The sequence below is a fragment of the Manduca sexta genome, chromosome 19, assembly GCF_014839805.1.
Source record: "Manduca sexta isolate Smith_Timp_Sample1 chromosome 19, JHU_Msex_v1.0, whole genome shotgun sequence".
NCBI lineage: Eukaryota > Metazoa > Arthropoda > Insecta > Lepidoptera > Sphingidae > Manduca > Manduca sexta.
In genome coordinates this window covers 10,091,957-10,216,533 of record NC_051133.1, presented here as the reverse complement: position 1 = coordinate 10,216,533, position 124,577 = coordinate 10,091,957, and the positions used below count along the sequence as shown (strand labels likewise).

Sequence of the window (124,577 nt, the reverse complement as noted above, 5' to 3'; positions counted from 1 at the left end):
TCATAAAATTTTATAACATAAAAATATTTGAACTGGACATTTTGTTTGCTTCGGTTTTCATACACTTATAAAAATTCCGCATCTGTAATAAAACATCCCTTTTTCGTTCGGTCATCTTTCAGTTAATCGCCTCAGACAGACAAATGCGGTGAGGGATTTTGTTTTATAATATACTAGCTTTTGCTCGCGGCTTCGCTCGCGTGAAGGAGTTTTCTGGGATAAAAGTTCACTGTATGATAAAAGTCTTGCTACATATTTTCCCGGTACTGAGGGTTGAATTTATCAAAATCCTATTTAAGCGAACATAGTAGCTCCAATCTTTAATTTCAGTTCAATCAGTCGAAAATCTAAGAATATCTATATAAATTTTCATCCCCTATTTTACCCCCTTAGGAGTGGAATTTATCAAAATCCTTTCTTAGGGGATGCCTACGTCATAGTAGCTTTATGCATGCCAAATTTCAGCCCGATCCGTTCCGTGTTTTGGGCTGTGCGTTGATAGATCACTATGTCAGTCAGTCACCTTTGAGTTATATATATTTAGATTCGCATTTATTCATTGATTTAAGAGCAAAACACTCTAACAGTTAATTACTTTATCTACTTCCCTGCTCATCAGAACACATGTCATACAACTGTTGAGAATAATTAGAATCAATACTAACACAATAATTGTTCAAGGGCTCTACCATACATTATTAGCTACTTAACGTCTACTCATCTGTGTAGTAATTACATCAGTGTTTTCCTCCTTGCAAGGAAATATTAAACATGTATATTTAATGACATATTAATATTAACACAATACATATCGACGGTTGAAAGGCTGACTTAACGACATTTTTTGCGACAGTTATATACATACCTATTTAAAATCAGCATTTTTTTATATATTTTTTTTAACCTAGTTATTTTTTTTCATAATGATGAATGAATGATTTCTTATGTTTACGCGAATGTTAGACATTGAAATTAAACTAAGTTAAGTCTTCGAAACGTCGGGAGAAAATAAAATACTAACACCGCGATAGAATCCGAAAATTAGTTTAATTTCTTGTAAATTTTTTTCGAAACAAAATGTCGCTTAACCCAATTAGACTTTTAACCGTTGCTATATCCACACCTACATAATAAATAAAGTCAAGTTTGAATGCAGAGAGAACTAAATGCTTATCCGATTTGGAAAATTCTTGCACTATTAGGAATCTACATTATCTTTGAGTACTATTTACATTTTTTAATTCCAGTATATATTTTTTTTTCATGCGCTCATCGCCTCATATTTATACCTAATCATAACTTTATTACTAAGATGACATCTATCGAGACGTAACGGAACTTTTACAAATATGTTGATAATAACTTATTAAAATGATTTGTCCATTTGCTGTAAGATGGTTTCCCGTGCCAGGCGAAGTGAAAGAGTGCGTGAGATGCATATACTCCATTGAAATGTTAAATTTTTTAGGCCTTACCTTGCGTTTTTTAGAGGACGCAATTTTATTTTTTAGAAGTGTAGGGGGGGTCAGTGTTAAGCTAAAACCAAGTTTGTGGGGTCGCCACCCTTGTCCCACGGCCGCCATCTTGGGTTGAAATGGTTTTACGATGTATCTCTTAAACTATTTATCTGACAAAAAAAAATTATATACATTTTTTGTTGCAAATTAAATTCTCTACAACTTTGGTCTAGTAACTTTTGTCGTAGAACTTTAAATAAAAAAGTTATAAGCGAAAATGTTAAGAAATTCAATGTTAAGCAATGTCTATTGCAACGTCATCAGAACGTGTGTTTATAACGTTCATAATACGTACAACACAAACCCGCGGTTGTCGGCTTGTACGCGAATTACTTGGATCCTGAATCGCTTTGGGACAGATGAAGCAATTGCTTAACGTTTTTGCTTATAACTTTTTATTTATAGTTCTACGACAAAAAGTTACTGGACCAAAGTTGTAGAGAATTTAATTTGCAACAATAAATGTTTATAATTGTTTTTTGTCAGATAAATAGTTTAAGAGATACATCGTAAAACCATTTCAACCCAAGATGGCGGCCGTGGGACAAGGGTGGCGACCCCACAAACTTGGTTTTAGCTTTACACTGACACCCCCTACACTTCTAAAAAATAAAATTGCGTCCTCTAAAAAACGCAACCCCAAATGTAACTTTTCAATGGACTAATAGGGATGAAACTGATTTATCTGATTATGTAGTTTGTTCGATCAGACCAAAAAAAAGTTACATACACACACTGTCAGAAATCCTCATTTCGTAAAGAAAATTCAACGTGTACAACATATGAAATTTTGAAAGAAATTTTTGTTCACTAATGCGAGGCTACTTTCTCTCGAGGGCTATAGTAGGCTACTTTGTATCCCGAGTGAATATATTTTATTTTGTAAAACTTTTTCAGTCTTTAATAAAAATATATGTCATAAACGATGGTTTTAGCTTACAGAATAATTCAACTATAGATAAACCGATGCCGAAACAAAAGTTGAGCATGAAATTGCTTCTCTGGTCAACATTAAAAAAATATTTCACTTACTTTCTATCAAATATAATCTCTTTCCTAAAATTGTAAATTTTCGAAATCAAATTACTCTCTGTCCGATAAAATTATCTTAGTTTGGATTTGTATAGAATATAGATGTCTCGCATTTGGACAAAATGAATAATAAACTATTTCATAGTATGCTTCGTAGTCAGCTCATGTGAGTAAATTATACGGGGACGGTATTTGTGTATCAGATCATGATTATAGTGCTGGCGATTAAACTATCTATAGCAAATATAAACATGCTATAAAACAAAATCGCCCTGCTGCATCTATCTATCTGTCTGATCGCAATAAAGTCAAAAAATACCCAACGGATTTCGATGAAATTTGGCATGAAGATAGTTTGAGACCCTAAGAATGACATAGACTTTCTATCCCGGGAAAATATATAGCGGGACTTTTATCCCGGAAAATTCTTTCACGCGAGCAATGCTCATATAAAATGTTTGTTAATCGTACCAAATATACGATTCCAAATTTAAATACAAATCTGTATTGATGTAGTAGCCGCGTAGTCACTAGTCTTATCAAAGGTCAACACAAATTCGTTCGTGATAACTCCCATAATAAGTAGGCTCATATTTCTTAACAAACAATGAATGGTTGTAGTGTGACGAGAATAAATCACCGCTTTAAATAAACATCTCTGTTATTAACTTGATTAAGAAAGTATTGACTAAACTGCGTATAAAATAAAATTAACATCAAGACTAACTAAATCTATACTATTGTATAAAGCTATGAGTTTGTTTGAATGTGCTAATTTCAGCAACTATTAAACCGATTTTATATTTTCTTCGACTTATAGGAAGCTTAATTACTCCTGCGTGCTATACATTACGTTTTATTCCGGGAAAATATTCATCCTGGAAAATATTTGACCCGGGCAGAGCCGCACGCAAAAGGTAGTAAATAAAATAAGTACCTACAAAGCCATCAATTTGAATCGTTCGTACTCTGGCATTGCTTTTTAAAAGGAGAGGGGGGTCTATGCAGGCTGACAACGGACAACGTAAGGCGGGCGTTACGTGAATTTTGTCAATGAATTTCTATCCTTTGGTTACAGTACTTTTTTCTGGATGAAACATATATCTAGAAGAACATATGGTAGCTTTCATTTTAATACTAGGGTACTTCTGTACCCCTCATAGCGTATAATATGCAAAGTTTTATGCCCATCAGTATGAGTCGTGAAGGCGTGAAAGCATAACAAATAAATAAACTCATTTTTATAGTAATATTTAGGATACTATGTAAGCCCCTGGCTTCGTCTTCCTTGCATTAAAGAGAAGGGCATTCCTACTTAAGGCCTAGCAAATACTTAGGAAACCCCTATGCTGAAGAAATATCTACAAAAAAGGATTTTATATTTAAATGTGTTAATACAGGTTTAAAAAGCGGCGATAGCCTAGTTGGGTGTGGAACGGACTGCCGAGACGAATATCCGCAGGTTCAAATCCCAAGGGCACACACCTCTGACTTTTCTAAAAAAATCATGTGTGTATTATTTATGAATTTATCGTTCGCTTTAACGGTTAAGGAAAACATAGTGAGGAAACCTGCACATCTGAGAAGTTCTCTATAGGAATTTCGAAGGTGTGTGAAGTCTACCAATCCTCACTAGGCCAGCGTGGTGGACTAAGGCCTAATCCCTCTTAGTAGTAGAGGAGGCCCGTGCTCAGCAGTGGGCAAGTATACAGGGCTGATATTATAATACAGGTTTATTCGTACAAATCTTTTTTCCATTTGTGTAATTATAAATAAAGTTGTTGTTTCATTTGACAGTAACATCGGTATTAGCGACATCAAAAATTAAAAATCATGCAATAATAAACAAGTGTAATAGAAATAAGACTATAAACTAGAGCCTAACGCTAGCCACCTTAAAGTCAGTAGAAGAACATAATAAGCTAGTAAATCTAGAAGCGTGTCCATACACACATAATTATATTTATTTACTAATATATTCATGACATAATTTATTCATGACTAGAGTTGTAGTTATCAGTATTTTTCCGTAATAACGCCGTAGTTAAAATTTTCCTATAACTTATATTTATTATAATTAATTCACCTACGCACAAATAATTATAATTATTGTTATTATAAAAAAGTAAAAATCACAGCAGAATAAGTTTACAACACTTTATACAATTGAAAACATTGTGGTCGAAATGCTGGCTGTTTACAAATAAAGAAAAAAAACAATACCCATTACCTTTATCTGTAAAGCGAAAGAATGCTCGCTCTCATTTGAAAGTCGCTGCTGTTATCTATGGTTCGTCCTCCGGCCGAGGCAAAGGTTATCGCTTCCACCACTACCGATCGCATCCCCCCTTCCGTCCATCCTGGAACACGCTGCGGCCGCTTCAGATGCACCAGTGAATAGATGAGCTCTCGGTCGTAAACATCTATGTTTTAAATAATTCAAACCTGGAACGCGCGTGTTCCTTTTTTGAATTTGGAACTATAGGGCTGCATTGACACGCGTGACATTACACTGTTATACATCTTGTGAGTAGTGTTGTAACAGTATTTGGACAGCAACAATTGGAAATGTTATACGGGAAGGTTTTATTGTGCGTAGTTATAGTTGCTGGTAAGTTTTAGTCATAAAGAAGCTGGCGGAAACTAAAATTATGTACACTTAGCTTAATAGCTTTGATATTTTGAACAATCAACACTCTAACATGGTACATAACATCACTAATTAGAAACTGACAGAATTAAAAGTAACATGGTAAGTCAATAAATACATGTATGATGAAGACTAAAATTAACCAAAAGAATTATAAATGACTAGCTCTTGCTCAAGCTTTGACCCGACTGTGATCCATTGCACTGTTTCAGGATACAAATAACCTAAAATATTTTTGTTCTATGTGTATAAAGTATAACCGAAATCCAATGAGCAGTTTGTACGTTTACTTCCAACAAGCACACAATCACCCACGCAAACTTTGTAATTAGCAATAAGATAATTAAAGACCAAACAGATCCATACATCCCTCAGCCTACAATATCACGCAGATTTTACAGTCAATTTGACACTGACAACTAAAGTAAAACAGACTTCAAGAGCCAAATGCATTTCAAGAGCCATTTATCAGCGTCTGATACGTCTAACTGTACTAAATCTTGTTGTTTACGTCACTAGCATCTGCGTCAATTGGAGCTTTGTATCGGGCAGTGATATGAGAGAAGAAAGCTGTATGTCGAGCTCACATTAGACCGATTGGCGTCGTGATCCTTGGGTTATCGTTCGCACGCCCACTGAGCGTAGGGTTGACAAGTTTTCTTAAAGTTTAACTTTCACACGTACATATATTATGGTTTTAGGACTGAAAAAATTTGCGTTGTAATGATTTTTTATGTTTATTACGCGAATGTTAGACAATAAAACTAGTTCTGGATTTTATGAAGGTTTTTCGTATTATAATTCCCGACGTTTCGAAGACTTGGCAGCCTTTATGGTTGACGGGGCGGAGTCCGAGAATAAAAACCGCGATAAGATCCGAAACCTAGTTTGATTTCGATTTTAAATTATGTTATAACTCATTGTTTTATTTAAGAAAGTTGACACTATAAAAATATTTATAATACATGAATGTAGTGGTATCTATTACCGGAATTGCGTTATATGTGAACCATTGTTATTTTATGTAACAATGTTTATTGTTCGCCTTCCTCATTGATTACACTAACTTATCCAATATAAATTTCTAGCGTTAGATAGCTCTAATAAAAGTTAAGACTTGAAATTCATATAAGGCCTGAAAATTAAGATGTAGTGGCAGAACTAAATATGAGATAATAAGTAATATAATGATTGAACAATTTACTTTATAGCACATTGTACTGTCATAGTAACTTTAGATCCAAATATAACTCATTTTTGTTCTTCTGTTTTTTGGCTATTTTTCTATACTTACAAAAACTCTGTTATATCTGTATTTAACATAGGTGACAGCCCTAACTCTGCGGTTCATATATTGCCGCGGCCGCAGGGCACCGTTCGCGTATTATTAGCCGACCAATCGATCATAGGGCTGAATACAGACCGGTAATTGCATCGTTGAATCATTATTGCAAATAGAATTTCTCGGAAACGGCAACGAACAGTTTCGAATTTACCATTTGGAAATTTACATTGCCACTTTGATATTACAGTATATTTTGCAATGATAGGTGGTTACGGTGTTCACATAAAATAATATGTCAAGTAATTCACATATATGTACATTTTTATGTATTTATCCTTATATGTACGTAATAAAGAGATTCCCAAAATTCCCCTGACTGGATGAAATACTCGAGATATTAATTTTGTATAATGTACTAAGTTTTATATAAATCATGACTTCATTGAAGTATAGGGTAAAACATAGTAAAATTGATTTGCAATTTTTTACATTGAAATATTCTCTGTAACGTTTTTTGATATTTATTAACACTTGTGTTCGCCTATTCGAACGTAATCATTATTTAAATTTTAAACTCTACGTTGTAGTTGTGATTTTTATATTGATATCAAAACAAAAATTCTTTGATAAACAAAGAAGAAACATTCCGTTGTCTATGTACATACAAATATAGATATTTTTAAAACATACCCAGTAAGACGGGAAGGTACTTTTATTCGCAGTTTAACTCCACACGGGCGGAGTCACAAGGAAAATTAATTAATTATTAACCTTTGTACATATCGGCATGTGCTATGTCAGTATTAAAATTAACCCAATAACCTTCCGTTTATCACCGCTCTAACCTATATTATTTAATTACATAATATAACCGCGATCTACCTTTCTGCTTTATCAGGTGGTTATCATTCGTGACGTCAGAGAGGCGGCGCCAAGCCCACAACTCGAATCACTCACAGCTTCCAATACACCCTTTTATTGGATGGAATAAATATTTTTCATAATGGCGGTTGTTGATATTTTACATGGGGTTAGAGTGGTAGTTCCTTGCTGGCCAGTTTCATCCTGAAGAAAAACTGCGGTAAAACACTTCAATAGTGTTATACTATCCGCGTGGGTACACTCTGATCACTGGGTGTTATTTGGTCAACAAATCAAACGTGTTGTTATCTTAGGGTTACTGCTTTTTAAATTTATCATCTCGGAGACTGAAAAGAAGCTTTAGATTCTCACAAGTACTTTGTACAACGCCATAAAAGTCTTTAAATCGGAGGCAATGGATGTATCATTTTAATTTCGCGCATAGAACTAAATAGGATATAATACGCATTATAATTAGAGCTATAAAAGTAAAGTGAATGTAAAGACATTCACTTCGTCGGTTGACTCATAAGTATCGGGATATGCATTTGTCTGATTCACGCGATTTGCTCGCTCGATATTATATGGCATGCTCTTTGTAACACAATAACAACGGTATCGTAATTTACTTAAACTATAATATGGTGTAAAAGTCAATAAAGGAACAAAGATTGATGACATATATGATCCGATCATTTACGCTAAGGATTACAAAATAATTCCACCACGCTGGCCTAGTGCGGATTGGTAGACTTCACACGTACTCAAAATTCCTATAGAGAAGTTCTCGGGTATGCCTGTTTCCTCTCGACGTTTCCCTTCACCGTTAAAACAAGCGATAATTCACAAGGTATACACATAATTTTAGAAAAGTCAGAGGTGTGTGCCCGTGGGATTTCAACCTGCGGACATTCATATCGGCAGTGCGTTCCATCCGAAACTAAGCTATCGCCGCTTTACTCCCGATTACAGTCATTCATAAATATTTCGAAAGCCGTGTATACTTTTTAACACAAACACTGCCATTTTGTAGTCTCTACTTAATATGTCCTTGCAAATTCCCCTTAGGAGTATTTTACAATTGACAGAGAAACATGTCGGACATTTAAGTATGGATCAGCGATATTAAAATAAGGGCATAATATCAATTTATTTTATGGTAGAATCCGTCAGCTTATGGACTTTGTCATTCCTACATATAATACTAGCTTTGGGTCGTGGCTCCGCCCGCGTGAGCGCAATGTCAAAATGACCCTGTATAATAGTATAGATAGATTATGACTAAGTGCTCCAAATTATCTTTTTGTATGTTGACGAATACATCAAAAGTGCACAGTCATTACAAATTACTCTGTGTTCCCTATTATACGCGGCAATATACGCGCCGCCTAATTTTATTTGGTCAATTCTCTGTAACAGATTAATTTACTAGGTGAATAAGGCCTTGAACATTGATTCATAGAAATTATTTAGCATTTCAAAAAACGTGACTATCAGAATTAATTACTAAAATACCTTTTGAAGCAAATTATTTAAATGTAAACTGCCGCGGTTTTAGCTTCGGGTTGCTTTTAACAATACTTAATATTACTTAAAAGTATGATAAATTGACACTATAATTTCCCAAATTACTTCTATATTTTTTAGTTTTAGTAGATATAAAACTAAACAACTTATTTTAAGTAATAAAATGAAATGAAATGATTTATTTGAATCTGTAAAATGTTATACATTATTTAGATTCCGTCAATATTAACTCTACCACCAGTTGGGAAAGCAATTCTCACTAGAGAAGAACGGGTAAGAAACTCTGGTGTTGCTCTAGATAGATAGTAGAAAGTAGAGATAGTTTATGAGCAAGGGACAGTTATAGTGATTAGTCTTAGTCCAGAAAAATTCACAGTTTATGTGGAACTTCCAAAAACTACTTTCACTCGAGCCCCGAGCAAGAATTAATTATACAAGATATGTTGTTTAATTTACATTCATAATAACATCGATAACTAGAAAAGCCTCAATTGCTCAAGTCTTCACTTCATCATGGGATGCATCAATCCAAAGTGATAAATCATTATTTACATAATCTTACTGCGCTTACATTATTTGTCACGTGTGTGATACGACACACACACACACACACGCACATACATATACATCACGCCTTTATCGGTGTAGTGACAGCAGAGGCGCAACCAGATCACTCCCTTTTTTCGCCTCGTGTGTGCCATTCTATGATATGTTAGATGCGAGACTACAGCCTTTTTCGGCACATATTCCAGTCTCCGGATTGATACTAAGCAAAAAAAACAATTTTAATGAAAGTAACCGATATCCAACTCCATTAAGTAATCCCAGGTCAATCTGATTCGAACCTCAGAGCGGTTTCGTAAAACGTAGGTACGCAATACAGTTAATACCAAGACAATCAAGAAAAAGCGAGTACTAGGTTTAATTTTTTTTTAATTTCCTTATTTATATTTTATAAATAGAGTAATCATTAATATACGCATTAAAACCACTGAGGTATATAGAAATACTTAAACTTAATTATTCGCATTATTTATAGTTTGATTGTTGATGACCTTAACACAAATTAAATATGCACTAATAAACACTGAATCCTCATAATTATTATCATTATTCCAAGTAACAGGAGAATATAATAATACCTCCATAAGGAAAATGTCGTTTAACATAAAATTTTATACGTAGAAAACAAAAATTGTTGGATATGCCTTTTTATATGTATTTTAAATAAAAAGTGTTTCAACTTTTTAAACTATAATGGCAGATTAAATTATCTTATTTACATAATTAATAAAATGTGTATATACTATGAAATCTTTATCATTCATAATAAATTTGAATCAGTTGTTGAAATAGAAGAAACCTTTTAATAAGTGACAAACACTTATCCACATAGATTAAAAGACAAGGTGATACTTTTAGAAATTATTCATAAATGCGTCTTTGATCTTGACCAAAACACTCACATTACAGTACAATAGATACTTATCGTCAGGAAACCTGTAAAGTATATACCTGAGAAATTCTGTATAAGAATATTGAGAGTCTGTGAAGTTTACCAATCCACACTAGGCCAACGTGGTGGACTAAGACCTAACCCCTCTCAATAGTAGAGGAGGCCCGAGCCTAGCAGTGGGACAGTATTTAAAACAGGGTTGATATTATATGTAAATATTATAAATAGAACCTCAATAAGATCCACATTGGCCATTTTAGTATATTTATAAAACTACCCACTTCAGCAAACATTTCACAAACATATACTTAAGTAACGATTATGTATATAATTAAGTATGATGTTAGTTGTTTATGTTTCAATGAGAGGCGTGTGCATCTCATTGTTTACGACTGCTGATAGGCTAGGCGCATACAAATGCGTAATATGGATGAGATCACAGGAAAACTTTAGGAAAATAAATAACTGATTAGATTGAAAGGTCGTGCCACACAGTAATCTCGGACCGAAAACAATAATGGAATAAAACGAGATACAATTAACTGTAATGTCCTCATTAAGGCTATTGAAAGCTTAAGTGCAGCGAGACAATTTATTTACGTTCAACTGTATCAAAGGATGTGATATGTCACCGATAATAATATCAAAACAATGTAGTTCGGATAGTAATTGTACTAGATTTCTACGTTATTATGTGTCATTATATTCAACCTTAGTTTTCTCTTAAAGTTCTCGGAAGTCATACCACGAGACCGTGCTGTCCTACTCACTTACTACAGCTGCCACAGCTATTTGAATTTAAACACCATGATGTCATATACAAACCACAATACCTTATTTTATGCTACTATCGGCAACAAGCCTGGCATTCTCGGTATTTAAGTCATGTCGTCTCCTTTACCAATCGGTTCAGTGACCAAAGTTAACCCTTTAAAGTCAAGAAGACTAGTCGTCAAAAGTAGTTCAAATCTTATCCACATATTATAAGTAATGGAAAAATGATAAGGGTTGGTGACGGAAGACTTAATATTCTTATCTATGGTTGCAGCGTGGTGCGAAGCGGATTCAGCGAGCCTGCCCTTCATACCTTCGCGGTTGGGCACCTTGCAGGAGTCGAAGTTGGGTGACTTGCAGGAGTTCAGCGGGGGCATGCGCCCACCGGGCGAGCTGACCCGAGCGAGGGTGCGCGAGGGGGTCCCGCCTCCATTGTGCGCGGGCCGCTGCGTGTCGCCCCCGGCGGGGCCTGTTTGCGCTTTCGACGCTGCAGGCACTGCCAGAACCTTTGCGACGCTATGTGAATTAGAAGCGGCTTCGTGTCGCGAAAGCACGTGTAAGTAATGACTACAAGAATTATTTAATGACTACAATTGTAACCTGCTCCTAAATGTATCATAATTCATATTGCATACAAATTTTAGCCTGTAACATATTGATGTATTTAAATCAGTAACATATTCCTCAGACTAGCACACGTTCGATTTTGCATTACTATATATTTTACATAATTGGAGATTGAGCCGAACCATAATATTCATAATAACCATGATATTCATAATTTTGATCAATATATTAATATATCCCTATATCATGTCCACTAACTAATAGCAGCTAGGATTTTAATCTAACCATTACAAAACGATATCATATATTTTGCAGATTACGCGATCACGAGTATTGGAGAGTGCTGATTGAGTTGAACCACGATGGACTTCGAAGATAATGCTGTGTTGATAAAACGTCGCTTAAACAACGGCAAATGAAACTGTTCCAAAGATAACCCGATACTGTACGAAAACAATCGGAATTAATTAGTGTATGGGATGTAAATGTAATTCGTGCAGTTGATTCGGCATCAAATTTGTACGTATTAGTTCATAACCTATGTACGTTCAAAAATACCAGTATATATAGCATAATATTTTGCTTTGTTTAGATGTAAGACTTTGGTTTCGAAGTTCTTGGTATTCCAAATTATTCTTTAGTTATTTTAAGGCTAGCTGTTTAATATCTAGATTTAAATAACACCAAAGTCATGTTCAAATAACATTTAAATAATTAAGTTATATTAAGTTTATACTTCTATTTATTGTACAAAGTACGAAATAATAAATTGTATGAAAGGACTAAAATAGTTCTTGCAACTTTGTCATTATAATAGACAGAATTTAGATCATTAAAGTCTTTGAATGTGTGTTATTTTTTTAATTACGCCATGCTCATTCTAAAATAGAATACCATAATCCACTTAAAACAAACATATAAACATAAGGAATTTATAAACAACAATGGTTCAGAAGCCCTCTGGCATCCAACAACTGTGATTTGACCGTCCTGAATGCTGATAATGCATAGAGTGACAAAAGCTTCTATCAACAGTTATTAGAAGATAACAGACAACAAAACATGGATTATAATATAATAACCCCAACTAGGAGTGCAAAGGTACTCAACTTGTTGTTGAACATACAGAAGAAGGCATCTTAGATTAGACAAGCCATAGATACTCGCTTAAGAACGTCAGCATCTGTGTAGGAGAATTTACGAAGCTATTGATATTAACAAAAACATCCTAATTTCAATATAGAAGATGGTTCTCTAAGCTTACAAGCTTGAGAGCTAATTATAATACTTTGAATTAAATCGGAACCCAAAAGACCGATATCAAGACCTCAAACTAAGTTTTGTTTAATTTTAAAATAAAGGTTGTTTATGTAACACTAAGTATTCGGACGAAAAATAAATTAAGTCCGCCCTGTGACCATCGTACCGTAAAGTCTATGTCGTCGCGTCGCGGGTATAAGTAATTAAAATAAAATCGTGATAAAATTGGTAAAATGGTTTAATCTCATTGTTAGCAGCACATTATTGCATCCTCTTAGTGAACTAGAAGTGTTAACTAGAAATGGTTAACGGCAATATTTACATATTATAATAAAATTGTAACAGGCTGCTGTCTGTACATTACACATATTGGTCAAAAACGAATATCGGTGGTCTTTAAAAGAACAACAGAAGCAGGACAAGATTTTTAAATTTTGTCTATATTGTTGTTTATTTGTTGTTCTTACACGCAAAACCTACTGCATGAAATTAAATGCAGTTTTCACCGATGTGTTGCTAGAGGTCTAACTTAAAATATGTGCCTTATTTTATCCCGGGAAAATAAAAATTGGACCTGTTATTCCGAAAAAACTTAGGTATTCTCGTGGGCGGAGCCCCGAGCAAAAGCTAGTATTAAGTAAATCTATTAAAAAACTACAACTGAATTCTTTCAGTTTGGCATGTGGGTTGTAAGATTATACCGTGATGAAAGGGAGGAATATATTATGCAATTTACCAGTTACCACATGTAGACATCCTGTCATAGTATAAAACAAAGTCCTCAGCCGCGTCTGTCCGCCTGTCTGAATGCGAATTTAAAAACTACCAAACAGATTTCGGTGAATTTTGGTGTGGAGATAGTTTAAGACCCTGGGCAGCATATAGGCTACTTTTTATCCCGTGAAAATATACAGCAAGAGGTTTTTCCCGCAAAAACTTTCAAGCCGGCGAAGCTCCGAACAAAATATATTTGTTAATAAATATGACATCATAATGTTTTGAATTGATAGACCTAGTTCTAAATCCGCTTGACCTTAGACATATCGAATGGAATTTTACCTTTGTTATTTAGTTTTAACATACTTGGTATTCAAAATGTATAATATATACGCCGATATGTACTATCTGTTAGTATAAATAATATCTCTATGTTGTTATTGTTTTATAGGAATAATTTTGAATATAAAACTTGCAACTAAAAGTTCCGTTTAGATGTGATTACACAAGTCTGATTCCAAAAATCGTATATTTTGAAATAATATTTCATATTCATAAAAGTTAATAAATATGTTATAACTACACAACTAAATATTTTTTCTACACTGATCAATATCAAAAGATGTTAGAAAATATTTGTATTTCCTGATACAAAATAATATTGTATACATGGTACATTTGGGTACATTTTTTTTTATATTATGAACACAAATGGCTTATAATTATGTAACAACCAGGGGGATCTGAAGAAGTCAAGGATAAAGCTAAACATATTGAAGTTGTATCAAATTCGTATTTAACGGTTTACTACAAAGTCGCCTTGTAGGTTGAAAAAGCCTCGATTACTGTGCGTTTTGCTCGCATAAGTTGCTAATAAATGAGGGCAAGTAATAAACACAATAACATTTGCAGGCGACAGGCAGTCTAGTTGACATTATTGCATTTTCTAGATTGCACGCGGCTTATCGCTTGATCTAGGTGACACTATTACTGCTACGTACTTAAGTCAATAGTGATAATCTCATTGTCACATGTTGAACTTAGCTCCCTAGGTATATAGGTTCAGTAGTAGATATAGAGTAACTTGATAATGTTTAAGATTGCATATATACAAACTTTGGTAAATGAGATTAATCGTAGATGGGTTTGTGACGCCATCTTGGACGTCCTTTATAACAAATGACTATTTTTTATTTTGCTAACATACTGTTTTCTTTAATATTGGCTTATATTACTAAATCCATTTCATACTAAGTTTGAGGACAGATCTTTCTTTTATGCATTACTGAGATTATATTTATTGCGTATTATATTTTTCGTTATGTATGAATGTTTAAACAATTTATTCTATATCATAATATTTTTAAGATTATGGCGGAAACGGATACATTTCGACCAAAATAATTCATAGCAGTAACAATTTACAATACTACAAGTATTGTATAAAATCTACCTACATGTATAAAATAAAATAAACAAAATAATTAATGTTAAACATAATATGTAAATGAATCATGAGTTGGGGGTATTTTGCATTTAATTAATTTAATGTAAGCGCGCAGTCGATGCTTCAAAAAATATCTAAACGTCCATCGCACGCCATCTAGCGGCAGAACAATAAACACTCATCAAAATTGGCAAAGCAAATCCCATGACAATGAATTAACAACTGCTACAGCCCAAGTTCTTACAAAGATGGGAATGGGCTGTGTAAAATATATTTATTCGATATTTTATAAAATTTTTTCGGGAATAAGAACGAGAAGTCGGCCCAGAGGCCGAAACATAGGTATTAGAAAATTCAATCCTTATTAACACGTTTATATGCTAAAACTGAATCCTGTTCGAGTGCGCATATATTATTTACTAGCTCTTGCCCGAACCTTCTGCCCGCGTGAAACGTTTTATCGGCATAGAATTCAGGAGTAAGGTAGCTTCCTATTAGTGAAAGAATTTTCAAAATAGGTTGAAGTTCAAGAGAGTAGCCCCAACAAACCTAAAAACCTCTCCTTTTTATTATTATTTATTTATATATTCCGAAAACATTTTGCTTTTAGATTATAAGTTTCGAACATTCATTTAATGCTATTTCAACCTACATTTTAAAAAATATATATTCAGTGGCCAGTACTTTTTTAAAAAGGATACATAAATAAGTTGATATACTTGGCTCCTTCCCCACTTGGTTGTTTTTACTTTGTTCAGTAGTGTTTTAGTATAGATTGATTTTTTTAGCAGTTCCTGTTGTGTCTGGTTTCTCGTTCTGCTACAATAACAATACTAACGGTTCCTTCTAAGAATTTCATGGGTGTCTGACTACCTTGGCCAGGAAATATCCATATTATCATAAACACTAAACACGCTACACCTCAATAATGTTAGTAAAATTCCGGGTAAAAGTGATTAACTTAAATTGATATTAAACTTTAGTGCCGAGCGGGTAGCTGCCATCCTTGCTTGATTTACATACAAAAATTACATTAGTTTCTAAAAAATAAAAAACTTACTTATAAGGCCTCAATATTTTTTCTTTTTTTGCCTAAGACAGTGGCGGATTTTCTAAAAAAATATTCTGTTGAGCATAAAAACATTTTTTCCCAATTTTAATAGATAACGCTTTCTTGAAGTCTGTCCTTTGTTTCATGGGTAATCCATGTATTCTCTGTTTATATTATTTGCGTTTCTATTTAAAAAATATTTGTTTCAAACTTTAATATCATAATTTAACCAATTTGTGTAACTTAGATATTGGATTTTTCTACTCAGGTTCAGTCCGGAGGCTGGAATTTGAGCCCGGTGTGACAATAGCTGCCCCCTTGTCACACCATGTGATGAAATACATATGGCGAAAAGTGGTTGCATTATTTGTGCCTCTGCCTACCCCTTCGGAAAAAAAGGCGTGAGTGAACGTGTACATATACTTATTACCATTTTCCAAATACATGTGACATTTTTAAAGTTATGAATGGCAAAAAATACAAAGTTAATTCAAAAGATACTCTATACAAATTCTACGTATTTAAAAATTTAATTTATTGACCGGGACTGCAATGAAAGAATATCGATGGGCACCAAGTTTATACTAAAAACTCCAAACACTCACAGGATAGACAATAACAACACATACAATATATTATTTATTTAGTAATTAAAAGAACTAACAAAGCTTTTAATAAGCACGAATTAATAAGAAACTATAGAAAATCAACTATCGGTACACTGCTTCACTAAACTGCTATCAACAATATCATACTACATCACAGCTTCTTTGATGTTAGAATATATATTCAGAGCCTGATTTGACAGAGCGTGTAGATAATTCATTTAATCTAGAGTGCATTTTAAGCCCTTAATTCTTGGTAGCCGCAGGTGCTCTAAAAGAACGAAAATTAATCGCTTTATATATTGTGCTGATTTAAGCGCTGTATTTAACAATTAAATATCCATATGCTACCATCTAAATAGTAATTAAACACTGACTCCGTCTAAACAAGCTCTATTTAAGCATAAATCTAAATTACAAGCTAAGTAATGTTAATAGAATGTTCTGGTTAATCTTAACATAGGCGACATTTGATCGTATTTTATGTTATAGTGGTGAATAGCTTAAGACAGGCGGATTCCGTCGGAGCCGGGGCACTGGCCTTTGCTTATCTTGTGTAGATCTGAAAAAATAAAGAGGAATTTAAAAAATCTGTACTTGCAATTCGTTCGTTAATTTTAGTAAAATACAAGTTACAGCTTGATTGATTCACGTCATTGACTTAGTTTATGATATTCTTTATATAATTTAGTGATTATATACATAAGTATGTAGGTATTATATATGTTTTTAAATGCGTGAATTTTCTTTGACTCGCCGTATTGGAGGGAGTCTATAATATTATCGAAAAAAATTAAAAATTGCAAAATTGTCTATAATGTTATTAGCAACTTCACCACAATAAAACCAAATAATTTAGAAATTCCAAAAACAATGATAATACTCATCAATGTCGCTGGATAATTATTTACGAATCGCAATTCATTGTTAACTCCCGCTATAAGGGGAAATGACAATTGTTCAAAATCCCAATTCATTGATGTCACAATGGCCAGTACAGTAAAATCCCATTAGTGCAACTTACATCACTCGTCACGCTATGCGATCATACAAAATGCTTTATCCAAATCACGCTGTATTGTACATGGCGTGACAAACAACTGCACGCATATTCCATGAAAGCATAAGAAAAATCTAAACTAATTTGGGCCTGATAATAAGTTGAAATAAATATGTAAAGTACTTTCATCATGATTGCTAAAATATCGCTGGTGTGTAAAAAGTAGCATTCATAAATTTAAGAAAAAAATCCGCAATATATTTAGCAAGTTTCGGTCTCCCGTACCTTTTGCTTCTAAACGACTTTTAACTATTAGCAAAATTATGCAGACGCCAATAAATACCGAGTGAAAACAAACTGCAGAATTCTCTTCAGAATTTTAATTTAACTTAATTAGAAGCCTTATACACTATTATTACACATTCAACAAAGTCAGGCAAACAAAGACAAGGAAACACAATTATTTTCCTGCATCACGAATTTCTTAACGTTTTATATTCAATGCCATTTAATTTGAGTGGGCAGTGAGGACCTCACAGCTAAATGATTTTGACCGGTAATTCATACGTCTATCACAATAACGCTAATTATATCATGACTCATGAGTCAGATATCATAAAACTGAGTCGTAAAATAGTGAGAATAAACGCTAAACAATGCAAATTGCCTGAGGAAACAGGGCGGTAAACACGCCGAGTCTTCGTACTTGTAGTTTGAATTTTATAGTTCGTAATAAAAGTTTCTTCGGTTTTTCGAATTTAGTTTTGAAGTTTATATCTAAGTTTCTCTCTTAAATGTATTTTATTATACTTAACTAAGAAATATTTATTCATTTTTTTAAGTGATTCGAAACTGATATCATGAACTAATTTTATTTTAGGATTCTTGTACCTCTCTTTTTCCAATAACTTTATTATGGAAGATAGTTATTTTACTCATTGTCATTACAAAAAAAATACATCTAATAATATTCTCTAAGTGAACCCTTTCCATATTCAATGTTTTCAGTAATTAATAATAACTATAGATCTACGCTTTTATCATCAAACAGGAAGAAAGTACATAAACAAGTTTCCCCCAATGCTGTATCAATGCGGTATTATTTTGCCATCGCCAAATTCGTTTCCCGAGTACTATTGAATTCGATTCTACGAAGTCTAATTGCTGTTCCGACAGATTGCATAATATCGTTTTTATAACCAATTTTGAATAATGAATTATGCTGATCGGTGGGTATCTAAATAGTACTTGGATATCACTAAATTTAATCTGTCTACTAACACAAAATAAAATATGTGGGCATTAGTAGCATTCATCAATTGATTCGTTCTATTTTTTTTTACTTATTTAGCTTGTAAATACTCTATTATTCAACAATATAGTCATTTCATGATAGATAGAATTTAATTAAGAAATTTCTCTCTAGTCGGTCCCTGATATTAAGAAATACTCAGGGTTTAGTTTGGACCGAGAACTAGCGTACCTCGCTCTTAATCATAACATATTTACCTGAACTTAGCCCCAACAACAGCCCATCTACAATTTTGTTCATATTTGTATATTAAAGTAAGTACTTTTCAATTGAATTACGTTTACTGGTGGTTTCAGTTGCGTTAGCACGTCGTCTGCATATACCTTTTTTTATTTCGCGGAGAAAGTGCCTTATTACAACCGCCCAGACTTCGTGGGGGGCGACGGTGCAGTTATCTTGGATTCACTGTGCTTTACGATCCACCGTGGATCCGCACGGAATAGATGGTATCATCGGGCGACCGCCGTGCTAAGTCCTTAACCGTTATTTACACCCTAAACATGGCATGCCAACTAAAACTCCGCGATGGGTCTCTTCGGCGCATTAAGGATGACTACGGGCTTCCTCCGATGGATGTGTCTTGTCGTTCGTAGCCGCTCGCAGTCGGTAGTCTCCTGTCGTCTGCATATAAGAAATTGATAAGAATGAAATACTCACTGTCTTTATTTTCGCAATTGTAGTTGTTCATAACACATTCATTGCCAAAGGATTTTGGTTTCTCTCCCTGCTTGCCAGCGCAGATCGGGTCGAAGTCGACACCAGAGCAGTCGTGGAGGCAAGCGTTCTTCCGAGCCTTGTCCGCCTTCAACTGCTTAAGGTCGGTCTTGTCGGGACGGCAGGACACCGCCACTATGAGGGCCGCTGGAATTAATGAACACGCCATAAATAAATGTTACTGCGAGATATATAAATATATTATTACCTTTAGAATTTTTAAATCTTATAAAGAAAATGTAGTCTCAAAATACGTTTTTGGTTAAATTTTCGTGACAAAATAATGCTCGATAGTTGTTAAAATCAAAGTAGTTGGTACCAAATGAAAGATTTGGAATGTTTAGAAAAAACTTTTTACCTCATTTATATTAATTTAGAATGAAAACGCTCTTTTAAAATATCCTAAAAAACAGTTCTAAGATTTCTGTGTTTGCACATATCTAAGTACGTATACTATAACACTCTATTTAATAATATAGTGTACTTTTGTATCTTCATTGTAAGACATATAATAAGCAAAAACAACTTTAAAATTTTTATCCGTGGACATCTAATCATTCTTGCAATGTAATTGCAACAGAAGTGTTCCTGGAACATTTGAAAAGAACATTTTTAATAATTACCGCACGCAACGGACTGTGGCGCATAAAAAATCTTTTGATATCACACCGGTTCCTTTCTCACAATGTATTGTATGCTAAACATAATGCAAGAGAAGCCAAATGTTGGAATACTTTAATTAAATTGAATGTTATGTGTGTTTCAAAACAAATTATACTGTTTGTTTCAAACATTCAACACTTCAAAATTCATTCAACTGCAAAAGTTCTGAAAAGTACTTATTGGGCAGAAACTGACATTTCATTAAGGGATGCAAATGGCAGTTAAAAGACTTCATTGCCATTTCGAAAGCAAATACTTGAAAAAGAACAGGAATCCATTTCATAATTACGCAATTTACAACGTAAATAAAAAGTAGTAACAAAAACACCGGAAAAATTAAAGATGCTCCACAAGCAATGAAGGAACCTACGCGCGCACTGACCTTAACTACCATTAAGGTCGCGCTGGTAATCACAGGAAGAGGGGCACTTGGCCTGATGAGCAGTATTCGCGTTAATAATGTAACGGAGGATCATACATAGGCTTATCACAAAACAGATAAATATGTGAGTGGTATCACTGTTTTCTTTCGGGTGTAGGTACTCTTGTTGAACAAATATTAATATTTAGCCCAAAAAACTTGATAATTCCTCCTCAAATACTTATGATTTTTTGTAGATTTAAGCTACTCGTACTCTTAATAGAGGAATATGATTACCAAACACATCCAACGCAAGGATAATGTTTTGCATTTCAGAAGGCTAAGACATGACGTGTTTGCCCATTTATGTACCAATATGGTAGTGTGGAGCTCAGTCTCGTCTCTAATAGGTGGTTTAACACTAATAGCCTATTTTCGCAATTATTTTTAAAATTATATGCCTTACCTTTATACGCGTTGCACAAGATATTTTGAATGGTGCAAATTTAAAAATTTTCTAGGTTTTTAAATAATATATTATATCGACGTTGGAATTTTCAAATACCGTAAGGATTGTCCTGAGTACTCTTAATAACATTAAACTGAAATTTTATTCTCCATCGATCTTTACCTATTATAAAATTTTAATGTCTCAACTGCGGCGTGTAATCGACATTGTCGTGGCTGCAGAACAATCATTTTGTTTATAAAAGTGAAGCTTTGCTTTAAAACCTTTATTGTAATTTCCATACGTGCTTTAGCTCTCCTATAAATTCAATGTGTCTCCCTTACGTCATTTTAAATTTCCACCATCGAATTATGATAATTATTCTACTTGAAACGAAAGAAATAGGTCTGCATATATCAATTCCAGCATTGTCCTGGCGTAGAACTATTTACATAATCAGTTTCCTACACAAATTAATACGGAATTGACATTGTTTCTATATATGAAGGGTATTTACAGCTTAGAATTTGATAGTAAACATTTTTTTAAAATAACAAATATGTTATAATTATTTTTGACAATAATGAACACAATACACGTAGAACAAAATGTTCTCCAAAGAAAAGATCAACGATATCTTTTTAGATAGGAGTGGCGTCTACATAGGAGATTTATAAAAAAATAATATAAATATAGTTAAAGTATCTCATATTTTTTTTAATATAATTTTTTATAAAGACACACATATAATTATTCTGCCAGTATGACTTTATCGCGTCTACGTTTAATTACGTACCATTTATATTTAAGGATAACGAATCTTTGTACTTTTCCATAACAAAAAGCGAAAAATATCGTATAGTTCTACCTAACCGGCATGACTCTACATTGCAATAGGAACCTAAATATAAGCTATCAGATTAACTAATGGGATTGAAAAAGTACATGAGGACTTTATAAAATGTGTCTTATTTGATAAAAAATCAATTGAAGATAAATCATGACTATTGTTGAAAATAAATAAGAGCTATCTTTTGATAGGTAAACGTTCTGGCTATTTGAAAAAAATATTGGCAGATCAAAAATGTTCTGAATTTCCTGAGAGACAATGTTATTAAATTACAAAACAAAAATGCTCACCAAACAAAAACAATGCTACAGTTTTCATTTTGCTCACAAACTATTCACGGCGGTCACACAAGGTGAACTGGCAACATGGAGACCCGATCCCCTTTATAACTTGTTATAGTGGGGAGGTACCACTCTCGAATACACGCAAAGATCATTGCTATATATCAGAATTACAAATCCACTACTTCATATGTCAGGATAAAGTTTAATGTAGTTGATGAAGAACCGGCAATGTAAACGCAAATAGATAATCGTGACCGATGAGGTCATTTCATCGCGCTAACTCTGATTTGCAAGCGAACAAATGGGTTCATTGCTTGATGTATAAATCTAGATTCGTTTTTGTGTGTATTTTTTAGTCACGGGTGAAAAGAATTGTCTCTACAAGGCGCTTCTCGATATATAAAAACAAATTGATTAAATACATCCGTTCGGAGCAGTTTGATATTTTTGTTAGCAAGAGTATCCTGTTTTCTTTGCATTTAGTTCAAATTTGAATTTTTAGCTCCGTTGATTCCAATTAACCTAATTTAAGGTGTCATATACATCTTAACAAAATTAATATTCTTATAAAAACATAAAAAACGTCAACTTGGCCTTATCTTTTTTTAAGGGAAATGTAACAATGATCATAAGTCGATTTCGTGGGACTAACAATACAACATACTAGCATTAAAACTTGTAAGAGATTAGAATAGATTGTTCAGCTTGGAGCATGCTTCACATAAAACCACATTTTTTTTTTATAGAGACAAAACTAAAATATACTTCTTTTATTCTAATAAATATTTAACAAAAAATTACAAAACAAGTAGATCATCACAATATTTTAAGCAGTCTAATGTTTAATGTATTATAGGTAGATAGGCGTTAAAACAGTTTTATTTCCTCTAGAGATCAGAAGACATTATTTTTTTCTATAAAAACATTCAGTTCAGTTGTAACACAAAACGACTGGGTTTTCATAAAACAATCGTGTGAACAATAAAAAATATGAACAAGTATTCGACACACTTTCATAATTCAAAAAAATAAAGATGACAACAGTTTCTCTTGCGAAAACAATATGATTTCCCTCGTTACCAAACAAAATTCTGCAGTAAAGTTCGAAGTTTAATAAGCCAAGTTGGGAAAAATGCTCAAAGTGGATTCGTATTCAATGTTATATTATTTTTACAATGCATATGGTGCAAAGAGTTCTAACTATACTGTTGAATGTTTTTGATGCTAGATAAATCTGTGTGATTTTTATTTTTATTTGCAGATACATAATATTTCGAATGAGGTTATATTTATTAGGTATTTAATGATACACAAGAAAGAGCTTTTACTTAACGTGATTTCTAATTTTCGTTCAATAATATCTAAAAATAAATCTTATGCTGCAAAATGCGATTAAGATTTATGTTACTAAATGAAAATTCGCAATATAATGCTTCTATCTTCTAATGTTAAAGCATTTTTCTTTAAATATGTAATGTCCAATAGACTAGATTTCTCTACAAAACTGATAATAAATATTAGCAAATTAATTACTTCATTATGGGAAACATATCTTTATAATGATATGCGCCAGTAGCAAGATATGTTAGATAAGTGCATAACAGTTGTGGTATAACAGCGCAAAATTAGACCAACCAGTTGTTTCTGAGAATACCAGCTGTGATCTACAGACAGGCACCAAAGTCTTGCTCAAGGGTTTCCAAGATTTAAAAAACCTTATGCATACAGTAATAAGACACGCTGAGAGTTTGCATAATTTTATTTACTCATGTGTCCATTGTTTATCACTTAAGAAACTTTCCGTAGTAACAACGGGCAACTGGTGACTTCTTATCCGACTAATAAATTATTTGTACACAACGCACTTAATATGAATTATGCTAAATTACAGTAACGATTTATGACTGGAGTGTTGATAACAATTATATAATTTTAATTACTTTACAACTGTAATGTAATATAAGCACAGAATACAAAAGTTGAGTTAGTTTATTGGAGACGTAGAAGTAATAGAAATAATCGGATGTTATATAATTGTGATGTGAGAAATAATTTTAAGGAAAAGCGTACCTATTTGTTTAAAAATCGTTCAATTACCCCCATGATAATATCAATTATTTCTCTGCGTTGTTTTCACCTAGAAATATATACATAATGTACAAACAAAATATCAACAAGTATTTTATATAGTAAGTATTATCGTACTCTTTAAGAAAAGTATAACACATATGAAAATTTTATACATAGATAACACTCAGACAAATTTTCATGTGTTAAATTTTCAAAATAGTAAGTCATTATATATATATTTTTAGAATAGTGTGTTCATGTGTATTATAACAAGTTTTGACACTTATTTCCTTACCACAAAAATAATATTTGGTATTTAAAAACACAAACTCCTGGATTTAGCACAATTTTAAACAATGTGGTAAGATCCTTTCTTTGTGCATTTTTATGTAGAGATTGGCACTGAAATCTTAAGCGCCACGTACAAAGATCGGTCATTTAATTTATATCTTAAAAAAATAAATTGATAACTCCCGATTCTTAATACGGTATATTTAATTTCATACATTTCTCGAAACCTTTTGGCAGACTGTAATAAAACCCAAAGAATACACCAACAAAATTGCTGTATTGTTTTTATTTATTGCAGACGATTAAAACCTATCTAAAAATATTTTCAATAGTTTGAACTTTATTATGATCTTTATAAATCTGATCCGCGCGTGGGTAGACCAACATTGTTTGTCACCAACTTCGCAGAAAACTGTTACAAATTATTCATGTTGTGTATTATAATGCGATCGCGCGATCTTGATCATTAGATAAGATTTATATTTGAATAAAATTGAGAACTATTTGTGTATGGCTGAAAATATAGAACTGTTCTAAATTCACCGTTATTAAAAGTAGCAAATATTATTTATAATGTCGTTCAAATAATGCTTTTTAAAAAATTTAATGGTATGCAAACAAGATACAAATTAAGTGTCAGTGGGTGGTTACATCATGCTATAAAAACATGTTAAACATTTCTAAGAAAAAGCTATTGTTTACATTAAGACGGTCTGTCGAAGTTTAGTATTTTTATGTCAAACTACATTTGATTGGATATGTTTTTATTACTAAGGCGAGGGCTCTATTCCGTCTACGAGGGCAAATCCGTCTTTTTGCAATTACGGATGTTCTAATCAAAGGATAGCTTCCATATGTCAATTGGGTTGTATAAGGAATTTTTATCTATAAGGCTATCAAAGCTGTCCTTCGATTAGATCGCCCGTAATTGCAAAAAGTCGGATTTGCTCCCGTAGACGGAATAGTGTCCCCTGACTTTATTTTCTTTTTCTTATTTCATGTCCTTGTAGTATAAGGGGAATCATTTATTATATAAATAAACTTAATATAATTTGATTTGAGATGGCAACCCCAGCATGTTTTCTAAATAATTAATGACATTATATAAGAATCTATTCATTAGGAAACTTGATAAGGCCTGGTTTGTTTTAATGATATTTTATACTGGACATCGTGAATAGCATGGCATCTCGCGAAATATTTATTTAGTATATTGGCTAGATAATTCAAATAATGTAAAAAGGTATAATGCGCGCCATCTATGTATACATGTAAGAACAGTATAAATAAGTTGCGCACTAACTGTATTAATATTACAGCTACTCCATGATAGATGGAGGTAATAAATAAAATTACTCAAATTCACAAAGATTAATTTATTTTCTAATAGATGGCGATCTTAGCGCCATACAAGTATGATAAAAATAAAATATTGTAACAAATTGCAAATATTACAATAGACTATTTTTATACCCTAGTTAAAAAAATCGACATCTCACTCTATGGTCTAATACCACGGTTTAGCCCAATAGCCAAGAGAATTATAATCCAGTAGCAAAATTTTTTTTTTTTTGGGTTAAATCCTTTACTAGGCGCCGAAGTAAAGCGGCCTCATTTCAACAAACCGTCTACATACATGCGCCAAATATGACAGAAAATATATTTTTAATTTACATTCAGTGTTATATCTTGCTTTGGAGTTAATGCTATTTTTTTTTTTTTTTTTGTATTAATAACGCGGTGGCAGATAACGAATCCTTTCCATAAAATAAAACATTAATATTTTTATTAAACATTTCTCCAGTCTAGATATCGAATAGCTATTTTTGTTATAGATTCCAGGCTATGTAATGAGTCTACAGTACTTGGTAAACTTCATATAATTAAAGTTCTAAAAAGACAGAAGGAAAATAAAACCAATTGTAATATAAACATCTTTTTTTTATTCCAACTTATAACCATACATAATATACACAGTACAAAAAAAACTTGCTAATACAGCAATAAGGACAAAATGAAATTGTCACATTTTAACTATCATTTTGTAACATACTAACCAAATTGAGAAATCTAATAATAGGATAAACTTATCTACACGCCGTGTTTTAATGTACAATGCTTGGAGCGAATACGTTTATTTCAATACAATAACTTAAAAGTATACACTTCTTATTATGTACTCGATGGAATTCGAATTAAAAATTTACACAATACATACATATCACTATAGCTACAATTAAGCTGTAAATAACCTGAAGAGTTTATTTGTATTTCGATTAAGGAACATAAAACACATCCACATCTCAACGATATCACCATATTCAGACTAATTTACATTGCACATACTCCGGTCGGAAGCGGCGCGACGGACTTAATCACATTTCGAGTACACTTACACACATAACTGGTACACAATCGACTCGGACGCTTAACAATGGCATCTTATACAAGAAACGGCGCACAGCGCGTATCATACTCGCTCCCAATCTTACATTTAAATGCGGAACTTAGCAATTAATGTTACGTTCGAGGTTGAGATCAAATGCCGGAGGCGTGCTCGGCTTCACTTGGCTTTGGCGAGCGCCTCCTCGAGACAGCACAGGGAATCCTTCACCGCGTGGTACACGATGTTCTTTATCTGCAGCTTGTCCTCCTTGTTGGAGTGCTGCCGCGACAGCTGGCGGAACTGCTGCGCCAGCTCGAAGCACCGCGACACGTTCTCCGGCGACACGAAGTCCTCCGCCACCTTGATGCAGTCCAGCAGGTTGCGCACCTGGTGCGGCGCGCCGGCCGGCACGAACACGGCGTCGCCCGGACACTGCAGGATGGCGTAGCCCTCCACGCCGTACTCGCGGTACAGGCGCTCGCGCAGCGCCGCGTCCAGGTACCACGTCTGGTCGTGCACCGGGTCGTGCTGCGGCCGCGGCCGCGCGCCGCGCTCCAGCTCGGCGCGCACGAGGAAGTCGCGGATCTTGTCGGCGTCCCTGGCGGCGTAGATGTGCCAGAGCGCGGCGGGCGGCTTGAGGCGCGCGCGGCGGCGCGACAGCACGTCCACGCCCGCCTCCTCCGCCGCGCGCGCCGCCTCGCGCGCTCGCTCGGGCGCGTCGGCGGGCGCGCTGGCGTGCACCATCACGTTCACGGCGTCGCTCACGTCCAGGTGCAGGTTGGTGGTGCCGCCGGCGCCGCCGTACGCGGTGTACATCTTGGGCCCGAGGTCCGGCCGCACGAAACATTCGGGCAGTCTCGCGGCCAGGTTGAGTTTCCCGTTGCGCGACGTGTACTCGCCGAGCGGTAGGACCCGCATGAGATCGTCGAACCGAGCCGGTAGAAGTTCCGCGAAGTCTTCGCCGGGGGGCCAGTCTTTCAATTTGAGCACCATGGGGGCGCCGCGCTCGTCGCGCAGCCTCTTGGCGGCCAGTTCGAAGCCGTCCCAGAACTTCCTGGCGGGCTGGTTGGGCACGACCAGGCCGGACGCGCAGTTGACTAGGTCGACCCTCGTGTCACCGAAGTCACGAGAGAAGCTTTCAGGACTCCACAGGTCCTTATCAAGAAGTGTCGATACGTCTGAGACTAGAACTGGTTGACCGCGTTTCCATTGGTCCTAAAACAAAAGAAAACAAATGTTATTAATGTGTCAAAGGTCTTTTTTTAATATGTAACCAATTTTTCAAAATTATTTATATTATAAATTTATTGTATGCAAGTACATATTTTTTCGAAATGGTAACTGGATATAGTTACCTGGAATGGCTTGTAGTTGCCGGCGTGTGTGGGGTCGGTGAGATGCAGCAGCTTGCCGTCGCAGAGCCACGCGTGCGGCACTTCGGGGTACAGCAGCTTGGACTCGGTGAGCGTCATTATCCGGATGGGCAACTCCTCCCGCTCGCGGCCGCTTCTCTCGTACCGCTTCACCACATTGGATAATGCGAATGGCTTTGTTTCATCGTCCTCGTCTTTTTTCTCTTCAACAACGCTGGATATGACGTCATCGAGTGTGTCTCCCTTGCTCTTCTTTCGCTTCTTCTTAGGCTGCGTATCGCCTCCCTCAGGCGCGGGTCTGATGAGCAGTTCACGCAGGGTGGAGAAGTTGCCACCTTCTTCAGAATCTGACGAGCTTGAGTCTGACTTCTCATCCTTGACGTCACCATCGACAGGCAGGTCCGCAAGCCAGCTCACTACGGAGCCGCTTGTTTTGCCATTCTCCGATTTGACAGGTGAAGATCCGTTAGCGGCTGCGGTTTCTTCTTTCACTTCCTCTTTCTTGACGTTCTGTGGAATAAATTATTAAATGAAGTAATGTGTCATCAAAAAGCTAAAACCCACATTTATTTAGATTCTAGGAGTATGTAATTTGAATACATCCATTCTTCGTCCGTTCGGTCGTTCTTCATTCATTGCGAAATTTGGTGAAAAACGTGTATTGTTTATGATGTTGAAGGGTTTACCTTATGCAAGGCGGTGTGCAGCAGGGCGCGCGCGGCGAGGCGGTCGCGCGGGTCGGGGTCGGGCGCGGCGCCGCACGCGCAGGCCGGCAGCGCGTAGGTGGAGCGCAGGCGGTGCGCGCCGCCGCCGCGCCGAGCGCGCCGCCCGCCGCGATCTGCGTCAGCAGCAGCCGCCGCGCCGGGTGCGCGCCGCCCGCCGTGCACGTCAGCCAGCTGACAACCGAACGCATTCTTAGAAACCATTGCACTGTAATCTTATTGACTAAACCTGCCCGTTGCTTTGTCATGACGACTGATTTGTGTTTACAACATGCAGATGTTGACTTTCGCAATTGATTTTTAAGGTATAAACTAAATCAAGTCAAGTTGGAACAAACTTACTAATCTAAACTTAGCTTTAAAGCTATCGGCACTTACGGGAAAATAATAAATAATGATATTCAAAAACTCTGAGCAATTACACTTCAATATACTTGCGACAATTTCTCAAGCGCGGCCAATAATAACTATTCATAATTTTGTTTAATAAAGATCGTATCCGATTCAATATGGACAAGCAAAAATTTTAGTTTTAGATAAACTTACCCGAATGAATCTCTTTCGCCGTTGGTCGTGGCGTTAGATGTGTTATTTGTTTCGCTATTTGAATTGGCCGATTCACCTGACGTCCGTGACTGTAACAAAGAATAGATTAATTAAGTTTATTGACTATAAATAGCTTCACAAAACAATAAAGTTTTTGTAATAGAGATAATAAAATACGATTTCTTTTGTAAAGAAAAAAAGAAAAACATATATTTTTGTAGAAATAGTAACCTTATAGCAATCTAGGCAGACGACGAATCCGCATTTGCCGCAAGTCCAGTGGAAGTTGAACAGCGTGGTCTCGCACACGTCGCACATCTCCCGCACGCCTTGCACCACGCGTTTCCATGCTATCGTTTTGTCTGCAAACAATGCGTATAATGTAACAATCTGTACGATATTTATCTGTATAAGCTATCATAATCAAATTCAGGACAAGAATAAGGTATAGTAACAAGTTAACTTACCATCGTTCAGGTGGTGTGATTCCGCTTCTTTCTCTTGTTGTAACAGTTCACAGAACTGGTCTCCAATCTCCCTGAGCAGGAAGCAACTCATCTCTATGTCTAGCTCGGCGGCGCCGGCTGATGACGACAGCCATAACTTTTTATCCTCCTTCGGACAAAGAAATATATTGTTAGCCTTTACAACAAAACGTCATAAATATAGCAATCACATTGTATACGGGCAATAAAAGTGACGAGTTTATAGATAGCTTACCTCCTCGGCATCTTTATAGGGGTCCGAGAAGCCGGCTATCGCTAATTGTCTATTCTTAGCGTACTTCAGTCTTCGGAAAGCGTAGAAACGGCAAAAGATGTTCGGCATGTCCTTGTCGCGCTGCGCCGGCGACCAGCGGCACTCGCGGCACTTGGCGAGCCGCGGCGCCACCTCGAAGCACGGCCCGCTCTGCAGGAAGGAGTCGTGCGCCGGGCGCGCGGGCGCGGCGGCGGCGGCGCGGCGCGGGGGCTCGTCCCGACGCCGCCCCCCGCGCCCGCCGCCGCCCCGCGAGCGCCGCCCGCGCGCGCGCCCCGCGCCGCCGCGCCGGCTCGACGTGCTGCCGCTGCCGCTGCCGCTACCGCCGGAGTCGGAATCTTTATCGTCGCTTTCCTTGTCGCTCTCGCTGCCGCTCTCGGCCGCCTTCTTCCGCTTTGGTTCGTCGCCGGCTTTCCGCGCGACTACACCTTTTTTCCGTTTCGCTTTGGGTGGTTTTCTTTTGGGCGGAGCGGCCGATTCGCGATCGGAACTTGAACTGTCCTCTTCGGCATCGTCGACACGGCCATTGGTCTCTTTGGGCTTCCGCGGTTTGGACGGTTTCCGTGCGGTCCGCTGAATGGATTTGGCCGCAATCGGTACGGTCACATTGGAACCGGAATCGTCCGGTTCTGAGCCTCGAGCGATAGTCATCGGCAACGTGATGCAGGTCCCGCCGCCGCCGGAGCAATCGCCCTCGCCGATGGGAGCGGTTTCGTGTCGTTGAAGCCAGGCCTTCTTGCCGAGATGCCGTACAGGCGCGGAGCCATCACGGGGTGACGACGCGGCTTTAGCCGGAGTATCCTGATCACCTCCAGTGACCACCGGGGGAGTCGCAGGCGGGGCGGGAGGCGTTGGCGCTGGTGGTGGAGCAGCAGCCTGTGGTGGCGATGCTGCAACGGGAGGGACAGGTGTCGCAGGCGCAGGACTCGCCGCTGGCGTGAGCCGCGGCGCAGGTGATGCTCCCGCTGCTCGCTCGGGTGTCTCAATGCTGCCATCAGCCGAAGGAACTCGTACGTCACAAGGCGGGCCCGGAGCCTGTGGCGCAGGCTCGGAGCCGGGCGGGGCGCGTGCTACACTCGCCGCCGCCGCGATGAGAGGTTGCGGTGCAGTCGGTTCTTCTAATCGCCGCCGTTTCGCTTCTGCATCAGGTCCAGCAGGAGAGTCAGCCGCAGCTCGCCGTCGCGGCGACAATCGATCGGGATCGTCGCGTGCAATACCCAAATCCAATGGTTGAGTTTGGCAGGGTGAAGTAGCAGCGGAATCGACGAGTGGTCGTGGCGGTGGACGTGGTTCTGGCGTCCGTGAATGGGCCGGTGGCGGGGGCCGCGCGCGAGTCGCAGGTGAATACGCCGACGGCGGAGGGTAGGGTACTGGTGGCGGATCGGACTTCGCGAGCTGCGGAGGGGGTTCCACTGCAACAGCGTAATGAGCGGGGCTCGGCGAGCCGCTCGGTTTGCCGTAGATATGCGGCGGAGCCGGACTAGACACCTTTTGCTTTACGGGTGGAGCCGCTGGGTAGTATGCGGGCGACCTCTGTGGTGGCGGTTGAACTTGAGGTTGGTAGAGCCGCCGCGCCCCCTTATCCTGTGCGGGGAGTGTCGCCGCGTGCGGTGTAGGCTGCAGCGCCGGGTGTGGCGGTGCATGTGGCGACGGACCCGTTCTGTACGGCCGCGATGGCAGGTAATGAGTTGGAAGCTCACTACGGGGCTTGCTAGGATACTGATGTTTCTGTTCGAGATGGATTTGCTTTGCGTCATGCTTTACAATGACGGAATTCTTCTCCGGCACGAGTGGTGGCGGTGCCGGTAAATGCGGATCTTTCAATTTGTCGTAGGATCGGTAAGGGTAATTGTAAGGCGCGAAGTTTGGCTCTCCTTTAGGTAAAGAAGGATGGGACACCGTCTTGTCCGATTTAGATGAAATTAATCGCGCATGTGGCGAGCCGTAGTCTGCCGAGGATACGGGCGGCCTCGGTGAGGGGTGTGAAGGATGCGCGGGGTGTCCGGAAGGGTGTGCGGACGGTGAGTAGTAGGCGCGTTCCGGCGGAGGCGCACGGAGTCGCTCGTGCTCGGGAGCTGGCGCGCCCCGGTTCGGCGTCAGACTCGGCACTATCGTCCACGAAGACATTCGCTCCCGCTACAAAAAAAAAAATTAAAGTCACAAATTATGCCGAAATATATTGCTATTGTTATGAAGGAAAATTTATATTATATCATGGCTATAAATAAAGTTTCCTGAAATTCACAGTAAATGCGATAAAATATATTTTATGAAATATATTTAAATAAGTAATACCTATAATGGGAACTGTTATGTTTATTATTTCTGCTAAACTTTTCCTTATAACAATTTAAATACCAATTATTAACATATTATCTAAAGGCGGAAAACTAAAACACAACTTACAAACATGTTATTCACCTTTTGATTCGCAAGTCTCAGAGATTCCTCGAAATGCCGCGTCACCAGCTTAGAGGCGGCATTCTCTTGTTCCCTCCTCTCTTTATCTTCCCTTTCTTGTTTTTCCCTCTCTCGTTCCCTTTCCCTTTCTCTTTCCCTCTCTTGTTCTAGCCGTTCTCTCTCCTTTCTCTCTTTCTGCTGTTTCTCCAGTAAATCACGTTGCTCCTGATCCCTTCGTTCTCTGTAACAAAACGAAAAGATATTAGAATATTTCTGAAGCACATCTGGAAAATATTTCAATAATACCATAGTTTAAATATCTGTGTATTCAGTGCAAGGAGATGTCAATCTTTATTTCCTTATGTAGAGTTTACTTAGTTATCTTACAAAATAATACATATTTCTTAATGTATATAACATTAATAAAAGATAGCATAATGCATTGAAATCAATTTATAAATAGGCATCGTGGGAGAAAAGTTTATTATAATATTTCAATGAATTCAGACGAATTAGATTTTTTTTAATATGTTTAAAATATGTTTTATTCACTTGCGTATAATTCATGTTAAAAAGATAAATATAATTCATTGTTTCATTCATAAAACTTACATATTTTATTGAATGACATAAATGATAGGTATTTTAATGACATTTAAACTATTGTAATCTCAGTAATGTAGACTCAGAACAATGACAAGCATAGAAGTAACACTATGACATTTGAGTGTACTCTGTCTTAGACAGCAAGAAATTTAATTGTGTTGCGAACCCTTCTGATATCTTATCGATATCGATAGATGCTTTGTCTATCGGCTATGGTAAATTCACAGACCTGCTAAAATAAACACTTTTCGGTCAGTCAACTACAAACCGTTGCAAATTGCTATTTTAGATAAAGGCTAAAAAATGATATCAAAATCCTGATTTGGTATTCAAGTACCAAAAGAAGTCTGGGTATATAAAAGCACTCGTTAAGAAGCTGTTAAATTACAATAAATTATAGAACTACCGGCTTTCTACGAGCTAAATTTTGTCCAATTTTCATTCGTTATTTACAGCAGTTTCTATGCCTTCCGAAACGTCATTCAAACAAAAATGGTCAAGCATTTAGATTATTAAATTAAGAAAATGTTAGAAATTTCGAAGGAATGGAAACCGCTGTAAGTAACAAACAAGAAATCGGCCGGAATTTCGTTTAGGAGAAAGCCAGTACGCCTTCTGTTCTTTTCTGACTTTCTTAGGGATTAAAAGATACCCAAGAGGTGTGATTTGACAGAAGCTACTAAAATGAGACAGTAAAATTAAAACACAGCGGTATCATTCATGTCACATATGTTTGATAACTTATTTCAATGTTAATAAAACTTTGTCGAAATGCTTAGAGCAAACACGGTGCTGTTTTTTCCAATGCCAATTGGGATGAGCTATGGCAACGATCCATTTTTGCCTCATAGCATCATCTGTGGGGAATCTGCAATGAAACACGTTGTATGAAACACACTATGAAAATCAGATAGTTTCCTCGACCCCAGCCTTCGCGCACGGTTTCCAAGTGGCTTTTACCACTACATAACCACCATATATTGAAAGTAAAACGCAATTTATGCAAAATGGTAAACTACAATATACTAACATCTATGTTATCGACAGAATATGCAGAACAACACTATTGAACACGACTACGTAAATTGGTAAAAATGAAAAATACTTAATAATTACTGTATCGAATGGCCAACAGCGGATTATAATATGACTACAGCATAATAAAGATTAATTAATAATACTTTTGCACTTATGTACAGGGCTTAAGCAAATATATTAGGTTTTTTGTTCACTCACCGATGGAAGCTGATGATTTCAGTCTCATTTTCTTTACGAGAAGAATGAGATTTACACCCCACAATAACGCAGGCCATTACTTGTTCCTAGGGCTATATTATACTTAAACAGCACTGTGTATTTATTAAAATTAACAACTAAAATATTACAAAACATGTAGCCACTCTTGAAAAGCACGCGCTGAAGTATAACGTAACTAAATTGTGTGAGCGCGTTTGTGACATTGTTTTAAGGTTGGCAAGTTGGAACATTTGACATTTTATTTGCTTTTTAATTCGGCATCATAAAGAGGACCAAAGGTAACCATTTGACAATTTTTAAAGTGTACGCAAGCCGACCTTAGCAACATAATATTTGTCTCGTTCTTTTCAACGGTTTTGGCCTATTTGAAAAAAAAGGATAAGTATATGAGGGTAATTTAGATTCCTTCTATGCTTGTTCTTGTTCTGAGAATGTAGATTTATTCTGTGGATAATCGCATAGAGAAGTTCCATAGATGATATAAATAAATTTAAAAAAAATGAAAAATATTCTGATGAAAAAATAATATTGTACTAATTTGAATCCCACATTAAAAGATATTTAAAAAAGAGTCAGCCGTAACGTTTAAAATTAGGTTATAGTAAAATATATGTGACAGTTCAAATACAACAAATCTGTTCGTTTATCAACTTGCAGGTTTTCATATCACAATAGTAAATTCTAGGAATCTGTTAATATTTAGACCAGTATTATGAATATTCAGTAATCCTGCTACAATTGGGAATTGCTAATAAATGAGGGTAATAAAATCTATCGTCTCAAGACAAATTTATAAATACCTAGTAGGTAGTACGTACATACATATTATATTATCAATTCTATTTTTCATCCAAATTATCTATAAACGATTAAATATTATTAATGAACAACTAACCACACTACTACAATAACAATATCGTAAAAATAAATCGATAATCACAATCGATTTACAACTTAAAGTGTCAGCTGACAGGCATTACGGTTCGTTGCCCTTGGCCCACAGCGGCTTTCGGAAGGTGACGCAATAAACAACCTTGAACGAATTCCATAAGCAGAGCAACGTGAACAATCATGGACGTGACCAATTACGGATTCACATAAGCCGTTAATTTAACACATTCCTTACGAACAATTGGTATTTATGACTCATATAAGAACTATGCAACAGGATCTGTAATCTGTTGCAATTTTAAAATAAGAACAAATAGTCACGTGTCATATAATAGAGCAAATTATTTATTCAAATGCCACTAGATGGTATTAAAATAAAATAGATTGTAAATTAAAATAAGAAACTGTTTTTAGTTTTAGTGCACAATAGTTCTTTTTGCAATGACTTATCTAAATGATAAAAAAGAAATTGTTCCAGGGACTTTTATTTTGTAATTAAAATTTTATCACATTTATTAAATAATTAATTATTTCTATGGTATGCGATATATTTGAACAATGTGAAAAAAACACATTTTTATCCACTTTAACGGGTTATTACATGGTGTAACAAATACAGTAGTAGATAGGGAAGAATGAATATAATCAAATCGTGTCCTACTTTGAATATTTTTTATGTTAAAATAAGATAGTATTAATTTACATTTCGTATTTTCTTTCCTGAAGTGATTTACTATTTCATCTGAATAATGTGCGAACTCGAATAACGTTTTGTTTAATACCTAATACACGCTATTCATTTTTTTCTTCAAAAATTAAGGAAGTTCCTCTATGATCACATTTTTGTTCGAGACCCTAATTTTCTACTATAAATCGCTATTCGGAATCATAACACAAATTATAATTTCTTACCTGACACATACAAGAAAATGTAGATTGGGACCAGACAAGTACAGAACATTTCTTACATTGCGTTGATAGAGCGTGAAATACAAAATAAAAGTCATAATTACCAAACTAATATTAAGCGGTATTCGCGTTTTAATTTATTCAAACGGAATATTTTTTTTATAGATAATATAGGGAATAACAAATAACGTTGCCTAATGGTATTTTATTAATAAAGTATGATGTCGATTAGAATTCCATGTTTGATAAGACAGTCCCAATTAAAATGTTATTATTTCCTCTTATTAGTCAGATACCCACCAAATATTAACCGCGGCATATGTCTTATTTTAATAGACACTTACAGGAAAATAAATCATATTTATATTTGTATTTTAGGTAGGTATATAATTTTAGTTTGAAACAAAACTAAATTCTAAAGTCAGAGAAGTCAATAAAATTCTCTAAATTTAATTTTCTAAACACAATTAAACCAAGGACATACAAATAAAAAAAAAAAGAGTTTTACTAAGGGCTAATCATTAATTAATAATATTTTCAGTTTAATGTTACTATACATTCGACAAATTAGTTTTTTTGTTTTATTTAATCGATTTGTCAACAATCATATAGCTTATCTAATTTTACAGTAACGTTTACAGTTAGGGTATATAAACCTGCACGAAATATTTGCCGTTGAACACCCACGAAACTATCACGTACCCTAGTCTTTTTCTTGGCTTTAGTAACGAAACTTAGCATCTACCATAAAATGGGATGAATTTGCAAAGAACTTGAATGAATGGTTTTCACTTTCACATGAACTAAAATTTTGCACAAAGCTATATAATTAGTATTAAAAAATGCGATTTTAGGCAATCAATCGTAAGTCCGGCGATTCCCCGACGTTTTCCAACTTTCCGTGCGATCCAACGCCCGAATCATGAGGCCAGCGAACTCAACATAACCTTCCGTTGCCACTATTAGAAAAGTCTTATTAGTACTTATTTAGAAAAATCTAAATAAAAGTATTATTAACTCGAATTTTATAGGAATTTACTGCTTAGGTATCATCTCTGTTGACAGAGTCAATCTATGTTCGATATTTTTTGTATTCTGTTGGTTTACATTTTAGGGAGTTTAAATATTTGGCTTAGCTTTAAATGGCAAATCTCAATAAATACGGTATAGGTCAACATAATTTATAAAACATGAATGACATTAAAGTTCAGCAGGTGATTAATTTTTCTGAACATCTTTGATTCACCGTTTGTTAATCATTTAACTCCATTAATAAATCATATTTTTAGTTTACACGCTCACTATTTCGTGAAATACCGAAGATAGTTAATAATTATTCATTAGATGCATGTCGTCGCTGGATGCATGAAATGATTCTTTAGGCTGACATTTTCTAAGTAAAATCTAACCTAAACTTACTTATGACATTCGCTGTCATAAATTATAAAGGCAACCATGAAATGGCACATAAGATACGTTACGCAATTTACTTGTATGTTATCAATACGTACAATAAACTATGAGAGGTTTTGAAAATGATAACGTAGTTTGTATGGAAGGAATTACCTATTAGATCCATTTACAAGGGGTGTCTTTATCACAATAGATTTTCGACTGCATACTACCCATTGTCAAAAATATTTAAATATATTTTTTTAAGTATGGGAAAAGTTTATTTAATTAAAAACGATTGCCTATTGTTAATTTTTATCAAGGAAATAAAGCAAACACGCTTAGAAACACTGGCTAATTAAATGTATGTAGGTATTAATGGACATATTTATTAAATAAAATAAATATAAATACTAATAACATAAAATACATCCTAGTTTGGTTTGAAATATTACATAATATTAAACTTTAATGACTTTATTTCCGAGAGATGTAATGAAAACAAGTTTGAGAAATCTCGTAATAACTTAATGCTGAGAAACGGACAGCTTCAACTCTGTTTATGGAACTGATTTTATAGGCCCAGTATCAAGTAAAATCATTAAAAAGAAAGTTATATCGTATTGCAGTATAAAATACTTTATACTGCGCATGTACACTAAGGAATGATTTACTGAAACAATTTTCCTCAATTAAGCTTTATTACGTTTCTATTTCTGTAACTAACAACTACGATGATAATGTGTTACGGCAAACTGTACTTAGAATAGAAATATAAAATAGATGTACAATTACACTTGGTGTTGGAGTTCTTTAGAAATTTACAATTGATTTTATTAATAAAAATGCACTTCCATAACGTAAATAAATTATTTAAAGCAAACGATAAACTTAAATTTTAAATCCTTAGATGTGTCGTAATATATTTTGGTTTTTCAAAACGAGTTTAGTACATATATTAGGATTATTTTGATTATATTTGTGGGTTTTTGCGTCATAAATTTTGTATCAGCACTGATGATAGCAATGTTGTAAATGTTGTAAAAACCCCGATCTCCATTCCCAGTTGAACAATTGATTATAATATCTGTATTTCGTACTTCATTTATGAAGTTACAGATTTTAATAGAGATTTCGGATAGAGGATAGTCAGGGTTGGTTACATACGAATATAACGTAAGTGAAAAAAATTGCAGCAGTTCAATTCGTAGAAAATCAGGTTTTTGTGACAATTGTCTTAAATTCCAAAACAGTGATAATACTTTAACTAAGATATTGTGCCAAAAAGTTTTTAGAAAATTTTAAGGCTTGTAGACATATAGAAAACACCTAATTTAAGCTGAATGTTTTTTGTACACCTGTACCATACAATTATGTACTAACTATATACTAACAACATTCAAACATCTAAACGCAATATAATAGCAAAATCTTCAAGTCCCAACCTTTTAGCTGTATATTTTAAAAAGTAACTACAAAAACACACGTTATGCCTGGTCTGCTAAAAGGCTGATATAATTCGTAATTTAAAAATCCCACGTTATTTCCAACTCAATCAACGCGTAGGAGCGTCCGTTTATGCTAAAACTTATGTTTAAATTAGGATGTATATTTCAATAAATTCATTACTTTAAATAGAGTTATTTTTACTCTATGCTTATTTTTAGCGAGATTTCTAGAAAACATTTCATTAGATGATTTTTTTTTATTCCGAACGTTGCATTTCATTAAAAACGTATAATCGTAGGGTCTTTGTGTCTTTTTCTCCCCTTCTACAGGCATTTTACTAAATCACAAATAGTCAAGTGCAACTCAAACCGGTAGTAACAATAAAGAGCTTCAATTAAAATGAACATTAGTGCATTTAACTCAGGGGCTGTTTCTATCTTAGGGTATGTTACAATTTACTATCACCTCTATGAGTTTATTTACAAAATTACGTGTTTATTATATGTATGTCTAACAGCTTTTGACCTAAAATCTCTATTATAGTTTTGAGTGAAACATGAAACACATTCCTCATAAATGAAGAAATAACCGTGCACAAATTATTTATTCAAAAAAGTCTTGGGAATGATTAAGGTATTTACATACTAACGTACACACATTGGAATATCTAACCAGTTCTGAGTCAAGGGCTCTCTAGTAACACAATATAAACGGTGGGATGTTAAGAGAAATGACGCCAAGCAAAAAAAAAAACAAATATTTTTCTAACTGTATGCATTTAAAAACCTCCACTTGCTTTTATCATGGCTGAATTACTAATACATATGTTCAAAGCTGCAGGTGCATAAATATTCATGTCGCATACTTTTTGCACACATTTTAAAACACGCATGACCTAGATTATTTTAGGGTTCCGTAACTCATGAAACGACCACTAAGGTGTTTTCCATCAATTTTTCAATGTGTATTTATGTCAGTCCGTGCGGTAAAGATCCTTCATACAAAATATGCAAGTTGTAAATTTGGAATGACATAGAACACCAAGGCAATGTATAACGTAATATTGAAAGACAAAACACAAATACCAACTGCAGTATTACTATAATAAAAGCATTTTAACTAATAATGAGTCATCTTCGAACCCACGTATTGCTGGTGACCTAATACATGGTTTATTTAAGAGGAAAATATTTTTAGCCTAATTTAATTGATGAATCTAACTATTATAATGTAATTCAAATACCTCGTAAAATAAATAAGCGGGTTGTACTATCGTCAGCGCCCGCGAAATGAAAGTTTGACATTTACAAAATATTGTGTTAATAGTTTATTCTACTTTAGTTACAATGTACGAAACATGTTATAATACGGAACCCTCTAAAACTGCGACATTCATTCTCTAAGTAAAATAAATAAATATATTGGTAATTCACAAATAAAATTAAATCAATTCAATCGTAATACATATAAATAGCCAAATGAATTAATACATCAAAAAACGGCCTCGATTGTAATTTTATACGACTTACAAGTTCTACTTTAGATAAGGCATAACACTCATAAATTAAATAAATCTATAAATAAACTGAACAAAAACAAATCGCTGATATTTAAAATGTCAATTAAATTAAGTGGATATAAAGATAACAAAAAACTATACCTACATATAAAAAAAGGTTATAGTGGATCACCTTAAATTTAATTTGTATATTTTTTACTAATATATACAAATGAACTATGTTTTTATACCAATATATTCGGTAAAAATAAGAAATACAAGATACAAAATAATATTTCTTCACGGTTTGCCAATTTATGCTAAATACACTATTTATAGACAGGATGATAGCAATAAGATTAAAATATTTAAACTATTTGTTCGAGGCTGCAGAAATTAATGCGCATGTCATTAAATTTTAATAATGTTTTTGTTAATGCTTTTCAAATTTATTGTCGAAAATTGTTGCACGTTCTAAAAAAATGTTATCTCATTAATTAATAATGCCAAGAAAGGACAACTGTTGGCCGACGAGTTTTTCCAGTTTGTAAGTGGGAGTTGGAAAAAACAAACTCGTTTTACTGCAATGCAAATAAATACCGAATGTGTTATGAATAAAACACGAGTTGTCAAGATAATATAAATGCAACTCACGGAACTGCTGCATATAAAGCAATTCCACAATTTTGTCGTTGATCTAATCATGCTTCAGATATTTAAATAAACTTAAATGGTTATTTGTCAAATTAACTACAATATTCATTTTCGTCTAAATTTGCTTTTCTTACCTATTTCTCTGTCAAGCTTGCGTAATTGTGGGAAAACTTTACGCTTGCACATGATTATAGCTATGTTATATCATTTAATTTGAATATAATGGAACTAATATAAACAGACATAGGAAGTCAATAGCCGCTAACAGTCAACAGCTAAGTATAGGTATTTAGATTTTGTTTTTGCACAAGAACATGGTTTTGAAGGTGTATACAATTACTGAAGAAGAAAGTTAAAAAAAATATATATTAACCAAGAAATAAAATGTTCATTTTTTATAAATGAATGTATATTGGTGGTCGGCATAAAATAAATTAATAAAAAAAAAGCTAAGCTTGAGGCCCTCCCCCGAGCAATATGCCAAATATGCCATGTTGCCATGCCAATATAGGAATATGCCAAATGTTTACGAATAATTGCTTTAAAAATAAATTTTGGGACTATTTGAAAATAGATTTGGTAACAAATTAGAATGACGTGTATTTTAGAAGCAGATGCACGAAAGCAACAATTTTAGTGACATTAATGTGAAATTAATGAAACACTATCCACATTATAAAAGAATTAAAACAACCAAAGTAAAGATAACATGCATGTGTCCATAACGACACAAAACAGTATAGTATGTAATGTTGCACTTTCTATGTAAAAGGCACACTAACAGTGTCATAATTTAGATGACAATAAGCATATGGCTCGTCCTTTCTAGATGGTTTAACGTTTTATCTAACTAAACACTTATCCAAACAATTAAGAATCACAATCGGTTGTTTAAAAAATGCTTACGACAAATCGTAACATCACTTCTGCACACGTACAGCTGGCGGATTTCATTATGTAAGTGATTGTATTGGTTTTCGCAACTGTTTTTACTTTTTACTTTTATCAGCAATCTATATGCAGAGTGCAGATAATGATTTCTTTGCACGGCTGTGATTGTTATGACGAGCATTCACGATTACACAACTAATGTGTCTTACTGCTTACATGTATGTTTGTAATTTGAAAAATTACCTAATGTGCCTAATTTGCCAATGCTTGCGAAATAATTAATTATTTCGCAAGCATTGGCAAAATATTTGCCAAACTTTTAAATGTTTCACGGCGAAATTTCTAAGTAGATTAGTATTATGTTTTAATACAGCTAAAGGGTATGGGATTTTTAATTGGGGGTAGCTAGTTAGGTAGGGAGAGTGGGGAATGGATATTTTATTAGTAGTTTATAGCAAGAAAAGTCAAAACTAAATTTAGCCATGTCTTAAGCATTGCCCGCGAAAAGGTTAATAACAAAATAGCGCCTATTAAAATCAAGATCCCAGTTACTAGATTTAGGCCAATCTGTGAGACGTGGTATTTGGTATATAATTAAAGGTAACTTTAAACTAAATATCATAGAACTACACTACAAAATGTATTTAACTCATTTTAATAACCAATAAAAAGTATAATAATAAAAAAGCTTTGAATTAATACCATGCGGCTAAAGAAATATTAATTATACAATGTTCATATTATTCAGCAGAACTTGAAAAAGAAATAATTTTGTCGTAAACATAATTTTTATACATTTTGAAGCTTTAATCTCAATCTTAATACAATTCATAGCTTAAGATAAAAGGAGAGATATGAAATCGAATGCTGAAATATTGGTATAATTTTCCATACTTAAATATTTATGTAAAATACGTTTAACCTTAACCGGCCTTATTCCTATAATATTTTACTTATCTCCATTTTGTTGTTTTTGTAAAGTTGTTTACGCTTATGACATTTATTTTTATTATGGATATAATAGCTACAGGATAAAGGCCACTTCCAAAGAAATACGATTTTGTCATGCCCGTTATCTTTACGAAAATAACAATACAAATAATTACTATCTTAAATAAGTCAGCTCTTAACGTAAACACTGCGCAGTAAAAAATATGTTTGTGAAATACACTTCAAAAGCATTCGAATTTTGTACACAGTCTATAATTATCATTCTACATATTATTTTAAGAGATACTGAAACAGTTTTTCACTCTATTTTTTACTTAATGTTATGAATTACTGCATTAAAATTCCTGTTTAAACGTAATATGTTATCAAGATCGACTAACTACGACGTAACAAGCTATTGTTACCTTCTTGCTTCTTTTGACGACATAAAAATTTTGAAATTTAATATCAATTTATACCGATGGTAAAATCTAATTACATATTGTAATCACAATTGTACATATTATTGGCCAAGAAGAAATCAAGTTAAAATCCTTACAAAATACAGTACAAACTGCCAACAAACTAATAACACGATACAGCATTCAATGAGATATTACACGTCGAATACATTTAAAAAAGAAAACTTTCTGTTCAGTAATATCAGTATAGCCAATCTAACTTAACAAAATATAATAATGCATTAAATTCTACATTCTAGATTGTATAAGGAAATTTTAACAATACAATGTAATGTTGAACTGAAAAGACGATTCACGACCGTAAATACAAACTAATTACACAGATGTTTAATTTGCTTTGGTATACGGTTAAAGAATTTACTTGGATTCATATTTATCTACAATGAATATTTGTTTAATGCTTTTGATAATGTCATTTCTTATACATTTTAAACTTTCTCTATAAATAATTGCAGTGAAATTAAGGCTACATAATATTTAAGTGAATTCGTATCATAAAGCATTCATTGCTACAATTCTCGCTATGTAAGACTTGTTATTCTAATAGAATATATTATATTTTAAAGCATTCCATAATTTATGTACTTAAATACATTTACGAGCATAAATCAGCAATAAATTCTACGGTTTCGCTCCAACTTGATTTCAAATGGAACAAGATATCAAATTTATTAACTATAATAACAACAACAAAAACTTTCTTTGGCTTACTAGTTTCTAATTAGAAAAAAATATACTACACGCTTTTATTAGATACGAAATAAGTTTTTCGCCAAATTTTAAAATATTAATCCACAGAGCAAAAAATATAGAGAATTTTTTTTTGAAGGTCAATTAGACATAGTATATCTGCCACGTGACTTGATTAACATAAGAGTAAACACACGTAAAAGAAATGTTGCTACATAAAATAATGTCTATATTCTTTAACTTTTTCAATTGAGAACGGCGACACCAAAAGTGTAAAATACGTGAAACAAAGCACAAGGTCTACTTAGCACCGGTCGGTTGTAAATTTTCGAAACGCAAAGTGGGAAAGTATTTATTCAAAACGTTTAACTCCACTTTACGACTTCCGGGGAATTTAATAATAACGTACGAAAAACGTGAGACAGCCACGTCAAAGCAAACAGCTCATGCAATGGCATGTTTGCCGCGCTGATTAGATACGTGCGACGTGTTTACAGAAATAATTTTAGATGTAACAAATGTGTTATCAGCGAAGGAAAACTTCATAAACATAACTGTTTTACGTGTGGATGCGAGATTTTGTAACGCGAATAGTTTTGTTTTTGTGACTACGCAGAAAAGCGTAATGAACAACCATGACGCGAGCTGTCGAGCTACGAACATTCTTTATTTAATTTTCCTGTAAGAGGCTTTTATTTTTACGACTACTATTACATTTTTGATTTTAACAATGCCTATACTTTAATAATTTTAAGATGTACCTCACGAGATGATAAAATATGTACCTATGTTATAAATAATTTACATCTTCCATTTTAAAAATAAAAATACAACCTTGACTGTTATACGTTCACAATTTGCAAAAGTGTGTTATAATTTGTAAATTGTAACTCAACGAAAAATGGATTTTTAAAAACAATACTCATGACGTAGTAGGTTAATGATTTCTAAAAACAGCACAGTAACACAACATTAAAGAAGGGTATAATTGACTAGTAAACGGATACCTTCTACCTACCAGTTGAGCCGTGACTCATATTTGTATCAAATGGTAAATACAACATAATTCAGTATTCTCATCATTAGTCATGACCACACGCCTACGCAGAGGTAAACGCTTGCGATTGACCCATTTAAATACGTCTAGATATAAAATATTTCATACCGTTATGATTATGAAGGTATTCATAACGTGTTCCGGATTTCGTATTTTACGTTTGAATCAATAATAAATAAAATTCTTGAAAGTTATAATGTTTTAATGCGCGTCAGCTGTTAAATTATTACTTAGAAAATGTATTATGTATTTATTACTTTTTTGTTATAAATTTTTGGTATCGCAATAAATTCTCGTGATAAATACAGCTTTAGAAAATAAAGAAATAATGGTAGTAAGATATTTTTTCGTCACAATATTTAACTATAAAATAATGAACATAACGTTTACCTGCTAATAATACTGAACAATGGTAATACGGTGCTAAAAAAAAACCAAGGAAAGAACAATGAAAATGAGCGGGCCGAATCCAAGAAATAAATGTCTGAAAACGGTATAACGGGAACAATGGAAAATAATTAAACAATAAAAAATAGGTATCTGTCATAGCAAAGGAATCTGAATGGAAACTGAGACCGGTTAAGATATCGCGTGGATGACACTCCAAAGGTGCACCGACATACTATCAATAATATTTATACTATTTTAACAGCTATGGCAATTGATGATACTATAATAAACAACAAAATAAATCAGTATCATTTTCGTAAATTATGAATATCGAATGATTCATTATTTTATACATACGCGTCTCGGGGTTCCCAATTCTGTAATATCCCGTGGACAATTGTTTATCTAAATTTACCATCCGGTTAGTCGTGTGTATATTGAATTGTGTAAGAACTTACCGTAGCAGTCTTTCATGTCTCTCTCTATCGTATGTAGCCAGGTAGTCATCAGTGATGGCATGGTGCAGTGGCGCATGCAACTGGTTGTGGTATTGCCGTTTCCACAGCATCTCGCTGGTATAGTGCGAGGGGGGGTGTGGCGGGGGCAGATGCAGCAGAGGCGGGGGCGGACCGCCGCCATACCCGTGCGCCATGCCGCGCCACTCCTCCACCGAGCTGGCGGAGCCGCCTGAGCGGACGCCGCTCACTCCGGAATCGGACCGATCGTCCGCATCACGCGCGCACACTATCACACAGTCGTCCTCCTCGGAGGCCACGGCGCTGACAACACCATCCGCGCCCGCACCACCACTCACTTCACTCTTCACTTCACTGTCACTCTTTGCGCACACCTCCGGTTTGCTCACTTCCTCTTGTTTCACGCACTTGTCGTTTTCATCACTGACATCGACGACATCACTCGCACTCACACTTTCGGTGGCACCTGAAACAATAACAAAATTTCCTTTGAGATTTTTTCCGTCAAGCCGTACTACATTTAAAAACATCTCATCAACTTAGTTATAAATAGAGCATTTCGAGATATTTATTAGACGTGAAACGAATACGATCTCAAGGGCAAAACATTTGCTTGAGCAGACATTCAGATTAATATTATGGCTCACCAGAAATACTTGTTATTTTAAGCCTCCATTTATACGTATAGGCTGAATCTACATGTCACATCAAATTAATAACGTCTGTTATCAGCGGGTTGCCACTTGCCAGCTGCATATTTTCAAACGGTTGACGTCAGCGGTCGGCTGGTCGCGACGGCACGTTTGGGATGAAGCCAAAATAAGCTCATTCACTCCACTCCCACACGAGATGCGCAAAAATGTTCCGAACAGTTTCACTTATAACGCCATACGCGGAACGGAGCTCTGACAAATGGGATTTGTAACGCAAATACGATGCGATTGGTGCATCACTATGGGAAATAACGTGCCACAAGTCTGTAACCAAGTGTTTGGCGTTCGTGTAAACTACGTTGTAGTCGTACTAAACCGAGTTCCAGGAAAACATGACACTTATTTCAGACTATTATATTAGTGCGATTTTACATACCTACTTGATGAAAATACCCAGAGATGGGTCGACAATTATGACGCATTCCATTTGCATAATATGCAAATAAAATGTATTGTATTTTTCATACAGAGATAAACTAATTAGTCACGTTTCTTTTGACCTAAACGTCAAGGTGACCTTAATGAATGTTTTACATTATAAATGTCGTTCAGAGGTAATTTCTCTACCGGAACAGGAAGACAATGCCGTTGAACGCCATAGAGACATTATGAACGCGTGGGTTGTAGAGCATGCTGGCAGACCTGCGGGCCACAATGAATGACGGCTGGAGAATGGCCAATAGACCGAGCGCCAACCGCTGCTTGATCATGGGACATTTGGCATGCCACCAGAACGGGGGCAATGTGACAAAACTCCTGGAGCGTGACGCACCCAGTTAATAAAATTTGTGTTGAACACGCTCAGATATTCCAACGGAAATATAAATTTCCATAATGGTAATACGTAACAATGCAAATATTTATATTAGAGCCAGTGGGTGAGTAGCAGTAGGTATATCCAGAGGAATGAGTTGTGCATGCTTGTAAAGACAGATAGGTACGTATTTAAATTTATGTGCGTAAATATCGTTGGAATAATAATTAATAACATCAGTGTACTTATAACTGCTTCAGAGTACGTAATGAAGTACTGCGTAAAGAAATGCGAGTTCTATTGGATTGTATGAAATCGAGAGATTACAGAGCATTTACCAATCTAATAGAGCACCAATCTATGGTTTTAGACAATCTACCTATTTCGTTTTTATTTTTTGGTAATAAATGTTATTGTGTCATTAGCAATATTGCTGTACAATTAGTAAAACACATAATACATAAATGCATAATATCAAAGCCTAACAACGTTTAAATGGTGTTCGTGCCTTAATTATATTCATTATGTTCATATTATAGATAAAATGAATTGATTGACTGAAATATGCAATCCACTATTTTTTGTGTTCCTAGTTTCCATTTACAACCAGCTGAATCAATAAATTATGTTAAATATGTTAAAATTATACAGTGAATAATAAGAGGATAGGTGGGTCGCGTAAGCTGCGGGTTTAGTAAGTGCGCACTCGAAGCGAAGCATTTAACATGACACCTATACAAAAGAGCGAGGCTCCGAGTCGGCCCGGCAACAGTGGAATTTTAATGAGGTGCCGTTAACGAGAATCCTCATTTGCATAATCGCATAAATAATTATTATTCATAACAAACATAAACAGAAGAAACTGGCAATTGTATGCCTACAGCTGGTCATTATTTACTGAATGCGTGTGTGCGGTGGGAGATTCCATCTCGGACGGCGCATAATCGTATGATAATGATACCGCGATACGGTTGCGATGAGAACGCGGCCATTTTTAATGCATTCAGACGATTACTCACCGGTGTAACCGGTTGCAGCGAAATCTACTGAATACCGACAGCCGCGCACGCTCGCACACGCACTCACAGCGAACAGATGACGGGATTATTGCGATCCAATCTTTAGTCTCATTGTTAAAACGACCACCTACCGCATGTCTTATGCAAACGTATACAAAATGAATCACTGAATTCTTAAGCAAGCAAACACTTTACAATTACCTGTAAAAATAAACGCTAATCTAATCGCAAAACAAATGAGCTGACGTAATCCGAAATAAATAAAACCGATGGCATGCACGCGTGATGATAAAGCCGATAACACGACGATACTGAACGCAAACAAATGCAACACAGATGTTTTAGTAAACAACGTTCGATAAGGAGAAATTAATCGTTTCTCGGACAATGTTACAAAGAATACACGTTGCGGAGAAAATTAACATGACTTTACAAACAAACGAACGACGAGCGAATGTAAACAAATTAACAAAAGTTGTGAAACAATGCGACAGTGATCAGCGAGTGGCGACCGGGGACAATAGGGTAACAAATAACTCGCCGGGGACCGGGGAAGTGCGGCAACGTCGCAGCCAAACGACAGATGATTGACAACACAAACGGCGAGGCGGGACCGGTGAGAGAGCTTTTCATTACATAGAAAAGAAGGGTAAAAAGTATACGTGACACAAAAGTACGGGGGGCGAACCGCTCCGCCGTCCGCGGCGCAGTGGCGACAGTAAATCCTGACCGCGGCAACGACTTGTATTACTTATTCATGACCGGGGCGGGTCGGAGGCGCAACTCGGCACTACCGCATCGCTGCAACTCGAAACAAGAAAGTCTTGTTAAAGCGTGTAAACACGTACAGTGGATTATGCAAGCCGACCTGAATAACATAGATATCCGAAACTTTGTGCAAACTGTGCAAATTAAACATTCTGCAGCATTTTAAACAAACGCCTAGTGTATGTACACTCGCGGTGTTGAATTATTCATTTCAGCGCAATACCGTTTGGCGTGCGATTTAATACTAAGTAAGTATACAGGTCTTCCGAGAATAGATCTACCGCAGCTCGCCACAAACGCAAATAGGTAAATACGCTGCTTACGTCAATAATTCAAGTGTCAAGGAAAGGAATTTGCCTCTACCTATCACATATGACAAACAGATGATGAGGTTAAACAGTTCCGAGCAATAAAATGTGATTTATTTCGTAGCGAACTAACATTACTCCATCGAAACGAGCGCGTGACTCGCAACTATTAATCGGAGTTTTACAATACAATAAAGTCACGAATAAAATAATCGATAACTGGAAGTTTTTATTACATCAGCACAGGAAGTAAGCAAACATGTAACAAAGTTATTATTTAGTGTAGGCACGTAATGCCAATAATGGTTATAATTGATAACCTTTTATCTAGATTATTATCACGAATGGTATAAGTACTTATTCATGCCCATTGCGCTTAATGAAAAAGATAAAGCCATTATAAACTAACAGACTAGACGGGCTGGTTCATAAGCGTATGTCAAAATATGTACACCGTGCATTAACAATACTTTAAGAACAAAACAAAGACGGTAAACGTGAATGATATCAAATAACCTGTTGCCGTGATATCGGAGCGCGTTTGTCAAGTCAAAGCCATCATCTCGTTAAAACCACTAGAGCGTGTCGACTCGCCAAGCGTGTAATGAAACACTTCCACTTGGACAATAACCGTTAATATGACATTTAGTTGTGACTCGCCTGTGAATGCTTTCTCTGCGCTGCAATAAAGCAATTATTTTACTACGGCTTCCTTTATGTAACGTGTGTGACGCGAAATATTTTATGTTCGCACACAAATCGCACTCGGAGCTCACTTTCTAATAAAGTTCGCCGAGTTATTAATTCGATTAGACTTGTTTCGAAACTCGACACAGTTTACGTTCGTTAACGTTACTAATACGGAAGCCGGTCTCATCCATATTCAGCGAACTCCTTTTATGATTACTTCCACACTGAACGAGAGAAGCAAGATGGCCCGTTCGCGTGTGCAGTGCACATAGCCACGTCGGTTATCGTGACTGCACTGCAATGGCACCTTGAGATACTGTGTAGCATAGTATCACGACTGACTTAGCTCGTGCAGTAAATTGCGCAATGCGCTATTGAAAGCGTACCGACGCGAGGGGACGGTAATCTCGCTAGCATCTCACGACGTGTTCCGATAGCTCGTGACCGGAATTCTTGATTCCTTTACAGACAACGTGCATACTTACACAAATACCATTATGAATTTATTAGATTCCCCTCGATACAATGTTATGATTAACAATATTAACTTACAACGTTTTGGATTGATATTTGCAACTTGATTAAAATGAGTAAATACTTTCAGATCACTTTTGTTACAAGTAAATAGTAATAGAAACCGTAAAAACCTACTGACTAAAAACTTAAGAAGTTAATCACATAATTAGGTTAGAACAAAGATCGGGTCATGAGCTAGCACGGTAAACAACGGCGCGATAAAACGTTTGGTAATCGATAACGTATCCGTTTACGTTAACAATGCACGCCTTTGAAACTTGTCGATAACACCGAGCGATACAAAAGGTCACCCGCTACACGACCGCCGTAATAACGTAATAAATAACCTGTTATTTATTGTACAAGATACGTTGATATGTCGTTACAGCCGATATGATATAACATGTAGTTAAAGACATGCCAATTAACACAGTTTTCCGTTGATAGGTATCTCATACTGTGAGGCGAAGCAAATTACCCACGTAAGTAGCTCAACGAACTCGATTTAAATTAAATAGCTGTGTGCAGCCATTAACATGTTTTTATCGTTCGATTAAGCCATTAGTATAGTGGTATGAGGATATATATGTGAAAACCTACAGTGGACATGTACCCATTACCTATATTACATGAACACTAGCAATGAAACGTTTGTAATTAGAACACCTTAGTAACGGCCCTGCTTCACGATTACATGAGCCGATAATTACAAATCTGTGTAGTTAATAAGCGACTACCTCCAATTTTAATTAAATTAACTATAATCTTAGGAACAAAGGATCAGGTAGGCGATTAATTCTAAAACAATTAGCGTGAGAAATAGAGATATATAATTTTATAAAGCAATAATAAACCGTTTATAAATTTTGATACTTTTGCTCTGGTACCTAGCCATTTCGAAATATAGGGCATATAAAATTCCAAATGGAAATTGGTCGAATCCAAAATGATTAATTTAATCCTGGAGGATAGAAAGGAACTTGTAAATTTCTTTTAAAAATGGAAGATACTCACGGTTTAGATGTTTAAAATGTTCCTAAATCAATTTAATTTTCATCAGCTTCACTCTTGTATCTTGAATAAGCTTCGTCAATTATATTTAAACACAAAATTCCTTGATCACAGTAAAATAACTGCCAAAATTTTAAATCACCAAAACGTAGTCACAGATCACAGATTTTTCACAGGATTAATATAAATATCAGTTCTAAATTCCTTTGTAACGCCCTTGAATGCGGTCAGCAAATTGAAGAAAACGTTCACCTTCACGCACACACAAATCCAGTCGGCTATGCTATGTTTCACGACTATGTTAAAATGGTTGCGTTGAATGGCACGAACGTACGAAAGCCTCTGTGGCGCACAAAGAACTGAAATGCGGGGAAGTGGAGTTCGCAGGAAAAGGGGGCGGGGGGAGCGCCGCCGCGGCAGTCTCGCGACGTCGACGTAGCAGAACGTAGCAACAAGTGAACGGCGACGCGGGTGTGAGGGAGGATGCCGGGGCGAGTCGAAATGGGGAGGCCCCCTGCCCCCTCGCGTACAAAGAGCACACCAGGCACCTGATAGCACATGCATGCAGCACCCGTCCTATCCTATCGAATACCACATACTTTATACAGATGGAAATTGGAATTTAAACTATAGTGTGCAACAGGAAGAGCAGATGTGTACAATGCTTATTGATATGGTTTAATTCTGTTATATGTTTCTAAAGTTTATAAAAAATGAAATAGACTATAGAGTAGTAATTTCCAACGATGTTTATTCAGACTTATTATGCAGATTTCATATTTAAAACATCGCACGACACAAGATGGGTAACTTTAAAGTTTGAACGAATGTTGTTTCTTTAATTAAATTGATCCATTAAATAAGCCGTGCTTTTCAAAGCTTCAGACATTTCCGTTTAGCATTACTAAATGTGAATTGTATGTACTTTTTACATTCAAATTTGTTTTATATTAAACTATAAAGAATATTAATAGATAAAAATAATATTCTCAAGAACTAATGGAAATATTATACTAATTGAGTTATGTTTTTTTCAAAACAAATTAGTGGCGTTAAATATAAATGAAATGAGCAAATAACAAACTTATAATAGAAGTACTTACCTAAGGACAAAATACCTATTAATAAAATCAATTTTGTTTAATTGTTGCTCTAAAAATCATTGTCTTAGTTATTATCCCTATAATGGCTTTATTATTGCATTAATTATCCCCGTTAGTGAATCATTATCCTTATTCTTTAATTAATTTACCATTTCAGTTAGAAATTAAAATTTAAGGTGAAATAAAAATCATTTATACCATAGTGTAAGTAAATGAGTATTAAAACCATAAAAATGTTTTAAAATAAATTACACTGACATTTGTTACTACCTACCTATCTAAATACTTCGAGACGACAATATGGCTGGCAATGCCAAGTACAGTACGATAATTACATAATGTTATCCTTTCTTATAACAAATAAGAAACGAATAGTAGGTACCTACTGATAACGTATACTTGCACGTTCGATTGCAGTCTTTCATTACCTATCGCTCATGACGAAACAGAAAATTATAATTAAACCATAAGACAAATTAAATTACCCACGCGTCAACGCACGCCGAAATACCTAACTAATGGTTAAATATGTTGCGTGTTATAATAGAAAACAGCGTTAATAGCAATGTAAACAAATACTAACGTTGACCAACATACCGAGAACATTTTACAACGAGCCAACAATTTGGCACAGTCCCAATTTCGTGACAAGCTATCCGTTTTGTTATTATAAATAACACAAAGAGTTCAGCTCGCGGGTCAAGCCTGATTGATAGGAATTTGGATAGTTTATAGTTTAAAATAAAAAAAAATGACGGTCGTAAATTCGACTTCGGAATTGACATAAAAACTGTTTATTCATTCGGCAGTGTGTTATAATTAATTTGGCAATTGAAGATAGCTATAAACCAATGATAACGTCTGTTCATAAAACCCGCGTATATTCCCCGTACTTTATTGAGAATTTACACAAGACTCGACCTGCCCAAAAAGATTGTGAACAAGAAAAAAACTTAAATGATTTTTTTATCACGTTCAACATACGTTTGTAATTTGTATCGTGTTGTTTATTATTAGCTCGATTTTTTATCACCAATTTCGTCATGCGAGCAGGCGGATACATAGGCAAATTGGCAGGCAAAACCCGTTTGCGAAGTTTTTGTAAAAACAAGCAAAGAGGTCGCATACCTTATATTGGCCTTGTGCTAATCGAGTTAGCGGTTACACGCGAATAGCTAATGTTCAGTAATTTACACATACAATGTAGAAAAAGTCGATAGTCAGCTAGAGATTTCTGTTATGTTAAATGAGCACACTGGTGTTAAATGGCATGAATGTGTTACGTTCCAAATTGTATGGGCGGGCGTCGAGAACTAATGTAGATATGTACGCAATGATATTTAACATTTAGAAATGTTATAAGTATGCATATTTGATGATGTAATATCGGAGGAGAAAAACATGTTTTGTTAAAAATTAAAATTTACCTAAATAGGTAGTACTTAATAAGTTATGGGAATAACATTCCTAATAGCCATGTTTAACAAATATATTTAGAATCTCATCTTTTTTTTACATACATATTTAGATATTTTTGTACACAAATTACATTGTATGTACAAAATATTATCTAAGAGCATGTTAAACACGTTCGCAGAAACTCGCGACTCACGTACCATGATACCGTACTTATGTACAGGGAGCGCAACCTCACGACTTAATTTAATCTACTAAAAATAGGTGTTTTATTAAACAACTAGCTTTTGCTCGCGGCTCCGCCCGCGTTATAAAGTTTTTCAGGCTAAAGTTTTCCATTATAAAAGTAGTAGGTAGTTTCCCGGGAGCCTATGTTCTTCCCAGGGTTTCAAACTGTCTCCATACCAAATTTTATCTTAATACGTTGGGTAGTTTTTGAGTTTAAGACGTTCAGGCAAACGGATGCAGCGGGGGACTTTGTTTTATAATATATTTTTTAGAACTTTTTTTAGAGGAATAATCCCGACATACATCATTGTTGCATAACTTTAACCGTTTACGCAGCGCACGCAACGGAAGCTCTCAAAACGAATAAATTGTCCCCGTATTTGTAACATGTTTCATTACTGCTCCGCTCCTATTGGTCATAGCGTGATGATATACAGCCTATAGCACCCCACAAATAAAGACCAACCAACACAAAACGAATTTTTCAGTTCAAACTGGTAGTTCCTAAGATTAGCCATTACTGCTCCGCTCCTATTGGTCATAGCGTGATGATATATAACTTAGAGCACTCCACGAACAAAGGGCTATCCAACGCAAAAAGATTTTTTCAGTTTGGACCGGTAGTTCCAGAGATTAACCATTGCTGCTCCGCTCCTATTAGGTATAGCGTGATGATATATAGCCTATAGCAATCCACAAATAAAGGGCTATCCAACGCAAAAAGAATTTTTCAGTTTGGACCGATAGTTCCTAAGATTAGTAAACAAATATAATGAGAAAGCTTCGAACTGCTAAGCTATCGGGAGTTACACGTGTCATTGTGAGTCAACCATAAAAGATAGACATATGCTGTCGTGGGATATTTTTTACATAATTTTAAGGAGAACATTTCCGTCATACATGATTTCTATGTAGCTTTAACCATTAAGGTTGCACACGCGACGGAAGCTTAAAAATGGAGTAACTTCTCCCGTTTTCCCAACATTTCCCTTCACTGCTCTGCTCCTATTAATTGTAGCGTGATGAAAAGTATACTATAACCAGCACAGGAGTATGAAAAATAATTGTACCAAGTTTCGTTAAAATCCGTCGAGTAGTTTTTGTTTCTATAACGGTTATACAGACAGACAGACAGACAGACAGACAGACAGACAGACAGACAAAAATTTTACTAATTGCATTTTTGGCATCAGTATCGATCCCTAATCACCCCCTGATAGTTATTTTTGAAATATATTTAATGTACAGAATTGACCTCTCTACAGATTTATTATAAGTATAGATGGACGGCGCACAGTCAGATACGTTAGATAACTCGGCTAGTGAGAGGTGGGGAATTTGTAGATAAGAAAAAACAAACACGGCAGTCGATAACCTGGTTGCACTAACTGATAACACGCCCGTTATCCGCCCGGCTGTTTAAATGTTACTAAATAAATAACCACGAAAATATCAACGGGAACAACGCTACATTCGGTACGCGACTTGATACGAATATGTGTTTAAACAACTAATCGGAAATACGCTCTAGATTTTTAATCTATACTTCTATACTATTATATAAAGCTGAAGAGTTTGTTTGTTTGTTTGTTTGTTTGTTTGTTTGTTTGTTTGTTTGTTTGTTTGTTTGAACGCGCTAATCTCAGGAACTACCGGTCCAAACTGAAAAATTCTTTTTGCGTTGGATAGCCCTTTGTTCGTGGAGTGCTATAGGCTATATATCATCACGCTATACCCAATAGGAGCGGAGCAGTATTGTCTTATCTCAGGAACTACCGGTTCGAACTGAAAAATTCTTTTTGGGTTGGATAGCCCTTTGTTTGTGGAGTGCTCAAAGTTATATATCATCACGCTATGACCAATAGGAGCGGAGCAGTAATGTCTAATCTCAGGAACTACCGGTTTCAACTGAAAAATTCGTTTTGTGTTGGATAGCCCTTTATTTGTGGAGCGCTATAGGCTATATATCATCACGCTATGACCAATAGGAGCGAAGCAGTAATGGCTAATCTCAGGAACTACCGGTTTGAACTGAAAAAATCTTTTTTGTGTTGGATAGCCCTTTGTTCCTGGAGTGCTATAGGCTATATATCATCACGCTATGACCAATAGGAGCGGAACAGTAATGAAACATGTTGCAAATCGAGGAAAAATTATTAGTTTTGAGAGCTTCCGTTGCGTGCGCTGCGTAAACGGTTAAAGTTATGCAACAATGATGTATGACGGGATTGTTCCTCTTAAAAAGTTCTAAAAAATATATTATAAAACAAAGTCCCCCGCTGCATCTGTCTGCCTGAACGTGTTAAACTCAAAAACTACCCAACGTATTAAGATGAAATTTGGTATGGAGACAGTTTGAGACCCTGGGAAGAACATAGGCTCCCGGGAAACTACTACTTTTATAACGGAAAACTTTAGCCTGAAAAACTTTATAACGCGGGCGGAGCCGCGGGCAAAAGCTATATGACTATAAAATTAGTTCACGCAGCTAATAAACGTTGATTTGACATCAATTGAGTCAATTAATTAATGACTAAGATCATTCAGCCACAAGAACGTGACCAATGTTCTTGTAAAATAAACATACACACTAATTATTTACAATTGCATGATAACATATTTAATTTTGTTTAAAATATATAAATAAATATTCAAACAAATTTAACTGGGCAAACGTCTATTTACCCTTACATTTGTATAAATGTAAGGCAACGAATTTTCGTGTAAGGTAGGACACGTATGTCCTGCTTTATACAAAAATTCGGTAGATTTTTTCAAAAGTTTTGTTTATTCTTCTTGTGTGATGAACGTTCTCGATTTCCGGGCTAAATGAGTCAGTGCGTGGGAGACAAGACAATGTGCCCACATAGAACAAACACTACACTTTTCACGCCTAAACCAACTCAAACATTTCAAACAAATGTATAACAACACCGCAAACTCGTCGCGCTTTTCAAGAACAATGAGTTACTAAAGCGTTATCAACGGCTTACACAGCTGCGAACCTTACAGACATTCGCAGTTATTCCATTAAATTAATTCCACGGCCCCGCCTGATGCAATATCAATGAGTCACGACGGCATTTGGTAAGCGTTGATTTGTTTTTGACACGGAACATCTTCGAGCTTAGCCAGGAATCTATTACTAATGTACTAATAAAAGATATTTGAAATTACAATGTTAGCTTCAAATGGATGTTCAGAGAACGTAGATGATAAAATTACTTTGTTAGATAATGCCCATTAGAATTCAATGAAACATCAGTCACGATTAGTAAACGTACAATGCTTACAACCATAAAAGATTTATTTACAAATTCTACATCGTACGTAAATTGTAAGTATTTCGTCACCGCACGGAGCGCCGTTGAGATCTCGGGACCGGTCGCCGATCGAATGTCAAAAACCGCACGACGCAATAAATTGTTGTCTTATGGAGAGTAAACATCGGCGTTCGGCCGCATTCATGCATAATTGATGAGGGTTCGGAACGAGCGCGTGGATTCCAGGCGGTCACGACTCGGTCGCCCCGAGCGCCTCCGGCAGCCATTTTGTGAAGCCTGCTCGCCCCGGGTACGGCGCATCGTGAATATTAATACGACCTTTATGATGTATACCACTACTTCTCGTTCAGATAATAGCCTCAATTTAAAAAAAAAAAGCATTCGTTTTTGTGGGCCGCATAGCTTCCGCCGCGCTCGATCGACCGCACGTAACTATCACAACACGATAGATATTGCAGTCTTCGCGTTGGCACGTAATGTGCAATTAATGCAGAATGATCATTATTAGTTTCTATTGTTACCGACTGCGTAAATAGAGCGTGCGCATGTGTAATACATAATAAATTGAATCGCACAATAGAACGCGGGCGACTCTCACGCGCGGCCATTGTACCGTGTAATCGTAATCAAAAGTCTTCTCTCGGTGCGAGCGACTCATCGCTAATGGCGAGCATTTCACAACAATTAGCAGCTAACGAGAACCGAGTTGCCTCGACAACTCGGGATTGATGCGCATCGTGTTACGAATTATACGCTTTTGATTTCACAATCTAATTCCACCTGAGCAGAACGTAATTGAATGGCGGGTTTGATGTTCATTTTTTATGAGCACATTCATAGGTTGCCTCCTTTCGCTCGAGTTTGCGTGGAATATCTTGCGGTCGGGGAGTACCTGGCTACGCGGCACTCATTACTGATGAAAGAACCGCCGTACTGCGACTCGTAATAATACGAAATGAAATAGCGCCGTCCGTCTGCCCCGCAACCGCAAGCGCGGCCTAATACAGCCCGACATGCATATAAGCGAATGCGTAACCATGAACTACGAATTATTACGCTACAAAATGCAACAAAGCCTCACATGAAATAATCGAGGAAGCACTTTTTTGTTGCGTTGTGTTCTCATGCAGCACGGGAATGTGCATTTATTCTAAACGTTGTTTCTATGCGAAACCACATTCAATTAACACTCACGCAAATTAAACTTTAACTGTTAGTTATTACGAGGAACAATTACCGCAACATGGCATTTTTTACATTTTGTGTTATTTGATAAATCTATAAAGCGCGTAACGAAACATGTTTATATAAATAATGCCTTAAACAAAATCGGTAGCAAGTAGCAACATCAAAAATAACCAAGATCGAAAAGAAAAAATGTTTATAAATAGGAAGCGCCGTGAAATAACATACATATGTTGCGTAAACAAAGCATTCTCGATTATAGAGATAAATTCTCACGACTTTGATGTTGCACACGAGATTGATTGATGTTTACAAGAGGCCGGGATTGTTGTTCGTGTATTAGTTGATTCTAATGCTCTATTGATGTGTGTACAGTGTACGGTGCGCGATGAAGGCGTAGCAGGACACGGGCAGCTGCGAGCACAGCCGCACTTCCTGCGCGATGCCCAACGACCTATTGTTGTACTGTACACTTTTTACGACGCATTATTTAAGAATAGCACGAACGTTAACATACTGTCCTCATAATAGTTCGACTCTGTGTGTTAAAAGTAGAACAAACTCGCTCAAACAAAGGTATAAAAACGTTTGACGTACAACCAGATACAGTTGTAAAACTGTTCTTTTTGAATCACCTCATTAAGCAGATTTTATCATCAACCCTACCAACATTTTTTATCATCTGTACGTGTTCTATAACGGATTGAATTACAGTTTAGAGTGTACTTTAAAGGAAAATGTAGTCGACAAATATTAAATTATACAAAGTTCGAAGGCTGAAAAGTACCGCAACAACCTTATATTACCTTACATTCATAAAATTTAGTGCGAGAGTAAAGAATTGGTTGAGATATGAAACGATAAGTTCAACATCCCGTCTAGCGAGTTCTGAAGTGGAAGAAATGTGAAATGAGAGTGTGGTACGTGATGTTTTATGTATATTTTTTGCACATATTGTGCGGCCGAACAATTTGTAGCGAAGCGCTGGGAACCGAGGTTCGCGTGAGATCAGAAAGTCGTGATCGTTCATCACGAACGCCCCGCGCGCCTCAATTCGCTAATCAAATAGCACAATGACTCCATTGTTAAATAGATGCATTCTTTATGTTCATTTCATTACACTACATAACAATGGTATGTTTCTTTGAACCCGACACGTTTAGGTGCTATGCGGAACAATTATTGTGTTTATGCCAGATGACGTGATGTGCACATATGTTTAGTTTCAAAAACACACATCCGAGAATTCAGCTATGAGATTGCAAAGGTACAATAAACTGTGAAATTAATGTGGCCTCCATTTAAACTCACAGTTTATTCATTATGAAGTAAATATTTCACAACATCCCCAGTTTTAATTATACACAGTAAATTATCATTTCATTTCGCGCACCCATCAGTTTCAAACAAAACACGACGTCATTAAACGTCGTCTGCCGTACATCACATAACTGTGTCCAAATCCCTCCAACATAATACGGGGTGGGCCTCCCCAAACTCGGGCTCATTCAAAGCAGGCGCATTAAGCCCCGTGCCATTAGCGCTAACTGCCGCAGGTTATCAAAGGAACACGAAGCCGCTGCAGCTCCCATTCAGTCACTTGAATCAATGCCAACTAATGTTTCAACACAGTAACATTGACCGTTCATTGGACAGCAAGCGGTTCTGGTTCCGTTTGACAAGACGGTGCTTAGATACCATAAAGGACGGCTTTGTGATGAGTGGAGTAACCTCGTTAATAATACTGATCGAATTTGAATACGAACGTGACAACACAACATTGAAACAAACAATATAACTGAATATTATCGTCAAAAATAAAACATGCATTTGCGGCGAAAATATTGGTATTTGTATTGTTGTATGTACTTAATTTACATATTTGTTGATGAAATTGTAGTATCCGCGAATCGCAACTCGGATCCAATAACAATTACTCATTTACTTATAATAATATCCGGTGTCATTTACTTGCTAATTATACTTGTTTATCATTGTTCGTGTTAACATTGCTCCCAGCTAATTAAAATTTTTAATTTATACCGCAATTATGTCCATTTAACTTATATTTGAGAACAATCGCTCAAGGCACCAACGTTATAAACGCACAATTCACCTACAACAGGATTCGTTTAATTTTTACATTTCGTTCTACTCGAAGATTATTGAACTGCGAGAGGGGACGGAGGATGGTAAACGTCACAATTGAGCTGTGGTTAGGGAGGCAGGGAGGCAGGAACGTGGGCAGGAGGTGGAATCCCGCCCGCGCGACGTACCTTTCACAGTCTGTTTACACTGTCACCCATGAATCGAAATTCGTTGGCGAAAGTTTGATTAGTTATTTTTTATTTGTGCTGACAAGGGGCCGTTATTGAAACCCTATTTTCGATATCTAAAGAGGCATTTACTCACTAACGGCGTATTATTCTTTGAAATAGCGATAATACTATTTTTGTTACTTCGAAATGGGCGAATTTTATAGGCTTATTGAATAGACGGGACATAAATGTTTTATAGTTAAACAATAGAGTTTCATGGAAAATTTACTTTTATACGTACTAATTGTGTTCGTTAAGTGACTGTAGTACATTCAACGTGTTTATTTCTAGAACAACATTCTACGTGATATTTATTATTGGTAAAATATATAACATCAAAAAAAATCTTAAACAGCTTGAATCAAGTCATTGATCCCGATATTGAATATAATAACGGCACAGGCTCCCATTACATTCGCTATAGCAACATCACAACATAAATCCATTTCATATCCGACACTCATTTAAAATTTTCCTTAGCCTAGCTAATTTCGTAAGTGTTATGAATAAAATTTGCATTTCCTTTCGAACACATAAATAATTCAACATTTTAAAGTTATATGTAACTGGCACAAGATTAGCCGTTATACAGTTATATTAAAAACTGGTTTGTGACCAAGTTCACGGATACAGGAATGCTTAGATAGTTCCAAAAAATATAAGTATTAAATATCTAACTGTCGCAAAACATCGAGATATTTCTAAATTTTGTGACGCAAAAATGCCGACATATCGTATTAATCGCGTCGAGTATTGGGCAAAATAAACAAATCTAAATTGCTTATTAAGTGTACGAATCAAATATCAATTAAAATGGAATTATCGCGCGGTAGGCATTTAAATGTCCTAAATATAGCACATAGTAGGTAGAAACGACACGTCAACCCTTCCACAGCGGTCGGGGGACACAAGAGCCCCTAGCTCACCCTCCTCGCTTTTATTCACGTATAAAAGAAAAACATTGATGTAAGATTCGAGGCAGACATTTTTCGAGGGCGAACACAAATTATTATTCTTATAAGCGAGCGATTTGCCGTTTCATGGCCGTCTTCTTTGTTCGGTGTAAAGTTAATTACGAAATGGTTCAACCGATATGAGCGGGGGAGCTTGTTTTTGTTTAATTTAGGACCTTTTTTGCTGTAAAGGGACGGGCTTATAGACAGGTATTTCTGTGTAATGCGACTTGCGAGTGTCGATCAAATATAAAACAGCAATGTTATCAACAAAATAAGCAAGTAATTTGCTATATATTTTCACATTTCTGCGGCTAAAATAGCTTCAAAACAACGTAATAAGAGTTAAAAACTCTTGAAAGATATCTATCAAGTGAACTTTGCGATATAATGGTAATAAGCGTATTAATCAGAATAGCATGAATGTATCTACATAATGTGTGTACATTTTCACTAAGTACGTACAAAATGAACTGTATAAGAAAAGAATCGTAAATATATTACGAGAGCTTGAATATCCAAATTGCGTTCACGTTGTCGTGTCAACATCACGTTTGGACGTTCCATTATCAAGTCACGGCGACCTACATCCATATTGGATTTCTATTTTACGATTAGACAATTCGACCCACGTCATGCGTCTTTGCATACTAGCCACCTATTGAATGGTATGTGTTTTTATTACAAGGCACAATTCAAACAGCGAGATATTTTCGTACTCATTATATTGTTTGTTTTCGTCCGTAAGACTAATTTGGCACGGCGATGACATCACTGCGAGCGAATTTGATACTAATAGGCCAACGGGCGTTGTGAAAATTAATATCAAGCATGTGTGTCCGATGGACTTCACAATGAGTCATACAACTCGACTAACGACGCCGATAATCGGCTGTTGAATTAAATTATGCGAGAACCGGTTGCATCGAGTAAATTGCACGGTTTAAATTCGATTTATGCAATTTAAATGCCAGTTCTGTTAAAACGGCAAGGCCAACGTTATCAGACCAAAAATCGACACGTTTTATGTAGGCCAGCCAGAATGGCGGCGGATAAGGTAGCATAATAGCATTCCTTTAAATGTACAGTAGCGCAAATTACAATCGTGATAGTTTCGTTTTCACGTTCCAATGACTCTGTTGTTCGTGCTTTTATTCGTCAATTTCGTTGTCTGATGGCCGAGACGTGACCGGCCCACCGAGATCTCTCGTAAATCAATAGTTGGTTCCCTTTTACGATAAGTATTAGGTTTTAAGGCGCGCAATGTGGGTCTTGTTACATTTGTCATTGTTTTTAAATGCGCGTGGCAGCGGCGCGTGACGATCCCACTCCATAATCATCCATAGACAATTTGTTGCGCAACCAACGCGGAGCGACGCGACAACTCGAAACGCTTTGTTATTCCACTGACGACGCTCGGCCTTTACTTTCTCGACCTCCATATAAATAATCTCTACTTGGGTCGTGTTAGTGAAACTTTCTTGGTGTTACGTATTCACTTATCTAAACTTGCCGCTGTAAAATGGACATTGTACACAATAACACATGGATCACGTGCGATGTTAATTACATAGAGGCTTATTAATGTATTTATTTAACTTTTAATTGCTTACTTAGTTAGGTAACCTGTATTTTTATCATTTGCATTAAACGTGTTTGCTGTGTCAATGCTATCGCACGCTTTATATCTAAAAGTATCTCGCATTTATTTGATTGACAAAAATAGTAAGGCAGTTGGTAATTAACCTTGATATATGGAAACCAACATATTAATAGGTCTACAAATAAAGTCATAAGTCGTCATATAAATTCATAATAATAATATGTTAGCTCTTAGCAACATTATTTTGACGTGTAACCGACCTTGTGAATCTTATCAAAGATCGAATAAGTTAGGTACATAACATGCTGTTGTTTAATGTATATTGGCATAATAGACAACTAAATAACAATGAAAATTATAATTTATTTATTTTTTGTTAAATAAAATGAACACTACTAGTTTAGTACTTATAGTAATTGGAATGGATTGAGCAATGTCTTCACAAACGAACCTTTTTGAAGAGAGACACGAAGTGAATGTTTATGCAATTACACTTTCTGCACGTCTATAATGTTGAAGGCATCTTTGCAAAATTCATCTGCTCCCGTAAGCCTGACAAGAATTATAAAATAAGGAAATTTCTGACCGCATTTTCATGAATTCTCTAATATGTTTTTAGGCAATATATATTTCAAATGCATAGAAACGTGCGGCTTTTGTCTAATCCCTACGTTTCTGGGTGCAGCCATCTTATATTTCATTAAATATCGGTTTAAGTTATACAGCAGTCTTAAATTATATTTGTATAGCATTTAGATATTGACTAACTAACTGCACTAATTTCAACTGTCAATAAATGAAGAAATATGCTATAAATTAATTGTCTACGACGAGGTGTCCAATATGCGGTTTTTCCGTGCGTAAAAAATAATTATTACCTATAAATCATTTTGAGGCCCGCTATGATAATATTATACTTTATAATCATCGTATAAAAAATTAAACATCCCGCATTATTGTATTGTAAAACTGGGTATTTTAAAGCGGGTAAAGGTACACGTTGTCCCACCCGTTGCAATCAACTGCAATAACATTGCAAACGTGGCAAATAAATTATTCATAATATAGTTTCCTTCCTTGTACGAGGAAAACAAAAAGTAACGTTTAGTTAACATAAACATAAAACGTAGTCACTACTAGGTATGTTTGTTTTTATTATCCCTATGGAGCCATATCGCTAAACTCTGTATTTTACGGGTACCTACTCGCTTGTTTATTCCAACAAAATAAATATGTTAGCTGTTTTTTTTTACAAAATAAAGCCTCGATTTCAAAGGCCATAAAATCTGTGATACATTTATTAAAGAGAAACATTGAAAGATAACGTGTGGTAAATTATATCAAAAGAAAATCATCAAGTCTACAAGCATAGAAATTTTGTATTAATATGCTGATTAACATAATTTTAATGTAATAAAGAATATCGACTAATTATTGTGTATTAAATTATTAATATGATTCGTGTTATTTATACAATGCTGGTTTATTTATTGAATCACAAAATATCGCCAGCAGGAAAAACGACATTCGGATTAACCGGTTATTTTTTTTATTATATTCGTTTGTAAATTAACATGTAAATGAAGTGGACGGATCAATAACAGGAAAAGAAATCGAGGTGAATCAAGTGGTATCTTAATGTCATCAACATTGCTACACATAATTTTATGTTAATGCAGCACAGACTAATAAAATATATAAAGAAATGAAAGTATACACTTAAATGGCAGATTTTATTACCGTTCGAAATATATCTATCTAGGATTCGGCGAGCGTGAGAGTTAACAGCTACTTAATTAACAATTATTCGACGAATCAAAACAGGACTCACTTGTTTAGTGGCCGTATAACAGACACAAAATACATTAGTGGTATAATTTACGATCCGTCTTCCCGATTCTGTGAGAAGGGAACCGGTTCTGAATCGGTTCAATTAACGCGCATCCGGTTAATCGGCCACGAGACGCGCCAGATAAAAACATCACAATACCGTTCCGACTCATTACTGCAGATAGGAGGAATGCTGACCCGCGGCCACATTATCATACTCGTGGACTATGCTGAAGGAAATTCATTAATGCATAACGCGTATTGCAAAATTATTCAGTTATTTATAACCTCAAACTGTATAATTGCATGTAAATGAATCAAAAAGCCAGAAGTCATTGCCTTAGGCCGTGGGCGTTCATAACTCATGCCTAATTAAATGTCGAGGTTCTTGACTCGATAACTATAATTTCATACGAGGGGAGCTGCGACACCAGAGCTTTAAGTATTAAATATGCTAAACCGGCGAAACGCGAGTCAATAATTGTGTTTTAGCAGAACTCGAACGCGCAAGACCGCCATCATTATTTAAGTTGTGTCGACATTTCGACAACGTTCGAAAATGATCGTTCATCTCGGTATATCGCCGTCATGTATCTAGTCTCGACATCTATAGGCGAGGGGCCATTGGCCCGCTTTACACGGGCGTGGGCCGAGTATTATGCGTAAAGCACATCATCCAAGATACAGTTACACGACTAGCCATCCATAGTTGTCTATGTGCCCACATTGTTTTCGTATTGCATACGTTTGCGTTAATTAACCAATTGCGTAATTGTAGCGTCTCGTCACGAAACCTATTTGTGAGCGCGCCCCGCCAACGCTCACTTGCCAAAAGCTATTAATTACGACCGAAGAATAGAATATCTCGGCGGCTAATCCCCCGGAGACGGTTACGGTTACCGACAGCGTTGATTAATGTCCGCGGCGTTCGTTTAACTCTTAAAAGTATACATGTGTTACTCACTTCTCACTTGTGTAAACGCGAATAACCTTCTTTCGGGTTGCTCGGACGTAAATAGGCATCGTATGCGCCACACAAATAAATAACGCACAACCGCGGATAGACGGCAGACACGATACGGTCCGAACCTTGAAGTTCGTATCCGTAATCATTTTATTGGTGAAGCAATAAGGGAAAGTAACTCTAGAGATCGTTGCGCGAATGACATCGATAATAATTAACAGTCGTTTTTTTTACTGCGCATAGCAACACGTAAAAGTAAGGTTTTATACACCTCACACAATAAGACGGTCGTTCAGCGGCGCTTGGCGATATTAAGACGCGCAATGGCGGGCGTGCGAAGAATGCCAATGGAAACAACATTACTGTTGGTTTCCTCGAAGTCGGTGCGCGTGACGAACTAAGAACGGGTTACACGACACCGCACAGAAACAATGCATCAGCAGCGCCTTTCATTACTCTTAACGTATTTATGGTTTTTGTTAATAAAACAACAACATTCGATATCGCGATTGTGACGGATCGTAAAGGCGAACTGTGCGCTTGCTTACGCTGCGTGCATGAAAGGAATTTTATAAAGACGTTGTAAACTAGACCAACACGTGTTGCAATAACACACCAATTCCCAAAAGTGCATCCTGTTAGTCACGCTGATGGACAGGTTCAGTGTTGGGAAAGCAATCAAATTCGACCAAAGAGTAAACTGTGAAATCTGTGAGAACACGCGTGGCCTAAATTAAGGAGCATTTGAAACGAAACAAACGCCGTTCAACGCTCGGCTAATATTTAAACCTGCTGCTATGTATCGCATAATCATCAGATTAAAATAGGTCACCCGGGAGACAAATAAAACTAGTCATTGAGCCAGTGTCCTCCGAAACACATCTATTGGCAAAGATCTTACACACACAAGCGCAATTCAGATCAATATTATTAAGAAGTAATTTTAATTGCATTCGTGTGGATATAAACACGTATAGCGTCAAACAAATTAAATTATTGACTATCATGACTTGTGACGTAACCATAGACGGGTTTTCCTCGATAAACAAAGCACAAGGTTTCCATATTTACCTACCTACTTACGTTTTTTTCTTTGAAAACTCACAAAGCTTTAAATATATGAGCATAATAATGTAGAGATATTATTAAAAGAGGTGGAATGACCTTCTTTACAATTTGAAGGGTATTTCAAGGTGAACAAGCGAATACTTACCAATGAAACGTTTTACTATTGTTGTTTTAGTTTAGTGTAGATTTGGGAACGTAAATATTTAACTTATGTAAAAAACAAATGCTGTCCAGTCATCGGTACTCATAGCTCGTAAAAGATTTATAATATAAACTTTATAACCAAGTTTCTAATATTATAGGCATAAATTATTGAGTATTTATGACCGTCAAATCGGGAATGATTTTCATAGTGGTTTATCGAGTTAAATATAGCTCATGCTAAACATGCCAAGATATTATTAAATTATGGACTAAGACAATTCAATTAGTATTGGACACGTCACCGATAGGCACACATTACAACTGAAGTGCAAAATTTGCTTATCTTACGTTCAAAAGGCAATTGTGTAGTGTTGGCCGATCAATCATCATGCAATTGTCGATATTGTCGACGCAGGCCGAGGATACGAGCAAGGTTAATAGATTACAGACGTAAAGTGAACATTGCTCCGCGTGCCAGCAATAAAATAAATACCTTCAATTGTAACTAGCAAATAAATTTATACACATGTTTGCATCGCTAACACACCGGTTATGTGTTGTCTGTTTTGCAAAATTATTTCTTTTCAAGAACAAGGCATTCATGTCAATTAGAGGACGTAATAATAATTTTAAAACGTGTTTTGTTCTTGTCTTTTAGTCTCTACATGGCGGTGAAACCGGAATAGAATGTAACTTATTATTTTATACCGATACAGATTATTTTATATTTAAATAGTAATGAATGCAAATTGACTAGTAGGCTAAAAATAGCTTTAAGCAATAAGTGACCGCCGCGCCGTTGCGCATATCCTTGGTATCTGGAACTAAGAACTTCCTATCTCACAGTACCCAAATCTTACCATTTACCCCATGGTAAGAATCGAACCCCCGGCCTGTCAATATTCTGTACATAGGTAACTACGCACTAATTACACAGCCATGAATGTAATTTGAGTTCAATTGAACAGTTAAACAAAGTCGAATGATGTATATTTTACGTTGTGCATAATTTAATTACTTGAAGCATGCACGGAAATAAAATGTGATGTCGTACAGTGAAAAGTTTACGAGGCGCGCGCGAGCCGCCGTCTACGCACACAGTTGGCGTGGATTCAATTCCTGTTTGAAGTATTTTAGGAGCCACGCACGTCGTTCACGGTGCGCCGCGCCGCCCTGTTTACAAATACTAGCGCAGACTCGATTCAATTCCCCGAGATTTTGTAAACACTGTGCCAAAAGAGATTGGCTGCCATGATTATGTGCTGTGCCTACGTAGCTGTTATGTTTTCATACCACGCTCCGGATTCTATGGAAACCAGTTACGCTTAGTAAACATTTTGAACGGTCTGTTTGACAATTAATCTTATATTGAATACTCATAATATTCCGCATTGCAGACGTACGTTTAACCTCCCAAATAAACTTGTATAAATTATGCAGTTGGGACTGGATGGGTATATATTTGTCTTCAAAAAACAAGATACACTTATAAATAAAACAGAAAATCATGTATAATTTATAACAATGATCACATTAAAATGGTCTCGAAGGTCAGACCGGACACTTTACTTTGACAATTTGCATTACAGTTATTATGTAAAAAGTCAACTAAGCATAAACACCCTTTTGAAAGTCAAGCGAAGTATAAATAATTGATGAATGGGTTCCATCGTCCGGTCCGTTGCTGCGGAAGAAGAAATCGAGCGAGACGAGAGCTCGGTATCGATAAACCAACCGGTTTCAGAGGCACATCACTATATATTCGTGGGAGAGAACCATAAATAAATATCATGGACGTAATTTTCCAAACAGAACAGTGGAACGTTTGCATAAAATGAATGATACAGACACCTAAATAACTTCGTTTTCTTTATGGTAATGCAGGCTATTTGAAATATTATTTTCCTAATTAATAATTAACTAATATCCCAAATGGTGATAAATATAAGCTATTGGACCTTTTTATTAATATAAAAATTTAATATCATTGACAAATATGTACAGAACATAATCACCCAATATGTAGGTATAATTAATAAGTTATCACGCTTATCTAATAATGATTCAACTCTATAAAACACTTAATACCAAACACGTTGCTAACACACAACAAATATCATCAATACTTAATTAAACTACCTACCGAAATAACAGCAATAAAAAAAGAAAAAAATCGAAAAGAGCAAAAAAGAAACTGAAACCACAATACGAGTTTTACTAGTTCCTTTATAGCATCGGCAAACACGTTTCACGATTCGGTTCGACTGGTCGGTAGTAATTGTGAATAACATCGTCCAAACTGGCAAGACAAAATGATATCTGCCACAAATATATAAAGTTCTAAATGGTTTGCAAAATATCAGCGAATTACGCGTTTAAATATAGACGTTGAACAAAAAGTCTCAAATCTCGTAAATATTTCGACATTTTTGCCTCGAGCTAGTGGTTATATTGCGTTTATTAAGCTGGAACTTGATTGCTCCGCTAAACGATTACTCGAGCATTGAACTTGCCGATTTAGATGCTTGTTTATTAGGTTTTGATAACTGACTGCTCTGCCATTATTACCGGTTTGAACATATCGTTCAATATTAGCGGTGTTTATTATAAATCTATCCTATTAGACCGCACATAAATGGCCATCTAATTCTAGCGTTTGATGCTCTCCTACGTCTGCAATGTTTTATTCAAACCGACGACATCAAAAAGAGATTCCAAACAACATTTATGTTATTACTAAAAATAACACACTAATTTCGTCAGTGTAACATCAAACCAAAGATAACAAACCGACAGCTGTTTGTATTTTCGTGGCAACCTTGGGACCTGTCTACTTGTTCGGGTTGATCAACCCTCGTAAAGATCCACGGAGCGAAACACGTGTGCGATCAACGCGGCGATGCCGTTTATAGCGTACGTAATTGACTTTACAGCTGTGATACTACTAGTAGAACGTGGCATAACAGTAAAGAAAGTAAAAATTATAAAACAGCAGTCGTTGCTTTCGGTCTAGAAACAGATTACCGAAAGTCAACTTTCGCGTGCAAAATTAAAAATAATACCACTTTTGTAACTGTCCTCCTAAACTGTTTCCCTAAAATAAACAACAAATTGAAAAGTATCAAGTAGCCGAGCACTAAATACGATAAAGAAATTAAGGAAACAGGTCAAAATAAAGTCACGTTACCCTTCGAATCGACAAAAAGGGGTCAGTGACTGCGCAGCGGGGTGGCATGCGAAGCGAGGGCGGAGGGCGTCGCAATAATACATTTGAAAAAGAACCCCAAACATCTGCCGCACATGTGCGTCCCGTTTCATACCGTAGAATAATGCAAGTCGTGCGCGCAACCACACTGATACGGCTGAGCCTTTTTGTGTAGTAGCTTTTTTGTTGTCTTCACGCTTTGTGCTTGCGAGCTTTCAAACGGACAATGGCTTTTTTATATTAGAAAGGAAATCAATACGTTCGCGACGCTTCAGAACAATTCGAACATGCGTGCACTGAGCAAGATTTATTAGCATGCTTTCGTTTTGCTTTCAGTTGCGAAATTAGCATCTCCGTTGTATTGTTAATGAGCCAAATGATATAATGCAAATCATCGTCGTGTGTTCGAGCGCCCGGGCGGATGACATAATAAAAATAAATGGCAAGACGCGTAATTAACAAGTTGGCGCTGAGAGCCACTAATATTGGAGTGCGGATGGATGCATATTTCTCGGAAGATCGACATTCGACACATTTTGGAGCGTTGCCAGACACTTTCCTCGGTACGAGGGTAGGATGAGGTGAAGTGGCACTTGAATCTCTGACGATAGAGTTAGAAAACGTTGTGCTGACGGTGAATCATCTTTGAAAACTATAGCAGCTGTTTCCGAGTAGCTGCCTAATAAGTTACGTGTTCTTTGAACTGAATAGCTTTATGTGTTACGTTCTATTATAATTAAACATTTTATTCGTACATTGGCTCTAAAGTATAATAGGGAAGAAAAACGTTTACGACTATTGTCGTATCAGATTTGCAATTATGAACATGTTACATTAAATGTGCTACTAAATGGATTTATACAATCGTGACGTTTATACCACGACTTAATATATGTTGTATTCAAATACAATCACATAAAAATCTAAACGCAAAATATTACATAAACGCTAGTAATACGTATGCACGTTGCACGATGTAAGCGAAGTGAGTAAATCATCAATACACGGGAGGTAAGCCGACGTTAAGTGCTAGGCACCGGTAAAGGCAGAGAAGCAAAGATCGTGACTCGTGGCCTTTGACTCGCTGCTCCCCGAGGCGATAGGAGGCACTCGTCCCGACATAACAACGTTCCTGTAACATTCCCGAATACACGCGCGTTGCTTTATTGTATTTAGTTTATATTATTATTTGTATCAATACATCTACGTTTATATCTTACAGCACAAGATATAATTAAATACTGCTACCTCATTTACAGTTCAACAAAACGTTCGTAATTATACAATGTAAACAATAACTTAAATGTCAGTCAACAGTAACGTTTGTAAATTTTAACACAATAAAAAAACAAGCAAGCAAAAATCCATTTCAATTATATGAAATAATTGTTAAGAAGTGTTATGTTCCAAACGCCATTACACAACGTGTAATATTATCATCATCGTGATTCCACAGATAATAAAATTCAAAATGGATGTCGTAATCGTAATCGGCGTCTGCTCAGATGGCAGCGGAGGCGGGCGCGGTGTGGAGAGGGGAGAGGGGGATACAAGTCCCGTTAAGAGAAAGTAGCTGCCTACACTCCGGCGCACGGATCGTGACGGTGCGCTGGCTGATCACGGTATCTCGAATTCAACATTCGATTCGATCTTATCGACACCGATCTAATAAGATGCTATTATCTGACACAATAAGCAGATGGCGTTTTTAGATTACATGTTTTTCAAGATCAAACTCCCAATGAGGATTACTTACTAATTATTATTGCAAATTGCGGTGTTTGCTAAACATTCTGGTGTAATTTATTGCTAAGCGAATAATAATACAACTTTCTCTTTTAACATGAAAGAAACGGTCGAAAATCGCTGGACCATTACGAGGTAAAAAACGCGTCAATCATCCTCTTTTGTTGTAACGTTCATTTCAATAGGATTCTCGATGAATGTTGAGATTCAAATGTCATTGTAGACAGAGGTTATTGCTTTATACTTTATGGTATCAATATCGTCGGATAAAATGTTCAGCTGGCATTTTAAAGTTTGCGTACGGAGCCAATGTTATGTAATTTATAGAACAATTTGAGTTATTTAATACTATTGTATCCAGTAGAGACGGTAATTTTACAATTGACTTGTTGCATTCAAAGACGATTATATAATTTTATAATTTGCCCATACTGTACTAAAGATAAAACGGTTTGTGTAAATTTTAAACTCGATACTAGAGTAAATAATCGTGATACAGTGGGATCGAGGATACATTTTCAAAATCTCTACATTTCTATAGAGTTTTGTATTTGGTTCGTTATCATTCCAATAGATACTTTTAATGTTACTTAAATTATACAACGGATTATCATATTTTGTTTAATCTACTAATACATAATATCTACTGGAAATTTTAGATCTTTAAAACACTCTACTGAAAAAACCGTCGATCCTCTCGATTCGTAACGCCGCTCTACGATAGTTTACATTTTACTAGATACCCATTGCCTATTAAAGAGGCGGTGATACTGTGATTGAAACGACATAAAAAGTCAATCTAAAACACAGGGCTCTCGTTACGTGAAGGCGGGGAACGCACCATCCCGACAATTATTGCGCAAGTCGTAAAATAAAATCATGACGGCGATAAATAATGTTTCATAACTACACGATATGACGGTAGACGACTGCGATCGTTCGAAACCCGTTCTACCGGTCGGCGGGCAGGTGGCGCGGGTGTCGCCGGTGTCGGCTGACACTTCACTCTGAGAGACGCGACCCTGAATGCGCCAGCCCGCATTACTGCACACTGCGCTGTGCACACCGCATGAAACAGCCAATTACATTTAAATGCCGATTCCCGGTCTGTTAACGGAAAATTTAGTGGCTACATAAAGGTCACGTCAATTGTAAATTTGTAACGTTGCTTAACTGGTTTATTGTAAATTAGGAATCGTGCTTAACACTTCTGGTTTCCCAACTGTAAGCGCTAAGCTGAATATTAAACGACAACATGAATATGGATTTCTCATAAATATCTATATCGCGTCGCGCTGATTCGAATCAGTGAAAGGACGAATTGATTTTATTTAAACTGACGTTCCAGGATGTAATAAAGACATCATTAGCTCCATAGGAATAAAAACCGTGTGCGCATTATTATTGGAGCTGATATTTTCCCCGTTCGTCGCTCGTTAAATATTCAATTCGACTCACAACGAGGCATTATCATATAATCATTATTCAGTCACATGTCCGATATTATACACTTTGTTCTTTTGTTTCAATTGTCTATGCATGTAAATATTTTCAACTGCTTGCCACAATGGTTGTATTTTCATCTTCGTGAAGGAAATGTGTACGTCCGTGGCAAAACGGTTGTTTGACAATGTCATTCAGTATTTAAAACAAATGTAAAGGAGGTCATGATTAAAACCAACCAACACGGCTGATCAGTGTTAGTGGCTCGCCGGTGATGTTATCAGCTGGGTACACATTAAGTATTTACATATTCGAATGTTATAACAATGCGCATGCCTACGCCTCGTACACATGTACATAGCATGGTTGTGTGCGTCAATGTTGACGTATGCTAGAAAGTCGTGCTAAATTGCATGTTACAGTCGGGAACCGGTCGTGAGGGCCGCCTGTATGTGAAACTCGAGCATTAGCCACCATGCCATAAACTGTAATACATATATTCACGCATAATACATGCATTGCACAAGCCATGCGGGCTAAATTAATTTTAATGATATGACGTAAAGCGTAGGTAACTCGATTACTGACTACTCTTTGACACGCCAGTCAAGATATTCATTAAGGAAAATAATATATTAATATGCATTGAACGACCAATTAACTGTTACACTTCTGTTAGTGTATAAACGTTTTTATATTTAGAATTAAACGATACTTAGAGCATTGCACGCATTGATATGCTAATAAGAATGGCTCGCGAGGGAACTTCTTTAGAGTAAATAATTAGATCCGGCAAGAGGTCCGGCGATAGGCCGATGACTCTCATTCAATATGCGGGCTCATTAATGCACCCAACGCAATGAGGTAATGTCCAGATCGGTGTGCAACGGCATCAAATAAAGCATAGCACGGAGGTGATCGCCACCGCGCCAGTCGCCAATGACAACGGTGCTCGTATAGCACCGATACAATTTTTTACTACGCTTACCAATGGAAAATTTACAGCCTTGTTTAAACCTATCTATAATATTATATAGATATTTATATATCAGATGATGTCAGACAAAATATATTCTTATCTGTTTTGGTTATCTGCAAATATCGATCTGACTAACCTTTACCATTCGCACATATACACATACACAAAAACACCGACAGCTAAATAACATTTATTATAATAAAGATAAAACTAGATTTATGATTGGCACAGATGAAATGCTTAAAGTATTACTGTATAGTAAATCTCAAACAGGTAATCGTATCCCGGCATAACAGGTAACTGAAAGCGACCGTTTAAAGGAGGGGGTGTCGCGTAACAAATAACCCGGGACCCTTCGTCGGGCACCGGAGCATCCACAGGTACAGGTTGGTATTCAAACCTCATATCTTTAACAATAACTCTTATTATCTGGGTCACTTTACAAAAACGACGCATAAAAATGCCGCATAAAGTTTAAAAGCCGGTTAAGTTACGAGCAGTGTTACGAAACACATTTAATAATTTGACTGAACGATTTAGACTTGGTACTTTCACCGAGACTTTCTTGGTCGCGCACTCGAAATACTGGTTTGACTTGTTCGTGTGACCTCTACTCTTTACCGTCGACTACTTCGGATTCTTCGTGCCGCGTGTCAATTAATGTGCAATTTTTTTTTAAACACCTCAGTCGACAGCATAGCGCCGGTCGGACTAGAAAGTTTTGTGATAGTTTTAATGTCAAGATTACTGTAACCTTCGCGGTTCAGTTCACGCGAACATTGCGATTTGACGATTACTTGTATCGAACATTTAAAACTGTGAACGTCTGTCTTCGCAACTACACTAATTAATTATCCAGCTATTTGCTCTTTCAGTCGGACGTTGTTAAGAACCACCATCCATCCGATCGAATAATGAGTGCAATTTATAGACACATTTCGCTGCGTTTGTAAATGATAGAATAGTAAATAGGCACGTCCAATGACTGTAATCCGAGCGATAAATTACCTTTCAGATTAATCGCAACCGTCATAAGCGCCTACACGAACGCATATATAACAGCTGTTTATAAATATGTATGTCCATCACAACATAATATACAGTTGGATATAAAAAACGTATAATCATTCTGAATATGCCAAGTTAAATAACGTCGACAAAAAGTCACCAGACCAGTTCTTGGCACCACAAATTGGTACGGACGGGCCGTGCTTTGAATATTCATTTAATTATACCCGTGTGTGAGTTTGGAGATGACGCACACGTAACCAGGCTCCGTTACCGGTTCGACGAGCTTTTTTTTCGTATTATCGTTATTTATAGTGCAAATCGATAGAGTAATAACACGAATTCATAGAATAAATATCAACAACTTGACGTGCGAAGATCTTTTAGATTAGGCGCTTTATTAGCAATAACAGTACATAAATATTTTCTTGTATTGATACTAGAATACAAAATTTAATACTGCGCAGCGAACCGTAAACACGTTCCGTGGGCGTTAAATAATAATTTTAATGAAAACGCTGATTGTTATTGTTCGTCTGTTGCTATAAATACGTCGGTTATAAGGTTTCCATCGTAAAGTTTGGCTTTCAACACCACGAACAAAAGTTTGTGTTCATTTCCCAATGACCTCGTGTGTACCTACTTTATTACGTTTGAACTTGAAAAGGTGCGCTGTACGTGGGGATAAGAAAATAAAGCTGGCGCGAGGGTGGCGTAGGCAGTTTGGCACCTCGTGTGTGGCGTCTTTAACTACCGGGGAAACGTTTTGTTGAACCTTACACGAGTAACTCTAAACAAACATGCGCGAACACAAATCAAATACAAAAATGTTAAACGCATTACCATGACACGAAAGGTAAATCCAATTCGTAAACAGGAATAACATAAATAATTTACGAGCCGATGCACAGTACATAATATGTAATATACTTGAAACAGACGCTCGAATAAAAAAATATATGTAGAGTCGTCCACCGAAAACGACATGACCCCGTTACTCGGATAGCTAATTGAAATTTAGATTGAGAAATGATAATAACAAATGTATTTTGTCGTCCGCAATGACCTCTGCTGTATAAAACCCGGTGAGATGTATAAATAAATAGTTAATGCTTACGCAAATCAGGACTGGACAAACAAAGATACACATTTAAATGTGAAATAAGGATGGTGATCTCGATGTTTCAGTATAAACACGTTTTACGATCCCCATTAAGCCGATAGCAGACTGAGCAATCGTAATAAATAACCAAACGAATAGTCATTTGTGAAATATTAATGTACAATCCACTTTTAAATTTAAAGCAATCTAATCCCAATTTGAAGCTATTAAATATGTTATTTCACGATGCTCTATTACGAGTACGATATTCATTACGTGTATTTCTTCATCTGTTACGCTAGCGACTGGCAAATCAATACCGAAATTAATAAATTGTTTAGTCATTCTATTGGTATTTACTTAATCACTGTCAGATTTTGCAAACTAAGGCCAAAGCTACCGTTTAGTTTCGCAGATTTAGTACATTCATTTATCTTGCCACCAGCCGTATCGGTCTTAATGGAAACATTTGTCGTATAAATTGACTTTATTTATTTCATCGTTTGAAAGCGAACCCTGTACCATCGCCTTTAGATATAATTTAAACATTTTAAAATTCAACACTTGCGTTTGATTCAAAAAGGTAGTTGTTCATTTGATTTTAAAATGTTTTGATCCCTGTTCGACACGACAACAATGAATAAATGTATAGATGAACGGTAAAATACAATGCAATATGGAGTTACCTTTTTTAGTAATTTCGCTGGATTCACTTTCCGGTGATGTGCCTGTAACAAAAAAATAAATATTTTGTACACATTTTATGAGCCAAAAAAGCCGAATGGAGAAAATCAATATGAGAGCGTTGGCCTTGCCGAAAAGCCCAATAAAAATTATATTATTATAGTCTTTTGAAATTTACATATATTAAACACTGCATCCGTTGTGGAGGAAAAAATATGCAAAAAAAAATATAGTACAGGAATGATTATATGCGATGAAGATATAAAAACTTTATACTAATCGCATACAAATACAATTTATCGTACGACTTTGCAAGACCGCCGTGATATTTAAATAACACGCTAAATAAAACTGTATAATTAAACTTGTTTTGATGTTCTAGAATTACACATTTGCATAAAAGATAATATAATTATTATAATTTTCGATGTGAAACTCTCAAAGGCAAAACAATGGTCACTATTTTAATTATATAATGCCGTCACGCAGTTGGAATAAACTTACTTCTTAACTTGCTAATAATATAATTGCGAAAGTTTATAAAAATGTTTGGATGTTCGTTAGGAGTAAACGCAGAAACAGCTAAACGGATTTAGATGAAATGTGGCGCACAAGTAGAATATGTCCTGGATTAACATATAGGCTAATTTTTATTTGAGTAATTTGCTCTTATGGGAAATTCCAGAATTTTCTGTATTTTTTTTACATAGATGGCGCTGGAGTCTCTCTGGTGGCGCTATGAATCGCTACAAAGCCAGGCTTTCAACAAGAAGCCGCAAGCAACATCTAATTTAACATGAGAACTACAAGCTCTTAAATTCAAAGGTGAATTATTTATTCATTGAATATTATGAATAGTCGAGAATAGCAGACGCCAAACGGTTAATGTAACCTGTTTCGGCGAGTAAAAGGTATGCGAAATACACAACCTTCTTTTTTGTCGTTATTAAACAAGTTTTTTGTATATATTAAAACCCGTCGTGTTATTTGAGGTAATATTGCCAAGTATTTTGCTATGTAAATGAGCGTTCAAAACAATAATTTAAGTTCATTCACGTTAAGAGCATTAGAGACATCGACAATAATTTATCATCATTATTTCGATAGCTCGTAATGTTAGCGTGTTATGTGGGATTGAAATTGTGTACAACGTAAAGAATAATGTAACCGTTGACACACGTCCGTATTTAATGGCCACAGCCGTCACTTTTCTTTACTCTACATACCTCTATATAAGAGCTAATCGTCCTGATTCACTCGATTGTGATAAACACGCTTCAATTGAAAGATTAAAAACAAATTAACAACTAGTTTTGTGTCTATATTTTTAAAATAAGTTTTATGAATAAAAATATTACATAACAATTCAAGGGTAACGTTTTAATTCGCAGAAAGGATAAAGACAGACCGCATATAAATGTTATAATTAGTTCGCTTTCCCGTCAATTTGTAAGTGACACAAAAAGGTGGCAATGTGGTAACCGTCGTGCGATCGAGTCGGGGTGACCTCGTGTGTCCCGCACGACGTCGCCGACATTCGGCAGGTGGTGGATACTGTCGAGTTGGTGTCCGGCCGCGCCCGCATGGCCACATCACCATCAGCTGCTGGTTCACTAACCCCCACACGCATCACTCCCCGATGCTAATAGATTTCTGATTCCCCTTTACCCCCTCTAATTATGTCGTCGCTCGCCCTCAATACTTAAACCCGAGTGGCCACCATAAAACATTTCATTTTATTATTCTTAAACAACCGACATTATACGACTTTATTGTTCTTTGTAAATGCAAAAATCGAACGAGGGCATCATCGAACGGTCGAAGGTTAACTACTTATAAATATTTTACGATCAATAAGGCATAGAATTCCAAACACACTGTTTTATGGCGTGACACTAATAATCGCCATCTAGACGTTTAACATAAATTTTTCTTCCACTCGCTATAATAAACACCTACCAAATTAGGAGCGCATGTCTTCAACACACGCAATCAATTCATCAAAAAAAGTATCAAGTCCATAATTGTAGCGTAGGTGTAAACTGAGAAACAGCTGTGTTTCATACTCGCATGAATCGGCTGACATTTTATTGGAACCTGTTTGTAAGTTATGCAATAGAAAACATTATTTGTATAATGGTATGCCCGCGTTGCTGGCTATTTAGCATAATTACCTGTCAATTGTCATGAAATACGCGCGTGTGTGCTGCAAAACGATACATTTGCATAGTTTTTGTTAACGTTAAAATATGTATGTATGTTGTTGTCAACCAATCATATCAGCAAATATTGTCATCTGGCGTTTAGAATGTTTTGCAATATCAATAATTTAAAATGATGATATCGTTTATATATACTTGCATCACGCATTGCGGCCAGATCGATGGAGTTTTCCATTGGAATTCTGTTTAAATAAACTGGTTTCATAAACGTTGATTAAAGCGAAGTCTACACTGAATCCAGTTCGTGAGGATTCGAGACGCAGGTGGCTACCGCACCGGAGCCGAAGGCAGATTAAATGATTCAATCGTATTCACTCGCGTTATAAGTTATTACTGACCAATGTTGCGAATTATTTAACATTTCCCTAGACAGATTACGCTTGCCCACGGAAGGGAGTTGCTTTATTTATTCTAAGCCGTTAATATAATTCAGATTCAAGTTTGCCGTTAATAACAACAAGATATTTACGTTTGTAGATATATTTAATCATCTTTCGTTCAATTTTCAAAAGATACAGACGACAATGCGTTACCGTCAGAGAAAATCTGTAGCAATATACTTTCCTACAGAAACGAGAAAATTGTAGAGGAGTATAAAAATAAATCTTTACGGAAAAACGCTTGTCATTTGTTCGTAAGGCAGACATTAATTGTAACAATCCGACGGTTGCGTGCAGAGTGTCCGCTAACGGTTTCTGTGCTCGCATCGTATCCTGCAGACACATAGTTGACGTGATTTACACAATCATTGTGAGAAATTAAATCGTGTGCTGTTAAATTATATTCTGAATAGTTGGCGAAGTCTGCACGATGCGATGCTGAAGCTAATCATTATTATAACTGCTGCACGCACGACACAGGTAATGGCGGACGGAATACTTGGGGGAACACAAAAACACATGCCGTTTTCCCCTTTATGGCACCGCACCACCGCCTTTCTTGATCGGCATGTCGACCGACCAGTCGCGGCAACTGCTCCGAACGTGAGAAATGGGGATTAGTAGCCTACGTTCGTTGTCCGATATACCTCGTGCTTCGTTCTCAGAGCAATTTGATCAGAACGGAGCGAATATATTATATATTATAATTGGGTAGGAGCGCACAACAGATATATTAGAAAATATGTTGGCTTATCCTCAGGCGTTGTACCTGTGTACTCCTTTAATGTTTGCACAATCAAAACAAATAATATGTGCTGTGCCAATACCTGAGTTAATCATTATAATCATTTATAATTCTTGTCAGAAATAGATAATTTTAAACACAACAAACATTTCATTAGATAAGATAAAAATTCCTTATCTGTTTTCGAGTGTAGTTAATCACACCAATGTACAAGATACATAATGAAATATGCCTAAGAGAGATTAAGACCTAGTACGGTATCCATTACAATGCCAAAAGCGAAAACAATGCTGTTTTAATCAATAAAACCAGTAATGTCGTGAGTGTTGAGCTTTCTAATAATTGAGATAAAGGGTGCAGAGGCATCGAGACGTAGTGACGGAGACTGCGGACCGGTCGTGCGGGCCGGTGCGCGGCGTCCACCGCGAAGTGCACACTGCAGCCAGGCGGCAGCTAACGGTTGTCATCTCACCGGTTTAGCGGAGCCCGTAAAGCCCTCCCCTGACCGGACGCCGCTCACACAATTTGTGTACGATTAAACACTGAACACGCTTAGCGAAATGCATTTCACATGTTTAAAATCTCATATTACGCGAACACACGTAATCCGAATCGGTCACTAGTATGCACGAGTATCGCTGTGTAAATATTTTACGCGATGTGTTACGACACCGAAGCGCGAATAGATACTCAACAAAAAAAAAACACGAGTAATCTCTCACCGAGTGCCTTTCTTTTGTTGTTTACAGTAAATCAGACTGAGTAACGTCGAGTATTGAAAACGTGCATACATACGCTTGGCACGCGTTTCGGCTATAAAACAAACAAATAATAACAGAAGCGGTCTGGGGCTTTATATAGTCTTAAAATAGGCATGTTTTCATAAGCCCGATATAAGAGTTTACGCAGAACTAGTATCGAGAATGAGGTCAAACGAATTGGCATGCGAGCTTCAGTTCGACTAAAATATGCCAACAGTTATAACCGATATATTGGCGGCAGACGAAATTTCTATGTCTACTGTGTACGTCGAAAATGGATTTACACAATTTAGTTTTTTAATATGATGATTCCAGATTTAAACAATATCAATAAAGCTCATATTTATCAGGAAGTATAATATTGTATCAATGTTCGAAAGATAAAACATTAATATCATTATCATCTACATATTATAGATATTATGACAGATAGTATAAAATATATTTGAGTATTAAAACACTATCATTGCAAGGTGTGGAAAAAGGTATTCGAATAATTTATCTACGCGTGATTCACTTTATTGAGTTACAAACGAGACTCTGGAATAGATAGATAGCCCACATTGGACCAACGCTGTGAATAATAGTTGAAACTCCTAAAATAGTTAAAGAATGATGTATTTTGAAACATGCCAGTTTTATTAAGGTCTTTTGCCCGGCACTTAAGATTAGAAACATAAATGAGGATTTAGAGAAAAGTTTCAATAACAATCATAATTGTGTAAAAATTTACATTAGAAGAAGACACATTAATCGCTTGAGTCCACAAGCTATAAGTATTACAAATAAGACATGTGTAGTGACACACCTAAGTGGCGATAACAATAGTAATTGAAACGCAATCGAGTTACGTGAAGGAGTAGTTTAACATTATCAATAGCAGTCGTTCAACGCACCGGCTTATCGGCATTGTAATTAACTTGAATGGAGCATGTTTATAAATCTTGCCGATCACGTTCCCAACCACGCCATATATTTCAAGCGACACAACACAAAACGTAGTCTCGAGAATAACAACGTGATTTATCATCCATTTCAAAGGAAAGCGATATTTTACGTGGGAATTCTGTGAATGCACAAAAATAACGAGAACTAATGCCACTGTATATGTTTATGTTGAATTATTGATGGAGATAACGACGTGTTGTGAAATCATTCGCGCTGGGCAGACAAAAAACCCGTAATCGATTAATGTTTTAAAACAAAAACACTAACTACTGGTGTTTTTATACACAAACATGACGCAAGAGGTCGTTAGTTCCTCTGCTCAATCCGTGCTTTATAATACTACTCGCACAGTACCTAATTAATATTTATCTTGTGATTAGTCGATAGGCATAAACTTAAATACTTAGTAAGAATATGTAGTTGTTCAATACAGAACTGTATAATAGATCGCTAATACAACTTTTTATCATCAAGTAAATAATAGTTTTATTTCCAGGTCAGATTAATCCTTCATGGACGAGTGGACGAAAAAGGAAGCCGTCGCATAAACTACGTTGAATTTTAAATGTTTTCTTTTTTTATTACAAATCAAAAAAGCAATTAAAGAAAAACATTAATCGATTGTACACAGAGCGTGTCTAGAGATCATTCTCTTTATGAGTAAAAAACAACGTTTTTAACAAGTATTGCGTTGCCGAAATGAAAAACTACTAAAATCGAGGTCATACCGCGAACCAGTGATGTGCAAAAAGAATGTTACAAATTAAGATGGATTACTTCATTGCCGACGGACCACTCTCTAACAACACTTATTTGTACAACGATAATAACAAGCTGACCATGAATATCAATTTGGTGCGTTGACAGCACAGCATGTGTCGACCAGAGAACCTAAATAACATTGCATGCTCATAGGTAAATCTTATTACTTTTTTTGTGTAAGGTTTAATTTTTTGTCTAGATGCTAAAGTGTAAACACAATTGTTGGATAAAGTAAAATAAAATGGCGCTGTGTGATATTATCCCCGTATTCGTGAGTTTATATACCACGGTATTATTAGAATGTTGTTGAATAAATATAAATGGCAATTGAAAGTAGTTTAGCAAATCGAGCCAATCTACATGTTGGTAGTTTAAACTTTAAGTACCTACCAAAATTATTAGCAAATTGTATTTCCAAAGGAATAAGATATGCATTTTGTGAAATATCAAGCATAAACATTGGATGTTAAACAATTAATTACTATGAGTACTTGTAAAAAAAAATTGCAGGCATTTCCGAACTAGACGTTTATGGGTTTGAGAGTTCAAAGACGGAAATAGGGCATTAAATGTTGATTAATGACGTAAGGCGGTGACGATTCTTGGAACAGTATGTCATCTATGTTGATATTTATGGAGCTAGACGCCACTAATTGGTGGACTCGTGAATTAGCATTTGCTAACCGTGTGTTACCATGTATATTTATTATAACTAATTATTTAGGAGCGGTAATAAATCGATGTGTTGCGAAAAGCAAATATATTTGATTATGTGCGAAGTTAAATAATAATTAGTCACTAATTGCCTTAAACAGTCGTTGTATAATTGATTCGTAATTAATAAAATGTAATCTAATGCATTGTGAATGAGTAACGCAGGCCTGTATAAATAAATAAATAAATAACAATGTTGAACAAGTTGATGTCTGATAACTTTACTAATACAAGTTTGAAGATATTAACTAACAATTCGTCAAGTAGTCTCTAAACGTAGGTATGGAATTTTCCGAAGCAAACGCAAGGAGATTACAAATTGTATTAAATATTCGTGTTATTTGTAAGTACTAACTGCAAAAAATGTATACGGATCAAGGTAGGTGGAGATGTAGCCTTTTAGTATAATTTATGTTGTCCGGTTGTTGTTGAATAATCCATAGTAGGATTTGCGTCAGCGATGCATTAGAATTTCATATACACTTTGTATTTCAACCAGCCTTGCCAATAATGTTAAGTAAATCTTAAAGCCACAGATAGGAACAGTTTATTGTTATGACAACATAAAACATATTAACACATTAATATAAAATTGTTTAGCTTATAGGCAAGTACATTACGTGAAAGATATTGAAGTGTGTCGTGAACTTGAACCGTGTAGGTACAAAAATCCAATTCTTCGGGTGGGGTCGTTTGAGCAATAAAGGTCATGCGAGCCGAGTTCCCATGGCCGTCACAAACAATACCAGAATCGCGAGTCTCGAGCGCATAAAACCGAGAACAATCGGCCGAATGGAAACAAGAGACCGATATAAATCATACTAAGCGTTGCGTGCACCGGCCCGGCCATAGATCCTCGCGTTTCAACTCGCCTTCCCGCCGCGCCACTTATAATTACCGAGTACTTTCGCCAACCAACGGCCCGCCGCCATCTTGCTATTTATATTGCAAAATGGCGGACGGCGCGCAGCACGTGTTCCCCTTTCTTTTGTTATTTAAAGAAACCGACGCTGGTGCATTCGAAAAGTGGAATGTGCTAATAATTTATGTGACGGCGCTAGAAACTAAAGTCAGAGCCGGTGACTTGGTATGGATTTGGAGCTTTCGAGTCGTGAACAAGGCCTCGCAAAATTTACATTGAATAGGGAGCCGTTAAGTTGCGATGTGACTGGACACGGCGAAGGTCACCTTCATCGAGCGATCGGAGCTCACTCCATCGCAGTCGTGTCGCACTGAGCGCCTAACGAGATGCTATAAATGTTTTGTTTAATATTAAAGATGTTAATGAGGTGACCTTGCTGAAAGTCACATATTTGAGTATGACTGCCTTCAGAACAATACATTATTGTGTGACCGGTCAGGTGCGAAACGTAGAACTGGTATTAAATGAGAAGGAAACACACCAATTCAAACATAATAATTACATAAACAAAGGTCCACGTGACAACGTAAAAAACAAACAAGTACAAAGATAACATAGTTCTAGGGTAAGAAGCGACATAACGATAATTTGCGTCATTGTTTATGCAAACAATTTATATTAAAGCCAGGCGCGCATCGGAACTGGAATGTGTGTTTGCAGAACACTGAATAAGAACAAAGGACGTTGATGAACTTGAAAAATCAACAGTATTATCTGCAGAGCGGTAACTACTAGACGATAACAAATTGCACAACTAATACATCAAACTCATATAGAGGCGATAACGCTTATCAACGGCAAGTGGGTCAACGCTAAATGAGCTGATTAAGTAAATATAAATAATATATGCTAAACACAGAGCCAAAGCGTGCTCTAACTAGTGATTGTGACAAAAATGTTTTTCCTCATAACTTATAACTCAGATAATGTCATAAAAACAATAGTAACACGAAAATATCAATGAGTTATGAACACTTGATATCTTCCTGTTACACGTCGGTACGGCACCACTGCGCACGGGTACAGGAAACCGAAATCGTCCGTGATTTTAATGCATATCTTGCAAAGAAACGTACGTTTAATATTCAGTAAGTCTGCGGGCCAGTGGCAACTGACTATGATCGCGGTCCGCCGTCCGTTGAATATGTATGAGACGTTACTGGAGTTACACACGCACGGGTTTTAGCCGTGACACACATCCTCGGCAAAATCTAAGCGATTTTTCTCACTTCACGTGCACACGAAGCGTTCCATTCCATTAAGCCCATATTTAAAAGTTTAATAACGCAACTATTAAGCTATACGGCAATGTAAAGTATAGAAGCAATGTTTTATTCATGCACTGAGTGGAAGTGAAACTTGAACGTGCGATTCTATTTAATTGTACAGATGTGCATGTAACCGCAATTGATTATTCGACCGAAAATAATAGTTCGGTGTTCTTCCTACTTGTAGAGTTTCATTGTCTTCGTCGCTTTTAAATTTAGTCATAAAAAAGTCAATAAAGACGTGGAATATATTTTAATGTATTTTCGTGCGTCATAATGTCAATAGCAGTTAATCTATTTTCGTAATATCCGGTCATCATTGTTCTCTCGGAGCGACGATTACACATTACGGAAGGCAACGTCCTCATTTTATAGCGTCGCCATTGTCAATATTTGGTTAAGCGTGGAATGCGGTATAAAAAAGCTCGTATCTGGTTGTATACTTATACGACGAAAAAAGTAAATTATGATATGATGTTCCGAGAATCGTGAACATGACATCACGGCATGTAAATAGTGATACAACGTTGGCAGCCGCGTATTACTGGTCTGCAAAACAAAACATAGATAATTATAATACAATTTAATCGTGGCCAAGATAATAAACTTCACGATAATGGAATTAAAAACGATAACATTCTATCATGTGCAATATAATACAATGAGTGAAACGTAAAAAACCATATGTCTAGAATTGTAGTGGTTCATAATTCTCTTTACCCACATCTGTCACTATCACAGCTATGTTGGTAATACTCGTGTACCACGTGGTACCATTTACCACCATTGCGGTATATGCTCACATAAACTTATTTGATGGCCGAGTATTAATAATAGTGAAATATTTACGAATAAAACAAGGTCAGTATAAACATGTAAGCAATGAGACGTACAATAGGAAAAGAAACGAGAATGAAGCGTGCGAAGTGATGGTGAACGTGGGAAAGCGAATGGCAGCATTGGCGCTGTCGGCCATCTTGAATTGGGTTTGTTCGGAAAACATCACATGTCCACGCGTCCGCCTGGCAACAACGTACAAGCGTTAAACGGAGCGGAACAATTCGACTGCACCACGTGCTTTTTTATTTGTGAAACATTCCTCACTGCGAGCTATTGAATTATTGATCGATTCGCGCGGCCTTTTAACAGCGCCCATATATTAACTAATTATGCGTTTGTGTTAATAGATTATAACCTTTAATAGTTCTGTAATTAAGAACTTCTACCGTGATTTATATATACTTATAGATGCTAATATGAAATATTAAAGCTCATAAAAATGTATAGTGACGAATTCAATTTTGATGCATGAACGAAACATACGAAAGTGGGTTAGGTTTTTGTGTTTTTGGACCACGTATTAGAATTGAAAATGTAATAAAGTTTCGGTAATAAAAACACTATATTGCCTATACATGCCTCTACATATCTGCCTGGCGGACTGACGAGTATCCTACGTATATGTTCTAGATATTGTAATTCCTAGTATTTCTGCACTGAACTTCCCTTTATATTTTATAGTCGTGTCATGTTTTGAGCGCCTAATGCCGACATTCGGTAGATAGATCATTTGTATTATGACATTGTTGTTTATTGTCAGCGATAATAATACATTAGTAATAAAAATAATAGCTTATTGAATACGAACGCTGACAAACACTATAACAGATGACGTACACACTATAACTATGCTATATTTACAAATGATTAGCACAAAACATATTCTCGTTCATAAAAACGTCAGGACTTTTTCATCGTCTAGCTATTTGAATTATTTGATAGGCGTACAATGATGCATGTGGGAGTAATTTGCGATCGTACGAATACCGACTGTGTTTATAATACTTTTCGTGACAAACGTTTCCTTCACGACCCATCACGCCATGCCGTGACTCATTATTGTAGTTAATGTTGTTTTGTTGTTATTATTACGTCTACGTAGTGTTACCAATACTTTAAAAACGATTGCTTTTTGTACACAAATATATTCTATCGAAATGCGAATAAATGGTCATAGATTTGTGCTAATTGAACTACAAGCTCTAATAAATATGTCAAACAATAAATATCAGCGTATAAATCCTAATAGAGTACACGGATTTGAATGTGTTTTAATTGCGTAATGATGTCGCTGCTTACATTGTGAAAACGGGCATTTAGACACTTCAAAGGCATAGTGTTTTGTTGATGAATCTGAAATTGTTTGATCATTAACAACTACTTAAAATACATATTGTGAAATGTTCGATTCGCACGTCGCCTCGAGCAATAATTATAAACATGTACTTTACATATCGCGGGGTTATCATTATGTAACCTTAAGAGATAGCAATAAGGCGACAAAAGCGGTCGCGAACGCAAACCTCTCGCTGCCATCACGTAATTCGTGAAATTCAATGGCAAAAAAGCAGATAAAAAAAACGTAGCCAGTCGGCAAAAAAATTAACGGCAACCGAATCTGATAGAGCGGGATAAATTCAGCCAATTGAACCGGTCGGAGTGGGACGGATGTGCACGCCATCTTGCTTGCATCTACTCTTTAGTCACGCGCAGTAAAGCAGCGTTTCTATTTTTTGCGGGCTCTCGTCTGACCTCGTTGGTTTATCGTTATCATGCGGCTCTAATAATAAATGGATTTCGCTCGTCATGGAATGCGCATTGGCATCGCTGCCGCAATGAGCGTGCGCACCAATAACATTGATAACCTTCGACGGCGAGTTCATCAGATTTATTGACATGCGATGCACAACTGGTCAATTAATTACACAAATTGCGTTATCCGCTGAATCAATTTGCATTGTAAGTATAAAGAGCGCGTCCGCGTTCACTGTTATTGCATAGATTAGTTAAGATTACTCGTATAATAGTCTATATTGTTTGGACTACAGTTGTTGCTGATAAACTACTGTCCACTTAACCCGTTAATTGTAAAGTTCATAGTCAATTAGTGCACCAGAACAGTTGTGAACTTTCGTTGTCAGTGTGCAAACGAGACACAATTGGACGGCTTTACAGACTGGCCCGTTTTAATGGAGACGTATAATACTGACAATCACGAATTCGTGACCAAGTATTTGAGAAGTATGCACTTATCGCGTGACCAAACGACTAATAACTATCACAAGTTGGTCGAAATTAACCGAGTTTTTTGTGACTGCTTCGAAAGTTCGCCGCAAACACGTTCGCGAGTCAAGGTCGGATTTAATTCGGCTTCGTTGTAAATATGCAATTAATACTGACATTTGGGTATAAAGAACTGCACTGAATAGTTCATTGCTTTTACCTGCCAATTTAATCACTGTCGATTTGTCACAGTGCAATGTACGTAATTGGTAAATGTGCAAAAATGCAGCGAGTCATACAATATAAAGTAAAAAGTCGCGCGGTTATTATGAAATACAGCGGTCTTTGGTTTACGGTAAAATATTAAACATTATGCACTTTATTACACAACTTCCCGACCTAATAGTTACAAATGGGAATAGAGGAAAATATAAACATTCTTTACGACATTTTTCACGGAGGTGTTTTGACGAAACACACGCATAAAACTTAACTAGTTAGGACAACTCTGGTCGTTTGGAAAACAAAACTAACTTAAAGCAATGAATAAGAAGACACTATAAATTAACTCGGGTAATGTAATACAAAGTTTATTCGCAGCCAGACAGCAATTATGTAGAGAACTTTAAGCGGTATTCACGAACGGCAAAGAGGAGGGGTGTGCCCCCCAACCCCCACGCTTTTCACCCCTTTGAAACGGTTCAAACTCACGGCAGGTGGTGAAATTGCGAAATTCCCACCCCTAGGCTTCTATCCGATTATTTCGGAATCTTTTATAGCTTGATAACTGTCTTTGACACCTGAAACTAAAAGAAAAATTTGATCTCGATATTAATTGAATTTAATGCGGTTTTGTGGTTAAATATATCGTCAATTCAAATCTGCTTATCATATCTATGATGAAATATGATTTATCATGGATATTTAATTAAGTTTGGAACTTTGACGTGCAGTGTGAGACGTGATTACAAAGTATACGTTCAGACACTATGACACACTGATTCCATAATTGAGGAATCTTTCTATTACTTATTTCTTTAAATTTATAGTTTTCTGTGTCAAGACTTAATAACATTTAATTGCAGAAATTAAAGATTTTCATAAAGAGACTTCTAAAACCAGCTCTCCGGCGATCTACAAATTCATCCACTTTACACTACTACTTTACACATATTTGTAGTTTTTAAATATCATTATTCAACTAATAAAAGTACATAAAAAGTTAAAGAAAGTCACAAATAAACACTTTATTCGGAAGCAGGAAGATAGCAGGCAGAAGAGAGTTCGCCGAAGTCCGCCAACTTGGCAACTTCGAAACTTGTGCCTGTTGGAACTTGCCAGTTGCCTCTTCGAAAACTGTAATGGCTGGAAGCAGATAATCTGCAAGTTTGTCACTCTGAACAAACTTCTGTAATGTGATCCGTAATTACTTTACCAACAGGATCTTGGTATTATTGACACTGTGTAGTTCGTATACACGTGTCTCGTGTTTATGTATCTACAATGATATACATATTATGTCATAGACAAAATAAAATTTCATAGATAAGGACTTAAAAGGTCATTGAAAATAATCACACAATGAAATAAATCTATTTCTCGGATTTTATCGCGGTTTTTTATGTTATAATTTTCAACCGACGTATCTAAGAGTTTGCAGCCTTCATGGTCACGAGGTGTGAGGGTGTTTGGTTACTGAAGTGTAGGTTGTCCGAACAGTTAGTGATACAATAACTATAATTTGTATAATTGTTTTATTTCAATGTATAACATTCGCGTAAACTTAAAAAATCATTAAGAAGCACACAAATTGATATCGTGTGTTCATTTAAACAGGGCTAGTTTTTAAAAGTCGCCGTAAGTTCTAAATAAATACACAATCATACTGGATTAGAAAGGTATGGATTCAATCACAAATTTTGATCATTTGATTCAATTATAAAAAAATACATCCAAAAAAGCTTTTGAAAAACATAAATACAGGACCTTGCATTTTGGATTTTTGTGTATAAGTGTTCGTGTGGGGATAACGGTTGGCGACATAACTTATTATTATTCACAGCAGCATACTTTCCGACCTTATAAAACTAAATTAGAATGTTGGATTCTACAAACTTTCTTTCGTCGTTTTAGTCTTTCTGAGAAGGTAACGGCTTTTTGCAATGTTTATACGTATAACCTTTTTGACAAAATGAATTGAAAAGTTTTACTTTTGCAATATCAAGTATTCCAATAACCAATTAGAGTCGTTAGGAGGTCACAACACCGTTTCGTTTACCCATAACGGATGTAGTACAACATTGTTTTGTCATTCATATTAATTCCTCAAGAATTTATTGTTGTATCCTTTTATCGTAGTAAATATATTTTGGCTTTTATGTTTTAATTTAAAAAGATTGCGTCATTCTGATACCTCAAAACAGCGACAAACGAAATATTATATTATAAAAGTGACGGTTTAAACACGAAAACCTTTGTCTCGTAATGAACACCGCGTGCTTAAAATAACAAAAAAATAAAAAAAAACATTTCGATTGAATACAAAGTTTACACAATTTTAACTTCGGATGAAAGCAAGTTCTCCAACTTCAAACTTCACAACAGCACTCCGCAGCCTTATAAATATAGCACGTTAAAAATATAAACGTTTCTTTTCACTATAACAACGCTTTATACTAAAAGTTCAGACGAAATTTGATGAATACATAGAAACGGTAAAAACTCAGTTTGAAAAAATAAAATAAAGGACGAAGTAACATTTTTAATTGTGACGAAATGTTTTGAACATAAACAAAACAAGTCTAAAGTTAACAAAACAACAAGTATAATTAAGCCGGACCTTCGACTTAGTGTAATGAATAAGTTAGTAAGATTGAACTCCTCATCGACCTCAGTTTATATAATTGAGTTAGTACGGATTCCGAAACTTTGCGAATTGATTATTAACTCAGAGATTGGGCGAATGGAGTCAGGAGAAATTCCATTTCATTTGGTTCCATTATAAACTTCACGATAACTTATGACCCGTAATAAACCAAGACTGAAAAAGTTTGGATAAAATGTACCTCATTCAATGATAAAGATGTTATATGAATTAAACCGATTTCATTATTTTTCATATTTATAATTTCTGCATATTCGAATTTAATCTGAACTGTAGCACTGACAAAACGAAAATAATTTTATATTAGGCATGGAATCAAATTAATAAATTAAGAATAAGGTAAATTTAGTAACATTACATTTCAAATACAAATATGATAATTCGTTATAAATAGTTCTTTGAATTTAGTGTTACTGCAAAAGTGGAATAGCGCCGAGTTTGCAAGAGAAATACAATTTGACATTCAACATACGTAACAAGTCCGAAATCCGCGGCCACTGGGGTAAAACAATAACTGTAAATTAAGTTGGAAACTCATTAAAAGAGAGATGGGACGGTTGGAGCTATACATAAAGTATATGGTATGAATGAGCGTAGAACGTTTTGCGAGATCGAACTTTAATTAGTCGAAAGGAAGTCGGGTGACCATTGCAGATGTATTGTGTTAGCTGATGTGAATTATATTTGCAGTATAAGTTATTAAACAACTCTATGTAGGATAAGTTACTTTTGAACTATGGCCAATTACAAAGTTTTCTGTACATTAATGTTTTGCAAAATTTGCAATACCTATTAAAGTGACCACCCTACATCTACTTTGCAAATCGAACCCAACAAACAATTTATTTCTTGGACCGTTATCCGGAATTAAATTATAGCCCCACATTTAGAATATACTTTATATCTATATTTCATCTGTAATCACGGCGGTATTAAGGCTTAAGGCACTTGATTCCGCGAAAATTACACCACATTTATATTCAAGTTAACTGCTCCGACAAAGGTCGATCTGGTCGTTTACAGAAAAGGGAAACCATCAATCAACATTTAGTTGATACGGCCACTTGGAATACGATTACTCGGACATCGATGTTGGCGCATTTCCAATTTTAGTAGTCAAGTGTATTTTGTGCAATAGGCCAGGGCACATGAAGTATGTACGCATTCGACTAACGGGTTTAAAGACATCAAACAAGTACTTTTGTCAGTACTTTTGATTTTGAAAATTAGTTTATCAAAACAATTAACAATAAGCCTTTTACTCAGAGACAATGCCACAGGTCCAGAAAGTTATAAAATAAAACAAATATAACTAAAACTAAACATTTGTTAAGTTATTACATATCTTGAATTAGCAGATACAGGGTAGCGAACTGTTAAGTAAGGAAAAGACTATGAATATTTTGCGTGTTTTCAAAATACTGAATCACCGCTTTTATGGTTTGTTTTCCTTCGTGTTACGATGCTCGGAAATTGGGAAATATAATTTATGGACTCCCGTTTTATGGATAACGACCGGTAAATTCAGTTAGTAGTATATTTTCAAATAAACTATAATCTTTTGACGCCATTACACCAGTCCAAGATTTTATAGTGATCGTAAATGGCACTTGATAGCAATGTACTGAACAAATTGCAATTAATTTAGATACCAGGCACAGATTAAGAATGGAAGTCATAGTATGTGATTATTCAGAGATTAATCGTTGTAAAGATTGACGATTGGATAACTTTGCGAAGGCCGTCATGTCTGTAAAATTATATATGGAATTGGAATACATGTAGCAAAGGAATAGATTGGAGCGCGCAGATTGGACAGTACGTCATCTCAGTATTCATATTTCGAATATTTTCGTATGTTAACTAAACATCTGTCGTAAAGTGGGAGTGCCCTTGAGATTGTCGACCGTATTATTATTCTTTGTGGTTGGAGCGTAGCCAAATAATTCGCAATGCCGCATTAATTTGCTAACTTAACGTATAATTTTATCGTTAACAGCACAGTATTGTGACATTGTAATAAACTCTATAAAAGTTGCAAAATACTTATTAGTTACACGTGGATTTTATTCTGCAACGTACTGAATTAATAAAAAAAAATCTGCTATAAACTAGGTATTAACAGATAAGGAATTATCCTTCCTAACTTAATTTATGACGTGTTACTTGTTAGTAACCTCGATCATGATCTTGGTATTTGAATTAATAATACCACAATCATACTTTAACGTTATATCCTTATTGTTGAGGGTCCGTCCTCCTCAGACATTGTTTTTTGTACTCATTATATTTACCGTTCGCCAAATATGAAGATTTATAAACATGGCCAAATTACATTCATTGAAGATTATTTGCGAGAATGGCGACGACCATAAATATCATCCTCTGTTCATTGTTTCCAATAAAAAATATGACAAATGGCATCCATTACGGTGCGCAGGTTTGGCGTGCCGCCACGGTCGACAGCCTCGCCTTGACCAAGATCGAGACGTGTCCGGAGATGTCTGTCTCGCATTGTGCGCTTATTGATTACGAGATTATACTCAGTTATTTTGCATAACGTTCGACTATAATGAATATTTATACCTAACCTATTCTGACACGTGTATTTTGATAAGACGTCATACATTGTTTAAGAAACAAAAAAAAAAGATTTCACAATTTGGCATTCCGAAAATACATCGACGCGTGTTACAAAATCATCGAAAATACACTTCAATGAAATAGCAAACAAAAACTATTCTTAGCGTTTGATGTCACTGATGTGAGCAAAATAAATACCAACCGACTCAGGCTGAATACTTGGATTTCTTCCCACATATTATTTCTTTCAACAATTCATTAGGAAAACGAGATGGAATGGAATCTTTAAAAACCAAACACGTTTTAAAATGTATAAAAATCGTCTCGCCTTTTTGAAAGCATAATATTTTTGTGCATTCATTTGCATGCCATTATAGATTACACAAAACGATAGACAATATGTATTTATTAATCTTTGGGCAGTATATTTTCCACAATATTTTAAAAATAAATACATAGTTAACAAATCTGTAAATATTATTTATATGAAACAAAAATATTTTACTTTTTAAATCATTACAACAAAGTACTCACGTTATAGGTATATAAGCCCGAAGGAATGTGGATTTTATCCATTAAAAAAATATTTTATCGCTATTTCGATGTAATAAATATAGTATTATAAGTAATACTCCAAGCATTAAAGCATCGTATGACATCTTTTCAGCAAAATATTATTAGTAATATAGAAGCTACAATAGGACAAATTACAAATATATCCATAAACGTTTATGTAGACGTTAGCTTAGATATTAACGTTAAAAAGCCAGGTATTTAATTATGTCGCTGTTAACCGCAAAGCAAAATCCTTACAGTGACCTAGTTCACTATCAGAAGACGGTTTGCTCGGTATGATAACAATTCGTTACCAATGATAAATTTAATAAGGGGGATTTATTTTATCTGCGGTACTTTAGATAGCAAACACGATGCCTCAACGGATCTTATCTGATTTTAACACAAACTAGTGTTATCTGTGAACTATAATTATATTAATTATATATAGTCACATGATTCCGGGCTGACGTGCTTTCGTCGTATAAAATTAATATCGATATCGAGATTATAAGAATGTTACAAAAACATGTGGTTTTATTACTTGTAGATAACACCATTGTATTATTATGTCGTGTACGTGTTCACATAGTTAATTCTTTATGCGGTTTATAATTAAGTTTTATTGATAGGTACAAACGACATAAGTCAGATTCTCCCAACAAACATAATGTGTATAGTTAACGTACCATCATAGAACTCGGCAGTCAGTTTATTACATGGCGTGCCAGCGACACCATCCATTACTCGCGATCAAATACACGCATAAAAATGTTAAATTTATAGGCATGCGTGAATATTTTAGCTTTATTTATTTTGATTTATAACGAGAGCAGAATGCATTCGAGATGATGTCTGGCAAACATTTGGCTTCGCGCCCAATAATACACCATGTAGGTACTCAAAATACGAGAGTATAACATTAAAATGTTTGTCTGAAAAGGCAGTTACACTAAACGTGGACTGACACAGTTGATTTATGGCGCGGAATTTATGACAGTTGACTGCATTATGACCTGTTTTGATCAAGCGCTGTTTGCGTTCGTGACTCATGTGAAATTCGCAGTGAGAATAGTAAACGTTTGTCATATTTATTTGTTTGATAATCAGTATGCAAAACGATTATCAAGAAGGTTAGGAAATAAATTTCCATGTAAATGTTTTCACAACTTCCTCTATCGATAGATAGACTAGAAATACATTAACATAATAATATGAGATGTTATTTCAATATCTATGACGAGCTAACGTCGTATCTTATTGAGTCATCTCACGTACCTACAATTAAAATGATACAGGAATGCATATCAGTCTTAAATGTCATGCAAGATGGAAATATAACAAATTAGTGGGAAATAATTCGACTCTTCGCTGTGATAAGTACCTCTCCATCGTTCGCTGCTATTATCGTGAATGCGTCAACATGAATGACGTCAAACAAGGTGTGTAGTTTAGATGAACATTGATACCTTTAGATGAATCCGGCCGATTTACATTGTATTCTGACAGTTTCTGGCTAAATAATATCGCTGTTATCATGAAAGCTTTGGCACGTTTCTTAGAAAATTGTTAATATTAGTAGCTCAAACTTTACGCGTATGTTATGATAATGCGTGTATTACATTCATACGTTGTAAGTGGGTTATTCAATATATTTCTTCCTTTTTAAAAATGTTATATTTACTTAAAAAATACAGTTATTATACCAGTCTGTACATACGAGTTTGTAAAGTATTGCGCAATGAATAAATTCATATATAGAAAATAAATACGTTTCAATTTACATATTTTAATGAGGTTAAGGGGAATTATTCTATCTTCAAAAACAAAGTTACAGTCTGTTGATTTTGATGATAATTTACATTAATAGTCTTTGTAATGAACTGAACAAAATATATTTAATTAAGGCGAAACAAACTATATTTACCGATACTAACAATCTAAGCCAGTGATAGATAGACAGCGAATTAACAACCAAACAGCAATCAGGCCGAGTGCGCTGCGTTTTATGTACCAGGCGAACAGGACCCATGGGAAATTAATTCTCAACGCGCCGCTTATATAGTGCAGCGGACGGCCTCGGTGTTAGCACAGACAACCAAATAACATTTATCACAACTGAATATAAATCCAGTGCCGTGGAATTTGAGCGTCCTTAAGCAGAATGTACAGGTTTATTTAAATTTGTTTTGGTCTGCGAGTCTACGCTTGGTTGTGTTGGGGAACGAATATTTGAAGGTAAAGTTGTTGTTTATGGAAGCGTACTAATAGGAGTGTGTTTCATCTTTACAAGTTGCAATTTCCAAACAAACGTAATAGATAAGCAAACGCGATTTATAAAAGAAATCCAATTCGGAACGTTATGTTTAAGACGCAGATCCACTGACATTCCAATTTTCAACTTAAAACTGTTTTTATATCCATTTGAAAATAAGACCTTTAGTTTTACTTTATTAAGAATGGATAATGAGTTTATGTGAAGCCTGGAGATTCGAAGAATAATAAAGACAGCGCTTTTAAAAATATTTTTTTCAATACATACTTAAAAATTGAAAACAGAGAATAAAAACCATGAAAAGAATAAGGAAATTAAAATAATATGTTTTTCCTCAATGACAACAATGATTATACATTTTAGAAAAATAAATGGCTGTAACGAGCGTTTCATTACGTAAGAAAAATGACATTCAACAATAATTGTTTACGACAATGGCTCGACAATCAAGGAGAAACGCGATAACAACTCCAAGATATGATTACAACGCGATGATAATGAATGCAAATATTTTCTACATTAATTTAGAGGTCACGGATTTTCCTTTATTTGATTACGTATCCAATGGAAGAAATGAATATTCACTAGCTGTTGGCACTGGTGTTACGTAAATACGTATATAATGTACTCAGTAGTTCATTAAACATGATATCGCGTCGGTTTATTGAAATTCCGTAATATCAGTTCATGACAGATGTTTATATAAGTCAGCATGTTTACAATGACCTCTAAATGTATTGTGAACGTATGAAAGTTATGTTCTATTTATTTCTTTAACGTATGTGTTCGGTACCTTTCCGCTGTCCAAACAATAGAAATGCTTGCGGCACCGGAATGTAGATCTCACCGTTCCCGAAGAAAGATGTATAGTCATAATAGAAACTCTTACCTGAAACAATAAACAAACACACATGAAACACATTAAACGCTTTTAATATAATGTAAACAACGTATGATTAGTGTCAAGGTTGAATTGTCTGCGGAAAATTCACGACCTCTTTTTACGAAGCGTGATAACAACAGATTAATCTTTGGTATGTTGCCAAAAGTGCGCGGCTATCTATTTTTTCCGCTATCCACTTATCACGATAGTAAGAATAGATAGGTAATCCCAGGAAATGATTGTATGCTGCACACTTGGTACATTTGTTTATCATTGCGTGTATTGTACTGTGTAAATGTATGCAAAGTAGCTATGGAAGTGTTCGCGTCACCGAGAGCAATGAAACGGAGAAATGTGCCAAGAATGGATGACATGTTGAATTGGTATCATGCCAACGTTTAATATCACAGGAACTGGATCTTTATTTAACAATTCATATTGTTGCGATTTGGTAATGTGGGTTTTAAAGACATTCCTTGTCATTCTATGAAATATTTCATCTTTGCGTCATGACTACATTATTGTCTAATGAGTCCGCTGTTCGCTTTTATATTTTATTTGAAAGGTATTTATTATAACGAATATATTGAGGAAAGATTTATATTTTTTATAACTTGTATTATATTACCTACTACAGTCGTTGTCCTTCCTTATTTCGCCGTATTCGGATAAAAACGATATTCGTGTCATAGTTTCCTTTTTCTAAATGACATTTCTATCTTAAAATTCATACATAATTATATATACACGTCATTAATATAGATATCACGCCTAACATTTATCAAAATAGTGTAAAAAACACAGTTACGTCTACTATTATATTATTGTAAGTATATATTATTGCATAACACGGACTAGAACAAACGACGACTCGTTGATTATCGTATTTGTTATGATTTGTTGGTTTATTCCTCGAATAACTTATCCTTAATGGCAAAGGTCACCTTCAAATGGGGGCAAACACGTACAGTTTATAATATAACAAAATTACTTATGTACATATTTAGCTAATGATTATTCTATTAATACTCCTCGTTTTATTATTTTGTATATGTAACGTCTTATTATCTACATTCAACACGATAACATTAATTGTATACCAAAAGGAAATAGAACGTTACAACTTGAAAAACGATAAATACAAACGACATTATAGAGGCATTAAAACCGATATAAAATAGGGTCGGCAATAATAAATAAATACATTGCACTGAGCCGACAATCGCGATACTGAACGTGTATCTGGAATTTAATTAATGCAACGTAGCTAGTTCTGCTTAATGCCACACAAGTCGTGATAGCCTCGCGTGATAACAGCCCGTCATGGTTGCCAGCTATTCAACGATTAATTTTGTTCGAATAACATAACACATATCAACAACCGTTAGGAATATTTAATTCAATATATTCATAAACATTCACAGGAAGTTCTTATTGGTTTTTAATATAGTTTAACAGTCCGTACTTTATCATGGGGTCCGGTGACACAGTGTGTTATTGTAACTTTCACTAATTTGAATTCTAATAGCACAATAAATTGTCAGTCAGACTTCGTCGGTTAATGGGTGAGCCACACCTCCAGGTCAGTCCACCCGGCGGGCCATTGCGCTAATTAATTGCCTGCTAAACTGCAGTTGCTTGTATGTTAATTACTTATGGTGAAACCGGCTTACTTTGGTTACAACTGAATCGCTTTATGAACTATCGCAATACTATAATCGTTTTATCTTCTTCGTAATAATTTCACTGCACGATTATAAAATATATTTCCGCATCGTTAAACTGCCATGAGTTTCATAATAATAAATAACTTTAGATTTTTTATACTTATGTAGAGTAGCTACTTCATTTTATTTGCCGGACTTGACCATTAGTTTACATCCAATTATAATACTTATAACTTTCTCTACATCGCATTTTCAAGTTGTCATTTAACCAGTACGTGAACAATTACTGATGTAATCACATTTTTGTGTACATATATTGTACAAAAATGATTTCCATTCCTTCGCTCGAGTATTCACAATAGAAAGCGCATACGTAACAGTGCTTTGAGCTTTCTACATTATTATGCCATCAATCTCGTGGAAACAGATAACCGTGTGTCATATCATATGGTCATATATGCACAAAATGGAGTCCGTACGCAAGACAAGTCAAGACACCTTTCTGCAATCGTTAAAGAAAATAAAAATTGTATGGAAATTACTTATCTTAGCGATGAATTTGTCGCTAGGATATGTGATTTCAATACCATACACTGTATTCCATACATTTTTTATTTTCCATTAACAATTGTAGAAAGGCGTCTTGGCTACAACCGGGCCCCAAGATTATTCATATGAAAGCTTACAGCGCCTCTAGCGGTTTTAAAATGTACCCTTATCTTCGATCTTTTTGAAATTATTTTGTTAAATTACGCATTTAAAATGAGGAAAGTGTACAAACGTCGGAGTAATGAAGTGTTTTATTAACCGCTGTAATGTTGTCAGTAATTACGTGGCAGTAAAATGTGGTCGTTGTGAAGAAAAAACATCGCTTGTTATTTCTTAGTCACTGTACGCTGCGTATGAAAACGTATTGGTTTGTACTATTACATGATATAGTACATTTCCATTCTGAGTAATATTGATTGTACTATTTTAAGATAACTCTACTGTTTTGTAATATATTTTGGACATTATTGTTGTACAAATAAAATTTGTAATGAATTAAATATTAACTTGTTTCATTATGTGTCTTTAGCCTTGGATTTTATCAATGTAGAAACATATCAATAGTGAGGATTTTTCCCTATCAATGATCGAAATAAAATGTCATCATTGTGGTTACCGTTATCTAAACGACAAGTAAATTTATGTTTATTTTAGTTTTATATATATCTATGAAGTGTGACAGAGTAATAAATAATTCGCGATATTTTCGATATATTCATTTTAATTAGGCTATGGAAGTACAAAAATATTTAACAAATAAGGAAACTGGTGAGTTACCTACGTGCATGCTTTTGATATTGTTTTTCGCCTGTAACAGGAATATTAGAATAACTATGTCAAAATGTGTATGAAATTTGCATTTATAAGCCAAAAACACACTTATATATTGATATACTTCAGCAGGGGTTGTCGCCTTTCTTAGTTATAAGCGAGTGAGTGTGTGCCCTCTAAAATAAATTGGGGAGAAAAGAGCTCTCGTACGGGAAATAGTATGCCGTAAAATATGTACTGATATACGTGCAGATATTACGCACATATTTCTTATTCAGAACAGACATTTCGTGTCCTTTTTATGTTTGTCTGGACGTAGTTTCCATTAATCTTTGATATTTTAGGTACTTTTTTTTTCATATTGATCACCCTTATCCGTTATTAGTATTTCTTACGTAACACTTGCATTTACGTACTTAGATCCCACAATATTTCTAAACATGGCTTACTGTCTGAATTGAAGAAACGATAAAGACCATATTATCAGTTAATACAAACAAGAAAAGTACTTACAAAGTAGAAATAAACATTTAGTAAGGAAGTAACTGTTTATGTGTACATAAATATCAAGTCTTAGATAGATTGATCGATTACGTGGTTGAATAAACATCTTTTAAAGAGCATAATAATAGCGTATTTAGTAACAGATGAATTGTGCGAACAGCGGCATTGGAGCGTGGGTTCGGACTCGGATGAGAGATTACTTCATTAAGATGTTCAAATCTTAATCCCTTCGCGCTTCGGAAGGCACGTTAAGCAGTTAATCCGTCTGTTTTTGGTGGTATTAATGACAGCAATCGTCAAACTAAGCCCAAAACTGTGGGTGGCTTAACAATTCTACCATACAATGTGCTTGATGACTAAATACATTAATATGTCACAATACAAACATAATTATTTCGTCACAACTCCTAAAATCATTTACAATAATAGTCTAATCCGCTTATAAATTACTTATCATCGTAATCTGATCAGGGAAACATTTACAAAAGACGTTCAAATAGTAACAATTTAAATACCAGAATGAATAATGATAGTGAGCTATCTGATAAAGATAAAAAAGTACTGGAATTCGTTATCAGACCTGCTGTTGCTTGATAGGGCTGTATCATGCACTCAGCTAGATAACTATAGTAATCTATCGGACGAATTGCGAAACGAGCTTGTTTATTTTAACTAACGTACATGTGGGGAGCACATGGGCTAATAACGTGGGTTACGTCAGCAGTTATTAATATTACATTTCGTTTATCAAACACTTTATCGACTAGATGACTTTCTATTTTACTTGTTATTGCTGAATATTAGGTAACGTTTTAGCTTTGAATAATTTAAATTGATCGATATTAGATGTTGTAATTTTAAAAAGATAAAGAACTTAAACAAACTTTGACAAAGTAAAAATAAAATTAAAATAGCCAGCCAGTTATCTAGCCAAGTAGGCCGAAAAAATAGTGTTAAAATCTTTACTACGTAATGCCTTATTATTACACAATCAACAATAGCAAAGATTTAATTATGTTAATATAATACTTTTTTAAATCAATTCAAACTATAAAAACATATTTTACTAAAACAGGTTCGACGGCGTGGCAACCACAGATCGTTCCGTTTAAAAAAAAACACAAAAGAGGCTATTACTGCACGGAGAACAATTTGATCCATCTATCTCTATCGCACAGATGCAAATTAGAAATGGCGGCGAGTAGGCGTGCGCACCGTGTCTCCGTGCACACGGTCATTCTCCTGCCATGCCATGTCATAGACAAAATAACAAATATTACTTAGAACAATGATAAGCATTATGAATATTAAAAATATTAAAATCTAAAACAATAAAATATATACGAAAAATCTTATTTGAATATGCTTATGTACTTGTTTAGCTTTTGTTATTTTTAGGTGTTTATAATTGAAGCATCATGCGTAAAACTGGAAATGTTATGAATATATTAAGGTGTTTTATTAATGAATTATTATTTATAAAAGCTTTATAACAATATATAACAACTTCTAATTCCTGCGATAAATCGATATTATTAGAGGTTTAAGTAACTAACTATTTGCTTCATTGAATTGAATGATTAATTTCTGGGAAAATATGCTCGACTTGTTGTCAATGAATATTGTAATGTCAGTGGTAGATGCGATAATAATAATTTAATATAAACTACATAGATATATTGCTTCGGTGCATAATATGTAGGTACAAACACATCACTCAAAATATGCTAGATGTTCACATTCTCAAATTCAGCTGACTAAAACAGCTCAAGTATTCGCACACTGCATACCGAGCGAATATTCACGGATTGAATGTCAAAATTCGTGATAAAGCAAAGGTCAGGTGCCAAGTCAAAACATGACGAAGCTTATCTTATATCACGGCTCTCGGTTACTGGAAGTCGGTCATCCGATCTGACACAAGCAACGAGCGTGGATGGAGACACCGCCTCGCCACGGCTAATGGAACGTTAGAGTTCTTTAGGATTGTGTTACCAAACAAACGTAGGTTATAATTTGATAGGTGTTTTGTTAGCATCTGTTTGTTTATATCATGACTGCATGTTTTGATATTATAATTAATTGTTAGATATATGAACATCTTACTTACTATCGTAGCCTAAAGGATGATGATGAGGTAATTAGCGTATAAGTAACAAAATAGTCACAAATTAAAATTCTAATGGTCTTTACTAAAGACTAAAGTCTCTTTAGTTTTATTTTAATTACACGTGCTGTCTCGTTTGTAAAATAATAATAAAAGGAAAAATAACAAGTGGTACAAAATTAGAAGCATATAAAGATAATGGCCAATGTGTTGGTAAAGTTCTTTATAGTTCTTGAGAAGAAAAATAAAAACTTTCCCCTAATAATTAATATTCATCATATTCACGCAGCGATACGAGTGTAATTCCAGCAAAGTTATAACAAAGAACTTGAAAGACAAACTTCTTCACCTCCTATTATTAGAACTCGCAGAAAGAGCATTAAAAGTTTTCCATTTCTTTTGAAAGAAGTTTGTTTTACTTGCCAACGGACAACTTCGGGCAATACCGAACTAAACTGAGATTTATATCCGCTTACAACTTCTTTGACATCTGTCTTGGTAATGTTTTGGTTGATGGGGAAACTTGCTTATTCTTAATTTGTTTGATTGTTCTGTGTAATAAAAGTATTTGTTTTCATGTATATATACCTAATGTAAAGTTAGACATTCAACAGTAAATTAATATTTAAGATGTCGAACATTAAGTATTGATATAATTAATATGTAGTTTAGTTTATTAATACAGCTTACGTTATATAATATTTGTGTATATCTCTTTATTACCAGTTACCACCTATCGTACGACGTAGTTACTAATTTTAATAAAATGTCGCGTCATGGTGATGGGTAATAATACCCATGTTTCCTTCACGTGAAACGATATGTAAATGATGTAAGTAAACATTATAAAACAATGAACAACTTCTTAATTCAAATATTATATTATGTTTTAATAACAACATAATAAGCTCTTATAATTATCTGTTTCGCAAAAGACCTTCAATATGTTTAATTTTAATTGAACAATAATTAATTTATTTTCATCGACATACAAGTCAATTCTAAATAACCTTCATGTTATACAAATAAAAAAGTTGTTTCTTTTTTAATCCACTACGAAGTAATGTAAAGGTTCATGTGTTAATATGCAATGCTGGACCAGTTTATTAATAGGTTAGTTGTCTACTGCGAGGTTAACTTGTGCATGCGGACGGACCTACTCGCAATATCTAGTTCATATACATTAATACACGCTCTTCGAATACACGCCACGTATTTAAGGCTACCATTAAATGAAATATCGTAAATTATATTGCTATACGAATGTGCTAATTTAAAATGCCATTTGATCATGTAAATTATTATCGTGAGTTCAGTTTTTATTAAGTTTTATTGATAAATAAGTTCTAGCTTTCATATACAATATAAGTCACTATACAATCAATATATTCCCAGTTCTCTTCATACAATATGTATGTGTGTAATAATCATGAAATATGTACATAACATTCTCTACATGCTATTATAAAAAAGGCACATGCTATCTGAACAGATAATCTTATGTAGATAAGTTTTAAAATACAGTACTTTTCCAAAAAAACAATTTAAAAGATTGATATCAAGTGAAAATCGTTAATTTTATATGTTTTGCATCTTACAAAGTCATTTCGAAGTCACAAATCATATTGCCCGTATTTAGCACAATGTATGATTATTCCATACAGACGAAGATAACAAGTCATAAAACACAGGATTCAAGTCACGATTATTTTAACAGATTATAGCTGTATTCAAAAACAGTAGATTATGTGTTTTTCAATAAGATATATTATGTATAAGTTGATAGTGTTTTCTAGTAAGTACTTGGTAAATAAATATCAAGCAATTGCTATGGAAACATATTATTAAGTCATTAGAAATGACGTACTAAATATGTAAAACTACAATTGAAGTAATATCACGTGCTTATTACGTGATTCGATAAAGAAATTACGTTCGAGAATTTAAACACAAAAAGAAAACATCATTAAATATCAAACATTACATTTACATTCGACATTCGTCACTTAATTATCATTACTAATTTAAATCGAGACTATAAATAATTGAAACACTTATAGATATCGGATATTAATTCCACTAATTAAAAAAGTGTTGTCATGTCACTATCAGTGGAACGGAATTGTTATTGTATAAAAAAATATTACCTTAAATGTAATCGATACATTAGTATTATCAGATCTGTAAATTGCTAAAAGGTGTGTTTTATCTATCACTATCGTAATAATTTTATTGCAGACTAAATCGTTATTAGATTATCACATAACTTGTGTCAATTTCTAGAAAGTCTCGTTCGAATTTGTGCCGTAAACAAACAAACTCCATTTATTATTATCGTATGACATTGTTTTGTAAAGATAATCCGCCGCGGTGTGTAAGTTCAGTACGAATAAATATGTCGCAATATTCTATGTATAAACAAAGCTGATTTGTATTTTGTCGACGTCGTCAAGTGAAAACAGTTATGTTTATGTACGGAGCCGTTGCGTTGCCACCTCCTTATACGGAGCACAAAATACATTTGTCAACCTTTCACACACTGGGTCATTGTCGTACATTAATATCGAAATGCTTACACAAAAGCATGTCAATAAATCCCATGGATCTCTCGGAAAGAGCGTGAATTGTTTACCTTTTTTTGTCATGCTAAAAAAACCAGTCCAAATACGACCTCGTGTTTAGAGGAATGCCTGTTTCTAAAGAATTAAAAGGGAGATTTTTTGTTACACGACAAAAAACGACCAAAAGCTTTGTGGACTGCAATTATAAGTAAGAATAAGTTTGGGAATCTCTTTTGTTGAAGGAGGGGAGTTTTTTCTAAATGGGTAACGACCGCGGCAGGTGGTATATAAAATGGCGGCTTATAAATATGACAAGAAAAAAATGTGCAACAAAAACTATTGGAACGAGGAGGCTGGGCCGGGCCGACGTGCCGTCAATGTCAAATAAAGGTCGTCGGTACGTCCATGAACATTATCGAATAAATTAAATCCAGTACAAAATGTAAAAGAAAAACTTGTCAGCCATTTAAATTAATGATGCTGTTAACCTACATAAATTTGCTTAAAAACAGGTCCCTGTTTTAAATATTCAAACAAAAAATTAAATACACTTTACTATTTCAAAGTGTGGGAAAAATTCTTGAACTATATTATATGTCTCATGACTGATGAACCAAATTAAACTTCCTACCTGCTACCGACCATTAAAGAGTTGAAATATTTTTATTTCGTTACATGTAATAAGTGTTAGATATCCACGCATAATTTAAATTAGCATTATCCACGACCGGTATCATATTCATAAATCTTAATTTCACGCCACGTATACCGGGAACACGTATTCTACACGCGATAAAGTTTAAAGGCCCCGTCTTTGTATTCATCCGGTAGAGTCCATTAATATAATGAAGCCACAGCGCCATCACCTCACGTTCCTAGCAGTGCCCACGTCCGCATGTGCTACAAAAGGAATTCTCAGTATTATTATTACAATAAAAAAAGCTGACACTATATTTTTCCTCGGCCCCGCGGCATCCAGGTAGCGAAACAAAAACTGAGCGGGGGAGCGACAGGCAAAACCGGTCCGGTGATAAAAAAAAAAACATGTTCTTTGTAAAAGCAAAGGCATAAATCATGCGGGCTCACGACCGCAACCGGTTCGATGCGTAGTATGCTCGTCTTGACTCCGCACGGCTAATGAGCCTTCAATCAAGGTCGAGTATTCAGAACGCTGCCGCTACTAATTTATAGCCTGTTTAATATGGACGTATGTATTTCTAGTTTCACATTATACCAGCTTATGTATCTATAATCTATATCAATATTAATATCGATTCTCGTGAGATGTTATAAACCCGAGGTTATTAAGTAGAGTAGTGAATAGTTTGTTTTAATAACAAGTGAAGGGTGGCAGACGAGTAATTACGAAACAAAAGACGATGATTATTATTTTTTAAGTTGGAAACACTAAAGGAGGCAATGATAAAAGTGGCGATGAGCAATAGCTATTGTGCGAAGCTGAAAACAAACATTTCTCATTAGGCGAGTAGCGCGAACATGCCATTGTTTTCTGAGAGGACATAACGGGTTGTGTCGGATTTACGTCAACCGCACTTAGACACGACTTACATGTCACAAGGTTTAGTTATTGTTTTTGTGACGCAAAATATTTAGATAATCCTTAGCGTTCCTACCAAAATCGAGTTGCTAAATGAAAAGGATAAACTCTACAATGACTCTACATATAAGACTCTAATGTTGTTTTATTATGAGTAGTGGAGAGCTTACATTCAAGTTGTATACAGACGTTAATAAAAGTCAGACGAGTTACATAAAAGAAAGCAGCAACACAGGAAAAAACGATCATACATGTACTTATGTAATTTTATCTATCAGCCCACGGGTAGTACGCTAACGAGTGGAGTGGAACGGTGGGGTCAACGGCCGTCGGACCTCGGACCAATTCGCGACATGAGATTGAATAATAAGCTGATTGCGAGTACGGTCCAAGGCCGGCGGCCATTACTGAACGTGCTGCGGCCGCCATTTTGCCAAGCATGCACCCTTCCGCCATTTTCCTGCAACATTTAACTCTGTGACCTAATTGTCATCGTGCTCTTTACTGTTAGCACAAAACCATTTGTTCTTTTTCTAGTCAACGTTTTGACAGGTGTATAAAATCTGTAAACTTTCCACTGAATACATTAGAATATTTGAATAAATTGAGCTCAATTTGAAAATTGTAAAATAGCATTTGTTTTTATGTTTTTGAATTAACATTTGCCAACCTTGATCTCGTCTCAAACATTATGTATATTTAATATTAACAAGATACCTAAAAAAGTTATAAGTTTTCAATTTAGATCTATTGAATACATTAAGGATTTTTTTTTATATCGGCGAAAAAACATGAATGGGGAACCTATTATGATTTTAATAGACAAAATATGTTAAGCGTTTTTGTCAACCACTGTTTTTTTAGTATAAAGCTTGATATTAAATCTTGGAGACCGGTTCGACAGACGTAAATATCAATCTTTGTTATTTATTGTATTCAACCAATAACATTGTAGACTATCGAAATAAATACCTACAAATTTTCGATTATGAGTGAATTAGCAGATGGGTATAAAATCTCTTATTGAGGCCTTAGTACATAATTTAGAATTAGGTTCAATTTAAATTAGTAATTTAAAATAAAGTGTCAACTTTAAGCAATGGTGGTACTGGAAGTAATAAATTCCTTAACAATGAATCATTAAGTAACGTAATATTATATTGTGTTTTTATACATCGGTGAAAGAATAACAATTAACAAGGTTAGATCATAATAGTAATGCGATTACAATAATCGCTTAATCGATACTGTCTTTCACGTTAATCGTACTTATAATCTATTACAAAAAATGAATCCCTATTTCCCTTGGTCGCGCCATCACGCGTGAACGGCTGGGCCGATTTCACAATTTTTTTTGTTGTGTTTGTTATTGTCAGGAGAAGGATCTTATGAAAGAAAAAATTAAGGAAGTTGAGCGGAACGTTAGAAAATTTAAGAAAAGTTAATTTCTTTGATTGACAGAATGCGCGCTGCAAATTCATAGTTAAGACGGGACAACGTCTGTCGGGTCAACTAGTAAGTACTATGATTCAAAGGACTTAATTCAAAATAATATTATAAAGCTGAAGAGTTTCTTTGTTTGAACGCACTAATTACAGGAAGTATTAAACCATTTTTTTTACTAATAAAAAGCTACATTACTCCTGAGTGCTATAAGCTATTTATGATCCAGAGAAAATATTTATCACGGATTTCCCACGTGGGCGGAACCGCAGACAAAATCTATCATAAAACACCATTTTTTATAATTAAAGTGACACTGAGTTTACTAGACCGTATACATGTTCTGAAAATCTTCATGTTTAAAGTCAATAAACGATTACATTCAAATTCGACATAGAGACAGAAAGTTATTGTCAATAATCATTGGATAATTTCATACATTACATAATTTAATTAAATTGTTCCCGGGGATAAATATTAAATTTTTCCACACTTGTCGAGCCACGAGCAAAAGGTCTTAAATATACAAGCGTATTTAATTTGATAAAAATACGCTCTGAACGCTGGTGAGCAATAAAAATATGAAAAAATAGCCTCCGGGCTCGTACAATGCAAACACCGGCCAATTTGACCTGCTATACATTCCAGTCAGTGTGCTACAAAATTAATAACGTAAGCACGAAACCCTTCGCGTATGTTAAAGTTTTATCTCAAATCTACTTCATTACACCTAACGCCAACGTGCATAGGTGCTGAGTATCTAAATATCCATGCTTTATGAATATTAAGAGGGAAATCTTTACATAAATAAGGGTTTCATAAAAATGTTGAAATAAAATTGAATGCTATTTTGAACTATCAATATAATAACATAATAAATGTGACCATTTTTAGAAACAGACGATACGTATACATGGATACTATGATGACGCGATGCAAATTAAAATACAATAGGAGGGAGCCGACAAAAACTTGAAATAACAAACACAAATTCTCAGGACAATAATATTATACAGACTGTTTTTTTTTTATTCAGACATTTACCGTGGTAATAGACCAAACGGCACAAAACTAACTCTCAAATGCAAGAAATTTGTGTTAAAAGCAGACATAATGTTTTTTTATCATTTGTCCAACGGTTTCTTTAAATATGATGTACCGCATTATACAATTTATATAGGTAAATGCCTATAATGAAGTACGTATTGAGCCTCAAGGAATAGTGCAATGCACGAAAGGCCGTGAGTGTCTATCAACGCAGCGATCAATTCAATGCGCTCGCGCAGCTCACGAGCATGATGTAACGTTCTCCACACGCCGCCATCTTTGAAACTATTCTTTATTTGACCCACGCATCTCCGAGTGTCATCGTAGTAATACATATTATTGGAATTAAACCTGCAACTTATTCTACCAGTCTTCCTTCCTTGTTTGTACACTGTATTACTAAACAGGTAAAATATGTACAGAAACCTTTAATCTATGCCACCTATAACGGAAATAGGGTAAGGAAATATTTAATTAACGAGGAACTATTCTTTAAAATATCTTTATTCTATCTAGAGCAACGTCTATTTTATTTAATAAGGCTGCATTCCACCTCACTTAGCGGTGCTCCCCGACCGGACAGGTATTTAAAACAAAACTACAACCTCTACCTTTAACATAAGAAGGGCGGCGGCATCGGAACACGTTCTTTGAAAAGGCTAGTGATAAATTCTTCTAGGAACCGATTAAGATTCGACAGCAAAATTCCCTTTAAGGGCACGATGAATCTTCCCGTTTACGGCGATTAGAGAGAGACGAATGTATGCGGGAGATTAAGCCGATAGCGTCTGCCTCGACTCGTATTTTATAGTACCGGTTTTTTTATTCGAAACTGGTTATCCCTGGACCCACACAGGACAAATAAAAGTGGTTAACGGCTCGAACGTAGCCATCAGTGATAATTGTGTAAAGAATGCATTTGCGTCAACGTGTGAAAAGTATCCGACCTCTGGTGGTCTTGTGAAGTCGTGATTTGAATAACGCACGAGCAAAACATACATGTGGGTAATTCTAATTTACAGATTTTGTATTCAAATAAACTTTGCGTTCTGATTTCACTTAGTGCTGCGCGGAATGAGGCGCCCGTTAACTGATCAGTGCATTACCTAATTTGTATGACCTCTCTTCACAAGTCACAATTCACAAGTCGTTGGCCTGTGACATCTTCACTTTTACTACTTTTTTAATTTGCTTGTAAACTACGTATTAATTGGGTAGTTAGTTGATTCTTCTATTACTCATTTTTTTTATTGATTTTGTCTTTCTAACTCCATGCAATAAACGTTTGTAACAGTAAAATGTATGGTTATAAAATAATTAAATTATATTGAGTCAGGTGGATTACAAGTGATAATAAAACATGAAGGCCATTCTTTGAATTCTGGGGATAATACGAGGCAAAAGGGGACCCTTTTTAAATGAACATAATATAAATTGCTGATATTACGCGCTCGATGTTCTTAAGGGGACAAAACAAAGGCAATTCAAGGTGACGGGGAACTTAGTCGATTAGGCCTTATGCATACAGGATTAAGAAAGCAAGTTTGGACAGCTGCAAATGAATCCTGTTTAACACCTGATACAATTACATATTGAAATTTGTTTCGTCTGAGTTCTGACGTATAATTCGTGTTAATTACTATTGTATTTTGAGTGTTGTCGAGCATACGTAATTGCCGGTTACCAAGCAGAGTTAAAATATCAAGACTATGTAATTTAATTTTAAAATGCTTTCATAATTGAGAATTATAATGTGCAAGCTTTAAATTAAATAGCATACGTAATGGAATAAATATATATGTATATCGTGCAGTAATTAAAATTAATGACACTGTAACATTGTGTATATAGTATATAATAGACATGTTTTTGTTGTCTATACATCGACTGAATTGTTTTACAAACAAGAAGCCAGGGGAGGTCAATATGATTGATTAAACGCGAGGGGAAAACATGTAATCAAGCATTCTATTTCCCGTTGCGATGATACAATCCAACAATGAATTCGCATGCGAAGGGGTGACCTGCGCCATCAAAATGTAAAGCCTAATGCAAGCCAGCAAAGCCGCCGATAGTCGCGTACAAACTGCGTATATTGTGAAAACAAACACACGTTGTATCCAATGGTTGAGTTGATAAAGTTTGTATAAGCGTTGCGTGAGAGAGACAAACGGCATCACTACCTAGTTCACATAACGGTGAACCGGGGTGAAAGTACACATAATAACGTAACATCGAGTCAAGTTTGAAAAGGATTTCATTTCGCTTAGTGCCGTTTTATTGTAGGCATTCAATATTATATGTGCATAGCTAATGAGCCCGCGAGATAAGATTGAGTAACTGTAATATAAATGTTAATGCCTCGGCGTAAGCAAAAGCATCAATTCATTAAACAGGTGGTTTTGTAATACCGTGTTTTATTAAAGACATTTCGAGGTAAATTGTAAGCATTTTTTAAATTACATTACTTGCGAGAAAGGTTGAAGTTACTAATTAATTAGTGATTTTAAGTAGGTTGTTAACAGAATATTCATGTCTAGATGGTGAGGTTCATTGACATTTCTAGGTATTAGATCTATAAAAAATCATGTCTTAGCCTGCTTATAAACAAATAAGCGTAAAACATAAACTAGAATTTAGAACATGACGTATTTATGGTAAACTAGGTAATGTAAGAATTAGTATTGCCACGTGTCAATAAAACCATAAATTGCATTTAATAACGAATGCAAGGTATTCGAGAACATTATTACTAAAATTTCCGCAAACCAATGGTCTGTGGTCGATAAATATTTATAAATCCTTGTATTATATACACTACATAAACAGTCTTCAGAACAGGAAAACCTGGCAACTAACGACATCTATCAAACAGACTAGGAACCGATTACAAGGTAAACACACAGAATCAAATTCCACGAAGAATCTGCACGACACAATAATGTTGTATTATTATATTATTACCTTTCATGTTTTTTACTTGACTACCGTCGCTCTAGGTTGGTTTATACAAATGGATTTCGATCAATATCACCCTATTTCCGTCACGATTTTATTTACTAAACATAGCAGATGTTAGACATGGTTGTGTTGCAAACATAAAAACATAAAATATGGCAATATATTGCTTTAATCGTTTTTATAGGGATTTCCGCTCAAAATATTTTTTTAAGTTGTTAGAACAACTGGTAATGATAATTCAATGAAACCATAGAAATTTGCTGATAATAAATGAATATAGTAGGTACAATAAGACTATGTATATCTTTTGAATAACACTTATAACAGTATAAAGTGTGCTGTTCACGTTATCGATGTGTCTATGATCATATTACGCTAAACGCTAATGGAGTGAAGCTCTCACAGCGATCGCATAAAAAATTCAAATAGTTGTTTATGCGTAGGCAGCGAGGACGGAAACGGTACTGCCGGCCATTTGCGATTCCACACCGATATTGTATAAAGCTGAGACGACGTCGTGAATATACGAATGGGTATGGATTCCGTACACACTACACATTCGAGTCTCGTTCACGGCCGCGTTCCCAGCCGGCCATTGTTCTTTACGTAACGTCGACGTGACGCGCCCGCCGCGATTTATTATGCTTACGCAGGTGCTAACGCTTCAGTGTCGATTTCCCTCAACTATTATTCTTGTAATCGAACATATTTGCACATAAAGATGTGTGTTATGAGAATGTTTCCAAAAACTCCTCTTATAGTATGAATGTGTCATTATTAAACGTCTCGTTTGCTTAAGTGTTACGGTTATTGTTGACTGTTCATTGTCGAGTGGAAACAAATGTTCATAATTTAACTATTAATTATGGTTGCGTGCAGTTCCGCTCGCGTGATCAAGTGTATTAGTTGGGTTTGAGATCATATAATTTTTAAGATGAATTTGTTATTGAAATATCATATTTTTTTATACAAATTCATTTATCTGTGGCTCGGTATTATGTTTAGCGTAAATGTTATAATAATATATTACGTCACAAGTCCTCTATAAAAATATAGGAAATATATTATAGATTACCATCATTTCTATATGAGTTATGGAAGTGGAAACGGCGCAAGAAACTCCAAAAGGACAAATCGAGGGACGATACACCTGCGGAATAACAAATTAATAGACTCATTTGTATTCACGACAGATCGAAGATAATCTTTTCCTTGTTTGTAATTAAGTAGATTGTGATATGGCAAAGCTTGCTCGTAATTTCTATCTAAGAGGAAACACGAATGTAATAGTAAAACGTATCAACCTTGTTTAGTTAGGTAAACACTTGCAGCCGTGCGTTATCTATGTACATTTTGCAGTGTTATCAAGCGATATTGCTATCACTGATAACGTATAAAATAAATAAGCGAAACAAATCTTTTAGATAGACACGCATCACTTTTGAAATAAGAACATGTGCTATTAATATAACACAATTTTAGTGCGGGTATCGTATTTTATAGATACTGTATCGGAATAAAGTGTCTATTTTACGACATTTTTTATTGCCTTGTCGGATTGGGACGGTCGAATTTATGACACGATTTATCTTTAGATTTTATACTGAGTTGATTAAGTACCTCTAAAACGTTTAGGAACCGGTCATTTCCTTTGCACATCTGAAGTTATAAGTCGGGTCGGCCAGTGTAACTGTCATAGTTAATATTATAACGTAAAATTAAATTGTTGCAGCCAACATAAGTACATTAATATATTTTTACGTCTATTATGATATTCATTTATATCTTTATTACTAATCTTTCTTTAAAATTACAGTAAAATATTTCACACGTTTTTGTATCATATCATTGTCTTGTAAACAAAAAAATAAATCACGGAATGGACACAAAGTAATAAAAAAATTAAACGAGAATCCGAGGCAATACCTACTTTGCCCTCATAAATCTCGTCGTATAACGGTCGCTCCAACACAAAAGGGGCATTCAGCTGTCTATTGAGGGATCAAAAAATGTTGTAGGTAACCGCTTCTCTTCGTTTTTTTTTATTCAGTCACCTCACTATACGCTTATATTGAGCTATAAGGTATATAGATGATTGATGTTGAGAATTGAGTTTGAAAGATTATGAATTCTGTTTACATGTTGACAGTACACATATGCAAGCAACTTTTATGGGAAATAAGATCATGTTTACACATGGTAATAAAAACATGTTCAAGTTTTTTTTATGTTCTATTAACGCCATCTTGTGACAAATATACGTAGACATGAACAGTTGATCATAATAAAAACACTTCATGTCAAGCTAAAGTCCCGATTAGAACCCAATTATACATTTGTTTACAAACATTTGATTAAAAGCATTTCATGATTATTATTTTTATTACAATACAAACGCAGACGCAAATACCGCAAGCGACGCAAACACAAAACAAATAAACAGAGCCGACCTCCAAATGAAACACATAAAGCCCCGCCCCGCCTTGGTGGTTGCCCGACAGTTTTCTTCTAATTAACTGGCCGTGATTCACGCGGGCGTCGCGGGCGGCTGCCGGCAGTCCGCTCAGCGGCTCGCGTGTCACTGACCTTCACGTGGCTCAGCGCTCAGCCCGGGCCGGATACGGCTGTCGTGCGTATGTGCACTTAATCATGCTGCTATTCCTTATAAATATCAAAACAAAGCAACTTCTCACAGTGACTCACTGCATTTTCATTATCCGAACGATAAATCGACCGATGATAACTCGCTCCGACCGCAGCACGCGCTTAACAACTTTTTTTCCCATTCGAAAGCCATTATCGCAATAAGGTGGCAATTATATTTAATTACTTGCCATTCAAGACTGAAGCAATTTATTTTAACATTGATATTTGGAATAACAATGAAGGAATTCAAAATTTATAATTTTTTTATATTTATCTTAATGTTTAATCTACGCAGAGCTGTATCTTTCCAGACTTTATCTCATAAGTGGTGCCAAAAATATTATATCAATCGATTTATACACAGCTTGTCAAAGCGTTATCTACATAATGAATTTGGTTTTTATCTGTATCAATTACATCACCATGCTGAATCACATGTCGTTATTGTGGGATCGCAAATGTCATTTGCATAAGAATTTTTTTTAACCAATTAAAGCGAATATTACTATTTTTAACTTGATAGATGTAATACAATGATTTTTTAATGTCAATTTATTCACAACTCGGCCGTTTTGTTGGCACGTGTGGCCGTGAGAGACAAAAAGATAGAGTGAACGCATTCTTGCACGAATTTTAAACACCACCCTCAGTGAACGTGCTGTGGACGTGTCACGATTGCCCTACTCTCCCCCTCTCCCAGTCCCCTGTCCCCACACTCCCTCGCCACGCACCTCTACCGTGCTTCAGCGCGCAGCGGGGGAGGTAGGGGGTTGCACATCGCGTGCTATCGGTAGTTTAGTCGCTATGTAAATTTGATATTGTTATTTTTTATGCCGAATACACAAGGGCAGTAGGGGAAACACAAAATGATACATGTTTGCAAATGATTTTCAAATAATCAAGAAACTGATTATAAAATATTAATTAAAAATTTTGAACCATTGTATTTTAATTCATGCTGTTATTGTGTAAATTACCTACTGTTTAATTTATTCTTTCTTATTTTCTGGAGCTAAAACTTTCTTAAAACAGAAATTGTATAAGGTAAATAAATGAAGTCAATTTTCTATAAATCTACTTTAACAGCACACGTGATTTCAAAATTCACTCGAGCATTTTTACATCAGCTGACGTTCCAATTCTAAACGCCATTTATAGATAAAACTTGTTAACCATCGACTATTTCAGAAATCCGAGTCTGGCCAAATGCAAAATAGACGAAAGTAGTCAGATAAGGAATTCATTTGCATACATACTCTTGCTAAATCTGAATTGGCAGACCATAACCGCCCCCTGTCACGTCTGGCACCAAAACGGCAGCAGATAAAATTGGTGTAATTTATGAACATTATGCGAATAACTCGTATTTATCACAATGTTGTATTTGCAGGTTTATTAATACATTTTATTTTATTTAAAGCAATTTATTCTCACTTAGTCACAATCGCATGCCATTGTTCACAAACAAGGTTAATGGTTTATATTTGCAAATTTTCCTATTCGCAAGAGTTCGTGAATCATGCACCTCATTTATTCCTTCCCAAACTCAAACTGTTCCGGCCGCTTCATGCATAAGAGCTACAACAAAACTTCTCACAACTACAATACGTAGATGTAATACCGGTAATGCTAGAAACGCCGCAGCCCCAGTGCATTTAACGGTAAATATGTAAAGTTATGCAAACTACATCACGAGGTGAGCACGCTGGTACGCAAAATTTGCGACGACGTACATCCCGCTCCCCCCAACGCCATCCGCCCCTCTGTCACGTCGGAATGTAAATTACTTCGTTACAGAATATGAACATCAAATAAATCTGGCACGTAAAGTGTGCTCTGGACGCTGACCGGTTTACAATGGAGGGTGCGACGAGGGACTGCAAGAAAAGGGATTATTTTGGGGCCTCGTATGTAAATGTAGATGTGAATCTTTGTGACAAAGCCAACGAAGATTCCTTTGTGAAAGCCCTGCTTCTGTGTTACAAGGACATTGATATAAATGGCCTTCACGATCATTGTTATTGCAGATATGGTTGAATCATTTCAAATTATTGTAGATAACAGCTAAAACGAGCGTAATAAATGCGCGGGATTACCGGCATGATAATTGATAACTAGACCCAATTAAGAGATTATCTATACTAATAGAACCCCACAGCATAAAAAAAAAACTCTATAAATATATAAATTTAAATGACCAATTACGCTTTCGCTGACTTTGATGCTGACCGACGCCCGCCAAAATAGCAAAATCCAAAACATCGTTACCAAATAGAAGCTGACAATGCTAAATTAGAGCATAAATAGACTGTTCGGCGACCATAATTGAGCTAGGATAATTGAAACTTGGATTTTAAAGCCATTGATGCGAACGACATGTATCAGACGCGCGGACGACACGCCAGAACCAATTAAAATCAAATTGTTAGGTGAACAAGCAGTACTGGGGCTCGACGCTTATCCAATATCCGAATTCTGTTAACTGACACAAAGGCCTGTCGTTTCCACGTCGCTGTATAAACACAAATAACACTAGCACTGAATTTGATATTCCCAACGGCAATATAAATGGAATAATTATTACACATCAAAATTACTTGTGTAGGTGGTTTCTATTACGTCCTTTGTCTGGGGAATACAGAAAGAATATTTTAATTGTTGATACAGGTGAGAAATATAATAAGGTTGTTTAATGTTCTCAATTCGTATGAAATTTTATTAATATTTTGTTAAAATAATTAAGCGGCAACTATCTTTTTATTATTATACAAATATTAGATAAAAAAAATTGTCGGCGAGCAAGCGTAATCCGCGCGCCAACACAGTTGCTCTATAAACAACCGATAAATCTTAAAAACGTGACTAAAACAAGTATTTGCGTGAAACAGGACAAAACATTGTTAATTATGTAAAACTGTATTGTTTACTGTACACTGGGTACTGGGGAGAAGTTGTTACCAACCTTGGAAACTTAACTAGTTTCACATTCAAAAGTTGGTCCCACACCGGCGGGGTAGGTCGCAAAACGTTGAACGAAAGTGACCGAACTTCGAGCGATGAACAACAATGCCAGCAAAGTTTCAACGATCCGAGCAATATTTGTTCCGAACCTACGCTCGTTCAGTGCTTTGAAGTTCGAAAGCCAATATAAAGTTGACTGCTGCTGAATACATACGTATAAATAACGTTCGCGTCCACCATTAATGGTGAAATTTCATAGATTTGTTGCGTGAATGTTTGTTTTATATTCTCGTATATTGTAAAAATCCAATATCGTAGGATATTAGTTCACACAGTGAATAAAACACGTTTCGAACACACGGACTTGTTATAAGAAATAGATGAAGTTATGAAATAAACAAATAACTCGTTCGATCTTTTTAGAAAGCCGAAACATGCACCGCGCCGACATCTTCGCAAAATTATTATGCAAACCGTCGGACTGTAACCGCTCACGGTATTAGACTCAAAATTCTGACTCTTTATTATGTAAATACTTTGGCCTCGAAGCTACAAAATTTATTTGAATTATGCAAAGAATAATCAACGGGTGTCTATCATTCACAACATTCGTCTTTTAAATATGCATGCGGTTCTCTAAAGAAGCAACAGACTCCAATGTGCCAAACTACATGCATATATCTATATTATTTAAATTGGACCCGTGCTCCACCTCAATAAACGCGCAAGCTGAGCGATGGGTATGAAATATTATTATTGATATGTTAAATTAAAAACGTCACTCGCATACGTAGAAGGCTAGTGAACGAGCTATCAGCCGCGACGTTATCAAACTCGCATTATAATGAACGTGGTCTGATTGCGCATTCCTCAATGATTTATGCGACACGTTTATGTGTCTCCCCACGCACCCTCATGCCGCACCGCGCCGGCGGGCGGACGCTCGTCGAGTGACGTCACAATACTGTCACTCCCAGCCATCGCACAAAATGAAAGCACGTTTTATCAGGCTTTATCACGGACGTATTATTTCACTCAAAGGATAACATTCTCGTGGACACAAAAGCGTATTCCGCTTCCTATTCTTTTCAACTCTTTTTGTTTGAGTTATGGCTGGAGTTAACATCGAGTTTGTAACAAAAGAGAAAACAGTTATAAAAACGCATTTGTAACTGTTAAAACTGTTTTAAGGTATAAAAGGCTGGGATCGTTCCAATCGAGATGCCGAGTAATTAATAATTTAGCTCATGGAAAAAAATCACGTTAAACTCATATTCCCTTCACACTGAGAAAGAAAATGTAACACAAAAGCTGAATTGGTACATAGAGCGTAGGTAGTTATTTTCAACTAAAAGAACACACACATAATTATTTTATCTAGTTTTGTGTAATATCCACGACATTCACGTGTATAAATTCTCGGTACAGTGAAACGGTCTAGTTCATTAAGCTAATGCCTCCGGCTTGCGGTTCTCTATGTTCCCAATTACTGCGAAACCGGCTTTTACCTAGGATTACTCAGGTAAGGGCACGCTTGAATAGTTCCAATTGGATCTGTTACGTTGTGAATTGCTATATTTTATGATATCTCTACCGGATTACGGAGGTTTGAGCATAAGCGCTTCTATGTATTTAAGATTGAGTTATTAATAGAGAAGATAAACCGGAGATAGAAAACCGATTCAAATGGGAGGAATAGTCCAGACGGGGCTTAATTGTGTACGCATGATGTTTTGATAAATTTATATATCCCCACATATATTCTACGAATAATGAGTGTAGGTTTTTAGGGCATCATATGAAGCGTATTGTATTTATTTATAAGTGGTAATGTGATCCATCAATGTCAGTCCAAAAACGTATGATTCATCTTATAAATTCTAAAGAAAATTACTGTGCAATATTATAAAAATAATTGCTTGACCTTAATTAATTAACATAAATACTTTAGGAATATAATAAGTCAATATTCCATTGAATCGTTCGTTCATTAGCTGTATTAGATGTGGGCGTATAGAGAAGTGGAGCGACGAACTGCGCGGATGTGAACGCCCAATGAATTTAGGAAGTGATATTGAAAGGTAAATCATTCTATTGCAAATGGAAGCCATCCATCTCCGGAGCAGTCAAGACGCGAAACAGGATCATCCATTACCGTCGAAGTATGGGGAGAAGTTCATTTTATATTTATCACACTACCTATCAAGAAATTTATAAAAAAAGATATCCCTCAATAACCTTAAATAAAACTGTTGATGTCTTACAAAACTCAATTTACGAATTCTGCGGTCGGGACGAGTCTAAAAATAATTTCTTAGCTCAAAATAAAGCAGACATTTTTCATCTTATATTTTCAAGCGTCTCTCAGAACATAATATAATCCTTTTCGTTGTATATTTTTCTGTCTTATAAATGAACATAAGTGTACTATTTTTATTTTCTCTGAAAGAATTTTCTATACACGCAATAAAATAATATGGCCGGATAAGTTATTGTATATACTTTTTTCTTTGCATTAAACGAACCGTTTGCATGCCGTAAGTACTACTTAAGGACGTTTTGGGGGGATTTGTTATACGTAGATCACTTAATGTTATCTTATACTCCGTCCCTTAGTTTTTTACACGCTCTACTTAATGGATAGCAAATATGTATAGTTTTCTATCATACAAATGAGGCAAAAGTACATTGTAGATGCATAGTTGTGTTATGTCATAATAATAATATTTGGTTAATAGATATTAACCCGTGAGGTAGCTGAATGTTTGCCGGCAAACATTGACAGCTACGCGTGTGACGGAAAAATAACCTTATTATGTAGTATATATGTAGTATATAAGGTTATAATCCCGTGACACACGCAAATGTCATGTAGCTGTCTTGGCTCGCCGGCGATTCACGAGAGACCAAGAGTTAAACTGTTATAATATAACTAGCTTTTGCTCGCGGCTTCGTTCGCTTGAAAGAGTTTTTCGAGATAAAAGTCCCACTATAATATATTTCCATGGGATAGAAAAGTAAAAGAAATTGGTGCTCAGCGCCTATTAGTCATGATGTTATATAGCCTATAGTACTGCTCAGTAAATGGGCTATCCAACACTAAAATAATTTTTCAATTCGAACCAGTAGTTCCTGAAATTAACGTGTTCAAATAATCAAACAAACTCTTCAGCTTTATACAATAGTATAGAAGTATAGACAGATATATACTTTATTTAGAATCTCATCTATTTTTCTTAGGAAATTATGTTATTTTATCCCTCGTCAACCAAACTTCTTTTTATATCAATTCCCACATACCATATTTATTCGCGCATAACATAGGTACCAAACAACCAATAAACATTGTTAACATCCCCCTCGTTCATGCCCAAATGAATTTGAATAAATATTGATGAAATATTTGCGCACATTCACACCGTACGGTTAAACGTGTTAATGCAAAGATGACGCAAATTTATTAGACTTCGTTTGAAGGTTTTCGATATTGCTTTGGCGAGATGTAGTGTAAACTCAGCAAGCAAGATGCATAGAGTTGACTATTTAAATAACCCGTTTATATGCACTGATTTGGCTTATAGCCAACCAACTTGCCCATTTATGTAAATGCATAAACGGTATGTGGATTCCGTATTATTGCATATTGTGATGCCATCATAAATATAACGCCTTCTACATTACATCTGCTTCACTTTAAATGATTCCGCCTAATACGGGAATTTAAGAGCCTATGAATACAATATTTTACTAAGTAAACTTAAGCCCTGTTTATATTAGAATATAACCTTACTTGCCTTTTAGATACACATTGTAAAGTCAACACATATTTTAGCATCAAATTAGTGTACTTAGCACAGAAATGAATTCATTAATACAAAACAAGTGTTACGAAAGTAAATCCTAGCATATGATTTTTTTTTATTAATACAGATTTAACATATTAATAAAAAAAAAAAGATTTAGTAAATTAGTAAGGTAAGGTAAAAGCTGCTACTGAATAATTGTACATTAACAATATTTCGTTATTTTTTCCATGTTTGTAAATAACATTATGTTGGCAACCAAAACTCAACGTAAAAGCAACACAGTTGTAAAAAACGTTCCCATAAAACCAAGTGCAGTGATTAGTGTGGCGCACGCCGCAGCACGCAGTCAAAACTGAACAAAGAACACGTCCTTTTACTTTGTTTTCAAATATAAAGGTCCACAGAAGCGTTTCAATTTAGCGAGTGAGCCGGTGAATGGTGTATTGCGTCTAGTACGCATTACAAACGATGCGACCGCCGCCTGCACCTGAA

At 35.6% G+C, this 124,577-nt stretch overlaps 3 protein-coding genes across 3 annotated transcripts; 1 reads left to right on the top strand and 2 right to left on the bottom strand.

Moving 5' to 3' along the window:
• The first annotated feature begins 4,922 nt into the window (after window positions 1-4,922).
• Window positions 4,923-12,519, top strand: LOC115440843. Its single transcript, XM_030165334.2, has 3 exons — window positions 4,923-5,160; window positions 11,377-11,658; window positions 11,985-12,519. The coding sequence occupies exons 1-3, from the start codon at window positions 5,118-5,120 to the stop codon at window positions 12,014-12,016; spliced, it is 357 nt and encodes a 118-aa protein (XP_030021194.2). The 5' UTR covers window positions 4,923-5,117; the 3' UTR covers window positions 12,017-12,519.
• Window positions 12,520-16,756: 4,237 nt separating this feature from the next.
• LOC115440841 lies at window positions 16,757-22,501 on the bottom strand. Its single transcript, XM_030165332.2, has 3 exons — window positions 22,388-22,501; window positions 19,719-19,922; window positions 16,757-17,311 (listed from the first exon to the last, which is right to left on the bottom strand). The coding sequence occupies exons 1-3, from the start codon at window positions 22,413-22,415 to the stop codon at window positions 17,253-17,255; spliced, it is 291 nt and encodes a 96-aa protein (XP_030021192.1). The 5' UTR covers window positions 22,416-22,501; the 3' UTR covers window positions 16,757-17,252.
• A 4,164-nt stretch (window positions 22,502-26,665) lies between these two features.
• LOC115440849 (probable JmjC domain-containing histone demethylation protein 2C) lies at window positions 26,666-99,541 on the bottom strand. The gene is given in 12 exon segments (XM_037440540.1): window positions 26,666-28,343; window positions 28,484-29,011; window positions 29,188-29,306; window positions 29,309-29,397; window positions 29,770-29,858; window positions 30,001-30,131; window positions 30,237-30,384; window positions 30,490-32,661; window positions 32,932-33,166; window positions 46,480-46,963; window positions 78,542-78,583; window positions 99,415-99,541. Coding segments are annotated over 10 exon segments (4,743 nt in total). The 5' UTR covers window positions 46,674-46,963; window positions 78,542-78,583; window positions 99,415-99,541; the 3' UTR covers window positions 26,666-27,305.
• Between the last annotated feature and the right edge of the window lie 25,036 nt (window positions 99,542-124,577).

Excerpts from the sequence above, each read along its gene's own strand:
- LOC115440841 (XM_030165332.2), bottom strand. The coding sequence starts at position 22,415 with ATGAAAACTGTAGCATTGTTTTTGTTTG. Across the intron at positions 19,923-22,387 it reads TGTAGCATTGTTTTTGTTTG|CGGCCCTCATAGTGGCGGTG; the intron begins GTGAGCATTTTT and ends CATTAATTCCAG. Across the intron at positions 17,312-19,718 it reads CAATTGCGAAAATAAAGACA|ATCTACACAAGATAAGCAAA; the intron begins GTGAGTATTTCA and ends TTATTTTTTCAG.
- LOC115440843 (XM_030165334.2), top strand. The coding sequence starts at position 5,118 with ATGTTATACGGGAAGGTTTTATTGTGCGTAGTTATAGTTGCTG. Across the intron at positions 5,161-11,376 it reads GTGCGTAGTTATAGTTGCTG|CGTGGTGCGAAGCGGATTCA; the intron begins GTAAGTTTTAGT and ends CTATGGTTGCAG. Across the intron at positions 11,659-11,984 it reads TTCGTGTCGCGAAAGCACGT|ATTACGCGATCACGAGTATT; the intron begins GTAAGTAATGAC and ends TATATTTTGCAG.